This window comes from Anastrepha obliqua, chromosome 1, assembly GCF_027943255.1.
Source record: "Anastrepha obliqua isolate idAnaObli1 chromosome 1, idAnaObli1_1.0, whole genome shotgun sequence".
NCBI classification, from domain to species: Eukaryota; Metazoa; Arthropoda; class Insecta; order Diptera; family Tephritidae; genus Anastrepha; species Anastrepha obliqua.
In genome coordinates this window covers 98,063,018-98,167,732 of record NC_072892.1, presented here as the reverse complement: position 1 = coordinate 98,167,732, position 104,715 = coordinate 98,063,018, and the positions used below count along the sequence as shown (strand labels likewise).

Here is a 104,715-nt window from a genome sequence, read left to right as displayed (position 1 = left end):
GGTATTGTAATATTATGGTTATTAATAAAAAAATATTTTCTATGAAATTATTGTTTGTAATTCTTTTATATACATATCGTAAATCTCTCAAAACTACTCCTACGCGAGCGGGGCCGCGGGTTAAAGCTAGTATCAAAATAATTAAAAAATTTCCAACGTATTACTACAAACTAGCATTTCATTATTTTTCATTCACCAAAGGTATTGGCTGCAATTTTTCGACAATGTTGCTATCGAAAATTCGCGAGCCACATGTGGCTCTTGGAATTTGAAGCTGCTGCTCTTTGGTTACATACGCAAATATTATTTATTTTATCAAAACAAAAAAAAACATTGAACAATCGTTCCGAATCGATTAACGAGGATTAGTTACCGATTCCATCTGTCAGCCACTTGTACTCGCTGACTGTAACGAATTCTTAAATGAAATGGAACACAGTATTCCGACCACCTTCATAATAAAGTGTGATGGCTTTCCAAAGGTAAGGTGTTGAAACATTTGGCTTTGTGCTGGACTGAAATAAATACATACATTCCTCAATAAAAAAAAGTATTAATCACCCTAAATTGGAGAACGACAAATGGTTGCAACCATTTTGCTTTACGGTGGATGTCACAGCGAAATTAAATGTGCTAAATCTAAACCTGCAAGGAAACGCAGCCTGTTGTTTTGGTAATGGACTATGAATAAGTTCCTTGCGGTTTTACAACAGATGGCGTAACTTGATTATTATTCCATCGATCCACATTTCCAAACATTCATTGGAGAGCTACTGTCGTAAGGCACAAACGTCAGTATAAGTTTTTTATTTGAAGCGTAAACAACAATATTTTTACCACACTTGAAAATGTCGAATTTCGTGCCAAATAATGTGTTTTTGCGGGGAATTCTTCTTCATTATTTTAATATGAAGAAAAAAGCAGCCGAAAGTCATCGTATCTTGGTGGAAGTTTATGGTGAGCATGCTCTAGCTGAGCGAACGTGCCAGAAGTGGTTTGCACGCTTTAAAAGTGGTGATTTTGGCTTGGAAGACGAAGAACGCGAGGGTGCGCCGCCAAAGTTCATGGATACCGAATTGGAGGAATTGCTCGATCAAGATCCGGCTCAAACGCAAGAAGAGGTTGCAAAAACTTTGGGAGTTGATCAATCAACCATTTCCAAACGTTTAAAAGCCATGGGAATGATCCGAAAGGTAGGCCATTGGGTGCCGTATGAATTGAAGCCAAGAGACGTTGAACGCCGTAAGCGAACAACTGCTTCAACGGCACAAAAGAAAGGGTTTTTTGCATCGAATTGTGACTGGCGATGAAAAGTGGGTCCATTACGACAATCCAAAACGTCGGGCAACGTATGGATACCCTGGCCATGCTTCAACATCGACGTCGGCGCAGAATATTCATGGCCTGAAGGTTATGCTGTGTATCTGGTGGGACCAGCTGGGTGTTGTGTATTATGAGCTACTGAAACCGAATGAAACGATTACGGGGGATGTCTACCGACGACAATTGATGCGTTTGAGCCGAGCACTGCGAGAAAAACGGCCGCAATACGCCGATAGACACGACAAAGTTATTTTGCAACATGACAATGCTCGGCCACATGTTGCACAAGTGGTCAAAACATACTTAGAAACGCTCAAATGGGATGTCCTACCCCACCCGCCGTATAGTCCAGACCTTGCGCCATCCGATTACTATCTCTTCCGATCGATGCAACATGGCCTGGCTGACCAGCACTTCCGTAATTACGATGAAGTCAAAAAATGGATCGATTCGTGGATTGCGGCAAAACCGACCGAATTTTTCACAAAGGGAATCCGTGAATTGCCAGAAAGATGGGAAAAAGTAGTAGCAAGCGATGGACAATACTTTGAATATTAAATTTGTAACCATTTTACGTCAATAAAGTTTCAAATTTCGAAAAAAAAACCGCACGAACTTAACCATAGTCCTATTAGAAGAACTGGTTTGTTTTGAAATAAAATTAATTCTTTTTGCAGAAGATATTGAAAGTGGTAAATTACTTGCTTTTCAATTTCTAGAGCAATATCTCTCTGAAATCCAAATGGTAGTCACGCACTAACCCATTCGCTTTCGGCGGCCGTCAACTAATAAATGAAAATCTAGATTCGTATTTGAAAATTAACCCACACGTTATGAGCCAAATTTTCGAAAACCATGCCAAGCTATCGCACCCATTGAAAAAAAAAAATTATGCAAGTATCATACTATTTATTGTTGGCAAGAAAAAATTGTGTGGCTCTTTAAAAATTTAGACATTTTGTAAATTGTGATTTTTGACTCTTCCGACTCAAAGTTGCCGACCCCTGGTCTAGGCTATTAGAGTTGATTTCTCAACTAACCTCTAACTTTACAGACCACTTTGTCTTGGCGACACACACATTTTTGTGCCCTCAAGCGCTTATTAAACTCTCCGCTCGATATGTTTAAAGGCCAGCTGATATTCCCTTTACAAATTCTTAGTTAGATTTTGTAGCTTGGTTATAAACAGCAAATCGCAGCTGGTCAATTTGAGTTCAAATTGTAATTTTCAAATAAAGTACTCGCTCATTGCTGTAATTTCGTAGTTGAGAATCTTTTGTTTGACGGGTTGCTCAGCAAACTAGAAGGGTCAAAGGGCACGTTACAGTGGCGAACAATTTGTAGTCGCGGTTAGTAATGCGTACTCTATGGGTAAGATGAGAGAGTCAACAAAATATAAACAGGTTATATACAAGGTGCGTAAGGTATTTGAGAACAACTTGAGGGTAAAACTAATTAGTTTTTATTTTGAACAAAACTTAATGAAACTTCACGATTTTTGCATAAAACTAACTTATTATACATCTATAAAATCATCGAAAAAAAATTTGCATGGCCGAATCAAAGGCTCCTCATTCATACTGATTAGGAAAGAAATGGTGTTATGGCGATGCTTATTTGTTTCACGCTCAACAACGCTAACTACGTAGTAATCCAGGGAATTAAGGTCTGTGGAGTTAGTTCCATGTTATGTGGTCATTGAAGTTTTCAGCCATCCAATCTGGCGTCACCCTCGTTTTGTGTGAAGGAGCAGAGTCTTGCTGACAGATATAGAGTTTCACTACTATCTTTAGAACCTGCTATATACGCATCAGAATTGACTCGGAATTCTTGAATAAAGAAGTTTGATGGCATGACTCGTCCTGTGTTGCTCAGAACACTTAAAACCAAACTTCGTATGCGGGGAAACACGAACCTCTGTAGGATTGGAACATACCCATCTGTCATTTAGGCGGTTGGTCTTTTGGTCTTGAGCAAAATTTTTTTTGGGCAGATCGCGTGTGCGAAATCACATAATTTTACTATTTATTATTTAATATATAATGCATATTTTATATCTATTTATATATTATGTTTAATAAAAGATTATCTATTTTTTACAGTTCTTTATTAAGTAAGGAGCACAGAAAGCTCAGAAAGCTCTGAAGTCGTCCGTGACACGTCTTTTAAATTTTGAGACCAAATTTCGTTGGACGTGTATAGCACGTCCAAATAGCGTAAGAGGTTAAGTAAATCAGAAATTTCTAAATCGCTGTAATTTGCACATCTAGCGCCGATAACTTCGTGTGTCTTGAGTTAAGTTGTAGTCTTCCATGTTTTATCTGAAATAGAGAAAGAAAGTTATAGCCATATATATGCTGCCCTCAAATACAGGGTGGCTGATGAAAGCCGCTACCAAAAAAAAATTGAATAACTGTTGAACTGTTGAATAACTCTGTTCCATTTTTGTTTTAATTTGCAGATTGATCTTTAAAATTTATTAAAATGGATAACTGGGACACGCAAACAAGAATTTGGATAGTCCGCCGCTATCATGCACTGGAGTCCGTAGTTTTGGTACAGAGAGAGTACAGGCGGATGTTTGGCGGCGATCCCCCGAGCAGATGGACCATAATGAGACTGGTGAATAATTTTGCTGAGCAAGGAACTGTCGCAAGAAGGCCTTATCATCGAAACCCACCAGTTCGGACGGAGGAAACGATCGCTGCTGTAGCTGCAGCTATACAAAGCAATCCAAGGGTTTCAACAAGAAGCTTATCTGCTCAACTTGGTGTCAGCTGACAGTCTTTGCAAACAATAATGCACAAAGATTTAGACTTATTTCCCTACAAAATTCAAATGGTTAACAAACTGAATGCAGCAGACCTTCCGATTCGCTTGGAAGTTTGCCAGAAGATCCTGCAAATGGTGGAAGAAGACCAAAACATGTTAAACTGCCTTTTCATGTCTGATGAGGCCCATTTCGATTTAAACGGCAATGTGAACAAACAAAAGTGTCGAATATGGAGTACTTCTAACCCACAGATACTCCACGAGACGGAATTGCATCCTCTTCGCGTGACAGTGTGGTGTGCGGTTTCTTCACGCTGTATTGTCGGCCTTATTTTTTTGAAGAAAATGGTCACACCGTTACGGTTACTGGAGACCGTTATTTGAAAATGCTGAAAGAATTTTTCTATCCAGAACTACGCCGAAAGAGAATTCCTTTCAACTCTGTGAGGTTTCAACAAGATGGGGCAACGTCTCACATAGCCCAAGACTGTTATGACAGAGTTGCGACGAAAATTTCCCAATAAACTGATTTCAAGAAACTCCGAATTTCGTTGGCCCCCAGGTCGCCTGACCTTACTGCACCTGACTTTTTCTTGTGGGGTTTATGTAAACAAGAAGTTTATAAAACAAAGCCAACAAATTTGGATGAACTAAAACAATCCATTCGGGCAACAATTGCGGCTATTCCTGTCGCAATTCTCAAAGCAGCAATGAACAACTTTTTACTAAGATGCCGCACTTGTGTCAGCGAGCATGGGGGGCATTTAAATTCAATTATTTTTAAAACTAGTTAAGTTACATTTAATAAAATTTAATGACCTTCAACTTGAAAAAAAAATAAATGAATTCCATACACTAAGAAAAAAGTTATTTGAGTTTCTTAATGTAGCAAAATTCATCAGCCACCCTGTACCACATGCACCCTGTATAATTTATTAAATCTTTAATCAGTAGTCATTAGAAGTGTATATTTACTCCTTCCAGACCCATATACATAGCACTTAACTAATTAAATTATATTAAATTCACTACTATAAACTTCACAAGGCTAGCAAACTAGTTATTAATTAAAAAAAAAACACTTATCAATAATGAAAATACGAAACGAGATCTTAGCAAAAGTGTACAAATTACTAGTTGGAAGTGAGGATTGTGATGGGATTAAAAAATCGATTAGTTAAGTTATAGTCACTTGTTTATTATCCGTGTTATTTGAGCTTAAAGATCAAAACTACCCAAAGGCATGGAAATTAGTATACGAGTATGTTTTGAACCACAAAAGAGAAAAATGCTTAAATGGTTGCCCGTCAGGTGGTTTTTCGTTATACTGCTGCATGGCAGGTGTGTTATATTTATATATATATATATATAATATATATAACTGGCGCATATACCCGTTTTGGGTGTTTGGCTCCTCCTCCTATTTGTGGTGCGCGTCTTGATGTTATTCCTCAAATGGAGGGACCTACAGTTTCAAGCCGACTCCGAAAGGCAGATTTTTATTAGGAGCTTTTTTATGGCAGAAATACACTCGGAGGTTTGCCATTTCCTGCCGAGGGGCGACCGCTATTAGAAAAATGTTTTTCTTAATAGCTTAATAGCTGATCAAAAATCTGGAGGGAGATACTTGCGGAAGCATGTAAGGGTTGAAAGCATCCATACCCTCGCAAATATCATAATACCGGTTCAAAACACTCGAGTGGCTTTAGGTAAAAACACCTATCAAAATGTGTAATAAGTAAACATTTTACACAAGTAATTTCACAATAACCCACAATATGCATAAAAAAGTTTTATAATTTAAGAAGCGATCAAATTACACACTTGAAATCCAACTCCAGAAAGTCGATAACCTGATAACGAAAATTCAAGACATGATTAAAAGGTTCAAGTATACAAATTTAAATTGGTTAATATAAGAACATACATATCTATAGTTTGTCAATTTTTAAAGACATTATCCAGAGATTGATCCTATGCTTTTTTATTGTACATTTTTTAGAAGATCAAGAAATGGTTTCAAACAACACATGAAACATCCAACAAATAAAGTCAACATTGTACAACATAAGACAGCCGAATGTCAGAAAATGACCAGAAGAAGCTTGCGCTATTACTTCTCCTTTATTATTCTGCCACGGGAACCGCTAAACTGTGAGTGTATTCATAAACCGAAAAAGCATTTGCATCTTTTATTCTTAAATCACAATCGATAAAAATGTTGCTTAAGCTTGTGTGAAAGCCTACCACAGATATTATCATCACATGTAGTTAATATGTAGACCAAATAAAACGTTAAGAGATAGACCACAAAGAGTGCACAAAATGTATTTGTGTAAATGTATCCGTTTCTATTTATTATTGTAATCTAATGAGACAGAAAAACAGAACAAAACAAACAAGGGAATTGAATTCATAGACTATTTTGTTTGCAACCTTCAAAAATGCTTGGACTGACGCATAGTCTGATCAGAAATTCAAAATAATCACAACTTGAATCGTTTAAATTAATCGAAAAAACTCGATATGCATAGTATGTTTGAGCTCACGCTCGAAAATTTTCATATAATGACCATCGGAACAGTTGTACGAATACTTGTTGCTCATACGCCCGGGCTGTTCGATTTTGTGCGCTAATTTTTAAATCTAATTCTCAGAGACAAAGTAGGTTCGAATCTCGGTGAAACACCAAAAGTAAGATAAACATTTTTCTGATAGCGGTCGCCCCTCGGCAGGAAATGGCAAACCTCCGAGTGTATTTCTGCCATAAAAAAGCTCCTAATAAAAATCCGCCTTTCGGAGTCGGCTTAAAACTGTAGGTCCCTCCATTTTGTGGAACAACATTAAGACGAACACCACAAATAGGAGGAGGAGCTCGGCCAAACACCCAAAAAGGGTGTACGCGCCAATTACACAGTGTGACAAAAAAACAAAAATTAAATATACTTTTATGGAGACCTAGCACAACTTGTGGCTATAGTAAAACTAAGAAAAATGGTGTAGGAGAAATTTCCAATACACCCCCAAAATCTCGTTTTATGGCCATAAAACCGTTTTTCAGTAGGTTGATGTGAAGAATCACTCCTAACTTCGCCAATTTCCATCCGATTTCGAATTTGTTTTTTTAGTTCGAAAGAAAAAAAACAAGCCTTTTTGACAGTGTGTTGACAATTTTTCTGAAATGACAACTGACGAGACTGTAGACGGAAGTATTTGGAATTTTTTTATTTTTTCTCTATTTTTTCAAATTTGACATAATTTTTACGATATTATCCGATATTGAGAATTTTTTTTAGTACACTACTGTTATAATAGGTCTATCGATAAGTTCGTGCGGTTTTACAACAGATGGCGTAACTTGATTATTATTCCATCGATCCACATTTCCAAACATTCATTGGAGAGCTACTGTCGTAAGGCACAAACGTCAGTATAAGTTTTTTATTTGAAGCGTAAACAACAATATTTTTACCACACTTGAAAATGTCGAATTTCGTGCCAAATAATGTGTTTTTGCGGGGAATTCTTCTTCACTATTTTAATATGAAAAAAAAAGCAGCCGAAAGTCATCGTATCTTGGTGGAAGTTTATGGTGAGCATGCTCTAGCTGAGCGAACGTGCCAGAAGTGGTTTGCACGCTTTAAAAGTGGTGATTTTGGCTTGGAAGACGAAGAACGCGAGGGTGCGCCGCCAAAGTTCATGGATACCGAATTGGAGGAATTGCTCGATCAAGATCCGGCTCAAACGCAAGAATAGGTTGCAAAAACTTTGGGAGTTGATCAATCAACCATTTCCAAACGTTTAAAAGCCATGGGAATGATCCGAAAGGTAGGCCATTGGGTGCCGTATGAATTGAAGCCAAGAGACGTTGAACGCCGTTTTATGGCATGCGAACAACTGCTTCAACGGCACAAAAGAAAGGGTTTTTTGCATCGAATTGTGACTGGCGATGAAAAGTGGGTCCATTACGACAATCCAAAATGTCGGGCAACGTATGGATACCCTGGCCATGCTTCAACATCGACGTCGGCGCAGAATATTCATGGCCTGAAGGTTATGCTGTGTATCTGGTGGGACCAGCTGGGTGTTGTGTATTATGAGCTACTGAAACCGAATGAAACGATTACGGGGGATGCCTATCGACGACAATTGATGCGTTTGAGCCGAGCACTGCGAGAAAAACGGCCGCAATACGCCGATAGACACGACAAAGTTATTTTGCAACATGACAATGCTCGGCCACATGTTGCACAAGTGGTCAAAACATACTTATAAACGCTCAAATGGGATGTCCTACCCCCCCCCCCCCCCCCCCCCCGCCGTATAGTCCAGACCTTGCGCCATCCGATTACTATCTCTTCCGATCGATGCAACATGGCCTGGCTGACCAGCACTTCCGTAATTACGATGAAGTCAAAAAATGGATCGATTCGTGGATTGCGGCAAAACCGACCGAATTTTTCACAAAGGGAATCCGTGAATTGCCAGAAATATGGGAAAAAGTAGTAGTAAGCGATGGACAATACTTTGAATATTAAATTTGTAACCATTTTACGTCAATAAAGTTTCAAATTTCGAAAAAAAACCGCACGAACTTAAACATAGTCCTATTAGTAAATTTAATTTTGCGTCGAATGAGCTATATTTGACTGTAATTAAATTAAAATTAATAGAGTTGTGTGAGTTTTAAGATTTTATTTTTTTTTTTTACTAATTTGGTATGTAGGCATCGAAGCATGAAAATGATAACAAGTGTCATTATAAGCACATGATATTTATTGGAGTATTGTGGTTAGAACTTACGAAAATATCTGACATATTATAGCACATTTTTTTTTCAATAGAAATATGAAAAAGCTCCCAAGTGTACCAAAGTTCACACTGTACATTGATTAAAAAAAAGAACTTTGTTATTATAATTTAACCTTATTAAAACGTCAAAGTTTTATTGTTTGTTTCATTGAAATTCAAGAGATATAAATCAAAATGTTACCAGAAAAGTCGAATTTCTCAATATTCTCCGATGATGTGGCATCATCAGCCTTATCATAAACCAGATGATTGTTATTTTTATAAAATGGACGTAAACGGTCATCATTATAAAGCTCGAAAGCACATAAAGTATGCTGATGTTGCAACTGTTAAGAACCCCGTAGTCTTGGACGATATGATTGACTCAACTGCAGGAACTGAAGGAAGTTCAACTCATTGCTGATGATGATCAAACTGATAACAATAAACCTGATGATGAAGAGTACTTTCCGTCTGGTTTTAAGTCTTCAGGACGACACATTGTATCAAATTCAGATTTTCAAGATCTTTCACGCGATTTACTTCTATCGGGAAGACAATCTGAAACGCTCGCTTCTCGATTTAAACAATGGAATTTAGTTGATGACGACTTCAGATGAATGATGATGGTCGAATTTCTTACAGAGAAGTATTCAAAACTGATGAAGAGAATGACAAATATACCGTACCATACTAAACTCCAAAGGGCCGTTTCCAATGCATTTTTAAGTTTGGAACCAGTTCCGTTGTGTACTGCACCGTACCGCACCGTACCATACCGTACAGTGATGCACTGCACAATACTCCAATAAATATCATGTGTTTATAATGACACTTGTTATCATTTTCATGCTTCGATGCCTACATACCAAATTAGTAAAAAAAAAAATAAAATCTTAAAACTCACACAACTCTATTAATTTTAATTTAATTACAGTTAAAAATATAGCTCATTCGACGCAAAATTAAATTTACTATAACAATAGTGTACTAAAAAAAATCCTCAATATCGGATAATATCGTAAAAATTATGTCAAAGTTGAAAAAATAGAGAAAAAAAAAAATTCCAAATACTTCCGTCTACAGTCTCGTCAGTTGTCATTTCAGAAAAATTGTCAACACACTGTCAAAAAGGCTTGTTTTTGTTCTTTCGAACTAAAAAAACAAATTCGAAATCGGATGGAAATTGGCAAAGTTAGGAGTGATTCTTCACATCAACCTACTGAAAAACGGTTTTATGGCCATAAAATGAGATTTTGGGGGTGTATTGGAAATTTCTCCTATACCATTTTTCTTAGTTTTACTATACCTACAAGTTGTACTAGGTCTCCATAAAAGTATAAAATCATTGTCGCACAGTGTTATATGTATATATACATATACTAGATATGTATGTCGTTGATGAAAATTAATACGGGTCTTTATCTGTGCAACCTAATCTCACGGTATGTGACATGACCATCTTGCTTAATAATTTCGCGCACAGCATCGATGGTAAAAACATTGATTTTGAACTAGCTTCCCAGAGTTCGTTGGTGAGTGCATCGGTAAACAGTGCCCACGAAAAATTATATCAGTTTTTTACTGTGCTAAACGACCATGGCCCCATTTTATACTGTTAATTGACATTGAAAAGTGTGAAAAATAATCGCACAAGAATGTTCATTATTTAATTCCTTTTTTTGCCGAGATGAATTTTTAAAGCCATTGGAAACAACACTAATATACTAAGGTCACACATCAAAACGTTTTTAGCGCCTGACAGCAGTAGAAGTGTCTAACTCCAGAAAAATAAATAGCAACCCTCCTAGTAATTAACTTTATCAAATGCTTTTGAAAAATCGGTGTTTATAGTCCCAACTTGTAAATGTAAATGCAGAGAGTAACGGACTAGAAATTCTAGGCTTTTTTGTAATTATTAAAGGAGAATATACGAAAGCGTTGTAGATCTTGAAGTTATATGAGTTGGCATCAGTTTGATTTAACGATCTGATTTAGCAGAATCCGTCTTCAACCTCTTCAAAGATTAATGAGATCGAACCAAAGTTAGCTGCCATACGCAAAATAACACATCCATTCTTTTTTTTCTACTTTTTCCACAACTTTATTTGAATTCGCTTTCCCTGAGGTGCCGTAAAGAATGTTAAGCGTACTCATATTTAAGAATTCACTGTCTTTTTCATTGTCTTCTCTATATTAATATGTTTATGAGCTTAATATCAATCAAATTAATTATATTAATTTAATCATATAATTTTTTATAAAAATGAGATAACAAAAAATATATCTGAGTAATTAAGCGACAAAAATTTAAGATTGTAAACATAGCCTTATGCATATTAATTTATGCATTAAATTTTGTGTCCAAAAATGTTGTTTTATATTTAGTATACCTTATATAAACATGTAATAAAAAAACAAATAAAACAAATACAAGTATAACGAGAGACGTACGTAAAACTAACGTAAAATGAATCATTCAATTGTAATATGGCAATGCAAAATAATTTATATGGATTCCGCTATTTTTGTCAAACATTATTGCAACCGATTTCAAGGGTATGTAAATATAAGTATGTAATAGGTTTGTTTTTGTTTTTATTGATTTAATTTAGGAAGCGCTTTGTTTGTGCATTTTTGTGAGTGTCCTTTGCCGCCACAATTTGTATCGCCTTTGAATTTATGACAGAGTGAGAGTTGGGTTTGAGAAAAAGAAATGCAAAGCAACACAATCAAACATATCCAATCAACGAAATGGATTTTTTCCATCTACATATATGAATTAAATGCGCCGCTGTGGATGAAAGTGCTTTTGTCAGTAATTTTGATTTTGCATTGTACTCGTATGCATTATTGTTTACCGTGGAAAAACTAGGAAAAGAATTGTAAGCTCATTTGCATTTTAGGATACTTTAACTGGGTTATGGGTAAGTATGAACTATTGCGGAATAATTGAGACGTCTGCACGAAATTGCTTTTAAAGCTACTGATTTATTTGTTTACACCTTAGAATATTAAGAGCTTTTACCGTTATTGTTGTATTTAGTGTAATAAAAGTGTAGCAAAGTAAATAACGTCAACGGAGGTATGCACCAATTATGTCCGTGAGATATCTTTTTTTATATTATTTAAACTATTTTTTCTTAATACGAAGTATAGGTCCATACTTATTCGCAATAGATAACAAATCTCGATATTTCATCTATACTAATATTATAAAGAGGAAAACTTTGTTTGTTTGTTTGTTACGAATAGGCTCAAAAACTACTGGACCGATTTTAAAAATTCTTTCACCATTCGAAAGCTACATCATCCACGAGTAACATGGATCATATTTTATTTTGGAAATAGGGCTCGAGATATAGGTCAAAACGTGGACCCGGGTAACCTTCGGATGTGTATATACAATATGGGTATCAAATGGAAGCTGTTGGTGAATGCTTTAGTCCAGAGTATCTTTCATGCCGCTCCGTGACTAGGGTCTCGAGATAGAGACCAAAACGTGGACCCTAGAATGTGTTTGTACAATATGGATATCAAATTGAAGCTGTTGGTGAATGCTTTAGTACAGAGTATTTTTCATGCCGCTCCGTGACTGGGGTCTCGAGATATAGGTCAAAACGTGGACCCGGGTAACCTTTGGTTGTGTATGTACAATATGGGTATCAAATGAAAGCTGTTGATAAGTGCTTTAATACGGGGTAATTTTCATACCTATTGATGACTAGGGTCTGGAAATATATGCCAAAACGTGGACCCGCCGTGTCTTTGAACCGAATTAAACCAAACTTACACACATTGTTAAGGAGGTATTGAAGATGGTTTCCGTATAGTATGGATACCTATTGGTAGATAGGGTCTCGCGATATAGGTCAAAACGTGGACCCGGGTAACCTTCGGATGTGTATGTACAATATGGGTATCAAATGGAAGCTGTTGGTGAATGCTTTAGTTCAGAGTATTTCCATCCGCTCCGTGACTAGGGTCTCGAGATAGAGACCAAAACGTGGACCCTAGAATGTGTTTGTACAATATGGATATCAAATGAAAGCTGTTGATAAGTGCTTTAATACGGGATAATTTTCATACCTATTGATGACTAGGGTCTCGAAATATATGCCAAAACGTGGACCCGCCGTGACTTTGCACCGAATTAAACCAAACTTACACACATTGTTAAGTAGGTATTGAAGATGGTTTCCGTATAGTATGGATACCTATTGGTAGATAGGGTCTCGAGATATAGGTCAAAACGTGGACCCGGGTAACCTTCGGATGTGTATGTACAATATGGATATCAAATGAAAGCTGTTGATAAGTGCTTTAATACGGGGTAATTTTCATACCTATTGATGACTAGGGTCTGGAAATATATGCCAAAACGTGGACCCGCCGTGTCTTTGCACCGAATTAAACCAAACTTACACACATTGTTAAGGAGGTATTGAAGATGGTTTCCGTATAGTATGGATACCTATTGGTAGATAGGGTCTCGAGATATAGGTCAAAACGTGGACCCGGGTAACCTTCGGATGTGTATGTACAATATGGGTATCAAATGGAAGCTGTTGGTGAATGCTTTAGTTCAGAGTATTTCCATCCGCTCCATGACTAGGGTCTCGAGATAGAGACCAAAACGTGGACCCTAGAATGTGTTTGTACAATATGGATATCAAATGAAAGCTGTTGATAAGTGCTTTAATACGGGGTAATTTTCATACCTATTGATGACTAGGGTCTCGAAATATATGCCAAAACGTGGATCCGCCGTGTCTTTGCACCGAATTAAACCAAACTTACGCACATTGTTAAGTAAGTATTGAAAATGGGTTTCGTAAAGTTTGGTTGTAATTCGGAGCACTGGCAACGGGTACAGCGTTCTTTTGAACCAGCCATAATGTCGCTTACTTTTTTAACGCTTGGGGCGGAACTGAACTGTCAAATTGACAGTGTGAGTTACAATGTGTCAATATTTCTTTCTGATTTGGATGCCATAAGGAAAAAGCGTAAGTGCAACATGTAAAAATTGTTTGTGAATTTTTTTGGAGTGGATTTTGGAACAGTGAATAATTTCTTACGAAATTTGAGAATTTAATGTGAAATCCGAATGAAATTATGTGTTCGTGGAAAAAACAATTTTTTTCGTTTTTTTTTTTTTTGAAAAATATAAATGGATAATGGTTAAAAAAGCTCCAATGCTTAATAAAACATATAAATTGAAACGAAAAATTCATGGATGATCAGGAAAAAGACGGTTGTTTCTTAGTTATTCATTTGCGTTGATTTGAAATTTAAAAACAATCTTCTTTTTTCCTGATTTTCAATTTGCATTTTATATTTACTCAAAAACAAATAGAAAAACAAAAAATATTGTTTATGCCAAAGCGATTGAATAAAGAATAAAGAAATAAATAATATGAAAACCATATATTTTCTGTTCTAAACCATATCTATTCTATTTTAGTGTGCCCAGCGAAGGGGGCGGGGTTTGCTAGTAAAATATATTAAGGAAAAGGAAGAAATGGAAAGAAAGGAAAGTTGCTGCAATTATGAGTGGAGGGTCCTTTGCCAAATATAATGTAACGCATGGGCTGAAAAGTCCTGGTCCTAACGCCTAATTTTATTGCATTCACCTCTTTTTCAGTTAGTACTAACCTTAAAATGAAAGCTGTTAAAATTTCATGATGTTCTACTCATTAGTTCGTGAGTTATTGTGCTAAGACGCACTTTTGTTGTTTTCAAACCAATGGATCCAAAAGAATTTCGTGTTTTAATTTTACACTGCTGATGGGGAAAGATACCGTTCAAGCAAACTAATGAAAAGTGTTATGGAGACTCCGCTCCATCAGAAACAACAATAGAACGATGGTGTGCTGACTTGAAACGTTGTCATAGAGACACCGATGATGCACAACGCAATGGACGTCCAAATAAGGTGGTAACATCAGAAAACATAAAAAAAATTCACAAAATCCTTGACATCGTAGAGATATACCTATATGTTTTTTTTAATTCCTTTCTTTATTGCGATCTATTTCTTAAGCATAAATCAATATTTTTACTTAAAGCTATATAATTAATTTAATAGATATTTATGGAATGCACCCAGTTATGCAACCATATACTAATTTTATGATAAATAATAATTTAGAGTAATTTATTAATATATGAAATCTTTTGTATATTTTCTTTTGCGTCTGGTGAAGGTTCTGGAATTTGCAATTATTCCTGTGACAAGAGAGTTTGAGTGCAATTGGATTCCTGTGTTGCGTGATGTGGCATACCTGTGTTTTCTTATTTCCTTCAAATACTGTGTGCACTTTGAGTTCACGATGAATTTATTTATTTGGGATATAATAAGGGGCGGTCGAGATTATTCTGAGAACTTTCGGCTAAAATGCTTGAGATATTTCGATGTTTAGTTAGCTGCAGTAACCCAAAGTTGAATGTCATATGTCCATATCGGTTTCGAGATAGCCGAGTGAAGTGAGAGCTTACTTTTTTGAGAAATATAAGTATTTCGATGTAGTAACCAATATAGGCTTCTGAGTTTAATTCTCAGAGCCTTCCGTTTGGTTAAAATATGGGTTTTCCATCTAAGTTTGCTTTCAATATGCATGCCGAGATATTTTGTGCTGTAAGTTTGGGCGATGATATTATTTTGAAGCATTTTTACTTGACCGACTTTCCATTGAGGGGGAACAAAACCAGATAATGTAATAAAATTATATATGGACTTAAGGAAAGTGAGTTCTTTTTCTGAAAGTTGTTTCAGTACTTCTTCTATTAGGAGTTTATATCCGGGGGCCTTTTTTGAAGTTTTTTCTTTACTTTGGGAATTTTTTATAGGTGGGTCCATCTGGTAAGACAAGCACTAGGGTATCTTTTGCTTTTTGAGCAGTGCTTATAGAGGGTTCAATTCGTGTGGGCAGAACACTCGGGTTAAATGACGAGCAAATGTGTTTGCCTTCTGGAGATCTATTTTAGCCTATTTGTTAGTTTCCATTTTAATGGATGATTGTGCTAGGGATGACCTTTTTAATTTTTTGGAGATTTCCATAGAGAGTAAAGATATTAAAATAACGTGTTGGCTTTATATTGCATTTATTGGGCGCCGCGTTGAACGTATTGAGTATGGCACAACAATGACAAAACTAAATGAACTGAAATTCGAACCGCTCCCACATCCACCGTATTCGCCGCATTTGGCTCCCAGCGACTACTGGCTGTTCGCAGATCTACAGAAATACTCACCGTACTACAAAAGTGATATTGCAATATTAGAGGGGCGCTGGAATGATTGCATTATTCCTGATGGAAATTACGTTGATGAATAAAGCTAGTTTTGAACAAAAAAACTCCGGTTTTCTTTATTAGGCCCGGGACTTGTCAGCCCATGTGTTAGATATGTACTAACACGACCAAAATGGGGATAATTGCCGACATAAGTGGACAGCAGAGTTGACAAAAATTTACAAGTAAAAGGTTGCCAGATAATGTAATATATAAAATACTGGTGTTAGTAACATTTTCACTTCATATTGATTAAGATCCCGTAAAAACGATTTCATTTGTTCGAGAAATTCTCGAAGATTTCCTATGATTCGCATATTAGGATGAAGACTGTTAAATAACTTTTAATACAAAAGTGTAGAAATTACGTCAATGTGTTGTTTTGATGCCAGAAACGGAAGCCACTGTTTGTAGATTGCTTCTGAGGTGATATTTAATAGAATAATGGTTTTAAATGTATCCAGTCCCTAAAAAAATATTTTTAAGATATCTAAGAGCTGTAAGATATCTAAGAGCGTGGCATCTTTGTCAAATTAAATATCAAAATAAGCGAATAACGCAAAGAAGAACAACAAAAAAACATACTAGCTAAGCTGTTGAATGCAATTGTGAGTGTTTTTTAACAATTATATTTGTACTTAGTACAATAAAATAAGTGTTTATTTGATTTTTGTTAATACTTTTTATATAATTCTTTAGGATGACATCTACATCTCCTAAAAGCAGTCGTGTCGCAGCCGAGCAACTAAATCATATGTCGGCGCGGTTGTTCAAGCTGACAATATCCATATCGTCAGCATACGCCAATCGTGTATGGGTTGTAACTTGCTGGGTGTAACAACTGGGTATCGAGGTGGGAGATGAAAGCGCGATTTCGGAAGTCCCGTCGACTTTACGGACCCCACTTGCAGAAAATTTCGCATTGCAGTCATACAACGTGAACATCTCAGGCAGGAGAACACCGCGGGCGAGCATAAAAGAAAGCGCATGGAAGAAAACGGTGATGCTCGGAAGAAATGGTTGAAAATAGCTGAAAAACAGGCAGATGCACTAAAGGTAATCTTTTTTAATTTATATAAAAAAATTCATTATATTTGTTCATTGGCGATTCTTTGTTAATAGATGCTTGCCCAGTCGAGTGTAGAAACCGTAGAAATCGTGAAACAGCAAGCAGATGCTTTAAAGGTAATTTATTTTCAATACATAAAAGTGGTACTATATTAATTGTTTTTGCTATTTTGTAATAGCTCCTAACCGAAAACAGGCGGAAGCAATGACCTTATTTGAGGTATGGTTTAAAGGCTGCCACGGAATCATTCAACAATCTAACGAATGCAGATATCGCACCCTAAATACAAAAGGGTCACAACTCAAAATTTTCCACACTCGAGCTTGACTTGTTTACAGTAGCACAGAAAACAAGCTATGTGACATAACACGCTGAAATTTGCCATGTAAGCTTATAACAGTCCTACCAAAAAACAAAAAATTTAGTTTTGCCATATGTCATCCGCGGACCGTTTTATTGATAACGTCTCGTTCATATTTGAGCAGAAGGGACATTTTGAGTTGTGACCCTTTTGTATTTAGGGTGCGATATGTTGTGTGTTTTATGTGGATAAATACCAAATGTGTAGTAACTGAAGTTCCCTTTTAATTGAATTAAGTAAATAGTTATGCTAATGTAAGTCAACTAAATAAATTAAATTTCATTGCTTTCGTTTTTAAAAGTTTTTAATTTGTGTAAAATTCTTACACTTTAATTTATCACAGTTGTGCATTTTTGCATTACCAGTGTCTATTCAGTGTTAGTTAAAATTCAACAGCCATTATCACTAAACCTTTAGTGATAGTTAATTTTTTTTCACTACCACTAAATTTTCAGTGAAACAAGATCTTAAATAAATAGTACATTTGAATTTGTATTTTATTCCCGATATTAGTTATCAACTATTGTAGTTTGTTGATATAAACGCGTATTGATGCAGGCAGTGTAATTAAACGATGCCATTAAGCCAATCTAGCCAAACAAAACACGACTTCTTGGAGTCAAAAGCTCATTCATTTATTTAGCACTTTCGAAATTCTAGAAGCAAAAACAATTTAGCTGAACTATGCTTCAAGCTGAATATTTCCACTTTGAATATTTGGAAAATATATGCAAGAATAATGGAACCTATCGCGGAAGCTATCGACTTCCTTCAAAGAGAACAAAATATATTCTTTGGTAATTTTATTCCCGCTTTAGCGTCCATCAAAATAGAAATGTGGCGTTTAACTTCCGAAAACTTATAATTTCTTTCGGAAGTTAATATTTAGTTGCAATCAAAGTTACTGCAAATGTATGAAACAGTTTTCTACAACTTGACTCCAAGTTTGCAGTTATTGCAGCAATTATCATTCCCGACATCAAATTAAAATTTTGAAAAGCCTTGCTGGAAAGTGTTGAGTCATACACTCTAGATGATGTCCAGGATAAAGTTAAAGAATATGAGCTGAAGTTTAAAAGACAACCAGTAGGAGAAAAAAGTAATTGCAGCCTTCCTTAAGTGCAAATACATCATTTCTCAAATTCGATGACGAGTCCACAAGTATTCGACTAAAAGAAACCAACCTGCGAAATTTTTGTAAAGAACTTCCTCTTTTCAAATGAAAATTATACTATATTAATTAGTAAAGTATATACATTCTGTCAAAAAAATATTGGGAATTGTTCATTTAAAAAGCACGCGCTACCAACATGTCTAAATTTTTTTTGTTGGAATGTTGGTACAACTATCCTCTATAGTGTCGCAGAGTTTGAGCATGATCTGTCAATTAGCTTGTTTTTGGCATTTAATTATATCAGTCAACCACAGGTGTGCTCTGCGATTTTCTCTATGGATAAAAATATCGAACAAAGAATTTGTCTTAAATTTTAAATTCTGAACGGAATTTCGTGTGACGAATCGTTGAAAATATTGCAGAAAGCCTGTGGCGGGCGTGCTTTATAAAAAACACGGACCTACGAGTGGCAAAAGCTTTTGCAGAGGGCCGAGAAGTCGTGGAAGATTTGCCCCGATCTAGTCGGCCAGCAACGTCCTCAACGGATGAAAACGTCGACAAAGTCAAGGAAATGGTGCTGAAAAACCATCATTTAAGTTTGAGGGAGGTAGCTCGTGACCTTAGCGTGTGTCACGAATCAATCCGCAACATTTTACATCATCAATTGGGCTTGAGGCGCGTGGCTGCTCGACTCGTTCCAAGAAAGTTGAATTTCTTTAAAAAAATTCATCAGAAGAAGGTGGTTCACCCACATGCTTGAACAAACTAATTCGAACTTACGTTTATCCAGCGCATCATAAAAGGTACCAGTCAACAAGCGGCTGAACGGCGTTATCCACTTGACCCGAAATCCAAAAAACTACGTCAAAGTCGGTCAAAAGTGAGAGTCACTTTTTGTTGTGCACTCGGAATTCATTCCAAATGGTTCTACGGTAAATAAAGAATATTATTTGGAAGTTACATATCGGACATATCGCACCCTAAATACAAAAGGGTCACAACTCAAAATTTTCCACACTCGAGCTTGACTTGTTTACAGTAGCACAGAAAACAAACTATGTGACATATCACGCTGAAATTTGCCATGTAAGCTTATAACAGTCCTACCAAAAAACAAAAAATTTATTTTTGCCATATGTCATCCGCGGACCGTTTTATTGATAACGTCTCGTTCATATTTGAGCAGAAAGAATATTTTGAGTTGTGACCCTTTTGTATTTAGGGTGCGATATATCATCAAACAACCACCGTATTCGGCCTTCTGTGACTTTTTCCTTTTCCCAAAACTTAAATTGTCACTTCGCGGACGCCGGTTTGCGTCAATAGAGGCCATTAAGGATGATTCCCTGAAGGAGCAGAAGAAGATCTCTTCAAACGCGTTTAAAAAGTGCTTCGATGACTGGACTAACCGTTGGCATATGTTTATTGCTTCGAATGGAGCCTATTTTGAAGGCGACAAAATAAATTTTGATGTTTAAACAATTATTTTGCGTTTTATTGAATAATTCCCCGTAATTTTTTGACAGAATGTTAGTAGTATATAATTTTGTACTCACATGACGATGACAAGGCATTAATGCATATTGAACCGCTTTCTTATTATAAAATAAATGTTTTTAAAATATACAAAACGTGTGCGTCAGTGTTATTTTTATTATTACATTTATTTTTAGTACATATAATTATGCATCCCTAACCTAATAATGCATGTAAACTGAAGATAAAGACAGGCTAACCACCTACCCTGTGAGAAATCAAAAAAAGATTAACGAAACCAACGCAAGACTGAGTGTTGTCGAGGCCCTATGCTCCCGAGAGGAGTGAACAAGGAAAAAATATATGTAATTTTATTCTGTAAAAGATTTTAACTATAAATATGAAAATGTTTTAGTTTCATAATGCATGAACAACGCCTTGGCGACAGGTTGCGCGTACTGCTAGGAGTACGCCAAGGCTGTGTTCTCTCGCCTCTATTATTTAACATTGTACTAGACATCAAAATTAAACGTTAAGTCTGAGGGCGGAATCATCTGGGATATGCAGGGCTAATTAACGGGCCTTGACTACGGAAACGATATTTGCCTTCGGAGTCATACTTAATCGGATATTGCATCTAAAGCGCAAGCAGTGCAAGAAGTAGCAGCGCAAGCCGGTTTAAAACTTAACATCCCAAAAAAGAAAGCTATGCGCATTAACACGCGAAATACGCACAATTTTTTAATTGATGGGTTCGAAATGGAAGATGTTCAATATTGTTTCTATCTGGGCAGCATTATGTCGGCATCTGATGGTTCAAATGAAGACATCAAAACTCGCATCATCAATTTCGAAATGCACGACATTGAAAACCTTTAATTTAAATTTTAAATCCTGCCTGCAATAGGGATGCGAAACCTGGAATGTCTCAAGCGCTGACAGTATTATACTGCAAATCTTGATAAATCTTTTCCTGATGATAATTTTGAAAACATTTCGGCCGAACGTCATATCAAACGCAGATTTTCGGAGCAAAATTCAATAAATGCCCATGCTCTTTGATATACGAAAAAGAAAATGGGGCTGGATCGCCCATTTTCTACGCAGAGGAAGCGGAGACCTAACAAAAACTGACATCGTAGGCGTATACGAGGGATACCAGGAAATACCTGGAGATGACTTCTAAAGGATGGTTAAGTTTCACGGGCCGGTATTGATTTTGAATAAAATACAATTTTTTTAGAAACTTATTGTTATTTTTCTTTATTATGATAATATTTGTATAACTCAATTACGTATGGAACAAAATATTGGCCAAATGGCCGCCGCGGCCTCGGCGGCACACCTCCATCCGATGGTCCAAATTTTGGATGACACTGAGGCATTATTGAGGTTCTATGCCGTTAATGTGCCGAATTATCTCATCCCGTAGCTTTTGAATTGTTGCTGGCTTATCGACGTACACCTTTTCCTTTCAAATAACCCCAAAGAAAGAAGTCCAACGGTGTCGTTGACGTTTAGGAGTGGTTCACATTCAACATCGGCCCTTGAAATTTAACCACCCTTTAGAACTGGAAATCCGTTCCATGAACCTGAGCTGGGGTGAAGTGAAAGCTTTGGCTTACAACCGACTCGAATACAAAAATTGTGTTGTGGTCCTTTGTTACAACTTGGAACCTAAGGATAAATAATCAAGTATATATTACTATGTAAATTTGGTCAGCGTAAGTGTGCAATGCAAAAATTTGAAAATAATTTTTCCTCACATAAATGCTTTTTCATTTAAATCTAAATGGGCGAAAACGGCGGCGAAAAAAATAAAGAGAGTTGCAAAAGTTGAAGGAAGATCAAAAAAATTACAAAACAATAAATTAAAAACAAGGTAAGAAAACGGAATGCTAGGCAAAAGTGGCGTTGGCGTTGAAACAAAGTCGGGAGACACTTGCAGAGATGCGAAATTGAAAACAAACACAAAGCGAGCCTTACAAATGCATGCAAATAGCTGTAAAAACAAATGCATCCAAAAGATATGCAGAAAAAATTACGTGCATTTTTGTTTAAAAAGTATAAGCAATCTACATAAAGAACAGAAAAATAATCCTAGCAATGCACTAAAAGTGTAGTTAGATCCACCATTAGGTAAATAATAACTTAGAATCATAATCTTGAACAAATATTATTTTGTATGTGTGTTGCCAGTAATGGACTAGAGTACACTGAAGTCGAAAATCAAATTTTTGTGTTTTTATACAAGTAGATTTTATATTTTTGATTAACTTAACGGCCTCATTTTCTATTGCGAATGTAAGGTCAGACGAACGTCTCCAGACGATTTTATTTACCATTGGCATTCCCTGCGTTCGTTTCTTCAACGCTTACGTTGTAGCAAAATGAGAGGTGAAAACATTTGGCATATGTATTAAAAAAACAGTACTTTTTCCAAAGTGTTTATCTTGATTAGGCTTTTGTGTGCGAAATTTGTAATTTTGTAATTTATGCAGCGGTTGCTTACTTCTTGGATGAACGTACCGACGAAATGGAGTTTAGCGTACAAAGGCGAAAATAAGGGATACAACAAGTAAAGAAAGTAAATGTTTGTATTTTTTAGAAGAAAATTACTGAGATTCAAAAATACGTAGTTGGGCCAATCACGGCGCTTTTATATGGAGGCCCAGCGCAACACAGTTATTTAAAGCAGATTTTATGGAAAAACTAATACATCGCCTCTCGGTAGGATTTAAAAATAATATTATAAATAAATAAAAATTTTTGAATTTTTCTAAACAGGTGGCTCCGGTTATTCACTAAAACCATATTTGATGACACCATTCCGTATACCCAGTAATATGTACAGTCCAGAGCCGCTATAATGGCAGGCACGCCGAGACAAGGGGGGGTTTTAAAAATCGTTTTCGGTGCATAAGGGCTACATTATTCCGCCGATAAAATTCTAAATGCGTGTTGCGCAATACTTAATAAGAGCATTTCTTTTAATGATGTATTCCCTACCGTTCAGTTATCTCCAAATATAATTAATGGAATTGAAATTGAGGACGCGCATTCAGTTCCAACAAATATACGTCTTCAAATTGCAGAAAATTTGCAATAAAACAAAATACATTTTTTTTTGTTTTTACTACGAAGTGAATAGGAAAATAAAAAATCTATAAAAAATTGTAGTGAAGTATTAATATTCCATGATAGTTAATAATTACTGCAAAAATAATAAAAATAAAGCTGCGGCAATTTCTCGCAAATTTTCCGTGATGGCTTTTATTGCCCCAGCCTGCAATATTGGAGTTTCCGCCAGTTTTCTCAAAGCTTCATATTGAATTTTTGCTGCTTCGCACTGCTCTTTGTCTGGTTTGGCATTCGCGTCTTGAAAACTGCGTTTTCTGCGATTTTACGGTGGTGGCCTTGTTGGAGTACTAAGATTTGTTCAGTGATGATGATCGGTTTATTATTGGTGTTTTTATGGCTATGGAAGGTTTTGCTGCTTGGGTAGATATTGGTGGCGATGGTGTAGGTCGTGATGTTGTTGGTTGCTGCCGTGGACATCAGTAGGATACGGTCCATGGATTTCTCTATACCTGTCAATGTTGAGTGGCAAAAGGAACCGCCACCGGTGGCGCTAAAATTTCTTTGGTTGTCAGCTATATTCCGTTTAGTCCGACTTTTAAGGTCAGCCCAAATCTATGGATAAAACCGTACAAAGAATCGTATGTATGTATTGTATAAGTATATTTACATCTATAGAAACAAATGAATTAACATAACCGAAAGTAACAGAAACTACTGACCTCGTACTGGACTCATACTCACCTTTTTCCAATTATACACCACTTCTTTGCGAAGGTCCCAATGCATTTAATCTATTGGGTACTTCATTCCACTGAGCATTAAATGAGAGTTTTTCAGCTCTGAATACACACGGGGTTCTTGGCTTATCCTCCAATTCTCTAACTAGCATCTCAAACAGCTAGCGCACTTTTTAACACTTAAAGAAGATCAATTTATTAGCAGAATGCAAATATGTCTTGGAATTATGTAATACCTTTTTCTTTCAAATACAACACAACGATAGCGAAATTTTGTTCGTTTGATTTTGACATTACTCTTCGTTGTTTTTCCTACTCTTCGTAATAGTTTTGTTTAATAGTACTACAAAATATGTACTTTACTCATACTTCATATTTTGGTTCAGTTTGGTGGCGCAAAATTAATAATCGATTGCGTTTTTGAATAATTTTTTTTATTAAATAAAACAAAAAATGATTTTGAATAATGTATATCCTTATTTTAACCTTTACGCGCTCCGTTAATTGTCTGCTTGTATACTGTACCTGTGTCAAATATGATTTAAGTACAACATCATTTGCAAAAATTATAAATCTTCCGATAGGTTGATTAATATAATATATAATCAATAATTAGTAACTTCGTAAAAAGAGCAACAGAAAGAACATAAATATCATAGAAGAATTAAATAAATTTTACGACTATGGCAAACAATTTAAACCTAAACCGATTATGGACAAAAAGGCTGCTCAGTTGGCATCGACTGATTCTTAAACTTTGTATGCTATTGCCGATCTAGATTCCATCAATGGTCACATTATGCCGGCAAATTTAGTAAGAAATGTCTGTGGAGCAGCTTTGAAAATCTTTCCATTTAACTTTCGACAGGGCTTGAGCATTCATAGTACGCTACGGACACTAATTTTTTCACGTGGGAATGTTCGTGGAAAATCTCTCCAGCTTATGCTTAGCTAATCTTTCGCAATAATTCCATTTTTCGATCTACCAGTACCAATTTTTCAAAATTTTCGGCATTTTCTGTTGTCATTACCCTCACTGGGCGACGTGAGCGAGGATCGCCTTCATTCTTACTCGTACTCTCCCATTGTTTATGAAGGTGAGAAGCTATCAAGAATCGATAAATTTCTTCTTCTCTTTCTGTGTATTATTTTTCACAGCAGTATTCGAATTTTCAGTTTCCATTGTTGCTTATTTCCGGGATAATTTTTAATGAGCCAAATAAAAAGACATTATTTATATGGGGAAGGGTTTCATTTTTTATATGCAAAATGTTTATTTAAATTCAATGGTTAGTATGAATCAATATTTTTTTTAATATTAGAAAAAAGCACTTCGTTATAAATTGTACATTATGGGCAATTAGTGAAAAAACTGACATTCGCGCAAAAACATGCACTGTTACTCGGCACGCTTGTCGTCGCCTTACATTCTTACCACAAGCGTAAGTGGTTACAATTCACCACCTGTTGCAAGGCTGCCAGATTATGATTATGAGAGGTTTACCATTGCCTGACGAAGGGCGAGCGCTATTCGAAAAAACGTGTTCTATTATTTTGCTGTGAAATAATAAAGCGTTGGAAAAAAATTGTTCAACGGCTGAAATAGCCTCATTTAATTATCAACAATACATATTAAAAGAAAAATAATGAAAAAGTTGTATATTTTGTTTTTTTTTACGAAACCACATACAATATAAAAACTAGTTGTAAAGTATAGAAAACAGTTGAAAAGCGGAAAAAATATTATCCGACGGGAAAGATGAGTGCATCGACTGCATGAAAATATTTGTCAAAAGGGCACCTATGTTTTACTTTGTTATCGTTTCGAAAATGAATCTCACACTTCAATTCTGCCACTTCACCCACTTTTGTGCAAGGTGTGAGGTTATTTCGAAATTTAAAATCATAGATATTTTTTTTGCGTTTTATTATTGCTAAATATACCTATATGATATTTGATGGTTAAAAATAGTTGGAATTATTTTATAATAATCAATTTGGAAACAAATTTTAATCAAAACTGCAATACCATATATGAGCTCTTATGCGGCAAAGGGTTAAGAAAATAAATAAAACAAGGTTCAATTTTGCTAATTTCGCTACTGAACTTTTTGCATACAAGTATGTAATCAAACATATGTATAAGTATCCCTTCCAACATGGCAGATACGCTTATACATTTAATTGGGATATTGACGTATTTGCATAAAGCCCAAGGGGCAATCTGAGGGTAGCTATGTATAATTAGCCTAGAATAATTGCAAATTCTGTTCAGTTTAATCATAGCATTCTTGTGAAATATAAAAATATGCAGATAAGTTTGTGTGCGCATCAGGAAATGCAATGACGTGACACAGTTCATATGAATACAACAACAAGTGTGTAGTCCTTAAATAATAAGACCATTGTAGCGGCGGACAAAAGGAATATTTTGGGAATTTTTTTTGCAACTGTAGCCTTTATTATATGATGGTGAACTAATTGTTTCCCCTTATAAGTACACGAGGGTTGCTATTTACATTTCTGGCCTAAAAAAGGTGAACAGTATTGGTGTTTGAAAATGGTTTTATGGTTTTCCAAAATATTCTCCATGCTGATTTATACACTTTTGATTCGTTTGCACCAATTTTCGAAGCACTTTGTCCAATCGTGTTTCTAGGGCGTTTTTTAACCGTGTGGGATCCAAAGCGAAAACACCCTTTTACCACAAGATGATCAAGCAAAATTTTATTCATGCTTATCATACTAAAGATTCCTCAGTCTCAAGGTATCCAACATGATGGTCTTACTAAATCATTTCGTGCATTGTATCGATGTTGGTGGCGCCTGACAAAACTGATGTTGGAAGATCTTCTCCGAATTCGTCAGGAAGCGAACACTAGAAAATTCGTCAGTTTTTGCGGTTCTAAAGGTTTCTTACTCGATGCATAATGATTTTAGTTCACTGATGCATTCTTGTCTCATAATCCACGTCGAAAATTTAAAAGAAATAATCGCACGAAAATATTGACGGTTTAATTTCTTAACATTAATATGGCTCACACATCAAAATATTCTGAACGCGATTGTTGTAAAATATAACAAACTTTCCAAAGAAAACTACAGGTGGCGCCTGACAACACTAGACGTGCCCGATACCAAAAATATAAATAGTAAACCACATGTATGCATATGCAAATAGAAATAAAGTTATAGTAGAAGACAATGTCATGACATACCCTTACAGACATGTAAGCTACTTAACTTTGAGTTAACTGTAAGAGCAGCGAATGAAAGATGACGTAATGAAACCACCTACAGAATCGCCCGACAATTGTGGTCGACTCCCAATGCTAAACGCACAGAGTCTCTGCTAAGCCAAAATAGATTTCTGTTATAATAGGGCACTGTCATTAGACAGACACGCCCAGAGGATGGGTGTGCAAACACATGACTTCTGTAGAAACTGTCGAAATGAGAAAGAATAAAAGATGATCTCTATCCAGATCTATCCAAATATACATAGATTTAGGTAGGCAATTCTTTAATGAATCGGAAGATCTTAGTACTGTGGAAATCAAGGACCTTCTAAAATTTTTGAAAAGTACACACTGGTTTTAGGAGAGATAAGCGCACAAGTTCCCCACGCGGTATTACAATGGTATATAAAATTAAATATGTCCCGTAGTGGACAACCGCTTTAACCTAACCTAATCTTACAGTGAAAGGCGCCTAAAAAAAAATTCGTTCAAAAACGTTCATAAAAAAAGATGAAATACAAATTTTAAGTTAAATAACCTAGCTTTGTTCTTCCAATGCCGCCAATTCATCCCAGTTCTTACCTGTTTCGAGCTATATCTACCCATTTATTAGCCTCCTAGGACCAGAAAATTGTTCCGTTACTAGTGGAATAGCGGACGAACAAGAGAATGTTGCCTGGTCGTCAGTGATCTCGTCTGCTGCAATCTAATAGCGGCTACGTATTCAACACAGCATTTCTTTGTTTTTACTTGCCAGAAGCTGAAGAACGTCATAAAACCGCTTCACAAGAATGAATGTGAAAATCCGTCCCGTCTACCTGAAAACACATTTATAATACATAGATTGCACAACAGATATAATCTGCCATTAAGTATTTTTGATAATCAATGCGAATGTGTAGCATTAAGAAAAAAAATTGTAATAATAAAACGATACTACAATAATCAACACGCAATTAATGCATCAATTCCTCGAATACCAGTGATAATGTGGCAGGAAGCTAACGTCAGTATTTCGACATGCCAATGTAGGCAAATTAGTGGGTGACGTATAAAGTCGGGCTTGATTTATGACCCCAACGCAATGCTGGCATTTACGTAAAACTTTATATGATATTAGGGTTATTCATACGCTTGCACGAGTGATGCATATATGTGTGTGTGCCGCTGTTATGCCACGCATAAAAGTATGCATCGTGTGAAGAAATCCGAAATGACTGCCGCCATTTTTCCGCTGCTACGTACCAAATATCAACAGGTGACTCACTAAGGGATATTAAAAACACAGCCGGAACAAGGTATATTAATTAGGAGCAAGACTTCATTCTAACGTTAAATTTAACAAAAGCAGTAAAATGAAATGAGAAATGGCATAACAACTGACTCGTGTAAATGTGTTGCAATTATTTCTTAAATAGAATAAAATTTAATACAACGTTACTTGTACAAAACGTTAGAAACTTTGGGTTTCGCGAGTGGAATAAAAACGAAGTGGAGTGCTATTAAACTAAGCATCAAATTTATCCGGTAAAAATCTACACGAAAACTTGTTTGGTTTCAATAGAATTTTTTTGGGAATTGTGTGGGAAAGCTTTAATGCACCACAACTCCTAAGTATAGTTTGCTATTTGAAAAATTAACAACTAATTAAACAATTAGTTAGTTAAATTTTATAAAACTAAAAACAATAACAATTTCAAATTAATTTATCAATTAGTTAATTAAGTTTTATAAAACTAAATTTAAATGCCCAATCGACACGAGGAGCGCAGTCCACAGTAGATAGTTTTAGTTTTGACACCGATCTAAGAAATGTAAACGTTTACTAAGTGTTGACAACTGCAACTACAGAAAACAATCCTCAGCACCTTCAACCATTTATTGTAAGAAGAAAGTATCGTTTTAACGGGGAAAAGCAAGCCGACGTATCAAAAATGCTAGAATGGAAGTTAAAATTTTAGCATTAGGATAGTAATTATTAATTTAATTATTTATTGAATACAACATTCTTACTGACTAAAAGACTAAACTTAAATTACTTAAAATTATTGCTTAACCATAGGCTAAAACGCCTTCTGGAAGAGAGAAATCTAAACAGTAGCATTGACTTAATTAAGTTAAAGTTCAATTTGAAGGCACACAATATATAAATATAATAGGATATAGCGTTTTGCATGCAAATATGTCTACATGCCGCATACTGTGAGAAGAAGGAACATTCCAGCTTATTCTACTCAGTAGCGCAGCACGGTCAGCATGACCTGCTAAACTATTAGCCACAATAGAGGCAGATAAAAATATGCTTCTGCTAATTAAAATCTTTAGGTTTAAGCACAGCCATCTCGAGCTATATGACGGAAAAGGTTCTGTAGTATGGTATCCCTATAAAAGTGATCTAATGAAAGCCATATGACGGGTTTAAGGATCAGAGCAGCCAGTAAAAATATTAATAATAGCATATTTCTACACCTGAAGCAGGCCTCGAACTTTTGAGACGTTCTATTATTTGTTCAGTGAAATGTTTGTGGAAAGAACTAAATTGGCTGCTAGTATAGAGAAATTATTCGCATTCTGTTCGACCGATTAAGAAAGTGATAAGAAAAATTATAAGTCGATATAAATGAATAACCAAATATCTCAAAAGTTAAGATTTAATATTTTTTTCCTAAAATATACAGCTGCAGTAAAAATTTTTTGTTTTGTATATTTTTAGAAAACCTGATTAGATTAGATTAGGTTAAAATGGTTTATTTACAGTGACGCATAGACGTGTTCGGCCCATTGGGGAGCGGCTCGGTCATTAGCTATGCGTTTTGAAATAGTCCACCCTCATGGTGCCTGTTTCTATTGGGAATTTGAGGAGATATTACCAACCCACTGCTGAGATATATTCCAATCCATCAAACGGTGATGCCCCAGATATTTTAAGCGTGTTTTTAATAACGCAGAGCATCCGCAAATGATATGCTCTACAGTTTCCCTTGAACCCTGCTCCCTACTGTCCGAGATTCCTATCTTATAAGCATCCGCTGCTACTGGAATATGCCCCTATCATAGTTATGCAATCCCAAAAAAAAACATTATTAAATTAAGAATCAACTTGAGAAAGGCATCTAATGCCGTTTTCAAATTTTTGAAAGCTACAGCAAAAATAATGACACTATGTAGAGCACAAATAAAGCATATTGAGGTATTTGAATGTAAATTCAAGGTTACCCCATCCTAACCTAATAATCCCATAGGAAAATTTGTAATTTATCCAAATGGCTTCGTACGTCAGTCATATGTGACATTTGTGAATTAGAGAGCCACAGTGTGCAAACGGACAGTGATTATCAGCGTTGTGGGTATCTATTTCTACTACACGTAAGTATAGTATTAGCCTCTTATGAGTAATTTTTCCAAACAAACACTTTCTCAGATCAAGTTGGTATGTTTTGTTCATACGTAATTTGCAAGTTCCTTCCATTTGAGTATGAATGCACAATCAACACACAACACCATTATGAGTCAAGCTTGGCTTTTTATCTTTTTTAATGGGTTTTTTAACTTTGTTCATATGAACTGTCAACTTACAGGTAAATATTTTGTTTTGAATTTATTGATTCTTTACGTTTTTACAACTCAGGCTGATTATAGCAAACCTATTAAAAATAACTAATATAAAAAAATGGTGAGTACCTTATTGCTTTGGATATAGCGGAGAATTATGCATTCAAAATTCAGGATGCCGGTCAATCCTCCCATTGGACAAACGATGAAGCAATAGTTCACCTTTACATGATATTCTACTTCTTAATTGGCGCGATAACCGCTTACGCCATTTTGGCCGAGTTTAACAACCGTGGTAACCGACGCCAATTGGACACACCAAGTGAAGCCAAGCCCTTCTCCATCTGATCTTTCCAACACAGAGGAAGACTTCCTCTTCCTCTGCTACCACCAGCTGGTACCGCATCGAATACTTTCAAAGCTAGAGCGTTTGTATCCATTCGGACGACATGATCCAGCCAACGTAGCCGTTGGATCTTTATTCGCTGCGCTATGTCTTTATCGTCGTAAAGCTCATATAGCTCATCCTTCCATCGCCTGCGATATTCGCCGTCGCCAATCTTTCTCTCAAAAACTCCAAGCGTCGCTTCATCGGACATTGTCATCGTCCACGCTTCTGGGCCATACGTTAGGACGGGTAGAGTATTATTTTCGTTTGTCGAGAGAGGACTTTACTACTCAGTTGCCTACTTAGTCCAAAGTAGCATTGTTGGCAAGAGAGATTCTACGTAAGTTTTGCGTTAGAAAAAATATATCGGAAAGCTATCTTGGACATCTGGGATTATATAAACTAAAAATAAAGTATGATAGTAAGAATACGAAAAAATAGCAAAACCATAAAAATCAGTTAGTGAATTATTAGTTAGTTACATTACAATTAATTAAAATTAAAAAAAAAAAAAAATGTTCGAAATTTATCAAAATGTTGTGTACACTTTCTTTGATGCTGACAGTATGTACGCACATATATTTATCTTAGTTTTGTCAAAGGTAGTTTAGTAGTATCTTTTTCAGTTCCATTTCTATAAGGAGTTAATTTCTTTTAGAGCAATAATGGCAAAGTGGTCTAAAGGTCGGCCTCTAAAAGAAGGAGAGAAGGAAACTTTTTTATCTGATTTGGGGAAAATTTAATCCAATCACTTTTTTCGATCTGCATAAACTCGGTACGCACCAACTATTGAGGACTTACTGCATGAATTCGAAGAGAAAACTCGGTTTTGCTAATGCTAACGGTGAATTTCCAAAAGACTGGTGCGAGCCTTTCCATGCCCTTATTCTTGTTGGTCTTCAAATTCTATTTCCCCACTTTCTTCATTAGCATTGGGACATTATCCTCTTGGAAGAATCTAAATGATGGCATTTGTCTACAAGCTTGCTGCGTTAATTGCATGCTTTCGTGGCTTAAAAAAAAGGTTGATATTGAATGCCATATGGATGCCATTATGTTTTCTTTATAAAGCTTTAAAAAAACATTTTTAGGAAGGTAGGAATCTCACGTAAGCTTAAAGTTTTGTTAATAGAACACAGTTTATTATATAGCTTCATTCTTTCTCAAGTCACCTTAGGCAGTTACTGCTTGTGAGCAAACATTTCCTCGACATTGGTGACTATCTTATAATTTGACGCAACCATCCCACTTGCTTTTTTTATTACCGCTAAGTTATTTTCGCAATTTATTGTATTTTTTTATTTATTTTTTTATTCCATTTGCATTGTAACCAGTTAAAAATGAATAAACAAACGAACAATTTTCATTGGTTTTGCACAAGACTTGCAAAGGAAGTGTTGCAGCTTTTTGCGTTTCAAGCTTTCAAACCATTTGTGTTAGCTTTAACATTTGCTTGCAGATAGGTATTTTATTGTAAAAGCATAAGGTGGATGATTACCCATAAGCCAATACATGTTTCTGAATTTAGTATCAAGCTCTTTTCTTCTCTTCTTTACGTGAGCACTCCATCAGAGATTGGTATTAAGAAGCATACCGAGGTATTTAGCCGTGTTGGGATACGGGACTTGTACTCCATTTATATATTATATATAGTGGAAGATATCAAATTTTATTGTAAGTGAAGTCAATATGAACGGATTCTGTTTAAATATTTTTGAAGATTTGCAATTGACTCAATCCGTGTATTTCCAACTGACAACAAACATCTGCAAATGTTGCTGTAACGCAGATCTGATTGGGATGGTAATTGATTGTATTGGCTTAATATAATATAATATGTACGTGCATTTCATAAGCAGGTAATCAAAAAATGTTCACAGCGCAAGTTTTTACTCAAGAGCTCTAGCGGGCTTCATTTTGAAAGGTTGCACAAAAAGTTATATCCGCTTCCATCAAACCAGTTTTTTTTTTTTTTTGATTTTTATGAAACATGGTAGTCTGTAGCACCAGATTCCAGCATAAAAAGATACACCAAGCTACCTGGCTGTCTCCTGATCGAAAAACGCGAAACCAGATCGATCATGTTGTGATAGATGGAAGACACGCTTCTAGTGTATTATATGTACGTACGATCCGAGGACCCAACATAGACTCGGATCATTACCTTGTTGCAGCCAAACTGCGCACACGCCTCTGTGCAGCAAAAAACGTACATCTACCTACGCAAAGAATGTTCGACATCGAAAAGCTGCAATCACAACAGACAGCCAGAAGATTCGCCACTCGACTCTCACTCCTGCTCTCGGAGAGCACTGCCCAACACACCGGCATGCGCGAGCAATGGAGCAACATTTCTCGTTCCCTACGTACCGCCGCCGAAGAAGAAATCGGATTCCGGCGAGCCCGAAAAAACAATTGGTACGACGAGGAATGTCATGCTGCCGCCGAAAGAAAAGATGCCGCCTATAGAGCCACGCTGCGATCGGGCGCAACGCGAGCCATGTGGGATCGCTACAGAGAGCTGAAAAAGGAAGAGAGACGTATTATCCGACAGAAGAAACGAGAGGCCGAAATACGTGAGTGCGAGGAGCTTGAGATGCTGGCCAATAGGAACAACGCCCGAAAATTTTACCAGAAAGTTCGGCGGCTTACAGAAGGTTTCAAGACCGGGGCGTTTTCCTGTAAGAACAAAGACGGCGAACTGGTGACTGACGTACAGAGCAATCTTAAATTATGGAGGGAACACTTCTCGAACCTGCTAAACGGTGACAGCTGCGCATGTCACAGAGAATGTGAAGATCCCGATACCCCAATCGTTGACGACGGAATTGTCGTTCCGTTACCCGACCATGACGAGGTGAGAAAAGCAATATCACGGCTAAAGAACAACAAAGCCGCGGGCGCCGACGGACTGCCGGCTGAGCTATTCAAACATGGCGACGAGGAGCTGGTAAGGTGCATGCATCAGCTCCTATGCAGAATATGGTCGGATGAAAGCATGCCTGCCGATTGGAATTTAAGTGTGCTCTGCCCAATCCATAAGAAGGGCGATACTGCAATTTGTGCCAATTACCGCGGGATTAGTCTTCTAAATATCGCCTATAAGGTTCTAGCGAGCGTATTGTGTGAAAGGCTGAATCCCACCGTCAACCAACTGATTGGACCTTGTCAGTGTGGCTTCAGACCTGGAAAGTCTACCATCGACCAAATATTCACAATACGCCAAATCTTGGAAAAGACCCATGAAAGGAGAATCGACACACACCATCTTTTCGTCGACTTCAAAGCTGCATTCGACAGTACGGAAAGGAGTTACCTGTATGCCGCTATGTCTGAATTTGGTATCCCCGCAAAACTAATACGGCTATGTAAGATGACGTTGCTCAACACCAGCAGCGCCGTCAGAATTGGGAAGGACCTCTCCGAGCCGTTTGATACCAAACGAGGTTTCAGACAGGGTGACTCGCTGTCGTGTGACTTCTTTAACCTGATGTTGGAGAGCATCGTACGAGCCGCAGAACTTAATCGCTCAGGCACAATTTTTTATAAGAGCGTACAATTGCTGGCGTATGCCGATGATATTGACATCATCGGCCTTAACAACCGCGCTGTTAGTTCTGCCTTCTACAAACTGGATAAAGAGGCAAAGCGAATGGGTTTGGTGGTGAACGAGGACAAAACGAAGTACCTCCTGTCTTCAAACAAACAGTCGGCGCACTCGCGTATCGGCACCCACGTCACTGTTGACAGTTATAATTTTGAGGTTGTAAAAGACTTCGTGTATTTAGGAACCAGCATTAACACCGATAACAATGTCAGCCTTGAAATCCAACGTAGAATCTCTCTTGCCAACAAGTGCTACTTTGGACTAAGTAGGCAATTGGGCAGTAAAGTCCTCTCTCGACGAACAAAACTAACACTCTACAAGACTCTCATCATGCCCATCCTAACGTATGGCGCAGAAGCTTGGACGATGACAACATCCGATGAAGCGAAGCTTGGAGTGTTCGAGAGAAAGATTCTGCGTAAGATTTTTGGACCTTTGCACGTAGGCAACGGTGAATATCGTAGACGATGGAACGATGAGCTGTATGAGCTTTACGACGACATAGACATAGCGCAGCGAATAAAGATCCAGCGGCTTCGTTGGCTGGGTCATGTCGTCCGAATGGATACAAACGCTCCGGCTTTGAAAGTATTCGATGCGGTACCAGCTGGTGGTAGCAGAGGAAGAGGAAGGCCTCCTCTGCGTTGGAAAGATCAGGTGGAGAAGGACTTGGCTTCACTTGGTGTGTCCAATTGGCGCCGGTTAGCACGAGAAAGAAACGACTGGCGCGCTTTGTTAATCTCGGCCAAAATCGTGTAAGCGGTTATCGCGCCAATTAAGAAGAAGAAGAAAAAGAAAATGAATTGAGGACCAGATTTAGATTTAAAATTGGCAGCATGTTTTTAAAATAATGTTTTGATACTTCAGAAAACAGGATTGTCCAGACTTTTTGTGAAGAGCTTTATTCCATTTTAGAGGTAATATGTCTTATATATTTAAAATATTAGGTAATATCATTCACTAATTGTCATTAAAAATTCTAGTTTAAATATGATTAAAGATTTATGATAATATAAAATATTTGTATGTAATATTCTATTTTTTTTACATTTATAAATATATAGTTCTTTGATGCTCGGACTTCAAAAGTGGCATATTTTTGTTGGGACCAAACTCTGGGAATGGTTTGAAAAGAGAGATTTAAACAATGCGCGAATTTCAAAAAATTCTATATAACTGTTGGCTTCACTCAGGCACATGTTATTCTATGCTATGTATGTATATATATACAACGGTAACATCCTCTTCTAAAATCACATATGAGGTTATAATACGATAATTATTTTTTTTATTTGTAATTTCGCTGAGAAAATTACGATTTTTTATTTTTTCGCAATTAGCGAAAGCTACACTACTCAACTTGGTTGCACATGACTCTCACCATCCTTCTACATCCGTTCAAAACCATGAACTTCAACTTCAACAGTTAAAAAAGTTGCAATATTCAGCTAAATATATTTATTTTACAGTTATGCTACTAAAAAATCACTATACACTAGACTATATCCTTAAATATTTCGAACCACATGCAATTATTTGCGTGTATGTGGTAGTCAGTAGTTCAGCTGCTCTTTATACCACCCGCAAACGTGATCGAAGCGCGTGATGTGCTGCAACAGAATGAAGTTGACGCCCGCATCGGTTACCTCGATAGCGAAATCCATCAGTGATAATAACGCCAGTGATAAAGCCCACGCTGAAAGCAAACACTTCATTCACAATTCGCAGCTTCATTGGTTCGTCGCATATTCATATGCCCACACCCAAGCACTTATATTTCATTCACATTCATACACGTATGTATGTATATGCGAAACGTTTTGGTTTGCTGTTAGCTCGCTCGGCAATGCTCGTTTGTTCCCTTCGTAACGTATACGCACAGTGCGCCTGCATTTTGCATTGCTGCTGACGTAGCTGCTGGCATCACTTTTAAATATGCCGCGTACTGTTGCGTCAGCTGTTAACCTGTTGCTTGTGCTGTTATTTAAGCTGTTTAACATTGTTGATGGCGAACACCTTTAATGTGTTTAATATGAATATTCTCGTATGTGTTGTTCGTAGCGTATATTGACAGTCGAGTTCCCTGCTGTTGCTGTTGTTGTGTGCTGCTGCTGCTGTTGTCACTTCTAATATGTGCCGTTTATACTTTGATGGCGGCGAATTCTACTACATACTTTTCAGATTTTCCTATAAAAGCCGATGCTTATTCCTATTCGTCCACAACGTTTCCAAAGGTGAATTTTAAAAGTATAACGGTTGCTTCAGTAGTGAGTGGAAAAAGCTAAAAACCGTGAACACGGAAAAATAAAATATAAGCAAGTGCAATTTCATTGTGAAAAATAAAAATGTTTAACTGAAAGTGATATATTTCGTTTTCATTAATTCGTAAATAAAATTTAGATTGGAAAAATGTGGCGCACAACCGTTTTTGCAATTCTTTATATTGGTTTAGTTTTTTCGCCGGATGTTAAAGGTAAATTAATATACAAACATATGTTTAGCGTTTCACCAGAATGATAAAACCAGATGAAATTCAGCAAAGTTAGGAGTTTCAGTCCTTTATGAAAAAAGTGAAGAAATCTGCAGCTCTCGAATAATAAAACAACATGGGGATTGTGAGAAATACAATTTTCTTGGTGACACCTTCGGATAAATTTGCTTATTTAGTAACAATAGTATCAAAATGGGAAAATTTCAGAAAAAATTTAGAAAGTATAATTTTGAATTATGAAGCAATAGCAAACAATGCATAAGCTATTATATTGAGCGTTCAATATGAAATATTCGATCAGTTTTTTCCGAAATAAGATAATATAATGTACAACGAGTATTTGGCCTATAGTAGTAAGCAGCAGTTCTTTGATTTATTCACTACAAATATTTGTAAGGGTTTCTAGTGATTTTATAATACCGGATGGTGTTGCTTGTACTACTAAATCACAGATCTCTCTTTTCTAGGTCATAGCACCCTTTCTGAACAAAAAAGTCTATGCAAGCAAAGCTTCAAAATAGATTTTGAGCCTTCTTATTTTTGATTTTAGTTATTAGTTTTGTGTTTTTTTTTAATTTTGATACATTTTTTTTATGTACTTGGTTTTTGGATACGAGAATTTTATCTATGATCGATGTTTGAATTGCTTAAAACCCTCCGATAGAGCAGCATAGCATCAGTTACAAACTGCAATTTTTCACTTTATTCCAACTTTTGCGACAACGTGCCAGTTGAGGTCTTTGGATCAATTGTTTTATATTTTTCCAAAGCAACCTATGGTGGTCGAAATGGCAGCTCATTAAAATGCGGATAACACAACAATTAACGTAATTGTATTCCGCGTCATCTCCGGCACTGTACAACCCAAAAACAGACAAGGTTCTGACATTAGATTCTGATAGGGCAGGCACAAAATGCATAAAATCTGCAATTTATTTTCGAGAGGGTCAAAGTGTGCACTCTTCTGCACATTCTAACTCATCACTAGATGGATTTTGTTTGTCTCTAACGAAATTAACCATTAAAGACATTTACCGTTTTAACTTATTTCTGGCGTCTAAGTTGAATTTTGATCTTTAGTATATTAGGAGACTTATAGTAGAATTTTATGAAAAATCTCTTATATCGCACTCTGAATGAAGAAAAAGGGTCGAACTGGTAAATAAAACAATAATTTAAAACGTTATTCAAAATAAAAAATTTGCACAAGTTTTAAATTCCTCTTATGTTTTACCTTCATGCTCCGACATTCTTCATTATAAGCAGCTAAATATTTTTTTAATGAAATACACACAAATACTTTTTCAGCGCATAAAGAAATATAAAGTTATAGGGTGTAGCTCAACCTATTAAAAATGGGTTTTTCGATCCTGAGTCCAGGTTTTGGAGGCCAATTAAAAATTCGGAATATGTGGATTTTTTCTACTTGACTAAGCCTGAGAAAAAGTATATTCGAAAAATGTTTCTTCTCGCGCAGTGCAATATTTGTAGTGAATAGAATGAAAGAGCGGGTGAGTGTACAAGGAAAGGCTCTGAGCTTGACCTTCAGCGAGTGGTAGAGGACATAAGTATTCCTCTAACCGAACTGCACATTGCGAATGACTTGAGCCTAATTGTGGAAACCAATAGAAGGTGGTCTTTGACTACTAACTACAGGGTCTCCAAAGCGCACTGGCCAACAATTAATCTTAAAGGATAAAATGTCTATTTCAGATCCACTACCAGTGTCCTCACAGGTGTTATAACGGGTCACTGTGCTATTGGCACCCTAGCCAATACAATGGATGTACTTCACAATGACTTCTGCTGGAGTTGTAGAGATGAAGAAGAAATTGAGTCGGTACAACACTTCCTCTGTGAGTGACCTGCACTTCAAAGAAGTCGCTCCAAAAATCTTGACGATTATTTCTATGAAGAAGGAAAGTTGCAAAATGTTTTACTAAATTTACTATAATAGTTACCTTCTTAAAAAGATCTAAGTGGTTTAAGCAACTTAGTTAGGAGGTGGAAATCAAATTCAGGTTTAGCAATAGGCTACCGAGTGTCTAGTCTTAGACAAGCAGCCTGCCTAACCTGACCTACATTAACCTAGTGAATGGAATTCCTCACCTTTTGTACCTAGAATCCACATAAATTAATTTTATGGAAAAAATACAAAAAAAAAAAAAAATGTATAATAAAAAAAATTTATTGAGGATTAATAATAATAATTAAAATAAAGATTAAGGCAATTCCAGCAGCACTTACATATGTATGTACTTATATAGCATACATCGATATAAAGGGTCTTTTAAATACCTTAAAATAAAGCATGTAAACATTTAATTTCTGTCAGCCTTCACCATTTTTTTAAAATACAAATGACATCATGAGTATGGAATTCAGCAGTATCGCTCCGAAGGTTTTGTTTTAACTCTGGTATCGTCGTTATTTACATAGATTTTACTTTCAAAAAACTCCACAAGGAGTAGTCTAGTGGAGTTAGATCGTATGATTTAGGTAGCTAATTTATGTTATCATTACGCAAAATTAATCGACCACCAAGAAACTTAGATCGCAATAATTCAATGCTTTCGCATATTGTGGCATTATTGTTTGTTGACGAGTCCATCCAGTGTGAAATGGATTCACACTCCATCCCTCATCACTAAAGATTCACGAAATTTCTGTGCAAACGAAACATTTCTTGTGCTAATTGAATTCCTAATTGTTGAGAGCGTGGAGATATCGATATTGAAGACAGTCCAGCAACACTTAGCGCTACAATAGTAATATTCTCATTCTGCAATATTCTATTTTTTGGTCCACCAGTCCTTTGTTTATCCTCGATAGAACCAGTTTCTTGAAATTTGTTCACCAACCTTTAAATTATCGACTCATTCGAACGATTATTTCCACCAAAAAAAAAATCGCGAATTTTACAATATGTTGTTCTTAAATATCGACCATGTTGAGCTAGCTATTTGACAAATATCAATGCTCACATAAAAAAGGTACCGTCTAGGAATTATTCACTACTGTCATCTATATGCGACTTTTGAAAGACACTTTACTATTATTGAACTGCCAATGATTATCACTGCTTTTTGAATTCCAAAAAAAATGTGTGCGTTAAAAACACAAGATAAATTCTGTAAAGAAAAACATTTATCTTACTTATTACTTACTTAATATCCAGAATATTAATTTTACATTATTTTGGATTTACAAAATTTTGACCCGAAGGAGTTTAAGTTGTTTATAATTTGTATCAGATTCTTCAAATAACACTGTGCAACAATTTGAGGGTCATTATCTGGGGGCAATCATTCCGCCCCATATGGATTACATACCTGGGCTTATTTAGCTGGCGGTCGCCGTAGCCGAATGGGTCGGAGCGCGACTACCATTCCGAATTCACAGAAAGAACGTCGGTTCGAATCTCGGTGAAACACCAAAATTAAGAAAAACATTTTTCTAATAGCGGTTGCCCCTCGGCAGGCAATGGCAAACCTCCGAGTGTATTTCTGCCATGAAAAAGCTCCTCATAAAAATATCTACCGTTCGGAGTCGGTTTAACACTGTAGGTGTATCCATTTGTGGAACAAGATCAAGACGCGCACGCCACAAATAGGAGGAGGAGCTCGGCCAAACACCCAAAAAAGGGTGTATGCGCCAATTATATATATACATATTTAGCAAAATCTTAAAATCGATTTGTATTCTTTGGTCAAAAATCTTTGCTATGGCCATTTTAAGTTTGCAATATTTATGATAAGTGTTTTTAGAAAAAATTAAAAAAAAGAGTTAAAATATATATCGAAGCGAAACATGGTGCTAAGAAACATATGGTAAAATTTTACTAGGAACATTTTAACCCATTAGCTCTCTCTCGAAAAGGTCGTTTTGGCTCCTTTTTTTTAAAGTCGAAGAAAAATAACATTTGCAGGGTCGATAGAGGGTTAAAATGTTCTAGAAAATTATTTTCCATAAAATTTTACTAGAAATCCCCTCAGACAAAACCTTTTTCAACAATGAATTTTTAAGCCACAGAAAATTAAGATATGCAACAACCAGCCTTTTTCTCACTTTCTGTTTCTTTTTACCACAGAGTAGAATTATTATATTAGAGTGGAATTATTGCGCCATCAAAAACGCTGTTATACGGTGTAATAAACAGTTAAAATTGGCGATATTATTAACTAAAATATGTGTTCCAACCAAATCATTTATTATTGCTCTGGTAGCGCAATAAATTACTGCACGCTGTAATTAAATACCAAATTTCTTCACTCCATTCACTCCACCTAAACGTCATGCATTTGTATATCAGATTTATTTATAGATTGATTGCAAAATTTCCCTAACCGTACAGGGTGTTCTCCAGTTTGGTACATCATTCATGCCAATAAATGCAAATAAATTTTCATAATCTTCAACATGATCATACATTATGTTTGATTACCAGAAGTTGCACTTTCAGTATTAATTTGCTTACATGAATAGTTTTTTTCTTTGTTAATTTACAATCAGGATAAGGTTATTTTATTTAAAAACCCACTATTGGTACCTACCTACGAGTATTGGTGGTAACTGGCACAACTCCCAAAACACATCATACATATATATATATATATACATACATACATCTAATCAGTAATGAGAAAAGGACTGAATGACAGACTGGAAAACAAAATTAAATAATATTAGCAGAGTATGTATAATAATACATACATATGTATGTATGAATGTATGTATGTATGTATGTATGTATATAAATACCTGCAATTACACATAGAGTCAGGTTGGGGCTGATGCATTGACATGACGTCGAAGTAAAATCGACTAACGTCCGGTGTGCAACACTTATTTTGCTTCTAACTGGTTTTTGTTGTAGTTAGTAACACAAATGTGTTGCTTGGAGTTCCTACCGCCATATAACCGGCATGCCAAACAGCAATAACTTGCACATATTACCACACACCATCACACATTTCAAATACGAGTATATGAATAGTTTTAATTGCTGTCGTAAATTAATCCCTTCTGGAAAACAACCACCACTATCATCTACAAGTAATAAAAAAATTCATTTAGAAAAAATTTTGTGTACTATGTATGTGAACTGCTCAAGGTGTACCATTACTAGTAATACATATTAAACGTTTGAGGCAACTACTGCGACACAGAACCGGTGGAATTCACGGCTGGTTGCATACTCACGCCTACGCAATGGGGGAAACGTAAAAAACGCACACAATCCTACACATCGGCATAGCTGGAACAACCTATGTGATATGTTATGATTGCTTTTCTTTGGTTCGCTTGTTTTCCACGCTTATTGTTGAATGCAGATCAAAGCGCTAGCGCATTTTTGGACATCAAGCGGGTCATAAAAGACAGCTGCATTTTACTATCTACGCCAATTCAGATTATTCACGTATCAACATTGCAGATTAGTGGCGATATGTATATGTATTTTCACTCTTGTCCTCGGGTTCTATCTGTTCTTATCTTAAATCTTATCTGATAGGCCACCAGAGGTGAGTGTATGTACTTTGTGTGTGGCAGCGCAAGAATTGAAGGTTCAACTTCTTTCACGGACATGAAATACATAGGGAGTGTTTTTCTACCAGAGCTAGAAGCAGCATTCAACTGTAAGTCCATCCATTTATAGAACAGTTGGAAGATATACATCCCTAATACAGCAGCGAGATCAGACTTGTTCTCCGATTGCCTGCAACACAAAAATAGTTTTTATTCTTTAATTTGTGGTTGATATTCGATATTTTTGTTGCCACGCGCACTTGAGTATTGAGCACGCACTAGTGTATTATTTTCTTCACATAACGGTTGTAAGCAAAGGAACCGAAACAGATATATACCTATATACTAAACTGCTCAGAACGATGAGAGGAGTCGGTTTAGTCATTTCTGCCCTTCGTATGCACGAAAACTCGATCAAAAGTTAATATCTTAAATGAAGTTTGGCATGCATATTTCATCTTGACCATATCCAACTGCAATATACTCGTAACGGTAGTTTCTAAAACAGAAAAGAAGATCGTGGTGTCTCTATTATAAATGAAACGAAATTGGTACAAATGATGTACCCAGGAAAAGAAATACAACGTAAGTATAATTTCAGAAATACGGTTAGTGCTAAAGAAATTGAGAGTAAAACTAATTAGCTTTTATTTTGAACAAAATTTAATGAAACTTCCCGAATTTTTTACACAACTTATTATATATTTATGAATTCATTCAATAAAATTTCTATTAATCCCCTCAATCCGGGTCGGGAATCGATTGCATGCTCCTTATCCATACTGACCACAATTATGGAATCAGAGAAAATATTATGTTATGAAGATGCTTATTGGGTTTACGCTCAACTTCACCTAATACATAGTAATCCAAGAGGTTAAGATCTGTGTAGTTAGTCCGCCATAAGTTCGATGTTATTTGGTCAATGAAAATTTGAGCCATCCAATATTGTGTCGCCATCGCTTTGTGTGAAGGGGAAGAGTCCTTTGGAAAGATGTATGGGCTGTCACCTCGAAGACTATCAATCCAGGATGTCACTATTGCCTCTAGAACCTCGATATATGCAGCAGAGTTCACTCGAAATGAACTGTGTATGCATGGCATGTCCTGTACTGCTCACAACACCTCAAACCATAACAGTGGCTGGGAACCTCGTACGCATGGCAACAGGAACCGGCTTAGTCAAAATTTATTTCGTCAGAAAAAAGCCATAAGATCCCAGGCGCATCAAAGTGTTTAATTTCGCTTAGAAGGCATATTGATTGGATAACACGATATTTCCGTGTTTGTTCCGATATCAACTATCTTCTGGACATAACGTAAGATTTTGGAAATCTTCATAGACAATTTGACGGATAATACCCTTGAAAACATTAAGCTCGTTCGCAAGGGCTCTCACTGATTTTGAAAGGCCCTCGTCAATGATCGTTTACACTTTATGAATAAATTCTGCAAACCGGACAATGTCAGAGAGATCCCTTTGTTTTTTGTGTTTTGCAACAGATTCTGCATCGCTGCCTTCTTGGCGAACCTTATGAATGAATAAACGGGCGCACTTAGGAAAATTAGAGATTTCTGAATCGCTGTGATTTGAACATCTAGCGACGTCCTTTTATTTTTTGAGTTAAGCTGTAGTCCTCCACGCCTTATCTGAAAAAGAGTAAACAAAAATAATGGTTTCGGGAAGTTACATCCATATATCCACATGTCCTCAAATATAGCGTTTTTCAATAGGTGCGCTTCAATTTTTTTCCGATAGGGAGGGCGAACGACGCAATATTTTTTATTTTTCGCTTGTCATTTTAAACTTCATTAGTATAAATTTCATCATGGAACGCTACACACTTGAGCAACGATTGCAAATCGTGCAAATTTTTTATGAAAATAATCGTTCTGTTGCTGTTGCTGTTTTTCCAAAAAATCATCTTCAGTGATGAAGCTCACTTTTGGCTCAATGGCTTTGTCAACAAGCAAAATATGCGTTACTGGGCAGAAAGCAATCCACACGTGATTCATGAGGCACCGTTGCATCCCGAAAAAATCACTGTTTGCTGCGGTTTACATGCCGGCGGCGTAATTGGCCCATATTTTTTCGTTGACGAGAACGATCGCCATATTACTGTGAATGGAAATCGATACCGCGACATGACAAACGATTATTTTTGGCCGCAATTGAATGGTATGGATTTAGACGACATGTGGTTTCAACAGGACGGGGCCACAAGCCACACAGCACACGCTACAATTGATTTGTTGAAGAGTAAGTTCGATGAGCGCATTATTTCCAGAAATGGACCGGTCGAATGACCGCCGCGCTCGTGTGATTTGACGCCTCTAGACTATTTTCTTTGGGGTTATGTGAAGTCATTGGTCTACAGTAACAAGCCGGCGACGATTTGTGAGCTCAGAGCCAATATTGAACGCGAAATTGCTGGAATTTCGGCCGATTTATGCATAAGAGTGGTCGAAAATTGGGTTCAACGATTGGACTTCGTAAAACGTGCACGCGGTGGTCATGCAAAAGAAATCGAATTTCATACTTAAATGTATATGATCAAACTCGATAATAAAAAAAAAATTAGTTAAAAAAGTCAAACCGTTTGTGTTTTATTCAAAAAATAAGTTGAAGCGCTCTTACTGAAAAACGATTTACTATATGCACCCTGTACATTCATCTCGATTATAACTTAATTAAACTTACCTTGGCACATGTATTGCTCCTCATCTCATTTAAATTCAATATACTCATTATTGAGATCGGAGAAAAACCACCTTATGACTGAATTTCCGTTAGTCCGTCTGATCAAAAATGCTCAATAACATACATAACCGTTCATCAGTATTATTTTCATAATCAGAGCTGCTACTTCCAAAAATCGAGGTAGCCAATACACAGCCGTTACTCACTCTACTTTTGTGGGAGGAATAAGTTAATTATGTTGGCGAGAATACACGATTATAGACGTAAGCAATCAGCGAATTCACATCTCAACACGCCTAGTGAGGGACTTTGCTGATTTGAGAACTATAATGTCAGCCTTGAAGCCCCACGAAGAATTTATTTTCAACAAGTACTACTTTGGACCTACGTGGGCCAATTAAAAAGCAAAAAATAAAAAATAAAAACTATACATTATAAGTATTTTCATCATGCCTTATCAAAAGGACAGAATCTTGGACGATGATAAGATCCAATGAGAAAGCGATTAGGGTGTTCGTGAAAAAGATTCTACAGAAAATTTATTGAACAGTGAGCTGTATGCGTTTTACGGCGACGTAATCATGATGTAGCGAGCAATTAGACAGCGGCTGGGCGCCAGCCTAAACTAAAGGGTGATTCTAAAGAGCTATAGGAAAGCTTTTCAAAAAAACACACGCAAAACTCAGAAAAATGCATGAAATTTTTATTTAAATCGTCCATATAATTTAATGTTTGAAGATTATTTGCGCTTCAAATGCGCTTCAAATGTTTCGGCCGGTATCTCACATATAAATGCTTTAATGTTGCTGAAACCACAAAAGGAAAAAAAAAAGTTGGATATCATTTCACGGTAGCGGTCACCATTCACAGTTACGTTACGATTCGCAGCATCTTTGAAGAAGTACGGTCCAATGATACCTCCAGCCCATAAACCGCACCAAACTGTGACCTTTTCTGGATACATTGGTAGCTCTTGCAATTCTTCTGGCCGATCTTCACTCCAAAATCGACAATTCTGCTTATTTACGTATCCATTGATCCAAAAATGAACTTCGTCGCTGAACACAATTTTTCGATAAAAAAGTGGATCTTAAACTTTCTTAACAAAACACACATTTTTATAATAAAATCCAATGATTTGCAAGCGTTGTTCGTTTGTAAGACGATTCATGGTTAAATTATAGACCAAACTGAAGATGTTTGACAGTGAAACAAAACACGAAACGTGCGGCAGCTGTTTAAACCAACTGTTTAAAAAGATATTAGCTAAAAAATCACGCATTAGATATTAGGCACCGGCCAAACAGCCAACAAAGAGAGTAAAAGCCAATTATTATTATTCTTATATGTGAAGCAGATGGGCGAGCGGCAATAAAAATGTATTCACTGTGAACGCTATTACTTTCTCATAGCATTAGTTATTAGAACTTATAGAGATTAAAACACTGTCATACGAGAATTAAAATTTTCAAGGATTTGCTCAAATATTATCGCATTGAGTTCAAAAATCTCGATCCGAATGTTATATTTCAGCTCTGGAATCGTGGTAGGCTTATTCACATAGACTTTACTTTCAAACACTCCCACAAAAAGTAGTGTATGTCACCATTACGTGAAATTAATCGGCCGGTGTGACTTGTGGATCCATCCTGTTGAAAATCAAGGTCGCCAAGAAATACATTTTAGTGAATGCAATGGTTTTTTTTATACTAATCGAAGTTTTCTTCTCCACATATGCAAGCAATTTGTTTGTTGACAAATCCATCCAGTGTGAAATAAGATTCATTAGTAAAGATAATTTTGCTTAAAAACCAGAATCATGTTCAAAGAACCAATTCAAGAAATTATTGCGTTGTTAATGATCTGTCGGCTTCAATTCTTGTGTTAATACAATTTTGTAAGGATGTCAATGCAAATGTAAAATCGCCAAACAGTCAATCCATTAATGTCTAATTGTTGAAAACGTCGATATATCGATGTTGAGCAACACTCTGCGCTACAGCAACAATATTTTCATTCTGCCATATTATATTTTTTGGCCTACCAGTCCTTTGTCTATTAAATTTAAATTGTCGACTCATTCGGACGATTATTTCTACCAAAAAATTACAAATTATGCGATTTGTTGTTGTTAAATTGATTCATAAAAAGTTTCAATTAGTTTAACTCGTTGTTCTATAGTTAAAATTGTACATCTCATTATTTGACAAATTTTAATATTGGCATAAAAAAGTATCGTCCAGGAATTATTACGTTATTAACATCTAGGCGTCACATTTATGCGTCCCCGACCCTTCATATTATATTATATATGGGAAGTGTTGCGTCCTATACAAAGATTTGTATCCTCAAGTTCGTTTTCGATATTAATTTTATCTAATTTTCCTTCACATTTAAATGAAATATAAAATGTTTTGAAAATTCAAAAATTATCATTCGTGGTTATTAACTATTTTTATGTGCAAGTATTTTGCAGAATAAAATAACGTTTCACCAGAATTATACCGTACATGGACCAAATGTAGAACTTATCCAGACGGCAGGACATACAGAAAGTTTCTGCTTTCGTGAAAGTTAGCAAAACGGAAAACAAAAAAAGCTTTCTTATGAAATGGAAACACCATACTTGAAGTAGTCAAAACAAAACCATTTCTGGCTAAATCGGACTTTATTATTCTTGCGTTCACTTTGACCGCTCTTACCTACAGGCCTAATTGGACAAATATTTATCTTATTTTCTAAAGGGACTGATATGAGTAAGCAAAAGCATTGGCATTATTAATTTGTTAGAAAGAGATGCATAGTTCGGAGTAGGGAAATGCAAAAATTGTTCCTCAGTTTTGTCATATCGCGGTTAAAAAACTATTGGTAAAACTGAAAGTGATTGTCATCGGTGATATCGGAGGACTGAAAAATCAAATACGTGCCAGTTCTTTGTAGAGTTTATATTATTAAACAGGTCACATTGGAAATAGCGCTTTAAATTTTGACAGTCAAGGCTTAGTAGAGCAATTAAATAAATTTTCTAAGTTAAAGCAAGTGCGAAAACATAAACACTGTTAACTGACTTCATATTTACTTACGATCTTTTAAAGCATTAACTTTAAAAACTTTACTAAATCTCATAGCACGTAACAATAAAGCTCTTTATTTAGCCTCGTGAGATATTTTATATAGAACCGAGATACAAGCACCATTAAAATCTCAAAAACTTAATTGCTTTTCAGAGTATCGTCAAACAACAGTTAACTAATTCTAGTTGGCTATTAAAAGTCAATGTGAGCTTAATGAGCTATATTATTGGAGTAGGTGCATACATACACTGAAGTGCATATATACATATGTATATGTGTGACCATTGCACTTACCCTGCGATCAATTGAACTGGCATAGAACTGGTGTCTTAGGGAATGGTATTGTTTTAATGCAATTTTATACGACAAAGTCTTACAAAGCGCAACTTTCAACATCCATATGCACGGCGCGTTCTAAAGTGGTTACATTTCGAGCAGCCTAGTTATTGCTTTAAATTTCTCAGGAAAAATACTTGAACTTAGCTTGACTTAACATAACTTAACTTAACCTTAACGTAACTTAAAGCGTAGAATATTGCCGTAAATTAAGAAGTTTTCGGTTTATAAACTTGAAAAAGTAGAACCTTTTAATTTTATTACATACAAAACTGCCAAAATTATGCTAAGGGCTTGAAGTACCAAAACTACAAACTTTATTTTATCACTGGCTAGGAAAGAGTGTAAAATATTGGTTGGAGTACTGACGGCACACTGTCAGACGGGACGAATCCAGAACGATGCGTGTAACACATGCCACGAAGCGAATGATAGGGGTACTTTCGAATACCTGCTTTGCCACTGCCCTGCTCTTTGTAGAACTCGAAAAATGTGTCCAGGATCAACATATGTTTCATCCTTGAAGGATATTGCTGGCAAAAGGTTAAACGGCTTGTTAAAACTCACGAAGACGTACATTAAGAATTATTTGATATCTTCTACTCCAGATACATAGCACTGGCCACACAATGGAACTTAGGGGTCTAAACGAGATTATTTTACTGATCAGCCAACACAACCTAACCTAGCTTTAGAATATTTTTCTAAAATTACATAATTCTAAATTCTTAAATTCAAAACTTGAAATTTTTTATTTTATCACAATTAGAATAGTTTGTTTCAAAAAAATCACAAAATTTTGATATATTTAAAAAGAATGTATAGAAAAAAAGCTGCACAAAACTTATAAATATTTTTTTAAACTTAAAAGCAAATCATCCTGAACACCGGATTGGAGCAAGCAACTGCAGCAAAAGCCGCGGTCAACTCTTTAAGCAACTATTCAACTCTCCATCCATTTTGCACTTGTATGCATGAAATGTTTAATACGGCAATAGCTGTTTAGGAGACTGTCGCCATTTTTTACTGCAGGGTACATATGTGTACACCCTCATGCATATCCACACACATGTGTGAGCAGTGCCAGGCATATCGGTTGGCAATAAGTTAAGGACATCTTTCAAATATGTGTTACGCTAAGCATAGAATTAAACGATTGACATGTGCGTACACACACAATGATTTATGGTTAATGACGCCGATAAGTAGGCATTTGCCGAAGAAGATAACAGTTCCCTTTCAACCCTCAGTTACATGACAGCAACAAGTTTCGATTTGTTTTTTTGTTTTTTTTTTTTGCACATTGATAGCAGAATAAATGTACGTGCACTTGTTGCCAAGAGGCCGGCCTCCAAGGCGGGCGATTATGTAAAAAGTGCTGCCGAAACACATGAATGACACATGAGTAACCTTTAGTGGAGCAAAACTTTTACAGTAATGATTTGGGTTGTTAATGACATAACCCTCAGACATTAGCAAACTCGGAAAGTAGGCTTCGAGAGAGCGCAATGGGTTATTACAGAATAAAATAATATATTTATGAAACGAATAGAAAACGAGTAAATTACCCGAATTAAATGAAACAGTACGTAAATTAAGGTGCTCTGGCAGAGGATGCTTTTAGATTGCGGTAGAGGTTGATAGACTATTTCCCCTTTGTTACATAGTTGCACTGCCAGAATGAGTGAAAAAAAACAATATACCTATGAGTAATTTTGCTTCCATTTAATATTCTTCAAAAGTTATGCTTAAGAAGCCGGTTCATGTTTTCATGTAAATACAAAACAAAAAATGCCGGGCGCCTCAAAAAACAAAATATTTAAAATGTTTATACTTACATTTTATTTTGGTAAGCTCATATAACAACATGTACAAAAAAAATAATTTTTTGTGGAGATTTGTTTTTATTCATTTGCTAACTCATGGAATTCGCAATACTGACTGATTGGTAAAATTCTAACCATACAAAGGCACCCAAAAAATATTTTCATACTAACCATTTAAAGTGAGATTTTTTCGGGTATGTTTTATTGTTTTCAACTACGGGCACAATGAGTAGATAAAATATATTTATAGTTTTCCGTCTGAAGACGACTAAGTAATACATGGAAATCGCCTCATTAATAAAATAATTCATGTTTTTATGAAAACTTAAGGGGTTAGGTTAGTCAGAGGCCCGAAAAAATAATGATTTTCAATAATTTTTTTTGCTAGTCAATTGTTTTTTTGTTTTACAAAAATGTTTCGAATTGACTTTAGCAAAATTAAAAAAAAATATTAATTATTGTTAAAGTTATCGCTGTTTGTGTGGAGCCCGTTTCTCCAGAAGGCCCTTGCGGTGATCATCACAAGCCCTTGAAGATTCATCTTAAATCAATCGGATAAGAGAAATTAGTTTTATTAATAGATAATCTTATGCCTGATCGAAGCTTTTTTTTCAAAATTAACAATATAGCGTCCTCAGGAAATATTTTTCAGATTTTAGAGAAAAAAACAGACATTTAATTGTTTAAAAAAAATCTAAATTAAAAAAAAAACTTTCGATCAGGCACGAGTTTTTTATGTTTTTCATAAGCAGTATAAATTTTATTAAAATCTACCAAGCGGTTTCTAAGTTACAGTGATCACCAGTTCAAAAAACATAAGTAGTTTTGAGAAAAACATATTTAAAGTTTTGCGCCGAGCGCCTTTTGTTAATTCTTGAGTAATTTGAAAAGTATTTTTCGGATTCAATTTAAATTTTCACACAATATTTTTAAGTTATTTTACTTTAAGAAAATGTTAAAAAATTCCAATTCTGACTACTCCTAACCCCTTAAGGGGGAAGTCTACTGTGACAAGAGAAAAAACAGGCTTATTTTCCGGATTTTATTTCTAACAAAATATTGCTCGTACATAAAATCTATTTAAACTCTTATCTTTATTATATATTTAAGTTTTTGAAAAAAAAATTTTAAGTCAAAATATTCAAAATGGCCGCTGTGGCACTTCTACAAGCGCAGGTCCGCTTTTCTTAGGTGCCTAAACGGTGTACATGAAATCTTACGTTTCGGTGATCTAAAACAAAAAAAAAAATATTGTTATCATATACATAGTATTGACTCTCGTCTGACGTAGGATTATGTCGATAAAAAATTTTGGCGTTGAAAAAAAAATTCTTGAAATTTTTTTCTTTTTTTTGCCTAAAATTGATGTTACTATTGTTTATAACAATTTAACAAATAACGATATCAAAAAAATCCTATGTCAGACGAGAGACACTATTACAGAGAATACATAATTAAATTTTTAAGCTGATTCATTTATCAGAACTCGAGATATCGTGTACACCGTATAGAAAAGCGGACCTGCGCTTGCAGAAGTGCCACAGCGGCCATTTTGAATATTTTGACTCAAAATTTTTTTTTCAAAAACTTAAATATATAATAAAGATAAGAGTTTAAATAGATTTTATGTACGAGCAATATTTTGTTAGAAATAAAATCCGGAAAATAAGCCTGTTTTTCCCCTTGTCACAGTAGACTTCCCCCTTAAACAAAAGTAGAGTAGATAGAATACTTATATGTTTGATACAATAACTAAAACAATTTTGCTTAACATAATATTATTTTTGCCGCTTTTTATCTAATGTGAATAGATAAAATAATCTTTAGGGCATGAATGAAATATTCTTCTGCCCCACATTGAGCCCTAAGAAAAACATCGATGAACACATCTATTTTATGGTACGTATAAGAATGAAATCTACCGCTCCTAGTCTGTCCTAGTCAAAAGTATGTACCATTGGAAGTTACAACTTTACTCCATCTTTCAGGCAGCATACGGATTCCTCTGAAGGAAAATTTGAGTTCTTTTGAATTGATCCATTCATTGAGCCAGTTTGCGATGCTCTCGTACGAAGTGAACCGCTCTCCAATAAGAGCTGACTGCATTGATCGGAACAGATGGTAATCCGATGGTGCAATGTCTGGTGAATACGGCGTGTAGGGCAAGATTTCCCAATTTAGTCCCTCTAAATATTTCTGGACCGATTTAGCAACGTGAGACCTGGCGTTGTCATGCAGCAAAATCAGTTTGTCATGTCTACCGTCCCATTCCGGCCGCTTTTCTTTGAGAGCTCGATTTAAATGCATTAGCTGCAGTCGATAACGATCGCCAGTGATGGTTTCAGATGGTTTAAGGAGTTCATAACAGATGACACCCTTCTGATTCCAACAGATGCACAACAAAACCTTTGAAGCATGAATATTTTTTTCGCTGTCGATGGATCTGGTTTACCTGGCAGGCTTCAACATTTTCGACACTTAGAGTTATCACAAAAGATCCGTTTTTCATCGCCAGTGGCGATGCGATGCAGGAAACCGTTTCTTATCTGCCGTTCAAGAAGCATCTCACACGTCACCAAACGTCTCTCGATATTCCTGTCCTTCAATTGATGTGGCACCCAGTTACCTGCTTTCTGGACCATTCCCATCGCGTGCAAACATTTACCGACACTTGATCTGTCAACATCCAATTTTTTAGACATCTCCTCAGGGGTTCGACATGCGTCTTCATCCAATAATTATTGTAGTTGAGTATCTTCGAATTTTGTCGGTGCCCCTTCGCAATCTTTATCACTCACGTCGATATTGCCACTTTGAGGGCGTCGAAACTATTCTTTACAAGTTGTATTTGATGGAGCGTGATTACCGTAAATATTGATCAATATATGACACGCTATGATATGCTGTTTTTTCGGTACGAACATTTTTGACGTTAGATAAATAGGATATTTACGCTTCAAACGAATGTCAACTACTGCGGTCGAGACCTCTCATATACCCCTTCTCATCACCGGTATACTAATAGAGCGAACAGAAAAATATAATAGTATCATACATTTCTATGTATTTAATTGAATAAGACTCGAGCTGGATTTTAATTTAGCAAAGAGTTAAAAATGTAACCAAGTAATGATTAATTACACGTTCTGAAACTGTTGTTGGCTTTCTTATTACAGTAGTTATTTAAGAAGTTACAAAAAATTTCCATCATCAAATCAAAATCACAAAAAAACAACGCCCGCTTTGTTGCAAATTCATACAAATTCTTTTGGCTTAGCCTGCATTAGCGCATCAGTGGCATAAGGCCACAGCTGCATTAGCATCTATGCAGTTCATATCATCGCCCATTATTTATGTCTGTTGAGTAAGAAAAAATTTCATGATAAAGCGCGTGGCAGAAGCGAGGCGTACCATAAAAAGATTACTTTACGCACAGACTGGCAAATGCAGTCATTCCAAGAGATTTTGTGCACTTTTTATTTTTATTGTCAGTAGTGAAGGTGGGATATGCAGTAATTTGTGCGATTAGACAACGTGTTAGCTGGTGAAAAAAGTATCACCTTCGACGAAAATGGTTTTTTGTAAATACTTTTGAGTTGACGTGGACTAAAATTAAGCTTGTAGTTCTGCACACGTTTTCTAAGGAAAAAATAACATCATAATAGGAAGAAATGAAACTGCATAGGTAAGTTCACATTGTATTTCGCAATACTCGCGGGGTTGTTGAGGTAGTCTGCGCACTTGCAGCTGCTCCAAAGTACCAATGTTCAAACACATGTAGGTGTATAACGGGTGTTGTTGTACACGCATAGAACTTTCGATGCGGCCATCTGTCAATTTAGTTTTCTAAGGAAAGATTTTTGAAATTTCTGTTGAAATTTTTCAAAGCCCCTCACACTGTTTACGGTATATGCACTGCTGGCTCAGTGACTTTTTGAGTAGGAATATTGACATTAATCTCGACTAATCCCCATGGGTTGATGAGTGAAGATCCCAGGTTCGAGTCTTCAGGCAAATATCAAAAAAGTGAAAAAGTTTCATCTAATAGAGGTCACCCCTCGTCAGACAATGTCAAACTTCCGCATTTTTTGGTATATTTTCATGTATATCTGTCTGGTCGCCGACATCAGTACCTATCATTTAAGGATTAAATGATCAAGGAAGGCAGTGCAGCTTGTCATACAGCGTGTTAAACTTAAGGGGTTATACGCAGTTATGAAGCAAATAAAAGACGGGTTGTCAAGGATTTATCCTGAAGAAACTTCAGAATATTTTAATTTGAAAATTTTTGGCGGTTATAAAAGTATCCTTCAAGAACGTAACAAAATTTTTTATTTATGAAAATGTTGATTATAGAGCGCGCTGCAGGCGATTTCTGGAACCTCCTTTAAAAAAAGACGATTTACGGTGTACATCGTAACTCAGGATTGGATTATCTGAAATCAAAAAACCAAACAAATTTTGTTAATATATTAGATTTTCTAGTAATTAATCGTTCGGCTAATCAAAATAGTGAATTTTCACAAAATGGAAGCTTTTAAAAGAAATGATTTCGACTTTTACGTTAAAATTTGGCCGTAAATTGATTATAAAATGGAAAATAAGTATCAGATTTACAAAAGGAACGATTAATTACTAGAAAATGTATCTTTAAAGATTGAGTTAAAACGGTTGACCGATCAAACAAGCCGTTTTCGAGATATCGTGTACACCGACTTGAAAAATGCCGTTTTGAAAAAAACACGTTTAAAGTTTCAATACCTACCATAAAAAGTGCCGAGGCATCTCTACATATTTAGGTATAACTCCGAAAGTATTGCTTAGATCTACTTCAAATTTCGTGCGTATACTTTTGAATATATCGTCCCCTTAGTATTAAAATAGCCTATACATTTTTTGATGTTTTGAGAAAATGAATTTCAAACTTTTTGTCGAAAGTAGCTCTCACTCAAATCTCGTTATGTCTGTAAATATTTATTATTTTTTGACTGACGTTTTGACCCACTTTGTGGAACTAGAATTTGACAAAATTTTGACCACATATAAAATCGACAATGGAGAATCCAAAAATTCAATCAAAAAATAATAGCCTATGAGCACATAGGCTATTGTTATAATATACTAAGGGGACGATATGTACATTACAAAAATGCAATAAAAAAATCGATTTTTTTGAAAGTCATAACTGCGTATAACCCCTTAAACGAGCTTTTAGTCACCTAATTCTAAGGAAGTCACCAGTCTATGCGGACAAACCAAACGGCGAATTATTAGTAGGTACAAAACTGCGCCGAGCGAATGATTTTTATAAAAAGTAGTTAAGAAGAAATCGGAAAAAACTTGTTGTCTATCATTTGGTGTTTCGTATCCGTGATTTCGAATCCGTACACTTCCCAATGGTAGTCACGCACCAACGCATTCGGCTACAACAAAACTAATAAAAAATATAGAAAATTTATTGTTTCTTAGGTTTTGTTTAAAAGAAAAAGTCCTATATGCACCTCTTAGGTTGGGTTAGGTTAGGTTGTGATGGTTGCCCAGAGAGTAGGGCCCACTTGGACGAAATAGTTTGGTTCGTCCCTTGTGATACCATTGAAGGACAAAAAAAAAGGGGGAGGAAGGGAAGGGATGGGGAGTGGTGAGTGTTTGTGGACTACGAACGGTGACTAGTCTGCGGTTGTGTTAACCTCATTATGTTGCTGATGTAATTCATCAGATTTTTGTTATCAACACCTGCTATATCAGCAGGCGCAGAAAAGAAGTGAGAACCAAGATACTTGAATCTTAGTCCCGCGAAGGCTGGGCAGCTAAGGAGCTGGTGCTGAGATGATTCCACCTCATCCTCCATACAGCTGACGCAAAAAGGACTCGAAGTAATTCCGAGTCTCACGGCATGTGTACCTCGCGGACAGTGCCCCGTGATGATGCCCACGAAATTTGAGAGATGGCATTTTGTCATCCCCAGGATATCCCTCGCACGCCTCCTATCCAAACGTGGCCAGAAGGACTTCGCGACCCTACACGTTCGTGTACTTGCCCGCTTAAAAGACACCCTTTACATATTCATGCATATATATATACATGTACATATGTACGCTCTCAGCTGGCAACGTGCATTATATGTGCGATCATAAGCCATGACAAATAACTCTCCATGGAAGTACCTGTAGTTTGGTTAGCATTCAACGTATTGTTAATATATCTACACAGACTCACACAACTCATTCACACTTAGCCGCATTCATTTCAATAAGATTTACTAACACATGTGCTCACCTTCCCAAACGCTCGTATGAGTGCAGGAATGTTTTTTTTTTTAGCATAACATTTCTGTATTCACATTTCCTTACGTAGTTTTGCGCATTATTACTGTTGTTGTGTGCCATTGATGTTCGTTTATGTAAGGTTATAGAGCTTTTACGCTAATAGTAGCAGTATATCATTTACGAAATTATGGAGTTGAGTTTGTGGGGCACAAATCGGCGCTTGCAGTAAATGTTGGCGGCTATGGTAGGCTAAGGGACTAAGATCATAAGCCGAAAATTAAAAGCCTAATGGCCTTAAGTCAGAGTATTTTCAAAGAATTATACTATTATAAAGCAGTAAGGTATGGTTTGTGGTGGAAGGACTGGAAAAGTTATATTGGTGTCTTTCTAACGAGAATAAGATACATGTGCACTTCCGCTTATATTATTGCTGTATATGCACCTTTTATTTTTTTTTGTGTTGGAATTTCATCTACAATTCCTGATAATTTTTTTTTTTAACAAAAATCAAGCACCTTTCTCAGCTAAGGCGTACATATATGCCGATTGCATGCATATAAACAAAATGTGCAACCACATTCGTATCGAATATTTCTTAAATATTAGGGATAGATTGAATTATTAAATAATAATGGCAGCGTACATGAGAAAAACACACTTCAAGAGGGGAGACATCCTTTTATTAATCAGGATGTTATCCTTACTATGTTAATATGTTACTATGCTAGTTAGGAGGTCCGATACTTCTACTTCCGCTATCTCCGCCAGATTGGTGGGTTGCACATAGCGTGGCTACAAATGGTATTGCATTTGACTGCAGTAAGTTGATTCCACCTCTATTTTATGTTGACAGCTTTTGCAGGGGAAAATTGTGTTTTGCCATAATCAGATGATGCAGTAGCACAGTACCCAGTTATAACGCAGCTATGGTTATGATATATTCGTCAATTTTTCAATGCCAAAACGCTAGTTTTACGAGTATAGAGCTCTCTTCTTCGCTGATTTGCGTTTCCGTGTCATATTATTCAGTATCTCCCTGAACATCAATACACTTGTTCCAACGAGACTCCAATTTGTGAATTCCATCCTTGAAGTGAATATCGAAGGGCTACAAAATATGCTTATGACCTCATCATTTGATGAAAAACGCTTTCCACGCATAGATTTTTTTAGGTCTCGAAACAGATGGAAGTTGCTAGGGGCCAAACCTGGTGGATACGATGAATGCTCCAACAATCCGAACATAAATTCATGGATTTTAACCATTGTCAAAATGCTCTTGTGACTCTGTGCATGGTCCTGATGAAAAATTATTTTTTTCTTTTACAAACTGGGTCGTTTGCACGATTTTTTTGTTTTTCAGTTCGTCTAAAAGTTTAAAATAATATTCAGAATTTATTGTTTTACCAGTTTGCATGATTCGTTTCGCATCCCAAAAACCTGTTTCTAACACTTTTTTGGATTTCAGGACACGAACTCGCTTCGAAGCCAAAGAACCGGGTTCCCACCACTCTTTAGCCTCTTGTTTTGATTAGGGATCATGGTGATAGACCCAAGTCTCATCCATAGTGATGAATCGACGCACAAAATCTGTTTATCCTTTCAAAAATGTTCCAAATTTTGCTGAGAAAGTCGCTTTCGAATGTGTTTTTGTTCCATTGTGCACACAGCTTTCTGAAACCCAATACTTCAGTCAAAATATTATTTACACTGCGCAATGCGACAATGAGATACTTAGGACTTCTACTAAATCTCTTTCAGTCACTCGACGATTTTCCAATACGATATCCTCTATTTTTTCTACGATTTCTGGTGATGTTGCTGTTTTTGGACGTCCTTGACGTGGATCGTCTTTAAGGCTTGTATGGCCATGTTTAAATTCAGCAATCCATTTTTCTACTGTACTGATTAATTGCGAAAGGTCCTTATACACTATCGACATTTGTTCATAAATTTCCTTTGCTTTTTAAGGAAGGTTAAAAAACCTTAAATAAAAGTTCAATCACTGCACGATACGTCGATACTAAACGGCTTGCAAAGAAAAAATGAATTTACAGATTGAAATGAAATTTCACATACGTTCATATTATATGAAGAGTGTAACAACATAAAAAATGTAGACTAGTACCAATGCTCTCTCTAGAAGAACCCGGGAATTCAGCAGATAGTGACATTGAATAGCGCATTGAATTCAAGGGATCACGACAATCATTCGTACTTCTTAATTCCATTACTTAAAATCCTATTGCCATCACCCTGTTCGTCTTTCATTTTTGATACCTGTATTCTTGCTGCCCTCGAAAAAAAAAGTTTACAGGTTTTATAATAATACTATTATATATAAGTAGTTTTACAATTAAAATTTATTGCCCTAAGTAATTTGTTACCCCTAGATAGCATCACATGAATAGCACTGAACTGGACCCCGCAAGGGAGCAGAGGTCGCGGTTGACCAAAAAACACTTGGAGAAGGTCGATGCTGCGCGAATTAGCAGATGCCGACATCTCATGGGACAGTGCGAAAACAACAGCACAGAACCGTGTACAATGGAAGAGTCTTGTCGAGGCCCTATGCTCCCGAGAGGAGTGAACAGAAAAAAAATGTGACTAAGAAAATCTACCACAAATCTCGATATTAAGTAGGTCACCTTTTAACCTTGTTAAACACATGAAGCTAAAAGTTAAGTACACTTAGTAACTATAAAAAAATGTTGATCAACAGTTGGACGTCTATACTTTCATATACATAAGTAATTATTACAACATGTCCAAAACCAAACAATTCGCTTTAGTTAATTTGAAAGGAACGAAGGCTCTATCTTTCTGAGATACTTTTTTCGGACCATAGTTTGATATCTGATGGTTAGCAAACTGCCTCTAATAATCATTTCCAGGAATCCCTTGCTAGAGACGTGTATAATTCGTTTGGCCTCATAATAATACCTAGTATCGAATCGCGTGCAAAAAATATTTTTCAGAGGCTTTCATTTTTAGCTTCTAGGGCAGCTTTCATAAGCCTTTAAAACTGGTCCTGTAATCAATCAATAAATAATATTTAAAAATTGATTCCAATAAAAATATTTTTATTCCACCCTTAACTGAGCAGTTAGATCTGAAATGGATATGCAAAAACGTCATTGTGTGGTGCTAACTACTATAACGTTTCCTTCCAAAAATAATAAGCTTTCTCCTAGTTTTCTCTGCTTCCCGCACTTTATCGCTTCTTAACTTAAAAATGCTTAAAAGCTGTTAAATAAAATTTGTTTCGAAAAATGACTCAAATTTCAATTAAAATACAAGGTAGCGCATAATTACTCACCGAATCGGATGGTTTATGATGCTTTCCATTTAAATTCAACCGGGCTATTCGGGTCATGTTCTTCGATTTCGATGTAACTTAAATATGTTGCTCTCTGGTCAAAATAATGAGACACGTATTTTTTTGTTCTCCCGAAAAAATTTTTTTTCAAGAGTTATCGGCAATTTTGTTTTTCGCCTCAAACTCGATTTTTTTTAATTAACCCTTCTGCTATGTTAGGAAAAAATTACACATATAGTGTTTTGGGTCAATTTGACCCACTTATAAAAACTCCACTAATAACACTATTTTATTGAAAGAATTCATATTTTTTTTATTTGAATCAAGTTAAGTGTATGTTAATGGTAAATAATTGAGATATGTACGTTTTAACGGAAATTTTCACAAACTAAGCTGCTATGTTCCTTGCAAACAAATTTTTGGCACGAACTGCAAACAGCTGAATATTTGTTCGAATTTTTTGTATGATGACAGAAGAAACATCGCTGTCGTTTTTTGGTGGATTCATTTCTGGCAGAAATATTAGAAGTAGAGGCTTCTTCTGCAGATTTGGAGTTTTCTTGAATATTTTTTACTATATTCTTGGCAGCGATTCCTCGCGGCAGTCTCTCTCTGCGGACAATATTTGGTTCGATCATTTGCTTTCCCAGCTCTTCAAGAAAAAGTCTTCGCTTATAAAGCTTGTTGGAGTTCCATGAGGAATTTATCTCTGTCCATATTACGTATGCGTTATATGCCGAAATATCTAACATATTCGAAAAGAGGGCAACTGGCCAACGTTTGGTCTGACGTTTACATGTATAGTTAGCAACCAGCTGTTGAAGCGCATCCACACCAGCTTTTGTTTCATTATAGTGAAGTATTATTTGAGGTTTTTTTCTGTCACCCTCATCAACAAGTGGAGAATGGTGAAGGGAGCTCAATGCTACAACAAATTTATATTTTTTGGGACGTACGATACAATAGTTACATTATCCGTAAATAAAAATTGACTTTCTAAAACGTTCTTTTTCTTCATGTCGACAATTTCTCGTGGCAAAAAAAGCTTATTTTTTCTCACTGTACCGACTAAAGTAATGTTCCTGCGAAGTTGCTGAACGGCGAGATTGTACGTCGTAAAAAAGTTATCGCAAGTAATAGTGTGACCTCTGGGAAAGGGTTTTGATAGGGATAGAACAACACGTTCACCTAAAAATATTTGTATAGAGACGGCTTATTTATACTGTACATAGGTTTGAGACATACAAAAAGCCAATTTATAAATGCATTACCTTGGTTCCTTTCCGGTTGCGTATTTCTTGCCCGTTCTAAATAAACTTCCATGTTCCAGGCATACTTGCTTTTTGCATCACATCGAGCCCATATTTTTAAGCCGTATTTAGCGGGCTTCGATGGAATGTATTGCCTGAAGATGCAACGACCACGAAAAGGTACTAACTGCTCATCTATTGTTACATTTTCATGTAAGTGATAATATGACCTCAGCTGCCGATTCCATTGATCCCAAATGTTTCTTATTGGTGCTAATTTATCACGCTGTCTTCTCTCATCCCTGTCTGCAGCGGAGTCAAAACGAAGGCATCGTGATATGTCATAAATCTTTCCAAGCTCATTGTGGCCCGAAAAATTTGTCGGCCATTATTTTCATCCCACAAATCAATTAGACTTTCATTGTGCGATTTTTATACTCCTGCTAAGATTTGCAATCCTATGTATGCTTCCAATTCTATATTATAAGGTCTATAATTTTCCAATTGTCTCCAAAAAACTGCAATCCTTTGATGTTGCTCATTTCTACCACTATGTTTTTTATACTTGAGGGCATGAATATATCAAAAGAGGATTTTATATCTGTGACCATAGAAATAGCACGCTTTGATGGGCCAGGACTTTGACATAAAATTTGATTTCGAGGAATTTTGCCTCTTGAAATTGGAAGTGGCTGATCATGCCATATTATGCTCTTATCTTTCGATAAAATATTTGGAAAATTGCCTTCTTCTGTCGCATTGCTACCTTCAAAAACGACATCTACTTCACTTTCACTGGATGAAGTATTTGAATCGTCCGTTTCATTTTCTGCGATAGGTACAAAGTCTTCATCGCTATCACTTTCGTCGAAAATATCCTCAGCATCAGAATTAATAATTTGGTGTATTTCTTCAATACTTAGTTTCTTTTAAAAAATAAAATTATAAAAATGTGTAACAGCAACATAAACATAGAAAATTAAAAAACTTGACTTACTCTCTTCCTTTGGGACATTGTAGAAATATATATTTAGCAATCACTTTCTTTATAAAAACTTTGATAAGCTCCTTACTGCGCGATAATAAATTACTAACTAAGCAAACAATCGACACTTACTCTTTGCACAGGTGCATAAAACGGGAGTTCCCCTTTTTCGAAAAGGCTATAAATTTATCGAGAATATACATATAAATATAGAGCTGTGCAAAATATACTCGATCTCCGATAACTAGCTTTCTTTGTCTGCGGTTTCGATCGAGTGATGTAATAATAAACGGCAAAATGTTTCAAAATACTAGGTGGGTCAAATTGACCCAACAACGTAATAAGTGTAATGAAATTACATTTGGCATCCTCCAGCAACATAAAAAACAGATGTTATATTAATTTTCATATTTATCTATTCCTTTTACTGCAGTTAACAAATAGAAGAAGAATCAATACAATACGACTAGACTAACAGGCGAATTTCGATGAGTTTTACTGAAAATTGGGTCAAATTGACCCAAACATAGTAGAAGGGTTAAATAAGAAAATTTTTTTTTTAAATGCCCATAACTTAGTCAAAAATGAACCGATTTTAATAATTTTGGGTTCAAAATGATCGTAATTACATACACAAGCGACTTCATGTAGAAACAATTGCAAAAAAGTAGTTGAAATTTTTTTATTTAGCAAAAAAGAAAAAAAATTGAAATTTTTTCGAAATTCAATATTTCAAAAAGTGTATTTTTTTTTTTTTTATAACTTTTTCCAAATCAAAAGGACATCTCAAACTTTAATTGAGCTGCATGCCTAGTAGCTAAAATGAGTTGTTTTTGAGTAATGAATTTTTGAGTAAACACCCTGTTTCGCACTTTTTGTTTTTCGCAAAATAAACAATTTTCAACTACTTTTTTGCAACTGTTTCTATATGAAATCGCTCGTGTAAGTAATGACGATCATTTTGAACCCAAAATTATTAAAATCGGTTCATTTTTGACTAAGTTATGAGCATTTAAAAAAAAAAAATCTTATATTATTAAAAAAAATCGATTTTGAGCCGAAAAACAAAATTGCCGATAAAGCTAGAAAAAAAATTTTTTTGGGCGAAAAAAAAATACGTGTCTCATTATTTTGACCAGAGAGCAACATATTTGAGTTACATCGAAATCGAAGAACATGTCCCGAAAAGCCCTTTTGAATTGAAATGGAAAGAATCTATATAAGAAATTTTTTTTTAATTGCTCATAGCTTAGTCAAAAATAAGCCGATTTGAATGATTCTGGGTTCAAAATAATCGTAATTACTTACATAAGCGATTTCATGGAGAAATAGTTGCAAAAAGTAGTTGAAAATTTTTTCTTTTGCGAAAAACAAAAAGTGCGAAACAGGGTGTTTACTCAAAAATTCATTACTCAAAAACAACTCATTTTAGCTACTAGGCATGCAGCTCAATTAAAGTTTGAGATGTCCTTTTGATTTGGACAAAGTTATAAAAAAAAAAAAAATACACTTTTTGAAATATTGAATTTCGAAAAAATTTCAATTTTTTTTCTTTTTTGCTAAATAAAAAAATTTCAACTACTTTTTTGCAATTGTTTCTACATGAAGTCGCTTGTGTATGTAATTACGATCATTTTGAACCCAAAATTATTAAAATCGGTTCATTTTTGACTAAGTTATGGGCATTTAAAAAAAAAATTTTCTTATATAATTAAAAAAAATCGAGTTTGAGGCGAAAAACAAAATTGCCGATAACTCTTGAAAAAAAATTTTTTCGGGCGAACAAAAAAATACGTGTCTCATTATTTTGACCAGAGAGCATCATATTTAAGTTACATCGAAATCGAAGAACATGACCCGAATAGCCCGGTTGAATTTAAATGGAAAGCATCTTATAAGTTTTGCAAAAGGTATCGTACGTCAATCATATTTGACACTTGTCAACTAGACAGCTCAGTATACAACATAGATACAAACAATGGAGTGCGTAAAAGTCAAAATAAAGATTTTAGCCTGATATAATTTTTTTTTTGCAAAAAAGTTGATCGAAAACCAAAATTGGACTGTTAATTTTGCACCAACTTGTATTTTGGAAATTATGATATATTGTAAACATTGCTCGAGCGGCTGTAGGTATTTGCCAGACAAAGGAAATGTCATAATTCTGTTTTATGTATACTTGTAAGTTTACAGATATCCCAATATGCCAAAAGCACCCTTCATTATGGCCCAGATACAACGACATACTTATTTATGTATATTCATGCGCACCTAAATCATTTGTACACATTGAGTTAAAAATTGTTCGTAACAGCTACAACGTTTTTCTGGAAGTTTCTAAACATTTAGAAAAGGTGAAAGTAAATATTCACTCACAGCGGAAAGCGATGGCTTTGAAAACTGCGGGACATAAGAAAGTAATATGCATGTAGGTATGTACATAAGTCACAGAGGATGTTCGAAATAAAATAAAGAAAAATATAGTTGAAGGCGTATCCCTGGACAAGCTTTAAATGTGAAAGCATTTATTAAACAAAAGTCTGAACAATTCATTTATTCAAAATATTGTCCATTGATAACTACTTTGTTCGTCTATCTAACTTTCAGATTTCTAAAAAACTATTCAAAAATCACTTGAGTTTCTTCAAAAGAACGGAGGCGGTAACCGGCATTTGTATGGTTGGGCATTATCCCATTGTGTCGCGCGGTACCTATCGCCCATTATGGTTTCAACTTATTCCAATAGCTCACAATAGATAATACTGCCTTGGTACTACAAAATATAGAATACACTTCAAAAAATTGTTGAATAGTATTCCCTTCCAAGCCAAACATTTTCTCTCAATTCGCCGATCGCTTTCAAATAGAGTGCAATCTCAGTTGCCGATGTTATCTTCTTCTTCTTCTTTTTCTTCTTAAGTAGCGCGGTAACCGCTGATTCCGGCCGAGTTTAACAAAGCGCGGCAGTCGTTTCTTTCTCCTGCTAACCGGCGCCAGTTGGAAACACCAAGTGAAGCCAAGTTCTTCTCCACTTGATCTTTCCAGCGTAGAGTAGGCCTTCCTCTTACTTCTGATGTTGTCTTGCATACAGCAATACTCGGATCATTGCAGAAAGTATTGTTATTATGGTGTTATGACGAACTTGTTAGTCGATTCGGCTAAAAATTAACATTTACGTAACTCTCAGCCTTCTTTTTAGCAAGAAGTTAGTGGTAAGCAACTAATATCCTTTGTCCTTTGCTATTTAAGGATGGAAAAATGAGCTTCATAAAGCTTAAAAGTGATTAAAAACAATGCGGGGAATGACCAAGTCTACAAGTACGAAGTGCGATAAATGCCTATGCGGAAAACGGAAATTTGAAGCCTGCTATAGTTACTCTTAAAATGAAAAATATATTATTTTTAAGCTGTATATATTTTTTAAATCTATTTGTTTCTTTTTTTGGTTTTAATAAATTTTGTGATTGTAATTTTTTTATTTATGAGTTTATTTATTTTTTACATCTGATCCTCTAAAATTTTCCTTGCAAAAGTATTTTTGTTGTTTAAATAAATTTAAAAAATTTAAATAATAGCAAATTATACTTCGAGCAAATAAAAATAAAAATATATTAAACTTTTTTTTGATGATTGATGACTAAGAACCGAAAAAATTGTATTAAATAGATTTGGGTCGAATCGAATACTGTGGTTGGTTTTAAATGAAATAAATTAAAATATTCTACAATTCAACAGATTTTTAACTTTTGGCATACAAACATACTTAAGTAATAAAATATGCATTATTTTAATATTTTCAAGAAAATTAAGAAGCTGTAGGGAAATATATATTCTTATAAAGAAAATTAAGTGACAATAATAGTAAAAAAAATTAAGTCAAATTCATGTCATACCTATTTTAGTTCAATTATAATATTTCTCGTTAATGAACATGCCATTTGAGCAACTTTTATGCCACGTTATATGAAAACAAACTCGTATGTTGAATACCCCGGTCAATTTTCCAATTTTCATTTATAACAGAAGAACATCTAATCATCTTGGAACTGAACAAATATACAATAAATTTATGAAAGATATTTATAAAATAAAAATCATCTAAATTTGAGTTTTTTTTCGATACAATTTTTGTTCTTAAAAGTTTGCTGTTTCCACCATCGAGCAGGTCAACTCTGAGAGAAGCATTCGCTAGAGAAGCATTCGAAAATAGAGAATACTGTGTTGCCGTCTTCATGGACATAGCAAAAGCATTTGACAAAGTATGGCTCGAGGGCCTGCTATACAAACTAGTAATTTCTTTATGCTGTTAAAATCATACTTACAAAGCTGACATTTTCGAGTTAAAATAAATGAAAAACTTATCAATCAGAAAAGGAAAGTGTCCTAGGACCAGGACTTTCTATTCTTTTCACTGCCGACCTACCTTTAACAGCAAGAAATAGTCACAATCTAATCAACTTTAGCACAACATTAACAGCCTTAGCACATGGGAAATATTTATTGGAATATTGTGCAGTGCAGCACTGTACGGTTTGGTACGGTGCGGTACGGTGCAGTACACAACGGAACTGGTTCCAAACTTAAAAATGCATTGGAAATGGCCCTTTGGAGTTTAGTATGGTACGGTACATTTGTCATTCGCTTCATCAGTTCTGAATACTTCTCTGTAAGAAATTCGATCATCATCATTCATCTGAAGTCGTCATCAACTAAATTCCATTGTTTAAATCGAGAAGCGAGCGTTTCAGATTGTCTTCCCGATAGAAGTAAATCACGAGAAAGATCCTGAAAATCTGAATTTGATACAATGTGTCGTTCTGAAGACTTAGAACCAGCCGGAAAGTACTCTTCATCATCAGGTTTATCAGCAATGAGTTGAACTTCCTTCAGTTCATGACCTGCAGTTGAGTCAATCATATCGTCCAAGACTACGGGGTTCTTAACAGTTGCAACATCAGCATACTTTATGTGCTTTCGAGCTTTATAATGATGACCGTTTACGTCCGTTTTATAAAAATAACAATCACCTGGTTTATGATAAGGCTGATGATGCCACATCATCGGAGAATATTGAGAAATTCGACTTTTCTGGCAACGTTTTGATTTATATCTCTTGAATTTCAATGAAACAAACAATAAAACTTTGACGTTTTAATAAGGTTTAATTATAATAACAAACTTCTTTTGTTAATCAATATGCAGTGTGAAGTTTGGTACAATTGGGAGCTTTTTCATATTTCTATTGAAAAAAAAAAATGTGTGATAATATGTCAGATATTTTCGTAAGTTTTAACCAGTTCTGTTGTATGCAGTACAGTACATATATACTCCAATAAAAATTACGTATCTATAATAACGCATCAAAACACGTCCTTATTCCCATTTAGCGTAAGTTATACCTACGTACCAAATTAGTAAAAAAAAAAAAAAATCTTAAAACTCACACAACTCTATTAATTTTAATTCAATTACAGTCAAATATAGCTCATTCGACGCAAAATTAAATTTACTATAACAGTAGTGTACTAAAAAAAATCCTTAATATCGGATAATATCGTAAAAATTATGTCAAAGTTGAAAAAATAGAGAAAAAATAAAAAAAATCCAAATACTTCCGTCTACAGTCTCGTTAGTTGTCATTTCAGAAAAATTGTCAACACACTGTCAAAAAGGCTTGTTTTTGTTCTTTCGAACTAAAAAAACAAATTCGAAATCGGATGGAAATTGGCGAAGTTAGGAGTGATTCTTCACATCAACCTACTGAAAAACGGTTTTATGGCCTTAAAACGAGATTTTGGGGGTGTATTGGAAATTTCTCCTACACCATTTTTCTTAGTTTTACTATACCTACAAGTTGTACTAGGTCTCCATAAAAGTATAAAATCACTGTCGCACAGTGTAATATAAGTAGCTCATAAATTCTATAAAAAATTATTCGCAAAGTAAAAAACGTCCGCTACTGGACGTACATTTTATATTAGTTGTTGTAATTTTACTTTAAAACACGTAAAATTGCGAATCCCTAAATTTAGTAATCAGTCAAGACCAAAATAACTTATTGGGCTTAAAACTGAGTCAAATAGCATACCCTACATAATAAAATTTGTGTGTTCTTCTTTGCGCATCTTACAAAAAAAAGTTACTCCATTTCGCTCTCGAATTTGGTGTGGTCCATTTCATTGATATGTTTATTTATTAACTCACACCAAATCTTCCTCAATCTATATATAAACAAAACATTTTGGCATATTTATTACAGAGTCTCTACATTTCTGTCTGACAGCTGACACTGTGATGACAGCTAACACATATACGAGAACATAAAACATTGTTGTAAATACCCTGTATTTGTTTTAGCCGAAGTGAAAGAAGCAAAGCAGCGTGAATGTTGTGGCAAAAGTGCAACAAGTTTGCGGCAAATTGTTATTTATGGGTTCCGATATCTTCTATGATGTGCTTAGTTGTTGTACTTTTAAAATAGAGCTTGTAGCAACATAGGTTTGAATTGAATGTGACGCCTTAATAAGTGGCAGCGGAAGCAGAGACTAAACAGACTTTAAACTTTTAAATACTTTTATTTTATGTTTTTCTCTTTTCATGTTCTTGCAGGTTCCTGTTTGGAGTATGGACATTCATGTTGGGGTGGTGAGTGCTGAAAGAATGTACTTGTATTTGTATATTGCCGCTATTTAGGTTTGAAACATCTTTATTGTAACAGCTCATGGTAAACGTTCTAGTGGCCAAGTAGTCGGTGGTAATAAAGTTCAGCGCGAATCTGGATCGAGAAATTTACGCAACAACCAATTAAATGTGTTGGGTGAAGATAACGCAAATCGAATTGTGGCGAACAAGGTAAGTATGAATAAGAATGTACGTAGGTATATAAAGTATTTCGATTCAAAAGTTTAAGTTTTAAAAATAAGAAACATCAAACACCTCCCAATAACTAGAGTACGGAAGTGAAACTGGTTGTACTTACGAAGCGTATTATGAGTTTTGCCATAGCCTATGATCCAAAGAGAACAAGAGAAAGGAGGATAAGTGCAGGCTTGAAGAGCTCGAATCTGTGGCGATTCAGTTTAAATTTCGTCATACATTACATAATAACACATAGACTGAAAAGTCCCAGGCGTAACAAAGGAAATACGTTTTGTAGCTCTGCGAATAGCCAGTAATAACTCAGAGCCAAATCTGGCGAATACGGTGGATGTGGATTGTTTGGATTGACTTGTGCGTTGTTGTTTTTGTCAACAATGGCCAAACGCCGCACCCACTTTGAACAGAGCTTTCTCATAGTCAAATGTTCATGCAATATAAAGCCAAATTTTGCTCATGCAAAATAAAAGCCACGCAACTTCACTTTTCGACCATTCACAGCAATTTTGTGGATTTTTTTTATGTTTCTTTTGTTACCGCCTCATTTTGACGTCCACTTCGTTGTGCAACATCAGTGTCGCAGCGACCACGTTAAAAGTCAGCACACCATTGTTTTATTGTTGTTTCTGATGGATCGGAGTCTCCATAACACTTTTCACGTCCTTGTTTCTGTTGAACGGTATTTTTCCCCTTCAAAAAGCAGTGTAAAATAAAAAACACGAAATTCTTTTTGTTCCATTATTTTGTAAATAAAAAATAGAGTTACTCTTAGCACAATAAAATTGGAATGAAATTTTAACAGTTGTATTTTTAAAGTTAGTACTAACTGAAAAGAAGGCGAATGCAATAAAATTAGTGCTATCTATGTGTTAGGGCTGGGAATTTTCAGCCCAAGTGTTTGTTACATCTTTCTTGAAGGGAAAAGTTAAAGATCTCTCGAATAAGAGTGAATTTTCAAATCTCCACTTAACTTCGAAATAAAGCAGAACGTAACGGCAGTTTAGTTGATAAAGTAAAACTGTAAATAGAACGTTCTCCATTGCACAGTATACCTGTGTAATATACCTGAGTACCAAGAAACTAAGATGAAAAAGGACAGTGAAATTTTAAAATTTGTATCGACTTGTTGATTAGTAGATTTTTGAATATTGAGAAATTTAATAATTAAACTTTTTTTATATGCGCTATCTTGGCGGGATATTGAATCAACCTCTTGTGTCATTTACAAGGTGGTGCAAAATTAATCATCCAACCTTTTTTTTACTATGTAAAAATAAATGATTGAGTGATGGAAATATTCATTTTGACGTTTACGCGTTCTTGCCTTTTTGTATACTGCCGCTGTGTCAAATGTGGTTGACGTACAGCGCTATTTGCCAAAATTATAAATCTTCCTATATATGGATATGTATATACATATATATGTATATACATATATATTGGCTGAGAGCGAACGACGCAATATTTTTTATTTTTCGCTTGTCATTTGTAAACTTCATTAGTATACATTTCATCATGGAACGCTACACACTTGAGCAACGATTGCAAATCGTACAAATGTTTTATGAAAATAATCGTTCTGTCGCTGCTACTTTAAGAGCATTACGGCCATTTTACGGTCCATTTAACAAGCCGTCCCGTTTTGGGATTATGTGAAGTCATTGGTCTACAGTAACAAGCCGGCGACGATTTGTGAGCTCAGAGCCAATATTGAACGCGAAATTGCTAGAATTTCGGCCGATTTATGCAAAAGAGTGGTCGAAAATTGGGTTCAACGATTGGACTTCGTAAAACGTGCACGCGGTGGTCATGCGAAAGAAATCGAATTTCACACTTAAATGTATATGATCAAACTCGATAATAAAAAAAAATTAGTTAAAAAAGTCAAACCGTTTGTGTTTTATTCAAAGTTGAAGCGCTTTTACTGAAAAACGCTTTATATATATAATTGGCGCTTACACCCTTTTTGGGTGTTTGGCCGAGTTCCTCCTCCTATTTGTGGTGTACGTCAGTTTCAAGCCGACTCCGAACGGCAGATATTTTTATGAGGAGCTTTTTCATGGCAGAAATACACTCGGAGGTTTGCCATTGCCTGCCGAGGGGCAATCGCTATTAGAAAAATGTTTTTCTTAATTTTGGTGTTTCACCGAGATTCGAACCTACGTTCTCTCTGTGAATTCCGAATGGTAGTCATAGGATTGTCACCTATAGGGTGATTAATGATTTAAGCCATATGTTGTGTTGTATATTTATATATTCGGTAATGTACAATACCTTTTTGGCACAGTTCAATGAAAAGATTCCTCTAACTTCTATTGCAAAGATTAAGCTTCCTCAGTACTTACTTTTCATACTGGTCATTCTTTTAAGTAACTATTATTTAGAATTAGAGTAGAATTTTAAATTAGCACATTTTAGCAAGACTCGCAGAAGTACCGGTAAAATTTATTCGAAACTCAAGGAGAATATCTTTATGTTGTGAGAATCTCTCGGAACTTTTCAAATATCAGTACTGTTTAATTATAGTGTATCAAGAATTCGTTTAACCGATTTCAAAGTTTTAAAGAAAGTAAAAATAACTATATTAAAACTAACGATCTTACGTACGTTCAAGAATTAGCTGATTTAATTGTTATAGATAAACTCAAATTCGAATAATTGTATGTAAATATACGAGGTGTTTTCAAAAAATAAGGTGCAGGTTTCAAATATCGCGGGCTACGTACCTACATTCGACTTTCGATTATTATTTTTTTTTTTATGTTAGTACACTCGTATCGAAGATATGTTCACGGTTATAACAATATAGCAAGTTTAGTTTATTTGTGAGAGGCATAAATAAGGCAAGTGTTTTACGTGTTATCGAAAAAAAGGAGTTTTCTGCTATCGAAAAAATGGGTCAAAGAAGTTGCATCAAATTTTGAGTAAAAAATGGAATTAAGTGCTCAAAAACACTTGAAACTCTGACTCAAAAAAATATTTACAAGTGGTACAAGTTCGAGAAGGTCGAGAAGATGTGAATGACGACGCTCGCTTTGAATGACCCATCACATCAACAACCGATGAAAATGTTGAGAACGTGAACAAAATTGTTATGGAGAATCGTCGAATCACAATTAGTGAAGTTGCTGACGATGTTGGCATATCGGTTAGCTTATGCCATGCAATATTTTCGGAAATTTTAGGCATGAAGCGTGTGGCATCGAAGTTCGTTCCGAAATTTATGAATTTCGAGCAAAAACAACGGCGCATGAGCATCGTTCAGGAATTGTTGAATCACGTCAACGATGATCCAGATTTGCTTAAAAGAGTCATAACTGGTGACGAATCATGGGTATATGGTTACGAGAGTCGATAGCAGAACAGCGCTGAACACGCAAAACACTTGTCTTACTTATGCCTCTCACAAATAAACTAAACAAGTATACTGCTAAAACCGTGAACATTAGGGCGGGTCGATTTAAAAATCGCTCATTGCTCTGGGAAAATCATATTCTAGGGATCAAAATAAGAAACTTTGCCGAAGAAACCATACCTCTAAAACGAATTCTGATGTCCCCAATTTAAAAATATCACCATTTTTGGCCTTTACATGAAAAAATCAGCTAAATGCCTATGTTTTTTTCCTTATTTTTATTTATTTATAATAATATTTATTATTTATTTATAATAATATCTATTTTTTCTCTTAAGAAATTTATTTAGTCAGAAAATATGTAAATGAAAAAATTAATTTAAGTGAGTTATAGAAAAGAAACTAAAAAGTTCGACCCAAATTGGGGGACATCAGAATTCGTTTTAGAGGTATGGTTCATTCGGCAAAGTTTCTTATTTTGATCCCTAGAATATGATTTTCACAGAGCAATGGGCGATTTTTTTGCCTCCCCACAAATCGACCCGGCCTAGTGAACATATCTTCAAGACGAGTGCACCAACATAAAAAAATAATGATCGTAGCCCGCGAAATTTGAAAATTTGCCTTATTTTTTGAGCACGCCTCACATATTTATATGTATATTTTCCAAAAAAGTTTTCGAATAAGTGCGCGTCGAAATAAAATAAACCGAGCTATTATGTGTGGGAGGTACTTGCGAAATTATTTTATTATTCAAAAACATATAAATTTCACTATGTATGAAACTTATAACTACAATACAATTTTCAATGATACTGCTGCATCGATCCAACTGAGCTTAAGCAATATTTGATTGAGTTATGACGCATGAACTTATTGATATGGTCCTGAAAATGTAACAATAAATTCTAGCGTTAAATTGTGCGATCGTGGTGATCAATTCAGGTCCCCTCCGCAAGAAATAATCATCCCTCGAATCGTTCATAATAAAGTTATATTATTCGTACGTCTCGCTCAATCGTGTGACATGTCGTAGTTATTTAGTACAGGGTGGGCCATATGGCGTTTGCTTTTTGAACCACCTATTTTTTTGAGAATGGTAACACAAATGTCATGTCAAATGTGTTCATAATTTACTTAAAGGTTTGACATTTACGAAATGGGACGCTATACGCTTGAACAAAATTGGGAAATATTGAAAACCTATTTCCAAAGTGGTGAGTCTTCTTCTTCTTTTCTGATTTTCACATCGGTGGCTACGTCAATAAGCAAAATTGTCGGATTTGAGGCTCAGAAAATCCACACGTTACTGTAGAGAAGCAAATGCATCCACAAAGAGTCACTGTTTGGTGCGATTTTTGGTCTGGCGGCATCATCGGGCCATTTTTTTTTTTTCGAAAATGAGCGAGGAGCCGCGGTTACAGTAAATGGCGAGCGTTACCGTGACATGCTCAACGAGTTGTTTCCAAAAATTGAAGAGGATGACATGGACGACATTTGGTTTCAACAGGACGGTGCAACTTGTCACACTGCCAAAGTTACACTCGAACTTTTGGCTACCGTTTTTGAAAACCGAATAATCGGCTGAAATTCCGATATCAATTGGCCGCCGCGGAGCTGTGATTTAAGCCCGTTGGACTACTTTTAGTGGGGAGCCGTGAAGGACAAATGCTATGCGAACTATCCAGAGACGATTGATGCTTTAAAACATGAAATCGCAGTTGCCATTCATGAAATTGGATCCCAAACAGTCGAAAATGTGCCTAAAAATTGGGTTGATTGAATGGCCTACTGTAAAGCCAGTCGTGGCAGTCATTTGAACGATATTATTTTTTATTCATAAATGACAATGTTCAATCTTCAAAATACAAAAAAAGTTTGAAAAAATATTGATTCGTTTTTTTTTTATAGCCGATTCAAAAAGCAAATTTTACATGGTCCACCCTATAGTAGTGGTTGAATAACAAACAACAGATTTCACAAACATCGTCAAAATTTCGGCTATATTCACACCGATTGTCAGCAACAACCCGTCTCTTTAGAAAACCCTGTATATCCGTATACATGTGAATCTTTTATCAGGTGTTTGGCAGAGCTTCTCCGCCAATTTGTTATGCGCATCGCTATGGTGTTCTACAAATGAAGAGACTTACAATGGTATTACCCCTCCATTCACATGAGAAAATTTCTCATGAAAAAATTCGTTCGGTGGCTTGCCATTGCGTGGCAACCGCTTTTAGAAAAAATATTTTCTATAATTCTGATATTTTTAATGGTATCTATAGTATCTATCTAAATAGTCACTTACAAATTATATTCATCGATCAAAACGTTCATTGTTTCCTCTTTGATTTCCTTTTCTACACAGTTCGATTTCGATGAGGCGCTCACTTCAGCTGAAACTTCATCACACAGAGTCTTTAGCGCAGAGGACTTTTCAGCCGATTCGAATGATTCTACAAAAACACGTAATTACATGGGACAAAGGCGTCTGAAATTCTCCACACACTTAGGCCAGAGTGAGAGCAATCACTTACCGATTGACAATAACAATCGGGCGAGCAATACTGATGATTCGCGGGAAGAACACCAACAACAGCTACAAACGCGGCAACTACAACAGCAACGGAAGTATCCTCGACATATTGAACGCTGGCGTAAGTTGCCCATATTTGGATTTGGACACACTTTCGGCAACTCACAATTGGCGTTGACAGATGCAGCACCGCTGGAGTTACCAACACGAAATGCCGAAAATGAGTTAATTCAACAGTTTGGGCAGCTAGCGGGGGGCGGAAGAGTAGATGATGCCGGCGTTTATTATGATTTTCAATAGAGTTGCAGAAAACTATGAAATGAAAAGTTAGGGTGGGATATGGCATTGGCGGAGTAAATGGTTGACGACTCCAGATAATTGGCAAAAATACGAATTATAAGAGGACAACAAAGTTAATTAAAAAAGGATATTCTTCGAAACAAGCGCATATATTCATATGTATAAGTACATAAATGCATATATGTATTTGTTTTGATTGCACATGAAACTGAATAAATAATGTGAAATACTAAAATATTAAAATTACTTTCAAAGGCTCTGAATGTAAACATTTTATTATAAGAAAAATATATTCGTGTACTTAAGTGTTGCTTTAGCTAAGATTAAACGAAATATTGTTGAGAGTTTTTTCCCAAAAGTCGATTAATTCTATTTTGTCGTATGTATATAAAGTATTATATATGTAAATTTCCGCCTATATTATGATCAGGTTACAATCGCCATAAAATTTAAAATAAATTAACAACCCATCTACATATATTATTATAAGTAATATTGATGCAATGGGCTGGATGCATCAGTATTATTAACGATTCAAAATTGAATGAATTAAATAAAAACATACAAACATACACATATGTATGTAAGTATAGACAAACACTTTTCGTTTTATTTGGAGGCATACTTAATGTATGAAGTTTACAATGGTATAAATTATAAAAAATATGTACGCAAATATGGTGCCTTTTATATTTTTCGCACTGTAAAGTAATAATGAAAATGGCTTTATTGTTTTTCAAAGTACTATATTCTTCTTGGAAGTCAATTCACTTCTACGCTCGCTTAAACCAATTTTCAAACCAAAGGCGTAAAATATAAAAAACACCGAAATACTTCCTAAAATTTCAACTTAAATAGTAATGCACTAATGCAATGAATATAAGTAAGAGGAAGGAAAGTAAATCTTGTGAGGTTAGGAAAGTGGCGAAAACTATGAAATTCGGCAGCAAAGAAATTACAACTAAAAAGTGGAAGAACAAATTGTAGGCTAAAAACTGGTAGCCGAGTAGGTTAGTGGTATTTTCCGCACCAATACAGAAGTGCAAAGCATAGTAACAGGCGGATTTAGAATACAGTGATGTACACAATTATGCACCCACAAGTTTTTAATGACGATATTTTTATTTTAGTTGTTGTAACTACTTATAACTCTGATGTTCTTAAAACAATAAAAGCAATATGTCATTGCCAGACCTTATTTTCAAAAACACATTTGCTGTCAATAGTTTGCTTCTAAACGATAAATTAAAACTAAATGACTTTACAGATCCTTACAGCATTGATTGCTTTCATTTCATTCTGATAATTATTAAATTATATTCCGATAAAATCAGACATGCATTTTGTTCTCAAAGGCAGGGAACGACATCAAATACTCCTCTACCACTATTCTCTCTTCTTCTTAATTGCCGCGATAACCGCTTACGCGATTTTGGCCGAGTTTAACAAAGCGCGCCAGTCGTTTCTTTCTCGTGCTAACCGGCGCCAATTGGACACACCAAGTGAAGCCAAGTCCTTCTTCACCTGATCTTTCCAACGCAAAGGAGGCCTTCCTCTTCCTCTGCTACCACCAGCTGGTACTGCATCGAATACTTTCAAAGCCGGAGCGTTTGTATCCATTCGGACGACATGACCCAGCCAACGTAGCCGCTGGATCTTTATTCGCTGCGCTATGTCTATGTCGTCGTAAAACTGATACAGCTCATCGTTCCATCGTCTGCGATATTCGCCGTTGCCAACGTGCAAAGGTCCAAAAATCTTACGCAGATCTTTCTCTCGAACACTCCAAGCGTCGCTTCATCGGATGTTATCATCGTCCAAACTTCTGCGCCATACGTTAGGACGGGCATGATGAGAGTCTTGTAGAGTACTAGTTTTGTTCGTCGAGAGGATTTTACTGCTCAGTTGCCTACTTAGTCCAAAGTAGCACTTGTTGACAAGAGAGATTCTACGTTGGATTTCAAGGCTGTTGTTATCTGTGTTATTGCTGGTTCCTAAATAAACGAAGTCTTTTACAACCTCGAAATTATAACTGTCTACAGTGACGTGGGTGCCGATACGCGAGTGCGCCGACTGTTTGTTTGAAGACAGGAGTTACATCGTTTTGTCCTCGTTCACCACCAAACCCATTCGCTTTGCCTCTTTATCCAGTTTGGAGAAGGCAGAACTAACAGCGCGGTTGTTAAGGCCGATGATATCGATATCATCGGCATACGCCAACAATTGTACGCTCTTATAAAATATTGTGCCTGAGCGATTAAGTTCTGCGGCTCGTACGATGCTCTCCAACATCAGGTTAAAGAAGTCGCACGGCAGCGAGTCACCCTGTCTGAAACCTCGTTTGGTATCAAACGGCTCGGAGAGCTCCTTCCCAATTCTGACGGCGCTGCTGGTGTTGAGCAACGTCATCTTGCAAAGCCGTATTAGTTTTGTGGGGATACCAAATTCAGACATCGCGGCATACAGATAACTCCTCTTCGTACTGTCGAATGCAGCTTTGAAATCGACGAAAAGATGGTGTGTGTCGATTCTCCTTTCATGGGTCTTTTCCAAGATTTGGCGTATTGTAAATATTTGGTCGATGGTAGACTTTCCAGGTCTAAAGCCACACTGATAAGGTCCAATCAGTTGGTTGACGGTGGGATTCAGCCTTCCACACAATACGCTCGCTAGAACCTTATAGGCGATATTTAGAAGACTAATCCCGCGGTAATTGGCACAGATTGCAGGATCCCCCTTCTTATGGATTGGGCAGAGCACACTTAAATTCCAATCGGCAGGCATGCTTTCAACTGACCATATTTTGCATAGAAGCTGATGCATGCACCTTACCAGCTCCTCGCCGCCATGTTTGAATAGCTCAGCCGGTAGTCCGTCGGCGCCCGCGGCTTTGTTGTTTTTTAGCCGTGATATTACTATTCTCATCTCGTCATGGTCGGGTAGCGGAACGGCAATTCCGTCGTCAACGATTGGGGTATCGGGATCTTCACATTCTCTGTGACATGCGCAGCTATCACTGTTTAACAGGTTCGAGAAGTGTTCCCTCCATAATTTAAGATTGCTCTGTATGTCAGTCATCAATTTGCCGTCTTTGTTCTTACAGAAAAACGCCCCGGTCTTAAAACCTTCTGTAAGCCGCCGAACTTTCTGGTAGAATTTTCGGGCGTTGTTCCTGTTGGCCAGCATCTCAAGCTCTTCGCACTCACGTATTTCGGCCTCTCGTTTCTTCTCTCGGATAATACGTCTCGCTTCCTTTTTTAGCTCTCTGTAGCGATCCTACATGGCTCACGTTGCGCCCGATCGCAGCGTGGCTCTATAGGCGGCATCCTTTCTTCCTGCGGCAGCATGACATTCCTCGTCGTACCAATTGTTTTTTCGGGCTCGCCGGTATCCGATTTCTTCTTCGGCGGCGGTACGTAGGGAACGATAAATGTTGCTCCATTGCTCGTGCATGCCGGTTTGTAGGGCAGTGGTCTCTGAAAGCAGGAGTGAGAGTCGAGTGGCGAATCTTCTGGCTGGCTGTTGTGATTGCATTTCGATGTTGAACATTCTTTGCGTAGGTAGATGTACGTTTTTGCTACACGCTACCACTACTCCGCTATCCAATTAAACTCTTACTTATTTGGATGTCTAGCAGATTTGGAATCGGCAGCCATCTACCGTATTTCATCGTTTATCCGAGAGAAGAAGTGGTTTCACCACATTGGGAATTAGAGGAGGAACTTGAGTCCAAACTGATGGTATCACAATAACTCTTAAGAAATAAGTGAGCCCCATTTACACCCTTATGAAGAATGGCAAACTCCATAATCTAACCTAACCAACTAATACAGATAACTACTACTAAAATATGGTTCGAAGGAAAATAAACTTCTGAATTTAGAACACATTAAAAAATACATAAATAATTGGCGCGTATACTTCTGTTAGGTGTTTGACCGAGCCCCTCCTCCTATTTGTGGCTTGCGTCTTGATATTGTTTCACAAATGGAGGAACTTATAGTTTTAAACCGATTCCGAACGGCAGATATTTTTATGAGGAGCTTTTTCATTGCAGAAATACACTCGGAGGTTGCCATTGCCTACCGAGAGGCGACCGCTAATAGAAAAAAAATTTTCTATCGTTTTGGCGTTTCATGAACGAAGTTTCAAACCCTCGCACTCCAGAATGGTAGTCACGCACCAACCAATTCGGCTACAGCGGGCGAATTTATAACATATTAGTACAGCTATAATTCTACCGAAAAACTTTAATATAAGGTTTCAGAAAGACAGCAGGAAGTCTACTATGATTGGGTTGTCGAAAACTGTCAAGGCGTGAAATTCTTAAAGCATGCTCTCCAGATGACTTCAATCAATTTATTCTCTGAACTATTGATAATACCGATTTTCCATCCCTACGATTAGGGTTAGGAACCTAGAAGCGAATAGGAAAATGACTAAAGTAAAATGTAGTGCCATTGCTGTAAAAACACCCATCAGTGAAACCAAAGTGTAATATACTCTCAGCCCGCCGTTCATAAAGAAGAGTAAAAAATGAATCGCAGTATTTTTAAAAGTATCCAAATACATACAAGTTGTGGTATCTCAATTAGAAAAGCTCCTATTCTAATTGTTTAAGGTATTGCAAGATAATTGCATCAGGGACCAACTTGGAGGCAGAAAAAATCCTTAATCTCGAAAATCTGATCTTACTGAGGCTTACGTGCTGACAAAACAGCTGTGAAGAATTCAGACATTAGAGGTAAATATGAACTTCATAGAGTGTTATTTAAATCATAAATTATTTGGCGTTGCTTGTCTTAAAGCAATTTTTACTTCAAACGAACATTTACTTCACTAACATGGGAATCTAATGAATTTGAACATCATTGAACAGAGCAAGGAAGATGGCCATAATGAAGTATCGATTGCAGTCATCAAGACCATCACGTTTTAAAAAATGTTTTTCAAGTAGAAATAATTCAACGTAGCATCTAAAAGCCATTTGACACTCAAATTAAAACAATCCATAAAATCCTCACAAGATAAACCTATTAAAAAAATACTTATTTAAGAATACTTAAAAAAAAATACACTGTAGATGTGGCCAAATTGATTGCCATATACACATAACTATTCTCTGTAGATTTTTAGACAAAATTAACCTCCCGTTGGGCACCTGGATCTAGCCACCCTGGCTTTTTCAACTTTGGACGTGAATTTTTCAATTTCTATTATAGCTAACGACTTGAGTTTCGAGGTAGCTTCCTAAAATTTAATTTTATGGATATAACCTTTTAAAAAGTATCCTCGAACAGGACGACAAAAATCAGACACTGGTGCCCCACCGGAAGTGTTAAAAAGGTGTTTAATAAGGGATTAAATGAAAAGATTTCGATGATTTCAAATGTCAACAGATTTCGGAGTTTCACAAAAAGTCGAAGCTAAATTGTACACGTTGTCTACTTATATACCTTCTACTCAAATATGAACGAGACGTTATCAATAAAACGGTCCGCGGATGACATATGGCAAAAATAAATTTTTTGTTTTTTGGTAGGACTGTTATAAGCTTACATGGTAAATTTCAGCGTGACATGTCACATAGTTTGTTTTCTGTGCTACTGTAAACAAGTCAAGCTCGAGTGTGTTCTTCGAATTTAACGATGGAAATTCAAGTTAAACAAAGAATTTGTTTGAAATTTTGTTATTCCAACAAAATTTCGGCTTCAGACGCCTTAAAAATGTTGCAGACAACCTATGGGGACTATGCTCTATCGCGTGCACGTGTTTTCCAGTGGTACAAATCGTTCAAAGAGGGCCGTACATCAACCCAAAAAACCACGCCAAAGTCGCTCAAAAATTAAGGTTATGCTGACTGTTTTTTTCGATTACGAAGTTGTGGTGCACTCGGAGTTCCTTCCGCAAGGCCGATCGGTTAACGCTGAATATTATTTAGACGTTTTAAAGCGTTTGCGCGAGAACATTCGTCTTAAAAGGAAGGAATTGTGGGACAACAAGTTATAGTTCTTGCATCACGATAATGCACCAGCTCACACATCACGTCTTGTTCGCGATTATTTGAACAAAAATAATGTTAATATCGTACCGCAAGCACCGTATTCGTATATGGCTCCATGTGACGTTTTCCTGTTTCCCAAGCTCAAGTTGCCGCTCCGTGGAAAACATTTTGAGACAATTGAAGTCATTAAAGAGAATTCGAAGAACACACTCGAGCTTGACTTGTTTACAGTAGCACAGAAAACAAACTATGTGACATATCACGCTGAAATTTACCATGTAAGCTTATAACAGTCCTACCAAAAAACAAAAGATTTATTTTTGCCATATGTCATCCGCGGACCGTTTTATTGATAACGTCTCGTTCATATTTGAGCAGAAGTTATGTGGTGAATATCCGTCCAGCTCGCCCAATCCTTAAGGCCATTACTTGTCATACGTTACGCATAACGTATAACTTCTTTTTTTCTTCTAATAAATATTTAGGATTAAATCCTGTTTTTCAACAATTTTTGTACAAGAGATACAATTTGTTTGGATTATATTGTATGCACATAAAAAAAATTAGTTACCGATAGAACTGGATGTCCAACACTCATTCCAGTGTTTGGGAGGGCGCCCGGGTGGCCTCGCAGTCATTGGCTTTCCCATCATTACTGATTTAGCCAATCTATTGTCGGACATACGTACCAGGCAATTTCTTCATTCCCTTCTTTGTCTTGGCTCCACCAAATAATGCCTTGTGTATCGCATATCTCACTAATCTCTTCGTTTCGCATAAGATCTCTGCGAGTGTGTTATGTTCTGCGATTGATCGTAATGTTGTCATCTCAGACTTGTTGTTTGCTAGTTGTGCTCGGTTTTCAACGGGAAGGGGAATTGGTAGTCAAAAATGGTTTTATTGTATCTCAAAATATTCTCAATGATGATCAATACACTTTTGCATTTGTTTGAACCAGTCGTGTTTCCAGACGTTTTTAAGACTATGTGGGATCCAATATAGGCATCTTGTACAAAAGCTGATTTTGGGTGAACTTCACGGAATTCGTAGGTGAGCGAACAGCGATGCATGCTCGCGCTGCCTGACAATACTAGAAGTGGCCACGGTCAGAAATATAAATAGCAACCCTTGTAATATTTGAAAAACTGTCTCATCAATCTACCTTCTGGAATTTAAACCTGTAAATAGCTCGGCCCTTAACAAACAACCTTTTTTTATTTTTTAATATTTCGAAAGAATATGCATGCGGTGATATACTACTAAAGTTTTGTAATAATACGAGTATTTATTGTAATATATTGTATTTGGAGTTCTGCATCTTTTTCAGTGACAGCGAATGTTTCAAAAAGGTATGTATCATACTTATACATAACTAAGCTCAACCATGTAAGCTCAACCCTGCTGTTAGTTCTACATTTTCCGAACTGGATAAAAGTGAATGGTTCTGATGAAGAACGTGAACAAAACGAAGTACCTCCTGTCATCAAACAAACAGTCGACGAACAAACCAACACTTTATAAGGCTTTCACCATACCCATTCTATCGTATGACGCAGAAGCTTGGACGATGACAACATCCGGAAAGGCGTCACTAGGAATGTTTGTGAGAAAGATTCTGCAAAAGATTTTGGACCTTTGCACGTGACCGACGACGAGTATCATTGAACGATGGGATAATGAACATAAACATAGCGCTGCGAATAAGACTCCTATGGCTTCTTTCACTGGGTCATGACGTTCGAATGGATACAAATGCTCTGGCTCTGAAAGTATTCGATGCGATACGAGCTGGTGGTAGCAGAGGAGAGGAAAGTCTCTACTACGTTGGAAAAATTAGGTTGAGAAGGACTTGGCTTTTCGTGTTTCTAACTGGCACCGGTTAGCACGAGATAGAAACCACTGGTGCGCATTGTTAAACTTGGCCAAAATCGCGTACGCTATACATATATCCGAATCAATTCAAATTTTAATATTTTATTTATCACACCAGTAATTATATTTTATTTTTGGTTATTGAAATTTTATTGTGTTTCTTCCTCGCCCTTTTTTTGGGCGCATGATTTTCTTCATTTTTTAATAACCTAAAACAAGTTCGGGTTCTATAAAAATTTGTTTTTGCATTTGTTTTTTAATATTTTTAATGGAAGTCAATAAAATAATCAAAACAAAAATCTTATAAATTTCTTAAATTCACTAGAGCTAGACCATGGGTCCGCTTAGGTAATCCGAAAATATTTTTTCAGAAAAACTCATTATTTAGTATGAATTAGTAAAAATTTATCACAAAAAAACATTTTAGGAAATATTATAATGTGCAAGTAATATTATCAATTCAATTCCATTGTTCATTGTTACATTTACGCTTTTATCTTGGCCGGTATTTCGAAACACACAGCGTCACCATTTTTATCACCCATACCCCAGTGTATCACCAAGTTAACGGGTGGATAAATTGGTAGAATATTGAAGCTATTCTTGTAGGTGTAAGTTTCGCCGGCTTTCAATGGACAGCCCACCTTCTCTTTGCCTTCTGCATCATAGATATATGGGCAGGCGCTGGTGCCATAGTAACCAGGGAATGGAAGCGGTACATCCAAAATAATGCCCTTTATATCAGAAGTGAGTTCGGTGAAGTCACGATCTGGTATAATTTTTATGGCAATGGAAGCAATTGTATTGCGTTTGAGTGTGCATTTATTTTTAGGACACTGGGGCATGGTCACTTCGTCCGGATTCAATTTTCGTGCAGCCGCTATGAGGGAATAAGTGAGAAATGTGGGTTAGTGATTTGAAAGTATTATTTTTAAAATATTTTATTTTTTCTTTTTACTTACACTTCGGGCACTTTCTTACTTCGGCGGCATTTGTCAAGGCCAAAATGACAATGAAAAGTGTAACTGTGCTCAGGAAGGACTTCATTATTTTGGATTTCCCCTACTGATATAAAGCTTAAGAGAAACTGAAAATATAACAAACAGAATGCGTAGAGGGTTATTTAATTAAGTGTGTATATATATATTAAAATTTATCATTATCATTTTTATTAAATTATCTTCTTGCTGTTTTATAAAAATATAAAAAAATAGTTAAACTTTCCTCCTATGAAATAAAGTATACGCAGTGGATACTAAAAAAAATCCATACAGCGCACGCTCGATAACGTGAACTAATTCAAACCAAGGCAGTGCACGTTAACAAAAGTGTCCACGTTTTGGAATGCCCAAAAAGACTGAGTAAATATATTTCTTCACATTTAAATTCACATTTTATTTTTGTTTTCATATTAATTGAAAATTAAGTCCTACGGTGGTTTTCTTTAAAAAAATTAGTCATCTTTTTTTGTATCTGCTGTTTTTCTAAAACTTGAAGCACAGCTTTCTCCCTTAACCGTCTCATATTAACGCCTTGTTGAAAATTGCAACTTCGGCTTAATTTTCTCCAGTTGCTCTGATACGCTGCCATCATCGAATTCGTCCTCTTGTTGATGATCGTCATCTGCATTGCCCTCCTCAATATCTTCGTTCCATTCATGAATGGCTGGTAACGTTAATTTTATCTGAAATTTTTAATAAAAAAAGGTTTTTTTAATAGCCCACATACATATCTTTGAGCATATCTGCGAACACGAACGAACCTCAGGATTCAACTACTAAGGAGATCGACGGTGTTGCTCATCAAAGTGCGAAGTTCAGCTTCCCATTTTTCTTCTAAAACCTTCAATGTAACATTTTTTCGGTATCATCATTGTTTACCGCAAAATGTAAAATACTGTTCCAGCACTTAGCTAATGTTGCTTCACCAACACGAAACTAAGCCGCATCCAAAAGATTTATAGCTGTTTTTAAGTTAATTTTTTTCAACGACTCGAGCAAATCAGACTTTGTCGCTGCTATTGAAGCCTTTAAAAACGATGTAACCTTAAAAAACAACCAGTTAACCTTAAAAATAGGACAAAACTTAAAAGGAATATTCACCTGTGGAACAAATGACTCATGAAACCATTCTTGAAAATAGCCGACGTCATCCAGACAGATTTCGAGCTTTTATAGTCGGTGGGACACTGAAAATTTTTAAAGCAGCGTGGATTCTTCGCCTTTCTAATTACCAAAAGCTTAAGCTTGTGGGATCCAGTGGCGTTTGAATAGCATAACAACGTGATTCGCTGCTTCTTGGACTTTACCCCTGGGGCTCTCTTCTCCAAACTTGACGCGTACATTTTCTCTGGCAAAAGTCTCCAGAACGAAACACTCTTTGCAAAACCAAAATCACGACTGAAATATTTTACTCCTTACATGCAATTACGAATAAAATGCCTATTTTATAATTAGGGGATTCCCCACTTTCAAACTACATTCAAATAATTGTAACGTTTATTGTTCATGTTATAAAGCTTTAATCCTTTAAAAAATTAAAATTTAAAATAAATAAGAATTAAACAAATTTTAAATTAAATACGTCCAGCAAGCATCAAACTCTGATTATCCCTAAATATTTCTATGTATCGTCATCAAGGCTGTTTTTCGTTAAAAGAGTGAGGCTGTAGAACTCGACTCCTGACACTGTTAAGGCTGTGATAATAAGGGGCAACTACAAAAAGGTAATGCATAATTAGACAGTTTTGGTTTGTTATTTATGTATGTATAGATAAAATGTTTAGTAACAAGAAATAGCTCAGGATTCGCGTGAGTCATTAATCTTTCATGTGCGCGGCTTTCAACAAGAGAAGTACAGCACACAGAGGATCGCATTTTTAAAATGTCCCGCTCAAGATGAATCTATTAAAGGTGGTATCGGGAGACCAGCTGATTTTTGGTGTTTTCCCTCCTCACATCATCCGGATCTCAGCATAAAATGAAATTACGAAAAGCAATTCCATTAGAACCATCGTCGTATGCTTCTAGCCCCAACTTCATGTCGGCTGTGCAACGCTTTTCTTTTTATTTTCTACTTTCTTTCTAATGTACAAAACATTGTTGTTGCTCTAGTCCCACTTTTAACTAATCCACTTTGGTCCTGCTCGTGCTCTCAGCGGAGCTTTTAATGTCAGTAAAAGCCAAGTCGAATTGAGTACTGGAGGTAGCGTCTTCCTAAAGCAGTTACTTTATTTTTCGCGATTTTGACAAGACTGACGTCCGGTCCCTTACCAATACAATTGCAATTTGGGTTGCAATTTAAATGTTATTTTCTCCCTTTTCTGTTCTTTCCATTCTTCTATCTATTTTCCATTCCATGTATCTACTTTTCCCCCTTTTTTCCTTTATAGTAAACAAAATTTAAGTATTGTTAAGGCCTGTTATTTAATTTTAGGATATAATATTTAAGAACTTGATTTCTAATTTTATAGTTTAGATGTGCCATAAAAAGCTGAGTCTTACAGATAAAACCACTTTAATCAAAAATATAGTAAGTAAAAAAAAAACAATACAAATAAAATAAACCAAAAATAACAAACACTAAAATAATAAAAAAAATGAGTATGCATCATTATTTTAATACAACAAGAGTCTATAGTCTCATATGCATATGAATTTTTTTCTGAATAACAAAACTTGTGTACTTGCTAATAACCCTAAAATATATAACAATAGTTTACTTTATGTGTGTAATATAATGACGGTCGCCGTAGCGGAGTGGGTTTGTGTGTGGGTTCGGGTTCGAAACTTACTGTGGAAAACCACTAAGTTATAGCGAATATTTTTTACAATAGCGGTCGCCCCTCGGCAAGCCATGGAAATCCTCTGAGTACAATTTAGCCACGGAAGAACTTCCCACAAATTCCATTCGTTGTTTGGAGTCTGCATGCAACAGTAGGTAAGAGGGATAATCTCAATCTAGTACACCTAATAAAGGATGTGCCCACCACTTATATGTATAAGTACAATACATACATGTAAGGTATGTAAAAGTAAATGTAAAGTAGAGAATGTAATATATACTATCTAAATGTTAAATAAAAAATGAGTTCGGGTAAACATTTCCTGTCAAAATACATATATATATACTTTCACGCCTTCATAACCTTTTTAGTCCAAGAAACTAATTTTCTTAAAATAATTATAAAATAAAATTAAAAAATATTTTTCTGATGGTGATACATCTCAGTTCAAAATTGAAAAAAAACACATTTGAGTATCATTAACGAATTTTCATTCCCTCTGTTGCTCTGCCTTTTACGTTATTTCCATCGCTGCTCAAAGTGCAAACATGTTACAGGAGGTTGACCCCTGGAGGTAATCTTTAGAAGGACATAGTAGCATTTTTGAGCACCGTATTTCTCTGTACATCGGACAGATCTCTCTATCCGCAAACTGGAGTTTGAGAGTCGTACCAGAGCAATCTTGATGAGTAGGCAGGACTGGAAGGAGGGGAAAATCTTCTCCGAAGCTGGTACCTCTGTTTTAACTGACGGCCCAAGACGGAATCGGGAGTTGGAGCAAGGATTTTCTGTAAATCAGCCAATTTATTTATATCCTTAAAATTGCCGAATACTGCTAGTGTTTCTCCTGCAGGCATGTAAGATGTTAAGCATTTTAAGGAACGTGGGAGTGAGGGAGATTTTAACATTTCTTGCGATAGTCAAGCCGCGATTAAGGTTCTCATGACGCCATAGTGGAAATCCAAACTAGTCAACTCATATAAGGAGGTAACCAAATATCTTGGTTGTGCAGGACACACCTATTTCTCAGGAAAGCGCAGAAAAGATGGAACTCTATTTCTTTATGTGCTATTTCGAAAACCCCATTCAATTTCCAAACTCGTTGCTGTTTTAACGGTCATTGGACAATCGGCGCACACGCGGAAAAGCTGGGTTTACCATTTAATCCCCATTGCCTTTCAGAGAAGGAAACTGTTGAGCACTTTCTCTGTAAATGTCTGGGTTTGACAGCTAGACGATTAAGGTCAGAAATACTAAAATTTATTGAGGAATTTTGGCTCAGAATAATACTCTGACTAATAATAATAAATGCATTAATCCAAGCTTCAACCCTCCAGTTTTCCCAGCAACAACTACAAGGCGAAACACGATTATTTATACCCGTTTTCGGCTTGGACATACACGCCTGACCCACAGCAACCTCTTTCAAAACAACAACCCACAAAACCACGTTTGTCAATTCTGCAACGAAGAGACACTTTCTATCCAACACATCGTTACAAATTGTGAAGCATTACATTCAATAAGACAATCAATATCAAGCCACACAATAGAAGAACTTCTGTCCGAAGTTAACGCAGAAAACATTAAAAGTTTTATACACTTTATTTACAAAATTAATTTGTATTTTGAAATCTAAATTATACACGAATATTATTATATAAATTCTTATGTTACGTAAAGCTGATGGCCTAGTCGCTAATGCTTTTTAATTCATTGTGATTGTAATTCATTACTTTTCCAATTTTCAAATAAAAAACAAAAAAAAAAAAAAAAAAATACTTTGACTCCACAAAGGAGCACAATAGATCTTTCAGTTCGAAACCAATTGATTTAAGTTTAATTTCGTTGAGGTAAAAAATTATCGAAAGCCGGAATACAAGTATTTTCTTTGCATAGACGAAGTATGTATTAAAATGTAAAACACACTAAGCGCTTAAGAAACTTTACTTTTGCTATTAGTACACAATTAGCTTAAGGCATGGGAAGGCATAGTTTTATTTTCCTACAGTTAGCTTCACGTTTTGTAAACTTTTATAATTGCTATAAATAAATAAATAAAATATGAATACACAACTGCTAAATGAAGTTACACTAGCATTGTACTAATATATATGCCTCATATAGTACATATAATTATACGTGGTGTGCTACCAAATAACGAGACTGACGCTGATGTGGAAGACTGTTTAGCGCGAAAGCTTCCCTTTCGAGCACAGCAACTCTAGCTTCTGTAAATGAATCATTACATTCATAGATTTCGTTACGAAAAATGTTATAAAATCAACATAAAATATTTTACAGCGCTAGCCTCTGTAATTAATAGTCACACCTCGTATGAATGCATAGTAATATATACAAAAAAAAACAATAACACCTTGAACCTTGTGGGGGCATATTTGTATATATGGCTATATGTATTGAAAGCAATTTACAGTAAGAATTATAAATGTATTTATTGCATTTAATTTGTGAAAATTATTTAGAACTGCAACATCCATACCAGTTTTAGAGCAGTATCTCTAACTTTTTTATCACAAGAGGCGTAAAGGTAAATTTAAGTAGAGGCAAAAAATTTCTTCGAGGTATAAAAAAAATCGCTACCCCCAGATCAGTAAAGTACAGCGAATTTAAAAAAAATCAGTTTAAAGAAATCTGGGAATGGTTTGTTTTTAAATACCTGCCATTTATATATACAAATTCTTACATTAGTCTTTGAAGGTCGTTTGGGGTAAAAATTCATTATTTTCTCGGTAGAGCAGTAGTGATCAATATCTCTTAAAGTATCGATCAAACAATTTAAAGTTTATGCTCGTTGTCAAGGTAATATTTCACACTAAAAAAATCGTTTCCTGTTCTTTGTTCGTTCAATTCTGTTTGAGTTATAGTGTGTTAACAATGGAAGTCAACAAAAGGAAAGTTCGGTACATTTTACCGTTTTCCTTTCATAAAGACAAGCCGCTTAAATTTTGAAAAATGTTTAATAATAAGAATAAGATAAGAAATAATCGAAGTTGGGCAGGAACTAAGGATCGATCATAAAACACTCTTAGGCCATTTTCGCAAAAATTTTACTTAAAATTAATGGATTTCTTCTTTCCCAAACTATTATAAATAGTTTTTATACTGATGAAATACACTTCCCGATACGCATTTAAACTTCTCAGCAGTATCATAGGAGAGGTTTTTAAATCTCCAGCTTCCCAAAAATGTCGAAATTAAAAATTCTTAAAACCAAAATCTAAAAATTAAAGTCCCCAAATTCAAAAACGCCAACTCAGAGTTCCCTAGTAGTAAAACCTAATATTTTCGGTGAAATTAAATGCTTCCTTAAATATTATATAAATTGTTCGAATTCAGTCCGGTCATTTGGAGACCAGAGCAAAGCGAAAGACTAGTCCGAAAGTATGGAAATGATGCTGATGGAGTATGGAGATTCGTATATCGAAAAGCATGACAGTTGTTTGCCCGGATAGAGATTAAAAAAATAAGAATTTGGATCATTTCAACCATCTTTCAAAATTTTGGAGTACATATGTATAACAGACTCGCAATTAAAACTCAAAGTCACCTCATCGCCAAAAGTAATCACACGGTAAAATACTGTTTACACATATATACAAGGTGGAGTCCAAAATAAACAAGACTGGCGTCATAAGAATGTTTTTGATGGCGCCATCTTTTTAATGACTTAGTGCGTTTGAAGTTAAATCCTTAGCTGATTTTTAGTGAAAGCTTGGTGGAAGCGAAGTTATTGCGACTAAAGTGTCAGTATGTTTGTGTCATCGGTACAAAAATTGGTTTCGAACAAATTTTGTTTTAAAATCAGTAAAACGTTTACCGAAACATATTAATTGATGAAACAAATGTATGGCGATCATGAGTGATTTACACGTTTCAAAGATGGTTGTGAGGACATAAATGACAATGAACATACAAGCCGCCCAAAATTAGTAATCACCGAAAACTCCATCGAAATTGTTTGTAAATTTATCAAAAATGAACTGAATTCATCGTTCAATTTCATGTAATCAGAAGTTGAATATCTCCAAAACATCGATTTATCGCATTTCAGCTGGTCAATCGGGCTTACGAAAGATCGGTGCACGTTGCATTCCGGACAAGGTAACCCAGGGCCCAAAATGGTCAGAATCCAACATTCGTAAGACTCTATTAAAGAGGCGGAGAGAAGAACTTCCTTTACGGCATTGTAGCTGGTGATGAAACGTGGTGTTTCCAACATGAACCTCAAACTAAGAATCAAAGTGCCGAATGGAATGCCCCAGAAGACACACCACCCAAAAAATCGCGTTTGGAGAGGTCAAGAAATAAAGTCAATTCTCATTTGTTTTTACGATTCCAAGGGAATTATCCCCAAAAAGTTCATGGCAATGGGCCAAACCGACAATGCAATTTTGTATTTGGGCATTTTGAAGCGTTTATTGCGTTCGTCGAATTCGCCATGAATACTGCAAAAGAGGAAACTAGCACTTATTGCATGATAAGTGACTGATTTTTTGTCTAGAAATTGCATTTTAACCATCAATCACTCTTCTTATTCACCTGATATGGTTCCCTGTGACTTCTACCTATTAGGAAAATTGCCATGAAAGGAAAACGTTTTGTGTTCGTAGAGGCCATCCAAAAGAATTGTATCGACATCATAAAGAACATTCCGATCAATGATCTGAAACAATCTTTCAAAAAGCTTTTAAATCGCGCAAAACAGTCATCGAGGTCAGAGAGGACTATTTTGAATAAATAAACTCGAAGTTATCAGAACAAAGCTTCTGTCGCTTCTATTTTAGCTGAGTCTTTTTTATTTTGGACTTCACCTTGTATATATGGCTCTTACACCCTTTTTATGTGTCTGACCGAGGTCCTCCTCCTACAAAACCCCTCAAATGCTCCATACCTCAGAATATTTTATAAAAGCCCTTGTCCGATAATGAAATAAGTTTCCTAGAAAAGTTACATACACTTTAAAAATAATTTAATCTAAAGCTCGGTTTTAATTTTAGAACTGGAATTTCTTATGAAAATTTTCTTAAGTTATTCCCGTAGGATACGTTTCTACTATACGATTTGTCGTCTTTTTTCAGCCCGAACAAATCAATGCACCCTAATATATACGCTTTACATTAAAAGCAGTCGATTAGTTTTTCACAGCTTAATATCCTATTTTTAGTAGCAAACAAAGGCAATGGAGGGAGCCTTTGAGCTGTGATGGCTTGACTTTTACTTTTATATTGCTTAATTGCTTGCAAGATGGCAAGTTGGAATCATTTGAAATAAAAATTGTTACGCCTACTACATCAGATAAAAATTATGTTTCTTATTTCGAGCTTCACAAAGCAGTCACTAGCTGGTATTTTGATATCTAAAGTTCTTTCGAAAAAAATTACGGATGCTTATTTTTAAGTAGAAGTGTACAAAATGAAATAATTACACTAATGAAAAATTGTAATGCTTTTGGTTTTTAACCTTTGGCTGGTTGTTTGCTGTGATGATTGCAAAACCAGTTAGTGCTAAAAACTACGACTCAGAATATAATTCAATTGTAAACAGCAACGATAACGACATGGAAGCAGCGAAAGTTTATCCAATCTATCAAATTAAATCCAATGAAATCCGAGAGCATATGCAGCGGAAATGCTTTAACATTGGTGATTACATTTATTTTTACAGCTGTACAGTTTTGCGCCGATTTCGAACTGCGAGGAGAAAGTCATGGCCTACCGAGGGGCGAATGCTATTAGAAAAAACGTTTTCTATCATTTAGTGTTTCATGCCCAGAGATTCGAGCCTGGGCACTACCGAATGGTACTCACGCACCATTTGGCTACGGCGGCCGATGTATGTATCCACCTTCCATATTTCAATGATTGGTATAGATCGCTGGTGCAGTCGAAAGGTCAAAAAACAGAATACTACAGAGCCTCTGACTCTATTCCAACTGCAATTATCCAAACCATTAATGAGATACAATTCTGAAGCAAATGAACTTCTCCGGCCTCTGAAAAATACGGAGCAGACACGATGGAACCAGCTCGTCGACTATTTCGTTAGCAAGATCATGTTAAGTCTACGACGTAATCCCCGCGCTGCTTCACAAGGCCCTAAAGTAACTGCCCAACCAAGTCCAAGTTATTACCATCTGAATGCCTAAAAAGTTGCCTACTCGTCAATATTACTCGTAGTACCGAGCCTATAACTATTGTACAAACCATGTGAATGTCAATGGCTTTGGGCTGAAATTTACTATCTGACCCTGCTAATCGCGAAGAACACTTAATATGAGAAATCGCTGAATAAATTTTCGAGCCAATGCCGCCGTTCAATTTAGTTTCAGTAAATCTTTATTATTTTACAAGTATTGAAAAAAGTGGAAAAAGGGTCTTTTGCGTCCTCTACTCGTCACAGTACCTCCTCCAAGCCCAGCTCCTTTAATATATGTATGATGGAGCTGGGTTGGGCAGAGCTTATGTACCTTTTTCCAGGTCACACAAAGCGGAGTGGTATCGCATTCGATAAGTATGTTCAAGTGTTCTAGGATTGGTCACAGAAACGAGTTTGTTTGTGAGAAGCATAAATAGTGTTTTGCGATTTCGGCGGTTTTCTGCAATCTCAAATACCTTATGAACCGACTTCAATTTACAAAATCGTCTCGATCCCTTAACTTACTTAGTATGAAATACAGTTGCCTAGTATCAGAAAGTCAGTTCTTGGTCCTTGCTGCCCGTCTTTGGAAGCTCCTACCATTGAAAATCAAAATAATCAGGAGCACATCGTGCTGTAGAAATGAACTGATACATTACTTTGTTGCCAATAGTTGCTAATATGTACGTATATCTTGCTTTTTACCTTTTCCCTTTTCTTCTATTTCTATACTTTAACAACTTCAAGCCCGTATACATTACCTTTATGTGTACTTACACTATGTTATTATTAAGAATAGTAGTCATAAGTTCAAACACTGTAAAATAACTTGTCGGTTGGGTGTTTGATAAACAAGTAAAATAAAATAAATTGAAAAAAATCGAATGTGTGTAGCTCGCGAAATAAAAAATAATAAAATATAAAAAATATAAAAAGGTATCAGTTTCATAATTAGCGAGTCTGAAAATCACACAATTTTCAATTTGATGACCTTAGCTCAAATTTTTGCATTTTTGTTCGTCATTTTGAATTTTGAAAAACTTACATCGGTTTTGTAATCAGCCACCACAAAAACTTGCTAGTAGTAATTTTTATGAACTTAGCTCAATGTAATTTAGTAATTTGTAATTCAATGGCAATCAAGAGCTTTAAAGGGCTAACTCCATTTTACTCCAAACAGTTTTTTTAATTGCATATACAGTAATTGTAGTGTAAGATTCAAATTTTAATTCGAGTAAAGATTTAAGTGTTTAGCTCGTCAGGTTTTTGATAAAAGTATGGGTAAATAATAAAAAAAACATATTTGTTTAGGTTTTACGTCCATTTTTCCGAAACCACCACACCTCGGCTTTTTGAATTCCAGGATCGTGTTCAGCGCACAAAAGTGCATCGATCAAATATTAAGAAACATGTAGACCTGTTTTATGATTATACCAAAATTTTAAAAAGGGTAAAAGGTAAGATTTTTTGCAGTTATAAAGTCCACCACATATTTAAAGTTCGTTTTCACTTTATATTACATTGTGGAAAAAGAAATCCATTATTTTCTCTGTAGAGGCTGTAGTGATCGGTATCCCGTAAAGCATAGATCAAACAAGTTTAAAATATTGTATATATTATATACGTGTACGAGTATAAGTTTTCCTTTGTTCAAAGCGTTCCTTTATTAGATGTTCAACCGAGCTTTCCTGGTGTGCGATTTGATTTTGTTCCACAAGTAGAGGCACTTACAGCTTTATTCCGCCTCCAAAAGGCGGAGGTTTATTTTTCTTTTTTAAGGAACTTTTTTCTAGCAGAAATACACACGGATGTCTGCCATTGCAAGCCGAAGAGCGACCGCATTGAAGAAAACTATTTTCTATTATTTTATTTCGAACGAATCTATTCGTCTGCGATAGTAGCTTTCTGTACTTGTTTTAAATTGTGTTATATTCAGTATTCAATTACCTGTAATTTTTTTTTACTTTTATATATTTGTAAACTTTTTAAATCTACTTTATGCAAACGCACTATGTATATTTTAACTAATGGATTTCCGTCTGCGTTTAACAAAATACAACTTTAAATTCTCTGAAGTTTGCTTTTAACTTAATTTCTCAATAATTTATTATATTTTTTGTTGTGCTTTTAAAATAACTTTCAATTGAAAATTGCGCAACGACGCTAATTTTGTTTATTTATATTGATGTACTTGGTATTTACATATAAGAGAAAAACGAAAGACTTAAGGCACACACGCGCGCTCACAGCCACCAACACGTTTTGGGTGTTGAATGAAATCAACTGAAATACGAACTTCGATGTGTTGATTATTTATAGTCGGTAATAGTCGCAAGATCTGGTAAACATTTATATTCACATACATATGTATTGTGCACACAATGACCGAACTATGAACAGTTGAAACGTGTTGATTGCTTAGTAAAGCTCTGAGGCGCACAATCTAAGTATGTAGGTATAAACAATGAAATCGCCTGCCATAAGATCATAGAAGAAAATGCGTACTGTGATTGGAAATAATGGATAAAGCGTAATGCAATGTAATGTATTTATGCATTTGATTAACAGAAGAAATACTCAAAATCTATTGATTAACAAAAGAATTACGGCTTTTTACACTGCTTTTCCGTAGACAATGTAAGCAAAAAAAAAACATAAAATTAACACCAGCTCTTCTTTTATGTGTAAAAAGTTCGTCTTTCATTAGATGAGAATTTGTTTTTACTTTCACCAAGGGAAGAATAGGAAATTTAAAACTTTAAAGCCGTTTTCCCCGAAGTTTTTGAGTTATAATACTCTTACGGCAAATAAACAAAATGTATGTGTACCCAGAACAAGTTTTAATGAAATATAGTAAATTCAGCTTATTAATTTTATGATTTAAAATCAGATTAGGTGTACTTAGTGAATTGTGAGTTTCATACGTTTATTTATATTAAGTGTGAGTGGAATCTTACTTCATATAAGAGATATTAATTTGGGGAAAAGGAAATCCATTATTTTCTCGGTAGATGTCTGTAGTGATCGATATCTATCTTATGCTCGTTGTCAAGGTGGCATTTCACCCTAAAAGAATTCCTTTGCTGCTTTTCGTTTGTTCCATTCAGTTCTCATTACATTGCAGTACATTTTACAGTTTTTCTTTGATAAAGGCGAAAATGCAAAGCAGACAGCAGTGTGTGAATAATGTTTATGGTGCCGATACTGTAACAGCTAATTACGTGCAATTTTGGTTTCGTCGAGTCCTTTCCGGCATTTTTGATGTTAAAGAAAATGTCGATAAATTACTGAAATAACCCAAAGAAAGTTGACCCCACGAACTGCGCCAACTATCGAGAGATCAGTCTTATCTCCATCGCATATAAAGTTCTATCCTACCTGCTATGTGATAATCTGTAACCTTACGCTTAATCCCTAATTGGGCCGCACGAGTGCGGTTTCAGACCTAGTCACTCCACCGTCGACACTGTGGCATATCCTGGAGAAGACTTATGAGAACCAAGTTGACACGTACTCCGTGATTCGCGACCAACTATATCGCAGAGTTCGCACGATTCGGTCTGACGGTAAACGAGAACAAAACTAAGTATATGCAGGCATTCTGCAAGGAGTCAGGGCGTTTTGAACTACAGATCGAAATTAACAACTATAAATTCAAGGTCAAGGACTTAATTTATCTTGGTTACCACATTCGAATGAACCACGAGCCGTATGAGCTTTACGGAGATAAGGTGACTGGATCATGTCGTCTGTATGGAAGGAACTGCCCGGCGAAAGACGTGCTTAAAACGGTAATTGGTGGTCGACGGCGAAGAGGGCGTCCTAGTGTGCGGTGGACGAACCAAATTGAAGATGACCTGGCTTCTCTTGGCTTAAGAAACTGGAAAAGATGTACGGAAACCAGAAACACCTGGCGAGACATTATTCGGCAGGCCGTAACTCGATAACGGGTTGTTACGGCGAATTAAGTAAGTTATCATTTAGGATGAGAGAAGGTATGAAAGAAAAAAATTTTTCTAAAATCGGCCGCTCCTCAGAGAGTATTTCTGCCATAAAAAGCTCCTCACAAAAAACAATTTGCCGTTCGGAGGTGACGTAAAACTGTAGTGAAAACATCCTTTTCTCCTTTGTGAGAAAACGTCAAATATTATACCCTCAAATATTATACCAAAAATAAACGAACACGAGATAAATATTTTTGTTTTTTAAGTTGCAATATTTTTTAAATTTTGGAGAGTTTTTCAAAGTCCCAATTGAAAATAGTTTAAATATTTTTTTTTTATAAAGTACAGGGAATCATTTTTTGAACACATGTGAGAAGAAATTAAAAGAAAAGATTAAATAATATCGGTAGGTAGAGCTTATACCTATATCAAATCTATTGAAAAGTGAATTTTTCTCATGGGGGAATATTAAATTAAAAAAAATAAAACAAATAAAAAACAACACCAGGCGATATTTTCAACAAAAGTGATCCCAATCCGAACTGCATAGGACTGTTATAGCTGCGAATGTTAATTACACCCCGCTTCGACTGAATCAATCCTACGAAATCAGGAATACCACATCCACAGAGCAAACTATTGAAAGATAGTCTGCAATGGCTGTTCACGGCGATTATCGAAAAGACTTGTCGAGCCCACATGTTGATCAAATATTGCCAGACTTATGGCTTACCAACAGGTCGATATTCGCCGAAACGGAGGCTGTCACAACCTGTCCATGATAATATAATAATAATAATACTACAGGTGGCAATGTGTTTTTTTTTTTTTTGGTTATTAAACAAATCAAGTAAATGAGAAAAAACATTTATTTTTGGGCCATCCTAATGTATGCATATATTGGTTAGAAACAAAGAATGTAAGCGCAGAGCTTTGGGGGTAAAATTCCTTTTAACCGTTTTACTGTTAATTTGTGATACGTGCCATGATGTCATTCCATAAATGGAGGGCATTAATTTTTATGCCGCCTGCGAATAGCAAATTTTTTTCTCGTGGGTTTAAAACCTGCGGAGTAGCGATCGCATTTTTACATATACAATTGCTTGATGTTTTATTCCCGCAGTGAAAATCGAATTCAGAACCTGCTTTTATTTCAGGCATAAACACATGATAATGGTGGTCACTCCGAATGTTTTCCATCTCTTTTTTTAAGAATTCTATTTCTCTCTTTGAAGTTATCACTTGCGTTATTATTACTATCTCTCAGGATTTAGTTACGTGAGCATAGCTTTATCAACTACTCCATTATTTTCTCGTTAGATGGCTGTAGTGATCGATATCTCGTAAAGTATTGATCAAATAATTTAAAGTTTATGCTCATTGTCAAGGTGACATTTCACACTAAAAAAATTCGTTTAATGTTTTTTTGTTTGTTCTCAGAAATCTAACGAGAATGCGATAGAGATGCATATATGTATATAATTATACTCGTATGCAACACATATCTGAGGTGGCACAAAATTACTCATCCAATTTTGTTTTTAAATAACTTTTTTACTAAAAAAACTAAAAAATATTTTTACGTTAGCCTTTATGTACTCCGCATATGGCAGTATTATATTCAATGGTTTATTAGCAAGCTATAACATACATATTTATATTATTTTAAGTGAGAAATCGTTTTCCAGACCATAATTGTTTCGTAGTAGATCGTTTGCCGATTGCTGTTAAATATTAAGCTGATACTCACTCAGAAAGTAACATTTGTGGCTTTTTTGCTTGATTTTACGGAAAATGGATTCACAGCCCGACAGGTATACCCATAGACTTGACCACAATAGTTCACTCATTCAATTCACATATTTTTGTACTCAAGTATGATTATATATTCAAGGTGGTGCAAAATTAGTTATCCTATCGGAAGATTTATAATTTTTGCAAATTGGAGTCGTGCGTCAATCATATTTGACACTTGTGAACCAGACAGTTGCAGTCTACAAACACACAAACAATGAAGCGGAGTGCATAAAGGCTAACGTAAAGATTTCCAAAATATTTTTTAGTTTTTTTAGTAAAAAAGTTATTTACTAACAAAATTGGATGAGTAATTTTGTGCCACCTCAGATATGTGTTGCATACGAGTATAATTATATACATATATGCATCTCTATCGCATTCTCGTTATAATCAATGAAAATAATAATAATAATTATTCATAATATCTAAATTTAATGGTGTTACAAAGTGAAATATATTGAGAAAATACTATATCCAGACATCTGCCCTCTCACTTTTTTGCTACACCTAGCAGATTTAAATAACACACACCTGATCAATTTCATCAGTAGCTTGCAGAGGTTAATACAAATGTAATTAGCCACAGTTTGGTCGTTTACTCCAGTCCAAAGCTCTTCTTCCTTTCCCCCATTGTTTGGTTCTTCTCCCCCTGTTTTTTCTTCTGACAGCCGTTCATCCGAACCTAGCCTATTAGACACTTCGCAGTTATAAAGCGATATCAGAATGGAGGTTCTTTTTCCAATAGGGCTTTTTTGACAGATCACGCATAATTTCTGTCAAACTAAACACATCATTTTTTTCAGTATTCACTGACATTTCATCGTGGAAAAACTTATGCTTCAAGAACGTTTATAAATCGTTCATTGTATTACGGAAATCGGCACTCATGCCATGGTGTACATAACCTTTTAGCGAGGAGGCACATTTTTGGAGGCAAGTCAATAAGCAAAATTGCCATATTTGAGCAGAAGCCATTTAAAAACAGCCATTACATCCATTAAAAACATCCATTTAGTACGGCCTATGGGCTGGAGCCAACATCGGTCCATATTTCTTGAAAGTCAAGTCTGCCGCCAATGTAACAGTGAATGGCGAATGCTATCGGGCCATGATAAACAACTTTTTGATGCCGGAAGTTGAAGCCCGTGATCTCCACAACATTTGGTTGCAATAAGACGGCGCTACTTGTCATACAGCCCGTGAATCGATGGATTTACTGCGTCGTCGTATCGGTGAGCAATTTATTTTACGTCTCGGACCAGTGACCACCAGTTGGCCACCAAGATCGGAGATATCACACCTTTGGACTTTAATTTATGGGATAGTCCATAGATTACCCAATAAATTTGAATTTACTTTGTTTTATTTCATTTTAAAATCCGATTTCTCTAAAAAGCAATAATTCTTTTGAATTTTTTGATTTCAGATCACTACGGCAGTATTAGGCGTACCACGTGGTCTCTACATTTTTTTACGGGACTCCATTGTAGTTAATTTAAAAATTTTAAATTAAATTGAAATTAAAATTAATTCAAAAGAAAATATATTATAAAAAAAATATATATATGCAAACGCACTTTACATGTAGTAGTACCTCAAGTTATTCCAATGAATATGAAAGCAACTGGCGTAAAATGCAAACAGAGAATGACTTCTGTGTGTTCAGCAACACTGAAGAACTTTGCAAATTACTTTTAATCGATTTCTTAGAAAATGAAAAAAAAATAATATTACACTTTTATACACTCATTTTGATGAACTCACATAATTACATTTTTATATACAGTTGAGTCATTGATAAGCTAAATTTTCTGATTCTACTTCTACGATTATACAGGGTGAACGATATGAAGTGATACCTATTCAAAACACTATAACTTTTTTGTGTGAAATTAGTTTTTATTGATTTCAAAGACAAAATTGTTCAAACATGATTATAATTTTAACATACATATATTCACTTTAGCTCGATATGACCACCTTTTGCCTTGACTATAGCCTTCAAACGGTCAAAAAATTTGTTGTATGCTGCACGAATGTGATCTTGAGGTATTTTGGTCCATTCTCGTATAATCGCTTTTTTCAGCGCATCCATTCTCGCATATTTTTTAGTCCTCACCTTGCTTTCCAAAATGGATCAGATGAAATAGTCCATCGGAATTGCGTCTGGCGAGTTTGAAAGCCATTGTGTGGACGAAATGAAGTGTGGAACATGATTTTTTAACCATTCTTGGTTCACACGAGCTTTATGAGACGGTGCCGAGTTCTGTTGTAACGTCCATGGTCTACGACCGAAATGTTTGCGTGTCCACGGCTCTAAAGCAGCTTCTAAAACATTTTCCCGATAATAAGTCGCATTCACTTTGACTCCAGGCTCGATAAAAACGATTGGAGAGCGTCCATCAGCGGTCACTGCGGCCCAAACCATTACTTGCGATGGGAAATTGCTTCGAGTGGCCATGCGTAGGCTCAAATTCTCGTATGAGCGTTCGGTCAAGTAAACACGATCGTTTTGAGTGTTTATGAACTGCTCAATTGGGAAATTTTTTTCATCAGAAAACACATTGTTAGGAAATTCGCCACGTTCGTGCAAGCGCAACAACTCCTTTGCTCGTACGCACCGAACTTTTTTTTGCTGGGGTGAAAGTCGTGTGCTTTGTGGAACTTGTAAGCCTTGACATTGAGCGTCGATTGCTGTCTTGCGATATTTTCAGTTCTTTGGCCATTTTTCTTCCACTTCAAAGTGGATCTCGTTCAAGTCGAGCCTTCAATTTCCGAACCATTTCTGGCGTTGTCGCCATTTTTTTGGTCCACCTCCATAGCGTTTTGCAATGCTACCAGTATCATTGTAACGTTTTATAGTGTGATACACAAACATTTTATTCACTTTGAGGTGATTGAGCTCACGAACAATGGCTGGTTGTGATTTTCCAGCCAAATATAACGCAATCACACTATTGCGTTTGAATTCCATCACAGAAAAAGAATATAATGTAAGCAAAATTTAAATAATTGAATATATCTTTGAGCCTATTAGAAATTTTCATTCTACTCGCACTTAAAATGTAACACTATATGTACTTATGTATATGTTTTGCTTAAGTAATGAATTAATTTTTCTTTAGTTGTTTGCCTACAAGTGTGATTATAGGTTGGAAAAAATAATTAAAACAATTTATTTTATGAGATATATGTACGTTCACTTTCAAAGCAGTAATCGACAAAAGGAGCTCTAGAGATGATGTACTAAATAATAAAGGTAAACATTTCTTGGAATTTTGTAACGATTATGGTCTTATACCATAATCTTGAATGGCAGGACAGTTGGTGATGAGGAAGGCGTATATCAATAAAACCGCAAATTCAAAAGAATGGTGGAGCCTTGCCAAAGAAATAAGAGGAGAATCATTTAAAGTTGGTGTAGATATTACGACATCGGAGTTTAAAAACTATTTTCAAGACTTATTAAAGCAGCCTCAGTTAACAAAAGATATTCACTATGTACCTGCTTTACATACAGATATGGTCCTTGATAAAGATGTAACAATAATCGAAGTCCAACAAATAAATAAAAATGCTAAAACAAACAAAGCAACCGGAGAAGACAGAATACCTTATGAGCTACTAAAGGCTGCCTCAACAGAATTTATCATGGAGCTAACGAAAGTATACAACATCATCATCGAGACCCGAAGAATCGACGACGCATTATTTAAAATAATAGCTTTCCCAATCGTTGAAAAAAGAAATGCAAATATAGCAAGTAACTATCGGGGAATATCTTTTATGAACTGTATCGCAAAAGTTTTAATGGGATTTATTAATGAACTGGATAGAAAACATTAACATGCTCACTGAATTTCAAGCCGGATTTAGAAAAAACTACTCAACGGTGGATAACATATATGATGCAATCTTGCATCTATAGTACATTTAAAGTTCAACGAAAACAAAAAAGTTTATGCATACTTTGTGGATTTCAAAGCTGCTTTCGACAGGGTACCCAGGAGACCATTAATTTACAAACTTCGATAGATGGGATTATCCCACAAAATAACAAATCTATTTGAATATATATTTTCGAATACGAGAATTGCAGTTTGGACAGGAAGGGAAGAATCAGATTACTTTGAAACCTGTACAGGGTGAAACAAGGTTGTCCGTTATCACCTTTGCTCTTCACATTATACCTGAATGATCTACATGACTATTTGAAAGGTGGCGTTTATGCTGATGATATTGTTCTCTTAGCTGATAATCCTAATTTTACGCAATTTTTGATTAAGCAACTGGAAATATATTGCGCTGAGTGGAACATGGAAGTAAATTTAATGAAATCTGAGATGATGGTCTTTAGAAAAGGTGGTCAACTAGCCAAGGCAGAAAAATGGTGGTACAAAGGTGAGGAAATAAAAGTGGTAGCATAATATAAATATCTTGGTGTCATTCTCACATCCAAAATGGCGTTTGCTAAACAAGTGCAAGCCAGAAATAATTCAGCAAAAGCTAGCATTAATGGTACATGGAACAATTTCTTAGCTAAGCCATACATCTCATACAAAGCTAAATGGAAGCTGTTTCAGGCTGTGTGCAGAGCCATACAAACATCCGCCTCTCAAATCTGCGATTATACGCTGTTCGAAGAAGTAAATAAACATCAACGTTATTTTATTAAAAGAATTTTCAAATTGCCTGACTTCACCCGAATTATGCAACAACGCTAGACACTAACGTAGAAGATAGCTACTTATATTCGTTAGAACTACATATGAAATAAATTTGGAAAACTATTTATAAATACAACAGCAGTAGACTCCCGCACAAACTTGCACAGTGCATATTACGAAAAAACGTATTTTGACTCAAGCAACTTAATGACTTAGGTATGGAGTTTGGCCCAAAGCTTGAAGAAAACATAACTGCTACGGACTGGCAAGATCGCTGTATCCAGCTTTCATCCAATATTAATCTACAAAATTTAAACCTGGCAAAACAAAAAGCACCACACGAATATATAAACACTTAGATCACTCGAAAGGAGAATCATACTTTAGAGAAGATATGCGGTTAGCTGACATAACAACAATATTTAAAGCAAGATGTGGTTGGTTAAAACTGAATGCAATAGCTTATGGAAACGCGGTAAAAATTTTCACACTATGCAACTCAAACGAAGAAGAAGACATGTATCACTTCTTAGGATGGTGCCCTGTACTGAAGGAAATCAGACAAAGATACTTAAATGCAGAGAACCTGAATGACGCTGAAGTAATATATACTAGGATCGCCCGTGCGACGTTATTCGACGTTACCTGCACCTATTCACTTATGTATCTATTTTAATACATCGTTGCAAACCGTCTCCACATATGCTATCCATTGGTATATGTTTCAACTTTTTTCTCGGACTATAAATGCTAAAAAACTACATCAACTACAGCTTGTATCACACTGTTCATCCTAATAATTGCGCAAGGGGCGGCAGCGCTGTCTTAATTCAAAATATGATTA

General features: G+C 35.8%; 2 protein-coding genes across 2 annotated transcripts; one reads left to right on the top strand and one right to left on the bottom strand.

The window, feature by feature from the left end:
* Positions 1-37,042: 37,042 nt before the first annotated feature.
* On the top strand, positions 37,043-75,996 carry LOC129235923 (neuropeptide CCHamide-1). Its single transcript, XM_054870005.1, has 4 exons — positions 37,043-37,276; positions 69,187-69,222; positions 69,296-69,429; positions 75,177-75,996. The coding sequence occupies exons 1-4, from the start codon at positions 37,213-37,215 to the stop codon at positions 75,642-75,644; spliced, it is 702 nt and encodes a 233-aa protein (XP_054725980.1). The 5' UTR covers positions 37,043-37,212; the 3' UTR covers positions 75,645-75,996.
* Positions 75,997-83,641: 7,645 nt separating this feature from the next.
* Positions 83,642-95,754, bottom strand: LOC129253094 (ecdysteroid-regulated 16 kDa protein). The gene is made up of 3 exons (XM_054891340.1): positions 95,411-95,754; positions 84,483-84,607; positions 83,642-84,400 (listed from the first exon to the last, which is right to left on the bottom strand). Exons 2-3 carry the CDS (start codon positions 84,565-84,567, stop codon positions 84,006-84,008), a joined length of 480 nt encoding a protein of 159 aa, XP_054747315.1. The 5' UTR covers positions 84,568-84,607; positions 95,411-95,754; the 3' UTR covers positions 83,642-84,005.
* Positions 95,755-104,715: the final 8,961 nt, after the last annotated feature.

Coding starts and splice junctions, on each gene's coding strand:
- LOC129253094 (XM_054891340.1), bottom strand. CDS start 84,567: ATGAAGTCCTTCCTGAGCACAGTTACACTTTTCATTGTCATTTTGGCC. Junction 84,401..84,482: donor AGTAAGAAAGTGCCCGAAGT/GTAAGTAAAAAG, acceptor ATTCCCTCATAG/CGGCTGCACGAAAATTGAAT.
- LOC129235923 (XM_054870005.1), top strand. CDS start 37,213: ATGTGGCGCACAACCGTTTTTGCAATTCTTTATATTGGTTTAGTTTTT. Junction 69,223..69,295: donor TGGACATTCATGTTGGGGTG/GTGAGTGCTGAA, acceptor TTATTGTAACAG/CTCATGGTAAACGTTCTAGT. Junction 69,430..75,176: donor ATCGAATTGTGGCGAACAAG/GTAAGTATGAAT, acceptor TTTTCTACACAG/TTCGATTTCGATGAGGCGCT.